General features: G+C 53.6%; 39 protein-coding genes and 1 non-coding gene across 40 annotated transcripts; 18 read left to right on the top strand and 22 right to left on the bottom strand.

The window, feature by feature from the left end:
• Positions 1-113: 113 nt before the first annotated feature.
• J4E92_008022 lies at positions 114-185 on the top strand. The gene has a single exon. It is a non-coding gene; the product is annotated as a tRNA-Ala (tRNA).
• A 1,379-nt stretch (positions 186-1,564) lies between these two features.
• J4E92_008021 (uncharacterized protein) lies at positions 1,565-2,029 on the top strand (the record flags this gene model as incomplete). Its single annotated transcript, XM_051499379.1, has 2 exons — positions 1,565-1,573; positions 1,637-2,029. 2 exons carry the CDS (start codon positions 1,565-1,567, stop codon positions 2,027-2,029), a joined length of 402 nt encoding a protein of 133 aa, XP_051350628.1.
• A 2,136-nt stretch (positions 2,030-4,165) lies between these two features.
• Positions 4,166-4,738, top strand: J4E92_008020 (uncharacterized protein; the record flags this gene model as incomplete). The annotated part of the gene is made up of 2 exons (XM_051499378.1): positions 4,166-4,173; positions 4,240-4,738. 2 exons carry the CDS (start codon positions 4,166-4,168, stop codon positions 4,736-4,738), a joined length of 507 nt encoding a protein of 168 aa, XP_051350627.1.
• A 2,609-nt stretch (positions 4,739-7,347) lies between these two features.
• On the top strand, positions 7,348-9,432 carry J4E92_008019 (uncharacterized protein; the record flags this gene model as incomplete). Its single annotated transcript, XM_051499377.1, has 5 exons — positions 7,348-7,492; positions 7,561-8,198; positions 8,253-8,358; positions 8,413-8,974; positions 9,420-9,432. The coding sequence occupies 5 exons, from the start codon at positions 7,348-7,350 to the stop codon at positions 9,430-9,432; spliced, it is 1,464 nt and encodes a 487-aa protein (XP_051350626.1).
• A 372-nt stretch (positions 9,433-9,804) lies between these two features.
• Positions 9,805-10,668, bottom strand: J4E92_008018 (uncharacterized protein; the record flags this gene model as incomplete). The annotated part of the gene is made up of 1 exon (XM_051499376.1): positions 9,805-10,668. One exon carries the CDS (start codon positions 10,666-10,668, stop codon positions 9,805-9,807), a length of 864 nt encoding a protein of 287 aa, XP_051350625.1.
• A 1,197-nt stretch (positions 10,669-11,865) lies between these two features.
• Positions 11,866-15,722, top strand: J4E92_008017 (uncharacterized protein; the record flags this gene model as incomplete). Its single annotated transcript, XM_051499375.1, has 2 exons — positions 11,866-11,871; positions 12,168-15,722. The coding sequence occupies 2 exons, from the start codon at positions 11,866-11,868 to the stop codon at positions 15,720-15,722; spliced, it is 3,561 nt and encodes a 1,186-aa protein (XP_051350624.1).
• Positions 15,723-15,809: 87 nt separating this feature from the next.
• Positions 15,810-16,885, top strand: J4E92_008016 (uncharacterized protein; the record flags this gene model as incomplete). The annotated part of the gene is given in 2 exon segments (XM_051499374.1): positions 15,810-15,817; positions 15,832-16,885. The coding sequence occupies 2 exon segments, from the start codon at positions 15,810-15,812 to the stop codon at positions 16,883-16,885; spliced, it is 1,062 nt and encodes a 353-aa protein (XP_051350623.1).
• A 3,699-nt stretch (positions 16,886-20,584) lies between these two features.
• J4E92_008015 (uncharacterized protein) lies at positions 20,585-21,473 on the bottom strand (the record flags this gene model as incomplete). Its single annotated transcript, XM_051499373.1, has 2 exons — positions 20,585-21,385; positions 21,468-21,473. The coding sequence occupies 2 exons, from the start codon at positions 21,471-21,473 to the stop codon at positions 20,585-20,587; spliced, it is 807 nt and encodes a 268-aa protein (XP_051350622.1).
• A 1,748-nt stretch (positions 21,474-23,221) lies between these two features.
• On the bottom strand, positions 23,222-24,696 carry J4E92_008014 (uncharacterized protein; the record flags this gene model as incomplete). Its single annotated transcript, XM_051499372.1, has 2 exons — positions 23,222-24,407; positions 24,590-24,696. 2 exons carry the CDS (start codon positions 24,694-24,696, stop codon positions 23,222-23,224), a joined length of 1,293 nt encoding a protein of 430 aa, XP_051350621.1.
• Positions 24,697-26,354: 1,658 nt separating this feature from the next.
• Positions 26,355-28,481, bottom strand: GRS1 (Glycine--tRNA ligase 1, mitochondrial; the record flags this gene model as incomplete). The annotated part of the gene is made up of 4 exons (XM_051499371.1): positions 26,355-26,570; positions 26,622-26,840; positions 26,890-28,359; positions 28,413-28,481. The coding sequence occupies 4 exons, from the start codon at positions 28,479-28,481 to the stop codon at positions 26,355-26,357; spliced, it is 1,974 nt and encodes a 657-aa protein (XP_051350620.1).
• Positions 28,482-28,938: 457 nt separating this feature from the next.
• On the top strand, positions 28,939-30,328 carry J4E92_008012 (uncharacterized protein; the record flags this gene model as incomplete). The annotated part of the gene is made up of 2 exons (XM_051499370.1): positions 28,939-30,152; positions 30,214-30,328. 2 exons carry the CDS (start codon positions 28,939-28,941, stop codon positions 30,326-30,328), a joined length of 1,329 nt encoding a protein of 442 aa, XP_051350619.1.
• Positions 30,329-31,035: 707 nt separating this feature from the next.
• Positions 31,036-32,710, bottom strand: J4E92_008011 (uncharacterized protein; the record flags this gene model as incomplete). Its single annotated transcript, XM_051499369.1, has 2 exons — positions 31,036-32,073; positions 32,243-32,710. The coding sequence occupies 2 exons, from the start codon at positions 32,708-32,710 to the stop codon at positions 31,036-31,038; spliced, it is 1,506 nt and encodes a 501-aa protein (XP_051350618.1).
• A 9,158-nt stretch (positions 32,711-41,868) lies between these two features.
• On the top strand, positions 41,869-43,527 carry J4E92_008010 (uncharacterized protein; the record flags this gene model as incomplete). The annotated part of the gene is made up of 1 exon (XM_051499368.1): positions 41,869-43,527. A coding segment is annotated over one exon (1,659 nt), but the record flags the coding sequence as incomplete, so codon positions are not given.
• Positions 43,528-46,896: 3,369 nt separating this feature from the next.
• On the top strand, positions 46,897-48,435 carry J4E92_008009 (uncharacterized protein; the record flags this gene model as incomplete). The annotated part of the gene is made up of 1 exon (XM_051499367.1): positions 46,897-48,435. One exon carries the CDS (start codon positions 46,897-46,899, stop codon positions 48,433-48,435), a length of 1,539 nt encoding a protein of 512 aa, XP_051350616.1.
• Positions 48,436-49,219: 784 nt separating this feature from the next.
• J4E92_008008 (uncharacterized protein) lies at positions 49,220-50,574 on the bottom strand (the record flags this gene model as incomplete). The annotated part of the gene is made up of 2 exons (XM_051499366.1): positions 49,220-49,818; positions 49,875-50,574. The coding sequence occupies 2 exons, from the start codon at positions 50,572-50,574 to the stop codon at positions 49,220-49,222; spliced, it is 1,299 nt and encodes a 432-aa protein (XP_051350615.1).
• A 4,751-nt stretch (positions 50,575-55,325) lies between these two features.
• J4E92_008007 (uncharacterized protein) lies at positions 55,326-56,114 on the top strand (the record flags this gene model as incomplete). The annotated part of the gene is made up of 2 exons (XM_051499365.1): positions 55,326-55,330; positions 55,523-56,114. 2 exons carry the CDS (start codon positions 55,326-55,328, stop codon positions 56,112-56,114), a joined length of 597 nt encoding a protein of 198 aa, XP_051350614.1.
• An 850-nt stretch (positions 56,115-56,964) lies between these two features.
• Positions 56,965-57,650, bottom strand: J4E92_008006 (uncharacterized protein; the record flags this gene model as incomplete). The annotated part of the gene is made up of 3 exons (XM_051499364.1): positions 56,965-57,359; positions 57,415-57,575; positions 57,631-57,650. 3 exons carry the CDS (start codon positions 57,648-57,650, stop codon positions 56,965-56,967), a joined length of 576 nt encoding a protein of 191 aa, XP_051350613.1.
• Positions 57,651-58,227: 577 nt separating this feature from the next.
• J4E92_008005 (uncharacterized protein) lies at positions 58,228-60,958 on the bottom strand (the record flags this gene model as incomplete). Its single annotated transcript, XM_051499363.1, has 3 exons — positions 58,228-60,054; positions 60,105-60,473; positions 60,521-60,958. 3 exons carry the CDS (start codon positions 60,956-60,958, stop codon positions 58,228-58,230), a joined length of 2,634 nt encoding a protein of 877 aa, XP_051350612.1.
• A 495-nt stretch (positions 60,959-61,453) lies between these two features.
• Positions 61,454-62,606, top strand: J4E92_008004 (uncharacterized protein; the record flags this gene model as incomplete). Its single annotated transcript, XM_051499362.1, has 3 exons — positions 61,454-61,692; positions 61,744-62,433; positions 62,483-62,606. 3 exons carry the CDS (start codon positions 61,454-61,456, stop codon positions 62,604-62,606), a joined length of 1,053 nt encoding a protein of 350 aa, XP_051350611.1.
• A 620-nt stretch (positions 62,607-63,226) lies between these two features.
• On the top strand, positions 63,227-64,527 carry TCA8 (Succinate--CoA ligase [ADP-forming] subunit alpha, mitochondrial; the record flags this gene model as incomplete). The annotated part of the gene is made up of 7 exons (XM_051499361.1): positions 63,227-63,384; positions 63,438-63,466; positions 63,526-63,652; positions 63,706-63,768; positions 63,817-63,842; positions 63,892-63,974; positions 64,027-64,527. The coding sequence occupies 7 exons, from the start codon at positions 63,227-63,229 to the stop codon at positions 64,525-64,527; spliced, it is 987 nt and encodes a 328-aa protein (XP_051350610.1).
• A 334-nt stretch (positions 64,528-64,861) lies between these two features.
• Positions 64,862-65,935, top strand: J4E92_008002 (uncharacterized protein; the record flags this gene model as incomplete). Its single annotated transcript, XM_051499360.1, has 1 exon — positions 64,862-65,935. One exon carries the CDS (start codon positions 64,862-64,864, stop codon positions 65,933-65,935), a length of 1,074 nt encoding a protein of 357 aa, XP_051350609.1.
• A 252-nt stretch (positions 65,936-66,187) lies between these two features.
• Positions 66,188-67,591, bottom strand: FYV10 (GID complex subunit containing RING finger motif; the record flags this gene model as incomplete). Its single annotated transcript, XM_051499359.1, has 3 exons — positions 66,188-66,625; positions 66,676-67,485; positions 67,541-67,591. The coding sequence occupies 3 exons, from the start codon at positions 67,589-67,591 to the stop codon at positions 66,188-66,190; spliced, it is 1,299 nt and encodes a 432-aa protein (XP_051350608.1).
• Positions 67,592-68,268: 677 nt separating this feature from the next.
• On the bottom strand, positions 68,269-70,231 carry ARB1 (ABC transporter ATP-binding protein arb1; the record flags this gene model as incomplete). The annotated part of the gene is made up of 3 exons (XM_051499358.1): positions 68,269-68,395; positions 68,447-69,588; positions 69,638-70,231. 3 exons carry the CDS (start codon positions 70,229-70,231, stop codon positions 68,269-68,271), a joined length of 1,863 nt encoding a protein of 620 aa, XP_051350607.1.
• A 727-nt stretch (positions 70,232-70,958) lies between these two features.
• Positions 70,959-71,399, bottom strand: J4E92_007999 (uncharacterized protein; the record flags this gene model as incomplete). Its single annotated transcript, XM_051499357.1, has 1 exon — positions 70,959-71,399. One exon carries the CDS (start codon positions 71,397-71,399, stop codon positions 70,959-70,961), a length of 441 nt encoding a protein of 146 aa, XP_051350606.1.
• Positions 71,400-73,016: 1,617 nt separating this feature from the next.
• Positions 73,017-76,259, bottom strand: J4E92_007998 (uncharacterized protein; the record flags this gene model as incomplete). Its single annotated transcript, XM_051499356.1, has 3 exons — positions 73,017-73,245; positions 73,297-76,096; positions 76,178-76,259. The coding sequence occupies 3 exons, from the start codon at positions 76,257-76,259 to the stop codon at positions 73,017-73,019; spliced, it is 3,111 nt and encodes a 1,036-aa protein (XP_051350605.1).
• A 4,123-nt stretch (positions 76,260-80,382) lies between these two features.
• ELP3 (Elongator subunit) lies at positions 80,383-82,168 on the bottom strand (the record flags this gene model as incomplete). The annotated part of the gene is made up of 2 exons (XM_051499355.1): positions 80,383-81,713; positions 81,865-82,168. The coding sequence occupies 2 exons, from the start codon at positions 82,166-82,168 to the stop codon at positions 80,383-80,385; spliced, it is 1,635 nt and encodes a 544-aa protein (XP_051350604.1).
• A 1,832-nt stretch (positions 82,169-84,000) lies between these two features.
• J4E92_007996 (uncharacterized protein) lies at positions 84,001-85,185 on the bottom strand (the record flags this gene model as incomplete). The annotated part of the gene is made up of 1 exon (XM_051499354.1): positions 84,001-85,185. The coding sequence occupies one exon, from the start codon at positions 85,183-85,185 to the stop codon at positions 84,001-84,003; it is 1,185 nt and encodes a 394-aa protein (XP_051350603.1).
• Positions 85,186-85,583: 398 nt separating this feature from the next.
• On the bottom strand, positions 85,584-86,523 carry J4E92_007995 (uncharacterized protein; the record flags this gene model as incomplete). Its single annotated transcript, XM_051499353.1, has 2 exons — positions 85,584-86,338; positions 86,388-86,523. The coding sequence occupies 2 exons, from the start codon at positions 86,521-86,523 to the stop codon at positions 85,584-85,586; spliced, it is 891 nt and encodes a 296-aa protein (XP_051350602.1).
• Positions 86,524-88,146: 1,623 nt separating this feature from the next.
• On the bottom strand, positions 88,147-90,403 carry J4E92_007994 (uncharacterized protein; the record flags this gene model as incomplete). Its single annotated transcript, XM_051499352.1, has 2 exons — positions 88,147-90,012; positions 90,062-90,403. The coding sequence occupies 2 exons, from the start codon at positions 90,401-90,403 to the stop codon at positions 88,147-88,149; spliced, it is 2,208 nt and encodes a 735-aa protein (XP_051350601.1).
• Positions 90,404-90,792: 389 nt separating this feature from the next.
• J4E92_007993 (uncharacterized protein) lies at positions 90,793-93,113 on the top strand (the record flags this gene model as incomplete). The annotated part of the gene is made up of 2 exons (XM_051499351.1): positions 90,793-90,904; positions 90,952-93,113. The coding sequence occupies 2 exons, from the start codon at positions 90,793-90,795 to the stop codon at positions 93,111-93,113; spliced, it is 2,274 nt and encodes a 757-aa protein (XP_051350600.1).
• Positions 93,114-96,148: 3,035 nt separating this feature from the next.
• Positions 96,149-97,278, bottom strand: J4E92_007992 (uncharacterized protein; the record flags this gene model as incomplete). Its single annotated transcript, XM_051499350.1, has 2 exons — positions 96,149-97,227; positions 97,272-97,278. The coding sequence occupies 2 exons, from the start codon at positions 97,276-97,278 to the stop codon at positions 96,149-96,151; spliced, it is 1,086 nt and encodes a 361-aa protein (XP_051350599.1).
• A 1,951-nt stretch (positions 97,279-99,229) lies between these two features.
• On the bottom strand, positions 99,230-100,197 carry J4E92_007991 (uncharacterized protein; the record flags this gene model as incomplete). Its single annotated transcript, XM_051499349.1, is given in 2 exon segments — positions 99,230-100,173; positions 100,191-100,197. 2 exon segments carry the CDS (start codon positions 100,195-100,197, stop codon positions 99,230-99,232), a joined length of 951 nt encoding a protein of 316 aa, XP_051350598.1.
• A 1,249-nt stretch (positions 100,198-101,446) lies between these two features.
• Positions 101,447-105,885, bottom strand: J4E92_007990 (uncharacterized protein; the record flags this gene model as incomplete). The annotated part of the gene is given in 2 exon segments (XM_051499348.1): positions 101,447-105,867; positions 105,882-105,885. The coding sequence occupies 2 exon segments, from the start codon at positions 105,883-105,885 to the stop codon at positions 101,447-101,449; spliced, it is 4,425 nt and encodes a 1,474-aa protein (XP_051350597.1).
• Positions 105,886-106,861: 976 nt separating this feature from the next.
• Positions 106,862-108,801, bottom strand: ALV1 (5-aminolevulinate synthase, mitochondrial; the record flags this gene model as incomplete). The annotated part of the gene is made up of 2 exons (XM_051499347.1): positions 106,862-108,387; positions 108,462-108,801. 2 exons carry the CDS (start codon positions 108,799-108,801, stop codon positions 106,862-106,864), a joined length of 1,866 nt encoding a protein of 621 aa, XP_051350596.1.
• Positions 108,802-109,675: 874 nt separating this feature from the next.
• On the bottom strand, positions 109,676-110,663 carry J4E92_007988 (uncharacterized protein; the record flags this gene model as incomplete). The annotated part of the gene is made up of 2 exons (XM_051499346.1): positions 109,676-110,576; positions 110,659-110,663. 2 exons carry the CDS (start codon positions 110,661-110,663, stop codon positions 109,676-109,678), a joined length of 906 nt encoding a protein of 301 aa, XP_051350595.1.
• Positions 110,664-111,503: 840 nt separating this feature from the next.
• On the top strand, positions 111,504-113,042 carry J4E92_007987 (uncharacterized protein; the record flags this gene model as incomplete). Its single annotated transcript, XM_051499345.1, has 1 exon — positions 111,504-113,042. The coding sequence occupies one exon, from the start codon at positions 111,504-111,506 to the stop codon at positions 113,040-113,042; it is 1,539 nt and encodes a 512-aa protein (XP_051350594.1).
• A 2,381-nt stretch (positions 113,043-115,423) lies between these two features.
• J4E92_007986 (uncharacterized protein) lies at positions 115,424-118,200 on the top strand (the record flags this gene model as incomplete). Its single annotated transcript, XM_051499344.1, has 2 exons — positions 115,424-115,429; positions 115,537-118,200. 2 exons carry the CDS (start codon positions 115,424-115,426, stop codon positions 118,198-118,200), a joined length of 2,670 nt encoding a protein of 889 aa, XP_051350593.1.
• Positions 118,201-119,584: 1,384 nt separating this feature from the next.
• J4E92_007985 (uncharacterized protein) lies at positions 119,585-121,371 on the top strand (the record flags this gene model as incomplete). Its single annotated transcript, XM_051499343.1, has 3 exons — positions 119,585-119,704; positions 120,155-121,135; positions 121,189-121,371. The coding sequence occupies 3 exons, from the start codon at positions 119,585-119,587 to the stop codon at positions 121,369-121,371; spliced, it is 1,284 nt and encodes a 427-aa protein (XP_051350592.1).
• Positions 121,372-123,755: 2,384 nt separating this feature from the next.
• On the bottom strand, positions 123,756-125,027 carry J4E92_007984 (uncharacterized protein; the record flags this gene model as incomplete). Its single annotated transcript, XM_051499342.1, has 1 exon — positions 123,756-125,027. One exon carries the CDS (start codon positions 125,025-125,027, stop codon positions 123,756-123,758), a length of 1,272 nt encoding a protein of 423 aa, XP_051350591.1.
• A 2,773-nt stretch (positions 125,028-127,800) lies between these two features.
• On the top strand, positions 127,801-128,906 carry ERG3 (c-5 sterol desaturase; the record flags this gene model as incomplete). The annotated part of the gene is made up of 2 exons (XM_051499341.1): positions 127,801-128,069; positions 128,120-128,906. 2 exons carry the CDS (start codon positions 127,801-127,803, stop codon positions 128,904-128,906), a joined length of 1,056 nt encoding a protein of 351 aa, XP_051350590.1.
• Between the last annotated feature and the right edge of the window lie 6,539 nt (positions 128,907-135,445).

Genomic DNA, 135,445 nt, shown 5'->3' with positions numbered 1-135,445 from the left:
CGCCGTTACATGTCACCTCTCACATTGCGCAATATAAACACATCTGTCTGGCAAACCTCCATCAACCAGCGAATCAACAATTCGCTTCAAATTTGAGCAAGATCTCAACAACCGGGCTTGTGGTTTAGTGGTATAATACTCCCTTAGCATGGGAGTGGTCCAGGGTTCGATTCCCTGCAAGTCCATCTTTTTGCGCTCGCCGCCGTCGCGGACTGTCCGTACGATGTTGCCACCACTGAATTCTTGAGGATGAATTTTTCATTTTTGACAATGTAAGTGGATTACGAAACCATAGGTTTGAGGAGCAAGTAGGCAAAGTACTACTCACAGTCTTACGACCCACGCTATACTTCGCTCCAATTCTGGATCTGGGATACAACTTCCGGCACCAATCGATTACACCCACCGCTGTATATAAATCCGTACTACGTTAGATCGATTTCTCGTCCCACTAGCTATTCGACGCAATATACGCCCAAGGAAATGACATACCCATCGGTGTTTGGACAAAATCGCGCGACTGAAAGCCAGCCATCAGTCGTGCAGGTGCTTGAAAGTGCTTGTTGAAGAGAGCAAGGGGCCTCAACATGCTCAGTGCACCATGGCTTTCTTCCCAAGCGTTGCATACGGCTCAACGTTGGAACATTCGCGTGTTCGTGATGGTATTGCTGCTGTGCAAAGCACTCACAGCGGGTTCTGGCAGCGCCATTGTTGCGCAGCTTCTCGAGCGGACCTCGGAGTGAATTGCGAGACCATGAACGTTCGATCGGAGCAACTGTGCTGCAACCCCGAGTCCAAGGGAGGCATTCCACTCTCCAGTTGCGGGAGTTTGCTAGGATACGGAGGACGTTGATCAACATCGGACAAGAAAACGTAGCGACTATCACCCGTTGGGAGTATATTGATTACTGACGAGTAGCATACACTCGCTAGTTTGTCTTGCAATCATTACACCGAGTTTTCGGGGGACCAACTACGCACCAGCGAGACACTACACCATTCGGCCGAAAACTCGGCCTTCCCTCTCGTATAAGAGAAACAACATGCGCGGTAGATGTATCATCACAAGCACTTAGCAACACGAATCATTCCAATCAAATTAACACCAATCCCTTGTCTCTATCCACTTCACTGAACACAACCCCATTGCCCAACATGGTCAAAATCGCAATTGCAGGCGGTGCTGGAAGTAGGTTTCCCGCGGATCATACTGACTGGATGAACTAACATCTTTCCAGACGTAGGGCAAGAGTGCATCGATGCTCTCCTCGCCACGAAGAAGCACGAGATTGTGATTTTCACACGCAAGGTCATTATCACGTGTCGCTCACCTTACTTGATACTGACATATCTTCTAGGACGTCCCCACCGAGTCTACCGACTCGCCCGTCAAACTAGTGAAAGCCAACTACGAAGACGTGGCTCAACTGACTAGTCATCTACAAGGCGTAGACGTAGTACTATCTTTCATCGCGCCACTGGATCTGCAACAAGGGGTCACCTTCCAGAAGAATCTCATCGATGCCTCAATCAAGGCTGGGGTAAAGCGTTTCGTACCCAGCGAATGGGTCTCGTAAGTCATTGCAATCGCCCACTCTTCTGCGCTTGCTAACCATGATCCAGATCTATCTTAGAGCACACGCCGTGGTATTCGTTCAAGGACACGATACGCGAATACCTAGCCGAGATCAACAAAGACAGAAAAGTCATCGAGTACACTCTTTTCCAGCCTGGTCTCTTTTCCAACTACTTAACCGTTCCATACAAGTCAGCCAAACATCTCACGCCGCTCCGGATGATTTACGATTTCGAGAATCGTAGGGCCATCATGCGAGAAGGCGGGGATGACGATACCATCGTCTTGACTACGGTACAAGATCTCGCCGGCGTTGTCGCGCGAGCAATCGATTACGAGGGCGAATGGCCGGTCGTGGGCGGCATTCGAGGCTCGCGCATCTCCATCAAGGAGCTCGTTGCTCTTGGCGAAGAAATAAGAGGTCAGTCCTTCGCCTTCTTCCAGCTCAGATGAGCCGTGCCGCTGTCTGCTTGTTTACTAATAAGATATCACAGGTGGACCCTTTGCCATCGAAAGACTCTCCAACGAGGACTTGAAAAACGGGAACTGGACTGCCTCCTGGTTACCGGAATTTGAACATAATGCCGTCCCACCGGCGATGGCTGGGGAGATGGCAAAAATGGTACTGATTGGCTTCACTAAGGCTTTTGGGGCAGGTGCCTTCGATGTGGGAGATGAATGGAACCGATTGTTGCCCGATTATGAGTTCACGGATGTGAGGACGTTTTTGCGCAAGGCATGGGAGGGGAAGCCGTGATAAGACAGTCGAATGAACCATGTTGCGCAGCCGGTCTTCGGGGTAATGCGATGGCGTAGACTAACTGCAGCAGTAGTAAGTTTCTAATAGCGAAAAATGTACTGTCTCTACTGTGTAACCCGTCCGGAGCTTTCGTCCGAGATTTCGGCCGAATACCACTGCCCTACTGCACCAGCCACTCTTGTCACTTCCCTCCCCAACCTCCATCAACACACAATCGAATATGCACCCGTCCCCCTCCCGGTCACCTCAGACCAACCCTTATGAAGACGAAAGAGCGGCAAAGCGGCGTAAAGTACGCAAAGGTACTCAAAGTTGCTGGGAGTGTAAGAAACGGAAAGTCCGATGCATCTGGGCATCACCTACCAAGTCCAAATGTAGTAACTGCGTGCGACGCAAAACAGACTGTGTTAGTCAGGAGTTTGCGGATGAACCGAATGAGAACAAGAGAGGAGATGCTGGATTAGAGACGCGTTTGGGTCGGGTGGAGACGTTGCTTGAGCGACTTATTGGATCGTCGACAGACAGGCGCCACGACATTGCTGACGAGTATCCGGGAGATGCAGTCCTGGAGAGACCGAGGAGCACAATAGTATGTGTAGCGTGCTGGGGTCTATCCTACATTCATCTCTGACACTCACAAGGATCACACAAGAAACATCAACATCACATCATCCACCTCCACAGAAACCACATCAACACTCACAGATCTCTCGCAACAACCAGAACCAGCACTTAGCGATATATACACTGATATATCCCGAGACCTCGTCGCAGCATGGCCTACAACCCAAGATCTCGACTACATCTGCAAGCTACCTGTCAGCATCTCCACGCACATGCACATGAAACTAACGACATCCTCTGCCAACCTGATGAACCAGGTTCCAGATAGCCCACGAAAGATATTGCAGCTACCACCACCAGGATCGCATCCAGTACTAATAGCGCGGAAACTCCTTTTACTCAGCAATATAGTGCAGGGCGCACTATCCGATGACTGTATACCCAGAAGCCAGCGAGAGCATCTCAGTAAAGTCATGGCTCATGCCATGGATACAGCAACGCGACTGGTAACCTCCAGTGACGAGCTAACCGCCTCTGTTGAGGGCGTCGAGTGCATCATGATCGAAGCCATTACCCAGAACTACGCTGGGAACCTACACCGCGCGTGGCTGAATGTGCGCCGCGCCGTTGCCGTAGCGCAGATGTTGGGTCTGCATCGTGGTAATGCTAAACGAGCTTCTGTCAAAGTGGTGGATCCCAAGACGCGCGAGGGCCTCGATCCAGACCAGCTGTGCTGTCGTATTGTGGAGATGGATCGCTACCTCTCGTTGACACTGGGGCTGCCGCAGTCTTCGCTGCAGACAGTCGGGCTGAGCGCTGAAGTTATAGCAAAGTGCCATCCGCTGGACCGCATCGCGAGGCTGCAATGCGTCATTGGAGATCGTATCTTGGCGCGTAGAGTAGGAGAGCCGCGCGATGTTACGGAGAAAAGGGTCCGGGAAATTGACGACTTGTTCAAGGAGGTGACGGAGCTGATGCCGTCGGACTGGTGGCTTATTCGAGACTTTGACAACAAGGACGGGGGCGACTCGGATCCGATGCATGAGGTTGTAAGGAATATGTATCAGCTGTCGCACTTCTACCTCGTTATACGCCTGCATCTACCGTATGTTCTTCGCTCGTCGGGCGACGATAGGTGCGAAGAAAGTAAAGCGACAGCTGTGCATGCCGCCCGCGAAATCATGAGTCGATATATCGCGTTTCGCAACTGGAAACGCGGTCCGTATTATTGCAGAGGAGTCGATTGTTTGGCTTTCGTCGCCCTCATGGTGCTGTGTTTGACCCATATCGATTCGCAGAACCAATCGATGATTCGGCACAAAGCACTTTTCGATCATAGCCGTCCGAGCGATCGCGCTTTGATGGAGCTAACGGTCAAGGTATTGGGAGAGAGGAGCGACGATGCTCTCGCCACGAAGCTATCGAGTATCATACAGTATCTTCTCGACGCCGAAGCGGCATCGGCAAATGGGACTGGCTACAATACTTCGGCTAGTGAGACAGATGATGGGCTGGCGACGGAATTTGATGGCCAGTTCATGGACGCTGAGAAGGCGGTCTTGCAGCTTCACTTGCCGTATTTTGGCACCATCAGCCTACAGCGCAGGCTAGCCTCCGATATCCCGTTGGCTGAGGAGACGCTGTCTACTCAGGTAGCTGACCAGACACAGTCATCACTCACGGAGTGGGACAATCGGTGGTCGTTCCTTGATTCGTCGAACGATGCGGGGGCGCTTGATGACTGGACACTGCAAAGCATTAACGGAGGTCTTTTCGGGGGACTGCTTGGCGGGCTAGGAGACGTGGATTTCGACCCTGGTCTGTCTGTAGATATATAGAGGCAAGGAAAATCCAGACGTGCTATGTTGCAAAGCACGGTAGGGATGTTGCAAACCACATTTGTACCCTTCTCTCCTGCTATCCCGCTCATTGGAAATGCATAGCGCCGCTTTCTGTGCCTCAAGAGTGTAGCCAGGGTATCCTTTTCGGGTTTGTCACTATATCGCTCACAGTACCTAGGTCGAGGTCGCCCATTCGCCCTCCTCCCAATCTCTAGCCCATTCTTCCAGCGTTCCAGGCTCAACGAACTTGATAAAGTTCAAGTGGGGGTCATTGCCGCATAAGCGAATCAGTTCCGTAAAGTCGTCCCTCATATTGTACTCGTCTTGCTGCATATCCTGCTTCAGAGGATAGTATGTCCAAGTAGGCGGTGGAAACCCGAACATTGGACACCGCGCAGGGTTGACAAAGTCGTTGCTCACTTGCAATCTCTCGCCATAGAAGCCTTTGTGTCGTACAGCTATAACGCTGGAGCGAGGCAAACGCTTCAAACGAAGTTTCGTTATCAAACTTAGGAATTCGATGAGGCGCGCATATTCTCGGCAATTGAAGTTGAAGTTGAACATGACACCCGATAGTTGAGCCTTGCCCTCATCCCAGCACTGTGAGTGGCTCTGTCCAGTCTTGAATCTCATGAAGTCCTGGAGACACCAAAGAAGGCTGTTCTTGTGTCTCGTCAGGGTCAACAGACTCTGCTTGTCGACGATGAGACGTAGTGGCTCAACTTGGAGAGCATTGAGCTTGCGGTCGAGAATTGGCTTGCACTCGTCGTGGATCGAAGAAGAAACGAGAAGTATCCCGGTTGATATCGATTTGACCACTAGTGTAATGGTATTTCCAGACAGGAACTCGCCCCGAGAAGTATGTCTTGCCGCGTCTTCCCAAACGTGATGGCGTGTTGTAATGGGGATGTATTCGTAGATGATAAGGCGCAACTCTTTCGGAAGATCGAGGAAGCGGAAAGTGGAATTGGCCATGCTGGAGGGGAGGGTGGAAGTGGGGTGGGGTCAACTGCAGCGACAGAAGAACAAAGAGGCAGGCGCGACAGATGAGATGTTTCCCTGCCCAGGTGAGCAGGTACACTATATCAGACCTAGCGCATCACGTAAGGAAGGTGCAAAGTACAGATACGTTCAGCACGGCAAGCACAATTAAGGAAGAATATTAACAGCTGAATTACTGCAGTTGAAATTGGACTGACTGCAATCTCAGTCAACAGATTGCTGCATGTACAAACGTACATTCTCGAAACTGTTCGAGCAAGTCCTCATGGACATGGTATCCTCCAAAACCGTAGCTCTGTGCTGTAGAGCAATATTTTAAACGCCGGAAAATGCAATGAACAACGCCAGTATACGTGGATGGAAATCATGCTCGTCGTTTGCCGATACGGCCGGGGCCGCTGGGACGTCCACCATTGGGCTTCAGTGCGCCCTTGCCTCGTGAAGTAGGGAAGGAGACCTTGTTCTGGGGCTTGCGTCGCAGTTGTTTCCGGGTCTGGCTCTTGTCCTTGGTCTTGCGCGAGCTCGAGCTCTTCGCAGAGGTGGCGGTGCCGTCGACGTCCATATCTAGCAAGTCAAAGTTAGCCCTTGATTCTCACTCTACCAGTGCGGAGGAAGCGGGTCAAAGGCGAATTTGAGATGGCCGTCATCGGTGAAGCCCAGGATGTCTGAACACAGGCCTAGGTGGAAACACAGGTTTCCGAGCTCGCAGTCCTCTTCTGCGGGGTCGAGTGGACTTGCAGAGGGATCGGATAGGGAGCGTGGTATGGGGACAGTAAGCAGAGACGAACCTTTGGGCAAGTCCTCCTTGGCGGCATCGTCGGTGGTGTTGGCTGGGACATGATTAGAAGGTGCATATGGCGGGGGACGGTTGGGCGACTCACTTTCTTCGGTTTCCATCTCAGTCCTCTCGGGCTTGGGCTGGGCAATCGTCTCGAGAAGTTTGGCGTGCAGGCGCTCGGCGCGTGCCTGCTCGACGGGGCCGAAAACTCGGGCGCGCAGCTTGGTGCGGTTCGCCTTTTTGCTGCTTGCGCGTGCGCCTTTGGCCATTGTGTAGAGAGAGTGCCGGGGAATGTGTGGGTGAATGGGTGTTTGGGCGTATGTCTTGGTCAAGTCGGCGGCGGCTGGTGGGGAAAAGTTCGAGGGAATTTTGGTGGCAAGGCGTTTGGCGTATCGAGCCAGGCCGGCCCGTGCCCTAGTCGCGTTCTTCGCCTAGTTGCAGGTGACGCTGACTTCGGTATATCCCAGCTGGAGATGCGCTCGCCGCGAGAGCCGCCGCCTACCTCGACGGCCGAATACTAGAAAAGTCGCATTGCGGCCTCTGCTCGCCTGTTTGCTGCTCCGCGACTGTCCCGCCCGCCTGTCCTGCTCGCTCTGCATTGCCGCCGGGGGCTTTGGGAAGTTGCGACCAACGCCCGTCCGACTCGACTGCACCTCAGATAGCCGGATATCGCCCTTCGCTGCCTTCACCTCGCCCTACGTCACCCGCCCGAGAGAGAGTGCCTGAGATAGCCCGCCCCAGATGCCTTCGCGAGCAAAACTGAATCGGTAGCCCTTGACCTCCCTCTCCAACACCGCCAGCCTCTCCACCGCGACGGCACAAAACCATGGCGACGAGCATGCAGCAGATGGCTGCCACCATCACCGAGCGCTCCAAGACACTCATCAACAACGACCTCAAAAAGATTCTCAAAGAGGAGGGCACCTCGCAGACGGGCAACAAGGCCGCACTGCAAGCGCGCGTCATTGGCCGTAGGTATCTCCGCTCCCAGCAACACGGCTTGCTGTCGCCGCTCACCTGCTAACTTCACCCTCCCCAGTCATCGCCAATGCCGTTGCTAGGAGCGACACCGACCTGCTGCGGCGACTGCAATACCGCGTGCAACACCACGGCGAAGCGCCTCCACCAGCCACGAGCAGTCCCGTCGCCTCCTCGTACTCGCAGCCCCCTCCGCCCATCGCGAACGGGTACAGCATGGCCAACGGCTTCCAAAGCAACGGCGCATACCAGCCATACCAACAGCCCCAGCAGCCACCCATGCCGCCACGCCCGACCTATTTCTTCAAGGAGAGCCCTTTCTTCGAGATTCGCGAGCTGATACTGAGTAATATGTCTCTGGACGCTTCGCCGACCCACCGTGCCACCATATCGCGTAACCTCACCCTCAACGAAAGCCAGTCCGGACGCCTAAAGACAGACCCGTCTTTGCGCCTGCTGCTCTTCTCCGCGCTCGAACAGCCATTGGCGCCCTTCTCGCGTCTCGATATCGCATTCCCATCTCAAATTGAGGTCAAGGTCAACGACGACGAGGTAAAGGCCAACTACAAGGGTTTGAAAAACAAGCCAGGCTCTACGCGCCCCGCCGACATTACCGACTTCGTCCGCACCAAGGTCGCCAACCAGCGCAACAGCATCCTCATCACCTACGCCCTGACTCAGAAGGCAAGTCGGTCGGAGGTTTCTTATCCCATCAGCTTCCCAAACCTGACTCTGAGCTAACTCTCAATGCAGAAGTACAACCTCTTCGTCTACTTGGTCAGGAAGTTCTCGGTCGACGAGCTCACACAGCGCATCAAGCAGCGCCACGTCATCACGAGGCAGTCTGTGCTCAATGAGAGTATGTAGTGGCCCTTGGCAGCTAACATCTCTCACATGACTAATGTTGTAACAGTGATGAAGAAGGCCAATGACCCCGATATCGAAGTTGGCTCCAGCGTCATGTCGCTCAAGGACCCAATCTCTACCCTGCGCATTGTCACCCCATGCAGGTCGACTGTGTGCACACACAATCAATGCTTTGACGCCGACTCATTTCTGCAGCTCCAGGAGCAAGCTCCCACATGGACATGCCCAATATGCAGCAAGACCATATCATACGAAGGCTTGGCCGTCGACCAGTATGTTGAGGAAATCCTCAACAAGGCCCAGAACACGGACCAGGTCACCATCCAGCCAAGCGGACAATGGTCGACCGAAAAGGATGAGAAGCCCAAACAAAACGGGCACAATGGGCATCATGACGATAGTGATGATGACCTCATCGAGATACCAGATTACCGTATACAGGCCATCAAGACCGAAGCTGCGCCGACACCCACTTCGCTCAGCACCCCTCCACTGCCTTCTCGCGAGACATCCACAGCCCCCCGGTCTGGCCAGAAGAGAAAATCCGAAGTAGTGGATCTGACCTTGAGCGATGATGATGAGCCAGTAAGACCAACGAAAAAGGTAGCGTACACTACCCCCAATAGCCTTCCTGATCCGCCCCGTCGGTATCATTTACCTCCCCTCGGCAGTCACTCTGCCCATAGTCGTCCACTGCCACCAACCTACCATAGTGGGTCTGCCAGCATGCGTTCTGATTACTCCCGGCCTCCATCTACACCTCCACCACGCCATGGGTATCAATCCTATCGACCAGCACAGCCTGCTTCGCGGCCTAGCTATCCTGGACAGGGTACTTCCTCCTACCCTACCTACCTGGGCTCTTCTTCCCCTTAATTACATGTTGCGCGTTCTTGTTGTATCTTCCACTCATGTATGAGTATTGTTCATCCGCTAATACCACCTCGGGATCGCAGGGCAGAATAACGGGGACCAGACGAGGTAGCACATCATCCACTTAGGCCGTTTACAATATTGCGGACCGTTGCGCCTCGTGGCGGGCATCCTGCGTAGGCTGATGAAGTGAAGCTCTCTACATCATACACTCATCTCTTTCCTAATTTGTCAAGGAAACTTAGCGCGAGGCGTTTGGGGGAGGCTGCATTTCATGACCATCTATCTACGGCGTAAAATACTGGTTGGAGGCATTGAGGATACCACCGCTTGGGAGACTTGCATGCATTTCGGGAGCTTATACCAGCGACCTTCTGCAATGACGAAAGGAGCAGAAGTCGCGTGCGGAAGGACGGAGAAAGGAGGTGGCGGTTCATGTACGATCGTGTAGCAGTGACGCCTTTTGGCTTCGGCCATACTAGACAGTTACCAGTATTACCGTGGGTGCTGTCAGCAGTTTCCACTTTCCTCTATTTGCGCTTACATATCATACACGCCGACGTACTCAGTCCAGCGGTTCCGGCAAAACACAAACAACATCCTCCTCTTCCCCGTCATCCCCAACCCTCTGCCTCACCTCCCTACTCTCCAACTCCACATCATCCACATCCGGCTCCTCCCCCAAGCCATCCACCACCACCTCACCCTTGTCCTCAACCTTCCTCCTAACCTGCGTATCAAACAACGCACCCTTGTCAAACAGCCTATCCGACTTGACCCCTCCCTTCCTCTTCACTTTAACCTCCCTTATCCTATACGCAAAAACAAAGTCCTCCGCCCTCGTACTCTGCTCGCTTGTCCCGCTCTTCCTCTTCCAATTCCCCTCCGGTCCCACCGAAATCGGTACGCCAGACCACGCCGTCGCATCCACACCCGCATGCACATAGACGCCTTTTTCCTGGAGCCGTTCCCTGGAAAGCGTAGTTGACGACGCTATCATAACACCCGTTATGATGTAGATTTTCTCTCTGAATCGGTGCTGCGTGATGTAATCCCTAACATCTTCATGCCTCACCACGTCTTCCAGAAACGCGCGGCTGGGTTGGAAAGTCTGCGTTGTCATTTTATCGACTTGCCAGGTTTGTTGCGTGGACTTGTCGTGGCTGATGCTTAGGTCTAGGCTCGCGCCCAGCACGACTTCGAGGAAGGAGGTCCAGATACCGAAGGTGGATGAAGAGGATTTGCTGTATGTGCCGCTCCAGTTGTGTTCGGTGAAGGTGCTTGTGTCGGTTTGTGGTGGGAGGGAGGGCAGGTGCAGGGGCTCGTCGGGTTGGGAGGGGGAGGGGATGATGGCGCCGAGGCGGATGGGACCGTCGGGGGGACTTGGGCGTGGTGGGGTGAGGAAGTATGTGGGTTTGGGGGTAGCCATGTTTTTTTTTTGCGGTGGTGAGGGAGAGGGAGTACTGTTGTGATGCAGTGGCGCTTAGAAGATGTAGTGATGACTCCAAGACGTCGTGAAGCTCTGGGGATGTGGTGACGCTGTGGTAGTCTGAGTGTGCGATGGTAATCCGGCGCCATATATATAGTGAGGCGCTAGTTGCAGAGGTACTAGACATGAGTCGAAGCATGCATGGTAATGCAGGGTTGCGTGTGGATGCATGACGAGCGGGGCTGAGTAATGCAGCCCACAGTCCAATCCTGATGGGCTCACTGCATCGAGCAGTGTCTACCCGGTAAACTCATGTTGGGCACCAAGGTATTGAGACTGATACCTCGCTGATCATATCTTCATGAACAGAATCTTCGGCATACCTTGCGTGCGCGGCGGGGCAGGCTGTATTGGCTTAGCATTTGCATTCAAAATTTGAGAGGGGGACACATACTCTTTCTGGATGATCATCGAGGGAACTCGGTAGGGACTCAAGCTCTACTCGATCGTGTCTCGGAGGTCGTGGTATCCCGCCAGTTCTCGGCACTACCAAGGCATGGTTCCCACCATGCGTTGTGTTGAAAGCTGCTGCTGGTCTACGCGTCTGTCTTGTGGCTCGGGATGGTTCATAAAGAGTATGATGAGGCTGCTGATCAGCTGGGTGATGTGTCGGAGCAGCTTGGTGAGTTGTTGGAGGGATCGTTGGAGGTGCCACTGGCTGATGGTAATGAAGAGGGACCCGAGGATGGTTTGGATGATGTGCTGAGCTAGGTGGTAGGCCGGGTGCTGGACGGACCGGTAACGTTGCCGCTGGACCTAGACCACGGGTACTGAATGGTGGTCTAGTTTGAGCAGCAGGTGGTGGAACTGGTAGCGGGGCTCTTGGGGATGACGGTGGGCTTGTTGTAGAAGAGCTTTTATCACTACCTGTATTACTACCCTTACCACCACGACCACGGCCGCAGCAACAGCACCATGTCAGGAATATTAGAATCAGTAGACCAAGAAAAGCTCCCACAAAAGCTCCTCCAATAACTTCGCTAGATGGTCGCGCAAGAGTAGGGCTTACGGGACCAGTCTCTTCGACGGTCGCTGCAGTGGGGGTCCAGCGGCGAGCAGCGGCTGGGAACGCTTCAGGTATACGAACGACGTGCGACGGTGATTGATCTGAGCAATCCGGTGGCGGTGCTGTCAACCATGACTGTATTCGAGGCGCAAGCTTCAGGACAGGCATGTGGGAAGTCTAGTTCGCATCGTGACAAAGGTCGAAACTACACAGCCTGCTCAAGGTGCAAAGATGCGCCGAAATGAGAAGGCTGGCTGCTATCGAAACACGGCTGCGCCGAAAATGGAGGCGGGGGGTTGTTCGAAACGGTCAGTACACCCGGCGTTACGCTGAACTTCTGCATATCCGCTTGGCCTAGGTTGGGTATGCAGGCGAGCTATCTTTCAGCCCCCACTGCGCCGCAGCCCGGATGACATCGGGAGGCGGCCCGCAGAACTTCGAGATCGATTACACATCGACGACGCGGAACGACCGAAGGAGGGATCCGACCTCTTCTCTATTTTTTGTATGCCAGATTGCCAACACTTTACCGGTACGGCGCGAGGACGGATTTGAGGAGTGGCGAAGGTCCTCCCCTCCTGAGATGACGCTCGATGCCCGAATCAACGAACTCCGTTCTGAAGCTGAAAGCCTTGAGGCTATAGCCAAAAATATAGGTAAGGCTTCTCTCCCAGGTGTCGTCATAGCGTGGGAGAGAGCGACCGATTTGGCCGAACAACACTACGGGAATCTTGATCAAAAGACTTTGGAGATACGTGAACGCCTAGCCGCAAGCCTTATGAAGGCTGGAGACTTCCAGAAGGCGATTGTGTGTGGACTGGAGAACGAGCAACGTACGCTCGAGCGCTACAGACGGGACCGGGGTTCTTCTCGCGAAATTAGCGCCCCGGCACGGGCGTCCAAGGAAAACCACCTGGAGGCTCAAAGACAATTAGCGCGGGCGTACTTAGAGAGCAAAGACTACAAGAATGCGATCAAAAAGTTCCGGGCAGTTGTCGAAGATAACATCATATCGAAGTCGGCGGAACAAAGATGTATGGACCGGGTGGATCTTGCAGCGGCCATGTACGAACTTGGTACAGACCGCGACATTATGGAAGCAATAAATCTGAACATGACGACCTTGCAAAGAGCGGAGGCGAGTCTGGGAAAAGACCACATTGAATCCGTACATGTAAGATACAACCTAGGCAGAGAGTTGAGCGCTCTGAAGAAGTACGGCGACGCCCTGGAGAAATTCAGCGAGGTGATGGAGATCCTCCATTTGAAAAACTGCCAAGCCAGATCATCGCCCGAATACCAACAGTATCTAGAAGACACAGAGGACGCGGTTCGGACCTGTAAAATCAATATCGACCGACAAAACTTGAAAGCAAGTCGGCGGGCTGACGCGGCAGTGGAAGAGAAAAGACGGAGAGAGGAGGTGCTCAAGGCGCAAGTGGCTGAGCAGAAGCGTCTGCATGAGGTTGCTGCGGCAGCAGAGAAAGAGAGAAAGCGAAGAGAAGAACTCCTAAAGTCACAGATAGCTGAGCAAGAACGTTTACAAGAAGCTGCAGACCGAGAAGAACGGGCCAAGGTAAGACAGCAAGCTGCCGCGGCAGCGGAAGAGAGAAGACGGAGAGAAGTGCTCAAGACACAAATAGATGAGCAGAAACGTTTGAAAGAGTCTGCAGACCAGAAAGAGCAGGCTGACTTGATACGAGCGCGCGAGGAAGAAGAGGCGAGAAGGAAGCAGAAGGAAAAGGACAGACGAGCGCGCAGAGCGAAAGAAGAAGAGAAGAAACAAATAGCTGAACAGAAGCGTCTTAGAGAGGTTGCGGACCAAAAAGAGCAGGCTGACTTGGTACGAGCGCGCGAGGAAGAGGAGACGAAACGAAAGCAAGACGAGAAAGACATACGAGCGCGCAAAGCAAAGGAAGAAGACAAGAAACAGAAAGAGCCAGGTAGGCAAGCAGCGCGAGATGGAGAAACGGTGGCCAAAAGAAAAGCCAAAGACATACATCAAGCCGAGCAAACCCCAATGCAAGAAGCAAGAGAGAAGAGATGGAAAGGGAAGGAGACAGCGAAGCAACCAGCAGCGGAAAGCTCAAGGACAAGAGAAGAAAAAACCTTGGAGAAGCCGGAGGCATCGAAAGCGGAGAAGAAAGATCGCCGTAATGAGGATCAGAAGAAGAATGCAGACCGGAAAAAGATTGGGGAGGAACCGATGAAGCGTCCGGAAGGAGAAAACACAAGACCGAAAAGTCGTGGGCAAGATACGAATAAGCAGCAAGACAAGAAGACTCCAGACAAGAAAGAAACCCGGGAGCCTTCGGGTACAGACAGAGCAGCGAGACGGGAGTCCGAAAAGAATTCTGGGCCCAAGGCGCAAGCCAAACCACTGGAGAAGCAGCCTCCAGAACCGAAAAAGGAGCGTAAAGAAAAAGATGAGCACCAGAAGACGGGAAGGAGGAGCCCCAGAATAGACCCAGTCGATACACCAGTGGCACACACCCAGGACCTTTTGAGTGCAGACAGAGCAGCGAGACGAGACACCGAAAGGCTTTCAGCTTCCAAAGCGCAAGCCAAATCACTGGAGAAGCAGCCTCAAGAACCACAAAAGGAGCGTAAAGAGAAAGATGACCATGAGAACGCGGGAAGGAGAAGCCCCAGAAAAGATCCAGCCGATATACCAGTGGCGCAAACCCAGGACCCTTTGGGTGCAGACAGAGAAACGAGACAGGAGACTGTAAAAGGTTCAGCCAAACAACAGGAGAAGCAGCCTCCAGAGTCACAGAAAGATCGTCAAAAGAAAGACGAGCACCGGAAGGTCGAAAAGAAGAGCCCCAAGACGGATCCAGCCGAGATACCGGTGGCGCAACATCCACCTCTACCAACACACAAAGCCCAGAGTGAGGTATTGCCGAACGCGATATCCCGCAAAAGCGAAAGTTCGACTCTTCCCAAGTCTACCACTGCTCTGCCAGCGAAGATTGAGGCGGTCTCAACGCCGGTGAGCGGCGCAAAAGCGAGTCCGACACATCAGGTGAAGTTTTCCCCTGCGATAGAGATCATTGTACACAACCAGAGTTCCTCGAGGGAAGACTCTTCACGTTCGAGTGTGAACCCCAGAAAAAGAGAGACTACAGAAGAGCCATCGTCTAAGCAAACACCACCCGAGATTCACCGTGTGTCCAGGAAAAGTATCCCCCCGGCAAACCCAGCGGGTGAGGAGAACATATTGCAACAGTTGGATGCGCTTGCAAAGGCTCTGAAGGGGCTTGAGGCACATAATGAAGAGCTGGGCAACGCTAGTTCTGCTGTTGAGTGGCAAAGTACAACACTTGGAAAGGAAAGGTCCCTTCGAGCAGTGTCACCAGCAGAAGATGCACACCCACAATCGAGCGCGCAGCGCGAGAATTCGGCTAAGGAGCAGCTGCCGGAATGCAGTAATCGATCTCCAGCACCGGGAGTGCACTCTGAGCAAACCACAGGTCAATCTAGCAGGATAAACAACGAACCTGCGACAGATCAAATAGTTCGCACCTCAATGTCGTGGCTAGGGAAGCAGACCAAACAGATGGTAGACCTGCTGGTTCCAACAGCTTCGCCGCGTGTTCCAATCACGCCCAGAACGATCTCTGAGTCCTTCGTGTCGAGAAAAGAGCCAGAGCAAGGAAGCAGTACTCGTGACGCTGAGATATGGTTCGACACACAATCTCAGCCTCATGTACGATCTGAATCTGTTCCAATCATCCACCAAGAGACGTCCAAGGCCGATGCAAGGGACAGCTTCGTGCCCGGTGGGTGGCATCAAGACTTTGATGATCCAGGCCCTCTCCATGGATTGAGAAAGATCCGTTCCAACGACCAACCAGGCCAAAATGGCTTGCGGGTAGTGCAGACAGAAGACGTAAGACACAGGCGCGCCTCATCCGTAAACACATTGAGGAGAAGTATTTCCGAAATGAGTAGTGCGCCAATCCAGAACTGGAGCGCCCAAGAGTGAGTCCCCAGGTACCCTAAACATCAAACGTCTCGTTAACGATGCATAGTGAAGTCATAGCCGATGGTTGGTTCGAAGACCTACGTGACCATGCCCATGTACTGCCGGACAGGTATAAGGGCGACTCTTATAAGGCGAAGAAGACAGAACGACGCGTAAAGATCGCTGTACTCGACAGTGGCGTGGCTAAGAGCGCCACCCAGGGCCGAGTTCCGCATCTGATGAAGAGTCCACGAGTGAAATTAGGAAAGCAGCTAGATCCGTCTCTGCCCTGGAACTGTGACAGCAAAGGCCATGGTACCCATGCTGTCGGTGTGATCCTCACTGTCTGCCCGTACGCAGACGTGTATGTATACAGGGTCTGCGAAGGTACCGAAGCAATCGACAGGAAGTACGTAGCGGAGGCCATCAATGACGCTGTCGAGAAGAAGAAGGTCGACATCATTAGTATGAGTCTAGGCTGGAACGAGGACAGTGATTACGAACTTCGAGCGGCGATTAGACGTGCTAGAGCTAGCAATGTTCTACTCTTCGCGGCGAGCTCGAACGAAGGCATCCGAACGAAAGCCGGCATGTCGTATCCAGCTCGAGCTTTGGAAGTTATCGCCGTCGATGCAGCAGATGTTCATGGTAACCCGTCCAAGTTCAATCCTCCACAAGTCAGCCACAAAGCCAGATTTACTGCCTTGGGCGAAGCAGTAAGGTCTGCGTACCCTACACACCTTCCTTCTGAGGATCCACATGAGGGGTGGAAGAGAATGGTAGGAACATCCTGTGCCACTCCTATCGCCGCCGGCATTGCGGGACTAGTACTAGAATTTGCCCGTCAACGACCGCTTTGCTTCGAGCCTGCCATCGAAACCTACCTAAAGTCCGTAGAGGGTATGAGACTGATCTTGACGAAATGCCTATCGCTCAAGTATGCAGACGCTTCACCTTTCAACCATCTCGATCCGACGATATTATTCCATTGTACCGAAAGATACGATGACGGTGGTAGCTTTTCCGAATCTATGTGTCCGCGACACAACGCAGCATACAACATCGTGTCGAGGCTTCGCGAAGAGTTCTCGCAGGATATAGGCGACCAGATGCTGACGGCATTGCAGATGGAATTGCAAAAAGAATGGGCTATACGCGTTCAGAGTGGATCAGAAGAGAATTGATGTTCGTGGTTTTGATGATCAGTAGAAAACCTGGGAGGGGTCCTACGCGTTCAGGACGCGCTAGTGCACGTCCTGGTGGCCATGGCATGCGTCATCATGTAGGGAAGGTCCTTGTACTACTACCGCGTCTAATTCATACTCAAACTGAGAGATTTTGTTCAATGCACCACTTCAAAACATCCGCCTCCTACAAATTTATATGTGCGCTGATGGGATATGCAGATAACACCGACGCTGTTGCGACCCAATATCATGATGCATGATGCGGAACTGAGTCAGGCACCCGCCGTCGCAGCTACCTACGTGGCACCTCAGAACTGCTCGAGCCAAGATTCCCACTTACAAATACCACAAGCACCGCTGCGTAGCTGACGTAGAATTAGCTTTCGGAAATGAGATGGAGACCTTTAGACTTACGCCGCCGTGGCTGCGAAGACCTCGGATCGCTTCGCAGCAGTGAAGATACTAACGCTCCCAGCGAACAACAACATGAATACGCCGATCATGATTAGCTTCGTTGTGGGATTGTTGACATAATACAGGACCAGAATCGCGACGAAGAGTAGGACGACTGCGATAATGACGCTGAAGATCGTCACGAACCTTGCTATTCTCTTTTCTGGCACGTATGCCATTCCGTTCTCCCTTCTCTCTGCCTTCGCACTCTACATCAGCACGTTTTTAGGGCAGTAGAAACTGGGTTGTACGCACCAAAAAGAAGACTGGAAGATATTGCTGCACGAATGTAGTGACACGGTCTTCGTGTGCGGGTTGTTTTAGGAGAACCAGATCATTGTTTGTTTCATACAGGGCAGCACTATGGCCCCCGAAAATTGGATCCCGCTGATTTGCAAGCTTATTGAAGCGCGTTGAGGCATGATGAACGGCGTCAAAGGTGCGTATTGGAGGCGGTCCAAGTTGCGCCATTTGACTTTCGGATAACAGTGCCTTTCCTTTGACGTTTTCAGCATGTCATTTGAGAATCTGGGCTGGCATCAGGTAATACTATACTCTTTCATCTTTTTCCGTATTGTTTCCATCAGATCCATTCGATTTCGTTGTTGAATATTAGCAGGGTCATCTGCAGCATTTCTGAACGCCTCCCAGTTCATGGCACATCTTCCGGCGGCGAGATCATTGTTCTCGTAGCTTCGATCCTCGCTATCCAACTGCTCCTGTTGGCATCAATATCAGCGGATCGCCATGAAAAGTTCGAATCGATTTCGTGCGTACTTGCATTGCCTCCAGTTCAACCAGCTCACTTTGCAGGTAAAGCAGATTACGCACAGCGAGCCTGTCGAAACGCCTGAAAACCAAAGACGTTCGATCCGGGTCACTCGAGATATCTTCTGCGAGTGAGGGATATCCATCTAGTGGCCGCGCAACATGATGGCGCGAAGTCCGCATCGTGGTCTTGTCAAGTGTTGCGGCGATGGAAGTTGCGCGGCACAACGACGTCCTGAATCTGCCTTGCTAGTAACGCACACCGGTGAAGAACCCTGCATTGCATACGCCAAGCGACTTATCAGCCTGCCACCACCTTCGCTCACAGACAGCAATCCCCCTCGTCGCATCTCTGTTCTTCACACCTACTGGCATCTGCAGCTTTGGTGCTGGAAATACGGGTGCGGTGCCATTACCATTTAGGTCCACACGAACACACAAGCGCATTCCCGATTTTCAACACTTGACATCATATACTCGCCCACTGATACTGCTGCCTGCTTACGCCAAGTACACAGTCATTGTCTCTACAAACCCCATCAACTTCCGAACCTATGGCTACTGAGCCACATCCCGAGGGACTAGACTGGCTATCGGGCTACTGTATCCCGTCAAAGGAGCTCCCTGACGGCTACAAAGAATCCTCAGACAAGGTGCGGCAGTACGATCCAGAATCCTTACAAGGCAGGTGCTTATGTGTATCTTATGCAGAGTTGGTACTATGAATTCCTCCAGTATCGCGAAACAGTCAAGCCAAATTTCGGCACCAATCAAGCCTCAGTCGACTGGGTTTCTGATACATACACGGCAGAAAGCGGGTCCTCTAGCCAACTAAATGGTATTGCGCCTGGCACTCCAGCAGATGGTACAAAGTGTGGTGGCAGTCCCAAGGAAACGGCGGATGCCTTGATTTGCATGGGTGCTGGGGTCGAACTGCATGATATGCCTTACGATGACTTCTCGAATGACAACGCAGGAGTAGAGCAGGGTTCATTGACCCAAGTGTTGAATGAGATCGATATGATCACAGAGCAAGACAACGTCCGCAAACTTCGGCAGTCAATGGAACCTGCACGAGCACGCATGTATACAATCCCGGCACAGGAAAGAGATAGGGTAGCTACGGAAGGCAATGATGTGAAAGGGCGCCGTCGAGGTCTTCCATTACTTCTCGAAGCCCATGGTAGACAACAGGAGATTATGACCTGCTACGACACCGGAACGCACGATAATCACATGTCTCGTGCCAAGGCAATCGAGTTGGGATATACCATCAAGCCGAGTCCCAGTACAGAAGCAGGCTTCCAGCTCCCGAATGGCAAAATCATCAAGGCCGTGGGCCAGGTTGTTGTAGCGGTCCAGTTCGCTAGACAGATGGGCTCGGAAGCAGCTTCTATGACCTGTCGGTTCAACGTGTTCGAGCGCTTAGCACTACCAGTACTCATTGGCATGACTTTCCTCCAGGCCACTGAGACTATCACCAAATACACATCACGCATGGTGGACCTTCCGACGACGTGGAAGCGCTCTCTACGACTATGTGCAGTAGGAAATGCGACCAATCAAGTTGCATGCACTATTGATGGGCGAAAAGCATTTGCAGCTGCGGACACCGGGTCAGAGATTGCCTTGGTCAGTGGCGAGTATGCTAAGAAACACGGTCTTCTACGCGACTACGGTTGCGAAGAGCTTGAGTTGGCCGACGGATCACTCGAATATACGACCGGTTTCGCAGACGTAACTGTTCGTGTCTCTAAATCTGAGGCCCATCCCCGGAGCCAAAGATCCAGGAAAGTCTGGAAATCTAAGAGGGTCCGCTTTCATGTTTTAAACAACCTTCAATTCGACGTAATCCTGGACGAAGAGACCATCGACAGCCTGAGTATCTTTGAGGATGGAGTTGCGAAAATATTGGCTGCTGCGTCTAGTATCGTACCCAGCCTGTCTCCGATCATCCACCTACGATCCATTGAAGCTTCCCTTATGCAGGCAAGGGATGCATTGGGGGAAAAATCGAAAGCGCTACGTACCTCCCTCAAATCGAGTTTTGGGTTGTTGTTAAACCATTCGCCTACCACGGGTACTCCAGGTAAGATTAAGAGTCACCTTTCTTCTTGCTATCGCCCTTCACTGACACCTTTGGAAGCTACAGTGGGCCCAACGGGCCAGAGTAACGCGGGACCGCAGAATCGGGTGAAAGAGATACCTGCACTGATCAGCCAGTTGGACCAAGCAGAAAACCGCCGGCTTGATCAGAGAGAGCGAAGAGGCGCATCTGGCGCGGATGACGTACAAAAGCAACGGTATGAGCTTGAACGGACTAAGCTTCTGGACGAATTGCGGGGCTTGAACAGCGCACAGGGGCCTTGAACCCCTCGTACTCCTGCGATTTGCGTATGATACGATGTGATATGATATGATAGAGATACCAATCTCAGTCCATGATATAACACCTCCGTATAAACCCATACATCCTCACCGCCGCCCATTCAACATCCTCCCCTCCTCATCCCCCTCCTCCAGATCACTCAGTTCAAACTCCTCCGCATTCCTCAAACTCTCCTCATCCCCCTTAACCTTCCCCCAGCCCTTCTCATCCGCAGGATTAGGAAACGGGTCCGCACACCCCCGATTGCGCAGTGCCGGATAATACCTCCTATACGTATAATGCGCCACAGCCATACCCAACACGGACCCCACACTAACATCATAAACATCGTGTCTATAGTCTTCACAACGAGAAATCGCAATAAGCGCTGCGCCAAGCAGAGGTGCGAGAGCGAGGAGGACGCGGGCGAGGTCGGCGCGCGGGCGGTAGACGTGGCATTGGCCTGCGATGAAGAGGGCGAGGTAGCCGAGGCCGCTGAAGGAGAAACTACTATGTCCGCTTGGGAAACTGCGCCACCCGTCGTGTAAAACGTGATGATTCGTTTCGGTGCAGACGTCAAAGGTGACGAGTTGGTGTGCGGGCGTGCCAGGAGCGGGTTTGCAGCGAGCGATGAGATCGGGGCGGGGACGGCCAACAGCGTTTTTAATCACGTCGGTGATGAACATGGTGAGGATCATGCTGATGAACCAGCCGAAAATTGTAACGTGCGCTTTGTGTGTTCCGGGGCGCAGGACAAGGGCCCAGGCGATGAGGACGCCGAGGGGCACGGCGCCGGCGTAGATGAAGAGCCAGGAGACGGGGACGCGTTCGTGTTCTGCGTGGGGGTAGTTGATGGCGAGGTTGTCGAGGAAGAACATGCGGTGGAAGGGTTCGGCGAGGAATTGTATCTGTGTCTAGTTTGTCAGTCTTGCTTTCTTGTTGGAACCGCGAGGGTTTATTCCGGTGTTGTGATTACGCACCAGTATGTACCCGCATACTAAGATGGCAATGCCAACATAATCCGAGGCATACGAGCGCTGCAGATGTGTGTTAGCTATCTCTATCCATGCGTAAACCACGCCTCGTTGTGAATTCGCTCACCTGCCAGAAGCGCGCGGCCGCGCCGAGGAAACCAGGCGAATTCAACAGCTCATTGGAATTGAGCCTGTGTGTTGGAGCAGGCATGGTCGCGTGGTCAGCACGCGCGCATGGTAGTCGAGGTGTAGCAAGCGTCTTCGGAGGTGTGTCTTCAACTCCGCAAATGCAGGGAGAAACGCGCTAGTGGGGGCGGCTTGCGTCACTCAGGGCACACGCCTAATGTAAACACCATGCACCCTCCCTAGACTATATCCATCTCGAATTCCACAGTGACTACGCAAGACGCAAACGATCCCATCTCAATACCTTCCTGCTAACAACATCAATACGTAGAAGCCAACATACCCAACCTCCCCCCATCAACCACAACCACACTCCCATTCAAATACCCCCCAGCCCTCCCCGCCATCCACAACACCGCGCCCGCAATATCCTCCTCCTTGCCCGTCCTGCCCTCCGGTACAACACTCGTATCCACCTCCCCATTGGGTCCCTTCTCCAACGATCCAATAATGCCCATCGCGAGCTCTGACGGGAAAATGCCCGGCGCAAGTACATTACAACGGATACCGTAAGGCACAAACGCCGTAGCCAGCATCTTCGTCATATGCGTAACAGCCGCTTTACTGCTATTGTAAGCGAACGACGCGCCGGGTAAACGCGAGAAACCGCCGATACTCGATGTCGTTATAATTTGTGAACGGACATTAGCGTGCGCTGTTTTCCTGTTGTTGCCCGCGTCGAGGAGCGTGAGGAAGGACAGCGCTGTATAATATACCGCCGTGTTGTTCACCGCATACGTGTTGGTAAAGTCGGCCATGGGCGTCTCGAGCGCGTGTGCTGCGTACTCTGCGACTGACGGCGCGGCGCATCCTGGTGCTGCTTTGAGCGGCTTAGGGCCCATGATGCCTGCGTTGCAGATGAGGAGGTTGATGTAGCCTGTTTCGGTCTCGACGTGCTTTGCGATTGAGAGAAGAGATTCGCGTGACGTGACGTCGCCGGGTAGCGGGATGACGGTTTCTGGGTTGATGCTTTTGGCGGCCGAGTGGAGGACGTCTGGACGGCGGCCTACGATGTAGATGCGGTGGGCGCCGTTGGCTGCTAGGGCTTTGGCCATCATTAATCCAATGCCTGGCGTTGTTAGAGGAGTGCTGTTGGGTTTGGTATGTGGGTGGGCTACCTGTTCCGCCTCCTGTGATGACGGCTACTATGCCGTTGACGTTGAAGAGCTCGTTGGCTGAGAGGTTTGTAGACATCTTTGGACGTTTGAGGAAAAAAAGCTTTGTAAATGTGGCCTTACGGCTTCGTTGCCTGAATATATGTCATTGCTACGGCTCCACCTTCCGATGGCTTCTGTACGACCAGCGTGCTTGCCGTGCTCGGCTGGAATGATGGGTGGTGACTTCCCTTTCCATCTTCCTTGGCAGATCATCGATGCAAACTCAAAAACTCAAGGACGGGTTCTGTAACGTGAAAGCCCATTGTATCGGTGAGGTACGGGCCAACGCGGTATCAGTCGATGTGCATTATAGCGGAGATGTTTTCTGCAAAGTAGTCGTGCCTCATAATACCGTGATCCAATCAACATCACCACCTTCCTCAAAAATGCCAGTATCAACAAACACATCAGCCGATCACTCCCGAGGTCACTTCTCCGCGTGCCAGCTTTTCCTAGCGGTAACCCACTTGAAGCTTGCACACCACCCCTCCACCTCCCCCCGTTCCGACCGCTCAACATAATCGTAAATCTCTTTTTGCGCAACCAAAATATCAGCTCTCAGCTCCTCCGCTGTCCAAACCCTCGTCTTGCTTCCCCACTGCGTCAAGAGCCTCAAACAAACCGGTTCAAACATCTCCATACCAAGCACAAACATCATCTTGCCAAGCGATCGCTGCGCTTCGTCCTTTGGCCATTGTCCGACTGGCACGTTGACTTGGGTCGTTTGGACGTCTTCGAAGCCTGCTTCTTCGAGATAGGTGTGGTGCATGTAGAAGAGGCCGAGTGGACGGCCAGATTTGAATGATGCTTCCATGAACGCCACGTAGAGTTTCCGTAGGGTAGGCATGGGTATGTTTGCTGCTGTGATCTCCCCTGGGCCCATGGGCACTTGGCCGAGATCCCAATCTGCGAGTTCAATACATCCACCGGGTGAAAGACTCTTGTATATCTCGGCATATACGTCTTCCCAGTGCGTGAAAGAGCCCTTCATGTTTCGTAAATGTATGAGCTCAAAGGAGTCGCTAAAGTGCCAGCCAGGTTCAGGCTGGGGGGTAAGTGTTGAGAGATCAATAGTCAAATGCTCCTCGGGCGTAGGCTCCCTTCCTTGCTGACTGAGATCGACCGTTGACTTGGGCTTCCTCAGCGCGTCGATGGGAGTCCGATTAGCCAACTCATTGGCTAGATCTAGAGTAGCGAGCTGGTTGATCAGCTGATCGACATCCATCTCTTTTCCCCAGACGTCAAGGTCGTCCAGCTCCCATGTCACCCTGGCATCGCCCAACGTGGCTTCGGTGGTGTCTATATCCCATTCCGTCATGTCAATTCCGACAACCTCCGCGTGCGGGTACTGACGCGCCATGGCAACAGCCCAGTGACCTGGTCCAGTGCCCAGGTCGAGTATTCTTCGGGTAGTAGGCAGTAATTTCGCAGTGGTAAGCTTGCCATGAAGTGCTCGGACGAAGATTTCATGCTGTAGAGACAAACGATCCTGCTCTATGAAGTCGTTGTGCTGCTTGTATACGCATGGTAGGTAGTACGTTTCATTACCGTACGTTCGTCCATTTTCATGGAAATATTCTAGATCGTCGGAAGCTAATGTGCGGACAGAGCGACTGTCGAGATAGGCGTCAGCTTTGTACACCGTACGATGGTCGTTGGTGGCTGATCACCCGTAAGGCTACAGCAATCGTTGTTGATCCTTGGAGACTGCCGAGTGGATCTACCCAGGTGCCCCAACGACCACGTCACAACGCAGAGTGGCAAATAACTGCAAGAATAGAAGACAGCAACGTACTTAGACTCGATCGACGAGATACTCTCCGAGTCAGCCCGTCGGCGTTTGAGTGGAGCGCCTGTGAGAGGGGCAACCACGTCGCCGGGTGGTGGCTGTCCCTCGTCCATGGTCTCGGAAAGCCGATGCAAAAGATCTAACGGTTCTCGTTAAATAAATAAGACAAGAATGACAGGTAGACGGAAGAAGTAGAAATCATTCGTCTCTTGGGTATGTGCTGCATCCGTAGTACCCTAGCAAACGGGTGCTAAAAGCTGAGGTTCTGCATGCTAAGCGATGGTCGCTTGATGCTGGGGGCGCGTGGGTACTGCGTATACGGTCTACATGTGCTGGACCGTAAACGGAAACGGGCGACTTACGGCGAGAAGATCGGCAGGCGGTAGAGGAAATCGCGCTATGTGGGTGACTGACGCGATAGTTGATGGTACGCGGGCGACCGACGTAGACGTGTTGCAGCACGTTAGTAAGAGGTGGTCAGGACCGCCAATACCTCTGTTTGCTAAGAATTAGGCCTCGACCGATGCTCATCAGACTCTGAACAGCCACAAAAGCGGTAGCTGACTTCTAATCATGTTGGCTATGACACGGACGAATTACCAACCCAGCTTTAGACAGCAGGCTATCTATGTTCGACCTTCGGGCGGGATGATTGACGAAGGGATGCGCTGATACTGAGTCAACCCGTTGGCGACATGAATGCGTCCATCGCTATGTTACAACGCAATCTCCGGTTCGTGCTACGTGTTCGCAGGTGTTAGCGCGTAGGAACCCAGACCCTGCTGCCGGCTTGCAGCATGTCACAAAAGGTCGTAGCACAAGTCCAGAACCAGACTGCAGCAGCCTCTTGCTGATACTACCGCGGAGAGCAGAGTCCTAGACGTCTCAGCTGGGCTCTAGGCACAGACTTTTGGCGCCGGGCTTTTTGACGGTGCGGCCATGCTACCGGCGCCAGCGGAGCGGATCCAGTAGATCGTCAACCGGACTGCCGGGAGTGAATGCACCATCTTGTAGCTTTTTGCACAATGTGTAGGGCACATTTGCTTCGAGGCCTTTTGCTTTGCTTCATCTCTCACCATCCTCCACGGAGACTTTTCACACCTAGCACGCAGAGGAGTAAGCTCGACGCGGACGAGTCATTGCTGGTCACGTTTGATCCTAGCAGATGCAGCGGGTGCCGCCCGATGTATGTACGAACCAGAGAATCGACGGGTTGGCGACCAGGGATGCCGGGGTATCAGCTGTCGGTGCTGGTAGGAGTAATCTATCTTTTGTCTCCATCAAAAACCATACATAGCAAGTGATAGACAGGAATGACCGACCAGCCTATCGAGGAGCATTCCAGCTCTGAAGTCGGTCGGGCGATCCTGCAGTAAACGGGAAAGGTGCCGGACAACCCGGATCCCGGGAGGTGCAACCAGAGTGAGGCTGATTTGCAGGCCCCCTACTCTTTCTGATGCGCATCCGTGCCGCGTCCATGTGTCCGAGGGGAGTTTTACATAGCGGGTCAGAGTAAGCAGGAGAGTTGTCTGTGGAGAAAAAGGTGAGACTGAAAGGAGGCGCGAAGTGCGGTGTGCTAAAGTATTGAACGCACAGTTGCGGCGCGGGCGAATTACACCTCACGGTGTGATACACGGAAGGAGCGAATGAAAACATTGGCAAGCGGAATACGCTGGGTTTTTCCGATTCAATATCGAAGTGACGTCAATTCTAATACACAGGCTACGTTTCTCATTAGGACGCAGTTCTTCTATAGACATGCTCTATACAATCAGTCGACCTCTTGGCTCTCAAACTTGGGTAACCGTGCGGCAACATCTGACCAGGTCTCTTCACCCCTCACGATGTTCGCAACGGCCTGAGCAATCTCCTCGAGGCTTGCGCGCACTTGGCCAGTAGTGTCTCGGTCTCTGAGTGTGAATGTGTTGTCCTTGATGGACTGGAAATCGACGGTGATGCCGAGAGGTGTACCAAGCTCATCGTTACGCTGGGACGTGTTAGACTCTGATCAAGAATATAGGATAAACGGAGTACTTACGGCATAGCGCTTGCCGATTGAGGCACCGGAAGCGTCGACGCGGTTGGAGACACCAATCTTCCGCAGTTTGTCCTTCAGTTTCCGTACAAACGGATCGAAGTCTGGGTTTGAGCTGAGCGGCACGATGAGCACCTTGGTCGGTGCGACGGCCGGAGGGAAGGACAGGACAGCCTTGGCTTCGTCGTCCTCGCGGGTCCAGTAGACATGTTCACATAGAGCCTGGTTCAGTCAGCAGGGTATACATAGCTCTCAACGCATCGGTACTTACGTAGAATATGCGGCCAATACCAAATGACGGCTCGATGACGTTTGGTGTGTATTCCCGTGTGTGTTCTACTCGGGTCTGCTTCGATATGGTAATGAGCTCCTTTGGTACCTCGACCTTGCCATCACCAACTTCAGGAACGTCAATGACGATCTTGCCCTCCTTCTCTAGGTCTAGAGATAGCTTCTCACGGAGATCTTGCGACAGTGCTTCGATGGCCGCTTCGACAGTCTTACCGTCCTTCTTGAAGGTGGGACCGAACTTCTTCTTGTCGAGTTGGCATTGCCACTCTTCAACCTTCTTCGGCTCCTTTAGTGTTTCACGGACAATAAGAGGTGCACCGGTCTTCTTCATGTGGACTGAGAGATCGTATGCGCTACGGTCAGCACAACCGACACACTCGATCCAGCCGTATGATGTGAGCAGCTCAGCGTCCCAGCAGTCGGCGGCGTAATGGGCCATTTCATTGGCCATGTGCTGTCTAAAGCGAATCTTCTTTGGGTCGACGCCGAGCTTGAGCAGGAACAGCTGGATACGGGCCAAGAAGTAACCAAGTGTCTCGTTGTCGACCAGACCCGTCTCGACGGCCTTGCCAATCTTGGTGGTCTCAACAGTGGTCTTGCCTGAAAGCTGTACGTCCCGGTTGAGCAGCTCAAGCTCAACGTCCTTGACTTCCTCGAAACGTGGGTGTTTCTTGCCGCCCTCTGGGTCGACAAAGTGCTCGATCTCAGCCATTAGGAATTCTCGCACGCGTAGCAGACCCTGTCGCGGGGAAATTTCGTTGCGGAACGACTTGCCGATGGAGGCGGAGGCGAAGGGCATTTGCTGGTTGTTGTGGTCTAGCAACTTCTGGAAGTTGACGAACTGACCCTGTGCGGTCTCGGGACGTAGGTATGCGGGCAGATTGGACGAGGGGCCGATGGAGGTCTGGAACATGAGGTTGAATGCGACGGGTGGTAGGAGTTCGCCATTGGTAGCGGGGTTCTTGATGTCGTACTTCTTCATGAGGAGGCCGAGCTCTTCGCCGTTGTAGTTGTCAATCTTGGCCAGCACCTCCTCGATCTCCTTGACCATGGAGTCCTCCAGCTTGACGGCCGAGATGTTCTTGACCTTCTTCTTTTTCTTCTTGGGGTCCTCCTCCTCGGCCTCGACCTTCTGGCCGCGTGCCTCCTTGTCGCCCTTCAGCCTGGCCTCGAGAACCTCTTCGACCAGGTGATCGGCTCGGAAGATCTCGCCCGTCTTGGGGTCTTTGCACATCCAGTCGGCGAACTTGTCCACGTGCCCGGAGGTCTTGAGGACCTCGTGTGTGGTGAGGATGGTGGGCTCGACCTTGAGCATGTCCTCCTCGAGGACAAAGTGCTCGCGCCATATGTCGACGATGTTGTCGGTGAGGGCAGAGCCGGGCGGGCCGTAGTCGTAGAGGCCGGCGACACCACCGTAGATGTCGAACGAGGGCGCGTAGAAGTATTTGTGCTACAATGGCTGCTGTTAGCACAATTGGACAGTGTTTGGGCCGTCGCACTCACCTTCATAAGCTGCTCGAAGGCAGCGCGCTCGAAGGGCTTGCCCTTGTGGGTCGTGGTATCGCTCGGCATGGCGACGTTCTTCCGCTGGGGCAGGGTGACCTTGTATCGCAAGAGGGGTGGTGTGGACGAGAAGTGCTTGGTGGGATGAGTCGGCGGAGGTGGGGCACGATATTGGACGGGCCTACGTAAAGGCAGACGCGCAGCAAGTTGGGGGACGCGCACTGGAATTAGGCGGCGCATATACTACGGCTCCTCTCTTGCATGCGACAAGAGAACACTAATGAGCGACGCGGTCTAATGTACAAAAGGCCTACAAACTTCGGGCACGAAAACCAAGAAAAACGATGCTTCGAATCTCGACACGCCTGAGGCTCTGCTAATGTGTGGCGCGCCAAGATTACGGAAAAGCACAGGCCGCGGCTCCACCGAAAAGTTGAGCAGCACCGTCTTGCGGACTCCACGGCCAGTGCGACACACACCAGACCACACACTCCAATACGGACCAGTAACGTGACCCCGCTCCAACATGGCCTTCTCCAAGAGCCCCAATGTCGCCTCTGGGATCAAGCCCAAGAACAAGCTGCGCAGACAGGCGGCGCATCTCTCCATCAAGAAGGCGCGCGAATCAGAAAAACGAGACGCAAGACTCCGTCGCAAGCGCGAGGAAGAGAAGAACCCTGCGCTACGAGAGGAGCGCTTAGCACAAAACAAGCCTGCGACCATCGACGGAAAGCGAGTATGGGACGAGCCAGTCGGCGACGAAGAAGATGCGCTGGGTTGGGCCATTGATGTGGAGAGACTGGCAAAGAGGAGAAAGGTGGAGCAAGAGGAAGCGGCACAGAAGGAGGGCGAGGATGGCGAAGACGGTGAAGACGGCGAGGAGGAGGGCATACTAGCGAAACTGAAGAAGCGCGACCAAAAAGCAGGCGGAGACAACTCGGACGACAGCCAGGACGACGAAGCAGACAGCATGCTCGACGACTCCGAATCCGAACCCTCTCTCGACTCCAACGATTCCGACCTAGACTCCGATGCCGCCTCTTTCAAGCCCGGGAAACGCGCCTCCAGTCCCAGCGCCACATCCACAGCAACAAACCTCGAACTCTCGCCCGAGTTCCTCAAGCAAAAGTTCCCCTCGATATTCAACCCGCGCACCGACGATCCCCAGATCCTGATCACAACCAGCATCAACTCGACGCTGCACAAAGAAGCCGAGATCCTCACCTCCCTCTTCCCCAACAGCACCTACATAAGACGGACCCAGCACGTCCACGCGCACAAATACAGCGTCAAGGAAATCGCCGGTTTCGCGAGCGCACGCGGCTACACAGCCCTCGTCATCCTCATGCAAGCCGAGCACGAGAAGAAGCCCGACGGCCTCGACATTGTCACCCTGCCCGACGGACCGCATTTCCACTTCTCCCTCACAAACTGGGTCGAGGGAAAGAAGCTGCCCCGCCACGCAAACGACACAGGACACTACCCCGAGCTCATCCTGAATCAGTTCAAAACTCCCCTCGGTATCCTCACAGCCCACCTCTTCCAGAACATGTTCCCTGCGAAACCAGAGTTGGAAGGGCGCCAGGTCCTCACGCTGCACAATCAGCGCGATTATATCTTTGTGAGGAGACATCGCTATGTGTTCAGGGATAAGCGCGAGACCGAGAAACCTATTGTGGGGTCGGATGGCAAGCCGCTTCCGGGCGTGGAGGATGTTAAAGTGGGTATGCAGGAGATTGGGTAAGTTTTGCTATATCTTTGCATATATCATTAGGAGTAGACTGCTAACGTGAATGAACAGACCGAGAATGACGCTCAAACTCCGCAGGATAGATCGCGGTATCCAATTCAAGAGTGGCCAGGAGTGGCAGTGGAAAGGCCGTATGGAGAAGCAGAGGACGAGGTTCAATATGTAGATGTCCCACACTGGAGAACTCGTCTGCAACAATTTTCTTGCTTTGTTGCAAGCAAATATTATACTCTTTGCACGATTCGTTGTTGATATCTATGCCAGCCCCGTGCTGGGAAGCGAACAGTACACTCAATATATGTCACGCGCTTTTCTGTGCAAGTGGTCGATGAATGCAAGAATAACGTTGACCATACGATCTAGTACGGTCCGCACTTGCTACACACTAACCCGGGTATCGTACAATACTATCCTACGCCACCCCGTCCGAGTCCCTTTTTAAACCACCCCAAGACGAGGATAACTACTCTCAAACATGTGATCCGCCCTCATCGTTCAAGCACTATGTGGCACGCCCATGTTGCCGCCACCCCGATAGCCAGTCCAAGAATGACCTCCGCGACCGCGATGATTAGAGGGACCAGATGAGTGACTGTTGTGCGATCGGCCACGACGATGCCGTCTCAAAACAGGGTTTTCGGCATAGTAATATCCCTCATGCCAATGGCCACTGGGTAAGCGATTGTGTGGCTGACGAACAAGGCTCAGCCTTAGAAAGGCATTTTCGGGATACTATCTTCCTTTGTCAAAATGGCCACCGGCACCATGCGAATTGTTGCCTGGCAGAAACTCGCTGTATGACAAGTCGCCACGGCCCGGGCTCAGAAGGGGAGATTTGGAAGACTCTCCTTCATTCCGCAAATGGCCACTATCCTACTTGTTGCCGTAGCCGCCGTATCCGCCCGGGGTCATCATGCCTGTGGGTCCAGGAGTATTCGACGCCAGACCAGCTGGGTGGTTTGTGGGTGTGCTTGGGCCGTCGACACCGTGCCTTGCGTTTCCGGGATAGAAGGTGTTGTTGACACCTTGCTGGAAGCCTGTTAAGCCTTGCGAAGCCCCCTGTGCGGCAATGACGGCTTGTTGCGCTGTTGCGCTGGCTGGTGGTCCGACACCAGTGAGACCCCACATGTGGCCGCTCATCTCGTCGGGAATGGTTCCGTCGAAGATCTTCTTTTTCATGTCCCAGAAAACGACTCCTGTCAGCCATGCGTCGGATCCTGCTGTGTGTGAGTTGCCCACACGCTGGCAACCGAGCTCATCGGCGAGATCTTGAAGGCCGGACTTTGTGCCTAGATTGTTGAGTATATTGGTTGCAGTAGATCCGATAACACCGCGCCGAACAAGGTTGTTCGCATGTCGCCAAAGGTACTTGACATCGAGTAACTTGGGGAAGAAGACATTGACGAGCTTGCGGTACGTATCCTCATCCTCGGGTAGCGATTGTGAGGTGAGCATCTTGAGCATGTATGCGAAGTCGTAACCACTATGAAACGATATCCAGTTGACATCTTCCGACAGAGTCATGCCCGATGTGGTGAGTAATGAACCGAACTCGACAGGGTCGATGCCTAGCTCCTTGTGCTTTTCGAAATCGGCGCCAGACTTCTTAAGCATCTGTATTGACTCCTCGTTGTACATGTCATCTTCGAGGGAGAACTGGAAGTTGAAGGACCATGTGCATGGGCAGACGACGATGTTGTTTGCATGTCGCTGCAACGATTTTGGCTTGTAGTTCAGGTCTGTAATGTCGAGATGCGATGGCGGGATGTCGCCTTGTACGTTGAAGAGGGTGACGCCGAGTTGGATGATCTTGAGCAAGTCGACGTTGCAGCGCACGGTCTGGTAGTGATATGAGGCTTTCGAGTTGAAGTCTCCGATAGGCCGCGCGACAACACCGGGGAACTCGGTGTCCTATTCAGAGAGTGAGCATGAAGTCCATGAAGGAGAGGGAGAGGTAGAATGGAAACTACCCCATCAAAAGAAGACGTTGCGCCACCGTTGACGGCTGACTTTACACGCATCAGACAAAGCTCCCAAGCAAGAGCTGTCCGACCGGCTGGTAGGAAAATGGCATACTGACCATGCTGATGTAGGGGTACTGGTCGATGAGCGAGCGCAGCATGTCCATCTCCTGGTGCAGATTCGACCGCCAGACCTCCCGTATCCGCTGTCCTGCAATGCCTTTAGCGCCGTCCTGACCACGAGCAGCATTCTCTTGTATTTGCGCGCCGTGGGCAAATCTCATACGCGCTTCATGCCCGTCGAGTCCTGTGCCTCCGCCTGCCCCGCCAATTGCTGCTGCTGCCCCAAGCCCGGCTCCGCCCAGTCCACCACCCAGCGGTGCATTTGATTGGAAGCCGCCCTGGTGTTGGCCGAAGAGATTCAGATTGTGTGCCTGGTTGCCGCCGCCGAAGCCTCCATGTTGCATGTTCTGCTGCTGGTGTTGCTGGTGCAGCGGTTGTTGTTGCTGCTGTGGCATTGGGCCCGAGAGATGCGCGAAGGGATTTGAGAGGTTGTGACCGGGGAAGCGGCCCCCGTGAGGCGGCATTGTGAAGCTGCTGTAGTGGTTGCGACGATTCGCGTGTGCGTGGGTGAGGTGGATCCCGTGAATGTTCGTGCAGGTGACGGAATGATGGATCTTCTTGGATGCCTAGATGAAGCTCGCGAGAGTCGTGGGTATCCTCGGGCTGTACGAACGCGTCTGGGGTGGTGATAGCGATGGGGTGCGGGCGATGTGTGAATGGTGTGGGGAGAGAGCAACCGCAGTTGACGACGTGCGGAGGCCGTGCGTATGATCGCTCGCCGCCAAGACATGTCGAGATGCGACTGACGATGGTCCAGGAACCACCGACGCCAGCTTCCACAACCGCCTTGCCTCACACCAGCTGCTCACGAGGCCCATAGAGTACGTAAAAAAGCCACACGCGCTCAATTGATATGTTCTTCTCTGCGCGCAACAATTGCTGACTATGCCAGTTCCATCACCATGGCACCACGCCCCTCCATCACCGGCTTCGACCCCAAGAAGTTCGCCGCGGCCTCTGCGAACGGTACCAAGGGCGACCCATGGGCACGATAGTACGCTTTATATCACGCCCCATTCCACACATACTTACCTTCCCAGTGAGCAATGGCGATACACCGGACCCTTCACCCGCTTCAACCGCTTCAAGGGCTCCTTCCCCGGCCTCGGCATAGCCACCGTTGCATTCGCTGGATACCTCGTTGCCGAGCAACTGTTCTTCGAGGATAAGGGCCACCACGAGGAGGGACACTAAGAGGTGGTGTTGAAAGGAAGCGCATACAGACAAGGGCGTACCGGTTGCTTCAGGTTTCGTTACTGCGGGATTGTACATATGGAATACCACACAGAACGAGCAAACAAAACTTTCATCATCTCCGGTTACCTTGTTGAGCTGCTGGATCGCTGATGGACGGCGTTAGATGACAGTGAAGTCTGGCTCAACAACGTGTCCAGCTGCCTGGAAATCTTCGCAGGAGATATCACGACAAGGCACGGATAAATATACGAACCAAACTGACCTCTTCAGCTCTTCTATGTTCCGCAGTTGTGGTGAAGCCTACGGAAGCGTACTCCCACTGTGCCAATTCACAGGACCAGGACAACGCGCTAACAATCGCAGGATGGACGCTGAGTTATCAAATGAACATCTTCTCCCAAGGCTATCGATCGCGCGATTCGTAACCGCAAGTACGCGAGAGCTTGCCGAATTCTGGAAACATCGTGGAAGCAAAACGCTGCAGATATCCTGGATGTTACGCGAAGAATCATATACACGGAAACCGCCATATTTTCCAATCTAGTGGTCTCGGTAGTAACCGCGTTATTTTGATGTTACTCCTCAATCGGCGATCGATGTGTACGACTAGTCCTCTCCCCTTTTCTATCGCAGCAGGGGAGTTGTCTTCAAAACGGAGCTCACGACTTACCCTTATCAAAGAATGTGGTATATAGTGCGCATTGATACACTCATGACATATCACCTATAGCCCGAAGTTTCCCCAACGAGCACGTCAGCCTTACTTTCCACCCTGCGCTCACATTCGGTCTTAGTATCCGAAGATCACCACTCTGGGTTCGAATGACCATCAGTGCGAAGAAACCACGGCCTCACTCGCTTGCCCACAGCAAGGCGATCACGAGCGCCAGCAGCAAGCGAGCCATCGTCTCCCCGGCCTGTTCGTCCCAACAAGAAGACGGTCGTCAGCTCGTCCTCCACTTCCCGGCAGCCCCTCAGGTTCCCTGCGTTGGTAAGCCACGACGACATACGAGGTACGCACACCGAAGACGTAAGTATACCCAACTGGAACCTGCCGCATCCCCGCCAGTGTCTCAGACGGCCAGACTCACCACTCGGCGCCTCGTCATACATCTAGAACTTGCATCTCAAAACCATATCGAACTCGTAAGCCCTCAGCGCTCTGATCTCAAACTCACCACACACTCGGGACACGGGAGATATGTTCACGACAGGGGAGGGGTAGGGCAGGTAGGGGGAGGCGAGGGTTCGTGTCAACGTCGAGAAAACGGAGCGAAAGCGATCATCCAGTCGGTGTAATACCACGGCTTCTCTTCGGTGCACGCGGACTCGCGCAACGGCGCGCACGTTTTTGTACATGCGTGCTGTCACTTCTGTCACTTTTTCGGCCTTGGGGAACGGCTTCATCTAGCCGTGTGTTCGATTGGGGTAATGTTTAGGTCGTAGATCTGTTGCTTGATTGGGAGGGTCAGCCCGTTTGCGGAAGTATGGTTGCGACGTGGTGCTTGGGATGTGCCGTGATCGGCGCGGCAGGCATACACGGAGTTGTAACATGGCATGATGGGCTCTCTTCAGAGCGTGTGCGGAGGTTAGGGGTGGTGTGGTCTTCGGCCGAATTGTAGGGTATGGCTGTTCACTTCTTGGCTTGACCACCACTCACGCCGACTCACGGTTTCAGCGCTACAAGCTTACCGCTTGGCCCTGGTTCGTGCAACAAGTTGATGAACAAGCAGACTGCGTTCTCGACGCGAGGTGTACTTCATTGTGTCGTCTAGACTATCTGTCTCAGTAATACAGTTGCGGCAAAACAAAGTCGATTGAAAACCTCTTAGTATGGGCGGAGCGCAAGGTAGAATCGATGTTCTGGAACCGTCTTCTATGATGCTTCTTCTACCATATCCACAGTTCTATCATTCTCTCATGTAAAGATGCATGCGTTGGCATGCAAGTCACCTGATTTCGATATGTAAAGCAAAACCATCCGGGCCATTTTGCTTATTCTTTCCGCCGACACAGACTGGCCTGGACACGGTGTGCCAGCATTTCGATCGTACCTGCAGCTTGAGATTACCATCGTGCATGTTGCGATGCTTGCCTTGTTCGCAAACGAGATTAGGCTCGTATGGTGGCTTGTTGTATATATTTGCTTTTCTTTACTGCATTGACCAACGGCAGTTGTAGGCATTACAACAGCATTAGTAAACTAGTCTCAATCCTTGCGAACTAGAAGGAGCGCTGATCCGTCATAGGATCTGGTCGAAGATGCACACGTTATGGTTTTTGTATTCAATTCTGTTGGACGACGATGTCAAGTGTGATCGGATTTTGACTTCAGCATCCCAATGTATGGCCTATTCGACGGGATGAACTAAATAAGCAAAAGGCGGTCGGCACTTCAGCCCAGTTCGACTACAGTATTGTGTTATTCGGTGTGCGCGACACGCATGGCGTCTATACCCACATGGTTTCCAGGGTTATGAAAGATGACCCTTTTGGCCCCTCCCTCACCTGCCCCTTCGAGGGACCAGCCGAAGAGGAATGTGCATCACGGGACCGCTGTGCGTCTAACGCTTTGACCAGTGATGAAATTTGCAGTTCACGCCACGGGCGGCTCATAGTGGTGTTGGTGGCCCTTCGATCGCCAGCCGAAGGATTCTAATCCATGTTTCACGGCCCGTGAGCCACCAGCGCACGCCTAAGAGATGAGCCTGGCACAGAGAAGATGTCATTGCTCTCTCTGTCAGTACTATGGTGAAGAGCGAGACGGAATAATAGCAATTGGAATATAGCCAATGATGCGCCAATGGTACAGACTCGGTGTTGGCTGGCGCATTCTCTGTCGGTTCTCACCACCACATGACCCATTAGTGCTGCAAAGCACATGTACTATCAAATCCGGCGTATGAACACAAGAGTGTTCGTTTTCAGGGTTCCCCCGCTCTTGTCCAGCTGTTCACGTCCCCAACGGCATACTGTGGCTCTCAGAGACTGTTTGCATCCGAACTTGCTCAAAAGCCCAAAATCTAGGCGTCAATGAGAGGGTAAAAAAGGTTCCTGGTCTCCTGAACCCAGGCTGGAGCTTTGTTGAACAGTGGTGGAGTTCCCGTCCATGCATATTACCCCTCTTTTTTTGCAAGTCGCCCATGGAGAAACAAAATGATGAGCTGCATGAGTACTCGAAATGATCCGCCCATAAGTTGTTGACTTCAGAGTACGTGTATGACGAGACGATATGTAAGACGTGCCGTGACAGCACTCAGAATCCATGTATCAAAGAAAATTTTGATGTTGCGTAAGGTTCAGGACTGCGGGCCGGAACTTAGATAGGCCGTTGGGAGTATTCTTGCATGATGAGCTTGACGCCTCCATTCAAGATTCGAAGCTGACGGTCGTCTGGACCTCAGATTCGTTCCACGCTCACACCATAGAGAGGCTAAAGTGAGGATTATCGATAGACTGCTGTACCTAAACAGTGGTCGCTTACCAGATGTGGGAGTTGCTCTTTAACCGACAACCAGGTACCTAGGTAGTTCTACCTGCAAGGACTTTCTTAGAGTTAAGCGAATATTACGTCCCGACCGGAGCTTGACCGCGTTTTGGAGTACTCGCCGGTTGACCTATCAGGCTGATGGGACAGGTGCTCGTACTTTTGCATCCGCTGCTATCTCCACAAAATGTGAGATAAAGTTCGATAGATCCGCCAGTGTCCCGTTGCATGAAAAGGCGAGAGCGTCTCTTGTTGAGACGGGTACGACTGTGGCTGCGTTTGCCCGCCTCGAACCACCGGGATGGAGGGATAGTATGTCCGCCAGTTGCCAAGGTGGGCAAGCGAGGACGCCACACTCACTCCATTGGTGGGATGGTTCTCAGTTCGGAGTTATCCACTACAGACCACATCAGCAGTTGTAAAGAAAACATTTGTACAGATGGCCTGAAACATTGAACATGAAACAAGAGTTGCTGAATCATCTTTCAAGGTCTTTCAAGAACCGGCTCCAGACGTTACAGGCAAATATGAAACGCGATACCGTCAGGGAAAGCCTAAGGTTCCGGGTCGATCTCCTACAGTTGTTGGAATTTCAGTACAGCGAGACCGTGGCTACCGCTGTCAATAGCCGTTGCATCCCGTACGCCTTAATGGTGAAACCAAAGTATAAAGCCTAGCGAGGGCGGATCCGGAGGGCTTCCGAGTTGCTGTGTGCATCGGCTTTGTTGAACCCGCATTCGGCTTTGTAGCAGATGTTCTTCAGCTTGCAAATTGCCCTAGTTAAAGTTGAATTGGGGAAGACAACTAGGTGGGGCTCAGCTAAAGTCTGCCGGTGGGACGAAAAGGGTTAGACGGCAGGAATTGCGACCTGCAGGTACAGGAAACAAGGTTCTAGCATGGACAGACGTCCGGAAGATGCAAACCTGAACACGTCGCAGAAGAGGTACGAGTTGTACCGTCATTGATCTTTGGCAGTGCCAGCATGTTCCTGGAGAAGCTCGAATTCACTGCCCAATGCCTCGAAACGAATAGAAAGTGGAGCGAAGACGAACACCTATAATTGGACTCGATGAGGTAATTCCTGTGTGCAAACGGTCTCCATGAAAGCGGACTACGGCGCATGGATAGCCACCTGGGCGTGTGGATACACCGGTGAAGATTGTGTCCGGAGGTTCGGGCGCCGAGCCTAGCACATAGGAGCCCGCTAGAGGGGTTCTCGTGAGGAGTAGCGCAGTTGTTATGCAGCCAACGTCATCTACACAACGGGGAGGCGACTGATAGGAGCAGCTCGTTGGAGCGCAGAGGTGTGGTGCGTAAGACGTGGGCCGCCGGTGCGTGGGAGCAGCAGCAAGGTGGAGGTACCGAGCAGTTCTCGCCGATCTGTGGCCAGCCGCCAGCGACCACTGCAGGAACAAGGGGAACCACGCAGCGGCCAGGAACCACTGGGACTATCGAGACTAGAGACGTGTTCAGCTCCGGCGTCGGTGGGAGTTGGCGTGCACAGTCGTGTGCACAGCTGTGGTGATGGTGGAGGATGTTCCCGAGGACCTGCGGGCGTTCTTTCCAGTCCATGGGCCTACTCAGGTAGGCAGCCTTGGCACAACAACACACGTGAGCACGCTTTCACCTCCAGCCTCGGGGAAATCACAGGCCGACGACCGGCTACCCTCATGCATCTGCACAAGAACCTCAACGACGGTAACACCATCATCGGACATTTTGACATCAGTCGGTGTGCTCACATTGCGTCCATGCAGCTGGTGTAGTAGCTGACGGCCCACCACCCCCACACGGCTCACGCCTCAAGTATTGGATCTCATTACAGGCGCATTTCCCAAGAAGAAGAAAGCGTAGAGATAGGCGCTCGTCACACATGTTTGTGGAAATCTTGGATGGAGCCGTGGTACAGCGGCTGATGCGAGGGCCTACAGCCCTTACTGCTGTTGTACGCGACTGCATCACAGCATGATACGAGCAGAAGGACCGTGTTACAACACCGCCGTACCCAGAACCGTCGCAAGCTCAAGGCTATGCTACGCTGGCGGTGCGACTGCGCCAAGGTGGCGCTCTTTGCATGCTGAGTCTCTTGGGGACAGCCAGGAAGGCACATCAGAGGGGTCTCACAACTCACGATAGCCAGCACCCGGCCATCGCTGTCGTGGGGCTCTGAAACATGTTTGGAACTTACCGGGCCCGAGACATCACCACATGGACTTTGACCTCGACGAGGGCTGTTCGCGATTTCAGATCGATCCGCCCACGAGCCCTGTGTAGATTGAGACGTCTGAGTGAGGCGGGGTATCGAGTCCTTGGACACATCGTCGGCCATGGTAGGGGCTCTCTTCGGTTGTTTCAGGTTCCGCCGTCTCACGAGCGAAGATCTGCAGATGGGACGATGCTCTAGCCTCTCGTCTTCTGCTCGGACGCTTATCGCGATCCCTTTCTGACAGTTTGATTGTTCCGCGCCAGTACACGACGACGACATGCGTCAATACTTAGAGTTGCGCTTCTTGTCGACAAGCTTAGCCACAGCTCCAGTCCAAAGTGGCAGACATGTTGATGCTTAGGCCTTATGCATACCCATGTGCCCCCAGCACCAGGCCTAACCCTGCACGCATTTGCGCCGTGCCCGCCTGAAATCGCGAACCGGCATATTCGGCACTAACAGCACAAATGCTGTACGTAGCTGCCAAAATCATACCCTCCCCGACTGAGGATACCCGCTCGTATTGTCAGCACAATTTTACGCGTGCTGTGCTACGAAAGCTTCGTTGTCCGCGAACACAGCAGCGAGAGCTTACCTTCCCAGCCACGACACGTCTTTCGACGCGTTGCCAAATCCTCTCGGATGCACAACAACATACGGCCGACATTCCAAGCAAATTGGACCTCACGGCCTCGTAGCATAGCGGGCCTGGACGTGGTCAGAGCAGATATGCAGCAGATTTAACCGTTTATTTCGCTGCAACGTCCAATCAGCGCCCGCTATATCTGCCCCTGCAACGTTATATTGCGCAGGCCGACCTGTCGGGCCGCGTTCACTTGCGCGCTCATCGTCAGTGGCTCACGAGCCTTGTGAAGTCGGGCATCCCCCGTCTCCTGCACCCCTGTTTCCGTCATCCCCCAGCCACTAACAGATGCTCAGGCGCCGTCGCTCAGCGGCAGATACCCATGTCTTTCTCTCCTGCTGGCGCGCAGCGAGCCCTGTCCTGGCTCGTCCTGGATGTCACTAACCTGGTGGAGCACACTGAGCACCTTCCATCTTCTCCACATACTCTCCGCTGCTCGTCCAAGCCGGCCATGTTCCTACATAGTGAGATCATCCCTACATTTGCTGTTACTTTGCCGGCCACAAAGCTTCTTGTTCCCGTGTCACGGCATGCAATACTGCGGCATATGCCAATGATTGCTCTCCAGCAACTACAATCCTTACTCGAATCTTTGCTCGGCTACCTGGACCGTCCACCACTCCCTCTCATTCGCAACCACCGCTTGTCTCACTTCGGTCTGTGCAGTTCGCCAACCTTTACTCGACCCTAACTCCCTGACCGCATCCTCGTGTTATTCCCACACGGAGGGCAGAACCCCTTCATCAGCCGTTGCCCTGCAGTGGTCCGTGTTCAGGCTCTTACGTTCTCTCCTCCCCTGCAAATAAGTTGTCTACTTGACCAGGTACGCATATATTACTTTGGTTGCTATTGCATCTCAACTATACCTCTACCCTCATTTGGCACGCCTGGATCCTAGCCTTGGCCCAAGTTCAATCATCTCGCCTCGTCCAACCTCGATCCCTCCAACTCAGGTCTTGTGTACCAATGGCAAGTCGTTCGCATACATCACTAACGCCTCCAGCAGGCGTATAACCCGGGCATCTGAACTCACAACATCCGAGCTCGCGTGCGCGCGACAGGTTTCCCCAGATCATCTCATCAACTTCAATGGTTGTTGCCATAACTACATCTGCCGGCCACTTGTGGGGACCTGCACACGCCATACTAGCATTGCTCGGTTCGCGTTGCTTGCGTTAGGCTTTACTTTCCTGGGGTTCGTTCAGGCTCCTAAGCCATGTTTTCGTTCCATAAAACCGATGCCTCCCGGTCTCGACAGTCATCCGTCGACTCTCAGGCCATTGGGCCTACCATTCCTACCGCAAGTTCAGACTTTTGGTCAGAGCAGTACTCCACACATTCAACTCATCCTGGCATGCATTCGCCCGAGCAACACAGAGCCCATCCGGCCAGACGAAGTTCCGTGTTCAATCTACGGTCTAGAAGCAATACTGCGACATCTATGACCCCTTCGCTGTTGTCCCTCAGCCATTCCGAGATGGCTGATCATGAAGCTTCTTGGCATGGCTCACCACCTGGACATCGACACACCAGCAACAAGAGTCATAAAGAGTCTACCGGGTCTAGGAGGTCGTTGTTCCGCGGGAAGAAGGGCAAGAGGCTGAGCGAGACGCCCATGATAAACGTCGATGAGTTCGAAGGGGACGTCAGCGAAAGACGATCATCAATCTTACGGAAGGGCAAAAGAAGCGAGGATGCTAGTAAGTGATTCTCTTCCCTGATCCAAGGCCCTCTGCTTATCGTGACAATAGGTACGAGTCTGATTAGCCGTATCTCGAGCCCATTCGACTTTCAGCACCTTTCTCACACCGACCGACATCAAATAGCTGCTCTCGAACAGCAGTTGCCCGTCACACCATCCGATGACGTCCATTTCAGGAACTTCTCTTCTGAAAACCTGGCAAATGGAGAAGAGAGATCCACGTCTGCTCTAGGCTTCACATATCCCCCTCGCAGCCCAGAACCTCGTCACGATTCCGAAACTGTCCCCCACTTCCCAATATCGCGACGACCCCTTCGCCTAGCCCGATCTATAGAGAGCTTCTCCCAACCTAGCCCTCGGAAACATACGCACACATCGTCGATACAGTCGCCTCATCTTCCCTTGGGACCCGCCTTCGGTACACCTGAGTTCGCGTACGAAGAGCCTGCTTCTGGTCCGCGTAGGTTGTCGCGGTCGAAGCGAGAGTCGGGTATCTGGGACTCATTTGCTCTTTCTGCTGTGTCCACCCCGGACATACTACCTGAGATATCAGAAGATTCGTACTTTGGCCATGCAGTCACGACGCCTGATGATTCAGCCATTCACGCAACCACACCGCCATCCTTTAGTCCTAGTCTCGCAGATGTTGTCGAGGAACCAGAAAGATTCGTCAGCCCAAGACCTGCACCACAGCCCCCAATGAAGTCCCCGACTTCGCCAAGATCGCCTTACTTTGGATCGTTTTCCTTTCAAAATCCGCGATCTCCCGTTACCTCTAGATCACAGGGTAGAGGTCAGTCTCCTGCTTCACCAAGGGCAGAGCCTTCAGCTTCACGACCCTCGTCGCAAATGTCTGACACGCTGGGCTCATTTGGCATGCCGAGGAGGATGTCTATTCGGAAACCTTATCAGCGTCGCCAGTCAAACACATGGCGCGCAATAGAGGAGTCATGGGAGGAAGATGTCGACTATATCTACGACAACGCTCTAGAAGCTGACTGTGACTTCGAATGGGATCGAGTATCTGATGACGGTGTTCGCTGTTGCGACACTCCTTCTGCTGAGCAAGCCAATCGTCGCAACTCCAGAATCACTTCCGCTGATCGAGAGCGGTTCGCCTCTGACAATTTCCGCTCATCTTTGCTGGTTCCCAGCACATCGAGTGTGCCAGAACTGGTTCCGACTTCTGCGATATCCACATCCACCCTCAGCACTGGCCTGCCACCGACACCCTCAGGATTCTTCCATGCCAACCGTTTCAGCGGCGACACTGGCTTCATGCTAAGCCCGTCCCTTCTTGTCCCGCAGGAATACAAGGATACACGAGAAGTCACATATGAGGACTTGCTTGACGAGTACGCCGCGTCCGACCGGCACTTTCCAATGCTCGACGCCGGTCGAAGCACGACGAGCTCGGCGCGTAGCAGTCACGTCCGACTAAGTAGGCGAAGCTCTTATGACAGCAGCCTCATGTCCTCTTCTCAGAGCTGCGGTCTTTGGAGCTCCCCTGTGAGGCGCTCGGCAAGCTCTGCCGGCAGTGTCCCAGAGCTGATTCCGTCCCGTCGTAGCCGCAAGTCGCTTGGCTTCAGTCTTGCAGCTGATCAGTTTTCAGAGCAGATTGCGTTCCTTAACGAAGACAAGGAGGACGATGACATTACGCCACCAGGGCGTACCCTGGAAGGGCGAACATTCTTCGCTTCAGACGACGAAGCGCCTCAAGATGAGGAGCAATCTCGCAGCTCCATTGAGACCGAGCTCAGAGCCTCGCTTGATTTGGCTCGACGTGGCTCACAGCGTGCCAATCACTCTACTGTCGAAGAGGAGCTCAAGTCGTCGCTCGACCTTGCGCGCCAAGGGTCGCAGCGTTCCACCCGTGCACCAGCGCGCCAGCACAAACCCGCCCTGTCTGAAGGTGCCGCCAAGTTCCTTTCCGTCTCTGCTCCGAAGGAGGATCAACCAACCAAGCTACGTAACCGCGCAGCGACCACCGCGCAGTCTCGCGCCCCTATGTTGTCTCTCTTCCCAACACCCCCACGCAACATATAAAATACTTCGCAGATGTCAATCAAGCCACGATCATCAGCGACCTTACCCACGACGCACACAGTAATAACTCCATCCACCCCGCGTCCCTGAATCGAAGCCCAGGAGGCTCATGAAGCATGGCTGGCTATGCTTCATGTCACGCTATCAACGACACACAATTGCATTCGATGTACATATTGACGAGTCATGTTTTCTCCCATCTTACATATCTACTAGGCAGTCCCATCATTGACGGAAGACTAAAAGTCGGAAGGTCTCTTTTTAGTCTCGCGCATTTCGGGTCCCTTTTGCGTCAGCTTTTCACCAGCTCGCTTGCATGCATTTTTCGGCGTACCTTTGTCTCTTTACCTAGACCTATCCTGCCATATCTGCGCACAAATTATCTCCTATGTTACAGAGGAGGAGAAGCTTTCGCGAAGAGCGCGAGAAGTAATTACTAGCTGTTATTGGAATCATTACACTCGACAGTTGTCACAGTCGATCTTGCTCTCCTTTTGAAAGATGCTTGCGAGCGTTCAATACAAATCAATTCAAAATCTCCGTGTTTCTACATTTGTGATCTTCAACGCTTCTGCCTATCGCTCGCCCATACTCAGCTGCGCTGGACCACGTAGGTATATGGTGCGTCACCCTGACATACACAACTCCCTGTGATTTCGTCGCCACCGTTTCGACGATCCACAGATCCGACCCTTACGATCCGCGCCGCAGCTCTCCATCGGATTCGCAGGCCCGCCCTGCATGAGCTTGTCCGCCCGCGCCATTGGCGTAGTACATGCAGGTTGGACGGGAACTCAGGGAAAACCTTGAAAGCAATACCGTCACTTGAGCGCGACGCGACGTCACGTCATCAATATGAACGCGCGCAAGCCTGAATGAGCAACATGAGATTTTCGCATAGCCGCGAGAAGACGTGCAATGTAGTCCGGATAGTTCAACACCTGTTCCCCTGGTAGAGCATGGGTTTGAACTGGTCTAACGTGAACTGCGCAACGGGACCCGTTCTCCAGCCTTTTGTCGCGTGCTTTCCATCTATGCCGTGTTACCCAGAAACTCATTTGGCTACGAAATGGTGCAGATTGACGCAACGCCGCAATTAATGTTGGCGGCTGCAGCGTATAGGCGCATGTGGCGAGACGCAGCGCGTCGTCCTGAAGGGGATGTAAACAAGTGGGTTTCCCGTCTCAATTGGTTACGGGGCCGATGCCTCGAGACGGACTTTTCGCAATGAAGTCGCCCAAAGAGACCGGTGTCGTGGTACCGGTGTCGTGGTACCGAATGACTAACGACAGACACATGCAGTGGAGATTTTTGTGTTGGTATCGGAGGTGACTTAGCTGTTGGTGGGTCACCGGCGTCTAGCCCTCTAAGGACCTTTGACGGTTTTGGAAGCCATCAGATCGATCAGATAGTCAGTCCACCGCGGACACACGACCGTTTAGGAAAGCATTTTAAAAATGGTTACGATGACCGCGGCGTCAAGGGTTTTTACCCTGCACTCTGTTCGCCTATGCACCCGCGTATCGCAGAAACTGGGGAGGCGAGCAGCAAAGCGCACATACTGATCTGACAAATACCATGTCCTTAATGTTGGGGTGGTAATAGTAAGGATACTGAAATAGGAAGCAGTCCGGGAACGATCCACTCTATCCACATGGCAGCTCCACCAAAGCATCCATTTTGAAGGTCAGTACTGACGAACTTCTGCTCACCGGAGCATAGACTCGATCAGGTCCTCTACCTATACTGCCGCTCCATGCGCAACCAACCGCGCCTAATACCAACAGATTGCAAATGCAGGAACCACATCGTCCTCCATCCGAACCCCGGAATGAAATGCGCGCAAGTCCATAGCGATACCGAACCGAAGACGATCGTCCGGGTAAAGGTCTTCAGAGACCCCGGCCACATGCAAGTCAACTACCAGGGCATACACACGGAGCGGGACGTTCGTTATAGGTCCTGCTATGGGCCAAGGCGTAGAGAGTGTGTGGCTCGGGTAATAGAGAGGTCGTTTGGAATTACCCGTGCCGCTGAACGTGCTCGAAGCGAAGTCGGTTGTGCTCTTACATGGGACCTGTGTTTTATGTGCTCCGCAGGCATCAGTAAGCGTGCGCATGCATATGCACGTGTAAGCGACTTCAGGATGACATTGTGACGAATCGAGGGTAAAAGCGCGGTGATCGTCCACAAAGAGACGGAACGACTAGCCTGAATATCGTTCGAGATGTTGTTTCATGTGCGGTGGAACGTTCGTGAGGCTTCCTGAGGCATTCATTCAGCCTATGCGAGGTGTAAGGACTTCGCCGGTTACTCTTTTGATCGACAGCTGCTGCATTCTCAGAGTCCATCTCCAGCAGAGTAAGTACCTTGACTTGCATTGCATCTGATGAGTTGTCTTGACCCAGGGCAACCATGACGATCGCGCCAGTTCCAACAACTTCTGTATGTCTCTCTAACTTCCAGCTGGCCTTAGTGTCGATTTGGATATCGGTCCAGCTTGAAGCAGCTTCTGTGCGATGGTTATACATTAGTTTGTAACGATTAAGCAATGAGTGCTGACTGATTTTACATGGGATGGAAGCTGCTGGAAACCAACAATGAGGATCCAAACATTGAGGCCGCGCAGCTGTGCCGCAGTATGGTGGTGGAGTCGCTGCGATTGATACTCAATGACCTGCCAACACAGCATGTCGCACCGGCCACATCTGTACGCCAACCCTTCATGACAGCCTTCCAGGATTATAACATTGATGGGGACTCCGTTGTAATGTCTGCTCGAATACTAGACCGCATTACGAGCTTGCAGTCGTGCTTTCTTTGCGTTATTCAAGTCAGGCTCGTATCTTCATCCTCGCTAGTAGACCCGTCTCTGCGCAACTCACTCTTATCGAAATTCCTTTCCACCTAATAAGTTAAGGGTTTGACGCAATCCTGGAAGAAATGGACGTGTCGCACTGCAAACCTTACGGAGACATCGGCTCTTGTCATCAACAATCGACCCCACTTTCGACAGATTAGGATCGATAGGTCGTATTCAAAGATAGCGGAACACTTAGTAAGGTAGCCGGCGGGATGTCGTTCAGCTTCTCAAAGACGTGTGTCGTGAGTGTCAGAAAGATCTAAGTGTCAACTAGTTGAGTGCTGCATCTGGGCGGTCTTATCTCCGATGTCGCATACGTCATCAGTGGCCAACACTTTCGCGACGCGACACTCTGCTTTCATACGCCACAATTGCCATGTGGACCGCACCTACTACTTGATATATCTGGAACCCCAAATATCGCTTCTGGTCACAGTTTGCGCCCTTCATTAGACCTTGCACGCCCTCTCAAGTTCCTTGGTAGACTGCAATACAAGCCGCGCATCATGGCCTTCCGGATGGGCCGCTTTGTACCCGGGCCTGCCCGCTTTGTACCCAGGCCTTCACGCCTCACACCGCGGCGTCTTTTGTTCATCACATCTGCGGGCGTACTTTTCTGGTTTTTGTTCTTTAGCTTGACCCCAATCACCTCGCCGCTCCCGCCTTATACCGGACCCCATGAGGTTGGCATACTGGATGTTGAGACAGAGGTCCAAAAGAGAACCATCCATGATGCGATACTGAAGGCGACTGGAGAGAAGGCTTTTCAACTGGACACGTTGGCCATCACCTTATACTACCCATCCTCTCTGCCTCTGGCGCCGCCCAGCCAGCGACCATGGGCACGACCGTGGCTTCCTCAGCCTGTCTCGCTTATTGGCGAAGGCTATGCTCGTCTTGCCGGAGTGTCGAAATTATCTTCGGTCTTCACCTTCGGTCTCTGGCTCCTTGGTTCAAGCACAGTCATTCCAGGTGTCGTTGATGCACCAATCCTTTCCAGTGCTGAGCAAATTTTGGGCGAAGATGGTAGTGGTGCAGGCGAATTTGGAAAGATCATGAGCGCAGCAGAGCAAGAACATAAAGAGTTAAAACGAGGCGACGGTCTTGGAAGTTTGCCCTGCGTTGTCTTTACGCATGGCATGGCAGGAATGAGCCAGAGTTATGCACACTACCTGGGAAGCATTGCAAGCCACGGCTACGTAGTCGCTGCCATCGAACACCGTGACGGTAGCGGACCCGGTACCATCGTCCACCATCCTGATGGTACGGAGCGAAAAGTCTGGCACATGAAGCTCAAGGACCTAGAAGCCGATCCGCCGATGACCGACCTCGACCTCAAGGCCGCACAGCTCAACTTCCGTGAAGCTGAGATCAGCGAAACCATCAAACTCTTTGCGCAACTCAATGCAGGTGACGCACCGGTCGTGAACCTCAAGCCCGATTCACCGCGGAATGCTTTGCCTGGTTTCAAGAACCGCCTCAACCTGTCAGCAGTCACAGTCGGAGGTCACTCATACGGCGCGACGGGGGCTATGCAAGCACTGAAATCTGCTGGCTCAAAGGCAATGCCTATCAATGGTGGTATTGCCTTAGACCCCGGCAAGGGATCTGGACCCCTGAACAAGGACATCGACGTACCGATACTGGTCATGCAGAGCGGAGAATGGACAGAAAAGCAGACGGCTTTCTACGACGAAGGATGGCACTTTGAAGCCGTGAAGAATATCATCGATAACGTTAAGGAGGGGTGGTTCATGACTTTGTTGGGTACCGCTCACCCGTCTTGTACCGATGCGCCTCTTATCGTTCCTTGGATCATGAACATGGTCACCGGTACGACGCTAAGTAGCAAGGTTGCTCTCAAGGAGTACATCGACGCTTCGGTCGCCTTCTTAGAATACCTGCGGACAGGCGAGAAGAAGGGGGTTTTGGAGAGTGGTGTCACGAACGCTGGAGGGCCTTTCACACACGATAAACCACATGGTAAAGTCCAGGGCCCGGACGGCGCTGACTGGGAGGTTCACACCGTTCCAAAGTCGGAGTAGACTGCGCATCTTTTTGTAACACTATAATACTACAGCAAGTAAACGTGCTTTATCCACCTCTTTGTGCGTGACCGAGCCTTAAGCTGATCCACTCTGTCTCAATGGTACCTACACCAACGACCGCCCATTCCCTAAGCTCTCCTTAGCCATTCTGCCACTCAATCATCAATAAAAGCGAAGAAAAAACAAGTCATACCACTGGCAGGCAAAGTGATGCACTGTAGTCCTCGACGCATCCCAACCACGCTTTTCAGCCATCAGGCGCATATTCACCAGCTGCGCCTGTGTGTACAATCGCTTTACCACGGGTGATGCCTCAGCCTCAACAAGGCGACACGTGCGCAAAATACCTTGATCAATCCGAACCCAAATTCCAATCGAATTGCGCGGTGGTGACGAATTATCAGTACTGTGATACTCAACTACGACTTTTGATGAGTTGGTGAGGGAACCAGTAATGGGAAAAAGGCACTCACTGAGGTGCTCATATATCATGAGTCGTATCTCGGTCGGGAGATCAAGTAGCCGGAATGGCTGGACCGTCTCGTTGGTCGAAGTACGAGACCGTGGCTTTTCATGAAAACGATTCATGATCTCGGGATAGAGGCTAGATTTAGTGTTAGGTATTAGAAGGAGGGAGAGTCTGGTATTGAGGTTGAAGTAGTGGTTGACTGAGTGGATAGCAAAGCAGCCCACATGTGTTTTCATTACGGATGTCAAGCGCTAGGGTCATGTGTTCAAAGCGGAGTGGTGTGTTAATATTCATCTCATACATCCATTAGTCTCACTTGCCCCACAGCCCAAAGCCCTTACTGCCGCCTCTTGACCTAGGCTGCTGTTTCTTCTTCTTCTCGGGTTTCTCTAATCTCTTACAGCTCACATCCGCCTTTACCATCATGAAACTCTGATCGAAGACATGTCCATTAGCATTACCGCATCGTTCGAGTGCAGGCGCAAGTGCCAATTCTACTCGCCTGCCCTTTGCGCTGCCATTGACGCCATATCCACCACTGCCGTTCTCGTCATCATCTTCATACACGTCCTCCATTTCACTGTCGTAGAACCCGTAGCCCCAGTATTGATCCTTCTTACCGCCAGTGAATGTAACGAAGCGATAGTCGGCGAGCTGGCGCTTCATCTTCAAATCTAACGCAACAGATGCTGAAATGATGGTACCCAGTTGTTCCTTCCCTGAACGCAAAGACTGTGTGGACCAGGGCCGTAGTTTGCGGCGCATGCGACTGCAGAAACGGGATATTCGTTTTAGGACGGGCGCGGCATCGAAAGTGGGACGCCATTTGCCATCTACCTGAGGGACTAGGAGGTTTACGGTCATGGCTCGCCATTGGTGGTATTCTTCGGCTTGGGCTTCGTTCTTAACAGCTGTACCTTGTTAGCATTGTAATCATTAGAGATTCACCGGGGGCGGGGTAGCGTACCCTTGCGCAATGTGTCGTTAATCTCGCGCAGCTTCCTGTCTCCCAGTTTGCCTGCCCATACATATCCACTGCCCTTCTGCCAGTTGTTGAATATCTTTTGCTGCAGCTTCATCCAAACGTATGCTTGGATGAGGAGCGGCCGTTCCTCTGGGTGCTTCAGATACGTCTGGTAGTTGTCCGTGAGGTTCCCAAACAGTTCCTTCGCTCTAGTGAGATATGGTCGCTTGCTCGTGGCTTTGATGGGTCCGCCGAAATACTCCTCACTCCATACTCGTATCTCATATCGCAACGCGAGTAGCTCTTCAATCAAAGTGTTCTCTTCAGATTTGTACACGATCGAACGTTTTGCAGGCATCCCATGTGGACCCATGCTCCTCCTCTGCAGCTGTTTCCTCAGCGCATCTCGCTCTTTTGTGACTTGGTAGTACCGCTGTATGAGATCATCTTGGCTGTTACCCCTCGACGCGTCTGGTCGCGATGGGCTTTTGGGCGGTACGAGGGGACTGATAGTCGCGCTCAGTCGTTGCGGGCTGCCCAATGCCGATGATTCGTCGGATGATGTCTCGGCCGATGTCGCTGTAACTTTCTCGAATTTGAGCGGTGGTATGTAGGGCGCCTTCCGTCTATGCCTGGGTATCAGGACCTCCTCGTCAGACCATTCGTCTCCGACTTCGGGGAATGGATAGCCTTCTTGCTCCATTACAGGTGATTCAAGGGTCGATGCAGATTGCGGTTCTTCAATAACTTCGGCGGAGGGGCAGGTCAGTTTGAGCGACTTGAGGGTAGAATGGCGGACGTCTATGAATGCGACTCGGTCAGCGCGCTATATCCCAATAGCCCCAAATGCCCACACGCACCAGGAGATAGAGTCGCCATCTCAACAAAGACTGAGCATGTTTGCCCTTCTGGTATGCGCTCAATGTTGATCCCGCGAGCGGTGAAGCCTCTTGGTAGTCTATGCTGCTATGCGTCCGCGCAGTCTCATCTCAGATCAGCTTCGGACAAGCTCGCAGCGGGGCCGGCGATGTTTATGGCCTTGGGAGAGTAGACGGAATAATCTGAACGAGTTGACGGGCACGCCCTCAGCAAGGAAGATGGCATGGCGCAGGCAAGCTTTGCTGCTATCTAGCCCAGCCTCGCCGCGAAAGGCAGCCCTGGCGGTTCAGCATGAACCACTAAGAGCGGGCAGACGACGAAACGAGCTGCAATCACACCAGTGACGTGTGACGAAGTGCATGCAGACGGCGATGGGTCCACGATTGGGTGAAAAAGAGGAGGCTGTCGGCATCTTCGCTTATCTAGCGTGCGCCTGTCACCTGAACCGCGACGGGACGACTTCGGGATCCACCTGAACCATGTTCTTGCCAGCAACAACACGTCTTTTCGTGTTCACGACCGTCTGACACGACATGTTCACGAACTCAATTCTGCTGTCATGGTAACTTGGCAATATACGCAATTTCCGACGCGCCAAAAGCACAGCGCGCAAAGGCCGCTCGGGCGCTCTAGAGGACGATAACAAGCTCCATCCTGGAGTACCAGAATACCTCCGGCCTCCGCATTCTCCACACTGCACATCACCAATCATCTTCGGGTACCTTGCCTAGTACCTTCCCCAGCCCCTTCATTGCAGGAGAGCAGCAGTCACCCCATCCCTTAGCTTCAATGAGGTCCCTGTCTTTGCCCAGCAATTCCCCGGCGGTGGCTCGTCAACCTTGAATGCCGCTGAATTACACCTATCACCCCCAGCTTGTAGGTAGTTCCAATTCGAGCAAAGTGCAAGACATGTATTGAGGTCTAAGACGAAGGCCTTGATCAGTGTCCGCCCGTCGGTGTCAAACCCACAATGCTTGATGAATTCGTATTGTCCTGGATTGCCCTCCGGTGCCCTGGGTGTGAACGATGTACTGTTGCTGGCTGGGCAGTCCGTGGTTACGAGGGAAGGGGGTACACTCGTGGGTTTAGAGGAGGAGAAGCTCGGTGGTCCGGAGGACGTTCGATCACTTGAGCCGCCTGTGCTGGGCAGAAGTATAGCGGTTGGTGCGCTGCTCACACATTAGTATACATTTGCCAATGGTTTCTCTAGGCATGGGGGAACTACCTCTGCACAGAAGATGGTGGCGCATTTTTCCTGTTCCCTTTGACTGCTAGCGAGCCACCTACAGCTCCGCCCACAGACGCAGCGATTACGACAATGCTTACAACGACCAGTATGGACCAGAAGAGCCACGGTTTCAAACTTCCGATCGATTTCGACTGGTTCTCTTTGAGCGTGGGGTTTCCCGTAACGACATGTTGATAAATCCAGGCTTCCTTCCCTTCATCTTCGTGCTCCACGGCGTGCAGACCTGATCCGACCACAGGGAGACCGTCTCCACCACAAGGTTCCGGTAGGTTATCGCACTCGATGTGTCTCGACATGACACTGTGAGTAGTCTGAATGGGCTCAAGATTGTCTGCCTGCTGTTGACCTTGATCTTGATCTTTGAACGAAAATCCCGTAGATGTAAAGAGCTAATTAAATGACCAGCATCTATTGAAGGTGTTCGGATTGCATGGGTTCAGTTGGTAAAAGCATGTCTTATTATATGGTTGCGTAAAAGCGCTGGGTGTGTAACAGATACGATGCCACATAGGGGCGAAAATTCTAATATAATGTGAGAGCAGTTATACGATCACACGACGCAGCTGTCTATTTACATCCAATAATCTTATATAGAAATGGGGCTGGGAAGGGTGAACCTGGGGTATGCCTCCAAGGCTGACTGCAAGTATCGGATGGGGCGGTTTTTCCAAATTTGACCTGGTCCGAGAAGACTGAGACGTTGCTATCCTCACTGTCGGTTTTCGTTCCAAATTACCCTCTCGCTCTTATGGAGCATGTAAATCCAGTCAGGAGGTCCGGAGATGCCTCCATTCCCGTGCAAGTCAGCATCCCGCTGGTTCTCATTGAACTGTGGACGATAAGCGCCTCTGTGCTGCCTGTGATAAGCACATTTTTGTGGATCCCAGTCTCTAATTTTTTCCGTGCACCCAATGCATCTGAGTATATAGAACTGTAGCCGGTAGATCTATGGTAAGTGTCGACGAAGCGGAAGGAGGACGTGAACTAGGAATTAGGAATTCAGAGGTCACAAATCAAGCTTGCGCTTTCGGAATCGCGATGTAACTTGGATAGTGCAGGGCAGTCGAAAAGCACGGCCAGTCACAACAACTGACCGACGCCGTTCTGGTACCTATCAACTGAATGAATCGAATACCGCAAATGATTCCTTCCGGTCAGCGTACTTATTTCTGACCGTCAGATTTTGTAGCTGGAAGCAGTTATCACTGTGACAGGACGTTAGCATGTGATACTATGACGACACAGGGTCCACATCCGAAGCTGGAGACCTCGGAGCACGCTTAGGCCGTCAACGGGAGTGGCATATGAAACTTCCATGCATGTACCGAGGTGTCTGCTGCTGTCAACCTTTGAAAGCATTGGTCGGATAGTTCTCGGAGGAAGATTGTTGATCGTCGCTAAGGCCCAAACGGGTAACGGCGGCCCGTCAGCTAGCGGGGCGAGAATCGCAACGAACACCAAGGCGCGACGGAACCAATTCCTCCCCGGGGGCCGATCCACCCTGTCGAAAACTTCAAGACTCTCATGCAGACTATCGCAAACCGTCCCCGAGCATGGTTGAATCGAAAGTCGGCATATCGTCTAATTCGCCGGGCTCAGCAAGCAAACCCAGCGGAGGACGACATCGCGTCATCTCCTCTTGTTTGACATGTCGGCGCAGGAAAGTCAAATGTGATCACGTTCATCCAGTATGCGGTTCTTGCATGCGAGGAAGTCATGTGTGTACCTGGACAGATCAAATACCGGCATCCACTACTACTGGAAGGATTTCGAAACCCACGGCTGGGGCCACTGGAAAGACCGGGAAAGGCAGTGACGTGCAAGCCCGGTTGGACAGACTCGAATATCTTTTAGAGAAAGCTGTTGCGGGACAGGGGGCGAAATCCACGGCATCCGTACGGTCCAGTGTTGAATTAGACAGGAAAGAAGTGGAGGCGCTGACCCCATCGTCGAATAGCCAGACTTCCCATGGAGGAGGAATCGCTTCTGATGGTGGCGACGGGACCCTCTTGTTGAATGATGGGCAGTCTCAGTTTGTCTCGTCTCTGCATTTTGCATTACTGGCCGATGAGGTGAGTGCCGCTTTTCGACATGACAGAACATATCTCCGAGTTGCACCGAGCGAAAGCTACATTCATTCTTATTGTATTTCTCTGTTTCTAGGAATATTGAACAATACTGATTGAGCTTTAGATACAAGACATCAAGGCCTTGCTTGGTGATAAGACCGACGAAGAGAGGAAGGAAGTGCCGCAAAGCAGTCTGGTTGACCTACTTTCCCTCGGTCGCGCAGGAGCCGGATCAAATCTAGAAAACCTGCTACCGAGCACAAAAGAGCACCGTGACACGCTGCTGGACGTCTATTTCGCAAATGTAGATCCTATGGTGAGAATTACCCATAGGCCAACGGTGATGCGCAAATTTTCCACCTACAACAACGAAGCACATCCCATGGCCTATGCCATCTACTTCTCTGCGATCAACTCTCTGCCTCCAAAGGTAGTCCACAACAAGTTTGGCGAGACAAAGGAATCACTCCTCGATCGATTTCAGCTGGGTGTTGAGATCTCACTGGCTCGGGAAAACTATCTCACAACATCGAATCTGGAGATATTCCAGGGATTTGTATTATGGTTGACCTGTATTACCAGAGAAGAAGATATGGGTAAGTGTGCTAGATGTTTATAGTTCTGCAACGCTCACACATATAGCAGGAAAAGCGTGGGTTCTGATAGGCATTGCATTTCGCATCGCTTTGAATCAAGGCCTGCATCGAGATCCATCGTTATTCCCGACCGGCTCCATGGACGCTCTGACTATTGAGCTACGTCGGCGTATGTGGCATCAACTAGGGCATTTGGAGTTCCGGGCAGCAGAATGCAAAGGGCAGGAACCGAGCATCACCGAAGACTTCTACACGACGCTGTTTCCACGAAACATCAACGATGAGGACCTTGTAGATGGCGCAAGTCCCGGTCCGGCCCCGTATGACGAACCGAAGTTTACTACTATGACGTTCCAACTTGTCCGGTTCAACGGCATGCGAGCTCTACGGCGTATAGTTCAAAGCACTTACCGCCTTGAACGCCGCATGCTAGACTCAGGACTCCATGGAACATCTCGTCCTGATCCAGCACAAGAACTCAGAGATCTTTATGAGCAGATCAAAGTGATGCTCGACGAAGTTCATGAAGAGAATCAGCGAAAATATTTGCATAACCTTAACCCAGAGGTGCCAATGGAGAGGCTGACGCTGGGACTGGCTTCACTGTTGGAGTGGCGTGCCTACTTACTGTTTTGGCTTCGGATGCCGCGTGCTTACCGCGATGTAGTCTTTTCGGACGAGATCCGCCGATCGTACGTTCCAGTCAGGGCCCTAACGAGAAACAACAATGGCTGATAATGCTAGGATCTTCGAGAAGTCAGTAAACTGCGTCGAAACACTAAACGGAGCCGCAGCCGATGTCGATGCTGCTCGCTTCCAATGGCACATTGGTCCGTAACCCCGACAATACCCACCCAGTGAGACACAAGAGCTAACTTTCAAAGGAGGAATCGCGTCTTTCCAAGCCATCATGCATATCCTATCAGAACTCCGCAACCCCCTCTTCAACGCACCTGACCGCCAACGCGCTCTAAGAGCCCTCCAGATGTCTCGTATCCTCCGCGAGAACAACAGCGCCAAAGCATGGCAAGCAGTCAAAAACATGATCGACAAGGCCGTCTCAGAACATAATCTCTCGCCAAGAGGGCCACCGCAGCCATCGACTACCTACGTCAGCCAACCCATCGTGCCTTCCATTCCCATGCCGCTGAACAACAACGCACCCAACAGCAACACGGGCGTATATCCGGCAATGCAAGGCATCCCAAGCTACGCCTACCAAAACCCGTCTGCAGCTTACAACCAACAAAACATGCCAGGACCATCTCAACCAGAACCCATGCAGACTCAACCCGACTTGCTGCAGTCTATGCAGTCTATGCAAGACAATGCGCCTTGCTGGGATGACATCAATCTCAACAACATCAACAACATCGTAGGCGACGTACAAGCTAGCACGGATGTAATCCCCGACTTTGATTTCGTAAGTGACCTTGACATGCTTAGGTAGACGGGGTCATTTGGCTAACAAAACCAGGGTTTCTGGGGCGACCCTTTTAACTACGAAAATGAACCTGCAGCCATGCCGTTGCAAGATGGCTACTTCCCTCAGTGGAGCGGGGGAATATGAAAGCAACGCACCAAGTCGCACGAATAACTTCATTCACAACTCCAACCCAAAGGACCGGTACCGTAGCGCGGTCATTACGTCCACGAGGGGCTCTTACCTAGGTGAGAGCGGACGACGAACATTCACTTATCATGTTCGCCAACCACTCTACTCTCAATAATATCTGCCACCGACGCATCATATGGTTCTCTAAACTCCCATGGACGATGCCGTTGTTCGCAAGCAAACCGGTGACCCTTATGGCGCTGTCTCGGTTTTCGACGCGAGTCGGACATGGGCTAAGGAGGCCTAATCCACCACTCTTGCTGTTCATGTGTTGTGTTTAGTATGGCGTTTGCTGGAAGTCCGCCCTGGACGATGGCTAGAACGGACGGATATGTGCGTGTTAGCATAGAGCTCAAGGCTTATTGAGGTCAGGCGTTTCATAGATCAAACATAGAGGAGCGGGTCTTTGTGATAAGGTTAGCTGTAGGAGTCGGACATTAAGAAAGGATCCAAATACATGGACACGTAAAGACAGGTCGCATGCAGTGTGTTTGTACAAGCCGTGGAATTAAGTTGGCGAATGGCAAAAGCATCAGACGTCCATGTTATACAATTAGCAAGCGCATAGTCGCTCAACCAAGTTCGTACGTAAAGTGCGAGCGAACCGAACAAGCTCTATCGAGAAAGACAGCTCCCATGCACACCACATGCATGGCAACTCCGTAGAAACGGCACACCAGCCCATCTACTCGTCCTTGACACCGCCACGGCCCGCACGCTCAGCAGCCTCAATGCTCTTCTTATCCGTCTTGATCTCGCCGCCGCTCATGGCGCCCATCATACCACCAGCCGCCTTCCACGGCCTAGCGAGGTCGCCGGTTGCCGGCTGGCCGAAGAGATGGACCTTGACGAGGTTGCCTTCGAACGCGCCCTTGAGGGGGATGATGGACTGGATGAGGAGCGGGTTGGTGTACTTGAAGTAAAGGTGCATGACGCCCATCATGCCGACACCCATTAGCTGGGCCTTGAAGAGCTCGCGCAGCTTCTGCAGGTCGTAGGCTTTGACGGTGGTAGCGACGAATTTCGGTTCTTCGCCTGAGCCCATCGGGGCCGGCTCGACGTATTTGACGACGGTCATGTCTGTGCTATTTGTTAGCCGCTGTGTCGGTCTACCCTGGGCTTTCTTTCCACGCACCATTCTTCTTGTTGATCTGCGCCTGCACGTAGAGGTAGATACCCGCGATGATCAGGTTGGAGACGATGTAGAGCGCGCGCACGCCGTTGAGGACAGTCGGGTCGTCGAAAGGTATCTTCTTGGAGATTTGCATAAATCCCAGGATGATGACCAGGTTGGAACTGCAGTCGAGTTAGCAAACTGTCTTCAACACTGGGCGCAGTGGATCCAGCGTACATTTGCGGGCTGATGGCCATGGTGACGTTGGAAGCGGATTGTTCGGGTGAAGAATTGAAGGTCGCTTTCGCGATCGTTTGACAAGAAGCTGGGGGTAGAGATGTGGTTGCGCGGAACGTGGGTGAGAGGGTAAAGACAAGCGGGCGACTTTTGTGGTGGGCGAGGGTCATGATTAGCGCGACCCAAGAGGCCAGGTTGTTGCCCGCCGCTGGCTAGCCCCAACAGGCATTCACCCTTCTAGTCTTATCTAATGCCTTCTCTAGACACATAGGGCGAGAACGACACAGAAGTCTTGGTGCGCGTCACGAGTATAGAAGGTGCACAGGTCTATGATGGAAGATTGAGAAGGCCATTCGCGCCTTCTGATCGTTCTGATGCAGGGTATCTCATCTATAGTCCCCAACATGCATATGCCATAACAAATCCAATATCAAGCCATACTCTGTATGTTCCAATGACGCCGCGCTAATGATTCAAAACTCCCTCGCCGGCTTCGTAGACACCCAATCGCGAAACGGTGTCGCGGCGATATGCTATGCAAACAACCAACGAACAAACAGAGAGGAATTTCTCCCACATACACAAATCCTGCCTTCCTCACATCACCAGACATTCGCGATCCGGCCTGTTCTTGTCCTTATTCTTCCCTTTGTCTAGGACTGTACCAGGCTCCCTACTCTTGCTCCTCCGTCTGTCTTTCTTCTCCTTCTTGCTCTTGCTGCCCGATAGACCTGCTTCTTTCTTCTCTTTGGCTGGAGAGTGGCCCTGTTGATCGTTCTCTACGCTCTTCACTTTTTCAATCACAATGTGAGGTTCGTCGCTGGGAGCTGCTTCAGTCGTAACCAGCTTGTCCTTGCTACCGCGTCCCGTTAGCCTCGATAACGTAAGAGACAAACGAGTCTCGCCGCTTGGACTACCTGGTCGACTTCTGTTGTTCCCAGACAACCATATTCGAGAGCCGCGCCGGGATACGGACAAGAAGCTGCTTTTCTGATCATCTGGTGTTTGCGGTTCAGTTCGGCCACGTAGACTGCCTTCGCCATCCTCGATCGCGGTGCTGCTGCGCCGATTGCTGGACATGCTGGTTCGACTAGCTGGCTCGTCTGTAGAATTGGATTCAGTATGCGGATCTTTGGTGTTGAAGTTGTCGTTCTCTACACCGGCCTCGGCATCCGCGGCTGTTGTAGAGGGCAGGGAAGCCAGCGTTTCTCGTGAAGGGTCGACGGACGGAACTCCTGATTGCGCTTCTGCATATGTGGGCGGATCTCCCCGGGAAGCGAGCTCTTCATCAATCGGCTGCACTTGGTAAAAGAGCAGATACGGTGACTCTTCTCGCAAGGCTGTCTTAATGTCAACTTCAGTCACCCGTTGCGGCGAGAGATCGTCAAAGCGTAACCACTTTTCCAGCTCTTCCTCCGAATCTGATTGCGCGGTGCCAGGTCGTTCGCGAGCGTTGGCACGGACAAGCGCAATATAGTGGCCAGAGTCGACTGATACGCCCCGATGACAGACGACAGACTGGAGGACAAGTTTGAAATTGCCAAACAGCGGACCTTCTTCTTTCATCCGATCATCAGATATGAAGTGAGGTAAACCGATATCGAGCGGAATGTCGATATATGTATTCAGACGCTTTGGAGCGCCGTGCGGCGTCATCGTATATCTCTTCAGGCATATGCCGAGAACCGGACGCTTCACCGAGAAATGCGCAGCGACTTGAGCATCGGTCTTTGGTACGTTGTCGGTATACCAGGGGATGAGACTGAAGAACTGCCAGGCCGGCATGAGAATCTCCTTCTTAAGTAGAGAAGCTGATCGTGGTCGGCCGCTAGAGCTGTTGTCCAGCATGTCTTCGACATGCTTCTTCTCATCAAACTTGCTCGTTTCCTGTGACTGACGTGTATATCGCTGGCTGAAGATACTATCAGCGCGACGGCGGCCTTGCAGATTTGGTCGCGTTGGAGTTAGTGGTGTGCTTGGCTCGTAAGTCATAGGCGTAGAGACGAGAGGGGTCATCGAGCCCTCCATCTCCATCGTCTCTATATGTATTGTCTCATTCTTCTCAGGATCCTTGTCTACGAATTCTTCGTCTTTGGACTTGATGGATGCTATCGTATTTTGCCGTTGCAGGTATCGCTTGACCTCGATTCTGTTGTTGAAATAGGTTTCCAAACAGTCTTCCAATGTGACAATGTGATCGCCCTCTTGTTCTGGAATGGCGACTTCCAGCAGCCGTTCGTTGACGAACTTGTGGTCATCTTCCTTGTCTTCGCGTCCGGTGTGGTAGATGTCCATCTTGAGGGTGAGTAGCGGCAGCTCGAGCGCACCAGTGATGAAAGTGAAAGCTTCCGAAGCGTCTTGTTGACGGACCTGTGCAGCATCTTCCCATCCGCACTTGGCAAGCGAATCCTGGAGATGCTTTGTCTACGATGTGCGTTAGCCACGAAGGAGTTGGATGACGAGGTAGGTCGTACCAAATCGACCTTTATGAGCTGACCACTCCTCAAGAGATTGACCCATAAGCGCAAGACAGCCGCCAATTTCTTCCTTGGCTCATCCTCAAAGTTGTCGTACAACATGGCCTCAAAGCTGTCGAGACGCGCGAACATGGCAAACAGCAGTGCGTCCAGATAGCACGTCACCATGTTCCGGTTTATGGCGCCCAGCATGGTCACGTCAGGACTGAAGTCCTTCAGCTCGCCTTCGAGCGATTCGTTGGCGAGCACTAGAAGATCGTAGGCTTTGTCGATGTCGTTGGGATGCCAGGCGAGGGCATGTTCGGCCTGTTCCTCTCCCATGCTGGTTATGCCGGCGCCTTGTAGGCGTGAAAGGAGCATCTTGACCTGCAGCCGGTTAGCCAGGTTGCATGCAGCCTTGTTCCCTCGCGTACCTTCTTCTCGGACTCATTGTTCGCTGGCGGTCTGGGACCTTCGCTCGTGAATATTCTGTAGAGGTCGGGCGAAGCATTGGTGGATTTGGACTGTAGAGACACATAGTCAGAAGAATGCGATGTGGAAGGTGGATCGGCGTTGGGTGTAAGAGAAGAAGCACGGCATGGTAGCTTCTGGTGTAGAAATAGAAGACTATCCTCTACCGATGTTCGCAGTACAAATGGGAGCTTGTGGTACAGCGTCTCGATGCCGGCAGACAAGCGCCGCTGGCAGCTGGGCGAGTCTTCCGGCAGCGCGACGGCGGCCGAGCATAGCAAAGGACTGAGAGAGTTGACAGAAGCGAAGGAGCTCAGGCGTACTTTGGTATGGGCGTGCTTGGACGCGCGCTTCTCATGATGCTTGTCGCGCCGGCTGAGAAAGCGTGACATGCCGTTCATGGTGGTGGACGGTGAAGGCGAGACCCATTCAGTGAAGGGAACGCGGCGGTGGGTAGCGGGGCAGGCAGCGAGCTTGGGTTCGGTGGTGGAGGAAGGTGCAGACGAGCCCTGAGCCCGGTGGTCGGTGGGGAAGCGAGCGGGTGTTTGGGGGCTGGCTGGCGGCCGCTGGGAGTTTGTCGATGAAAGCGCAATGGTGACGCGCGGTCAAAGGAGCGGCCAACAGACAGTGACCTCAACGCAAGACACAAAAAGAAAGACACGAGCACAGCATGTCCCCGATGCCGATCAGCCGCATTGTCGCGAGCTGACGTCCGACCTGGAGCAGTGGCAGGTGCGGACGAGTGGGGTAGCCCTATTGGCTAGCTGCGGACCCCAGAACCGCCCATCCCTGCCGCCCTCGCGTCTCGCGTATAGCGTATTCCGAGGAAAAGTCCGTTGGAGACGCTGTCGCATGCTGTGAGGCCCGTACCCACGACGACGCCGCACCACACACCCATGGCACTGCGCGAGCTGCCATTCCGCACGGCCACGGCCTTCTGCAACAGCACCAGACCCGCCATCCGCGCGGCTGTCCCCCTGTGCCGCCGCAATGCCTCGTCCGAAGCAGTCCGAGAAATTGAAGACGCCTCATCATTCGAGGTCCCGCCGCCATCGCAGGAACTGGCAAAGAACTACGACCCCGTAGCGCGGAGTCGGCTGCGGAGGAGAGGAAACAAGCAGCTGCCGCCAAGCAGGTACGGCCGCTGAAGCATGCACCAGCAGACACACAGGCTCATACATACCAGATACCAGTACCGATCCCCCAAATACTACCGCGGCCCTCTGCACCCCCACCAGCCACCTCCCGAGTCGGATCCCTCTTCGCGACTCTTCCAGCCTGGACCCTTCAGCCTGTCCCGTCTCGAGCAAACCTACCAGAGCAAGATCGCGTCCGATCTCCTCACCCTCACATATCAGCACTACCCTCCCGGTTACCGCGCTCCCAAGACGGAGCAAAGACTACGAGAATGGACTGGCGACTCCCCGTACTTCAAGAACCGCCCCCTCAGGCCTCCACGAGGTAAGGGTGAGGTGCTCCGGCTGCTTCAAGAGCCCCGCACTTTCCGCAACATACCCAAGATCACAGGCGTCACAGTTCACTCCATGGTGCCAGAAGCGCAAGAGAACAGCGGGAATCTGCACGTCGCAGGTATGATCCTGCAGGCCATCAGCAATGTACGAGCCGTGTCGCACAAGGCGAGACACAATGTCGTTGGGTGGGGCTTGCGTGCGGGCAGATATGTCTCGGTGACGGCCAAGATGGAGCGGGAAGATGCGGAGCACTTTCTGACAAAACTCATCGATGTGGTGTTGCCAAGGATCAAGGAGTGGAAAGGCGTACCAGGTTCGTCTGGGGACGGACACGGTAACATGAGCTTTGGTCTCACCCCAGACCAACTTGCCCTCTTCCCGGAAATTGAGGTCAACTATGATGCGTGAGTCGGCTGTCCTCTATTAATCTGCGCTCCGACTGACACAGTTCAGATACCCACCCAAGATGATTCCCGGTTGCCACATCACCATCCAAACCGATGCCACCAACAACAAGGACGCACGTCTACTCCTCCAATCCATTGGAATCCCATTCTACGGCAAGCTCAACGACTAACTGTAGATCTCCGACTATTGTGTATAAACTGTGTAGAACATGTAAGAATTATATACGTCTTACGATACATTGCATCTATCGCATGTATCCATCCCGCATTTTGATTCTGTCGAGTCGGAGAAAGACCCTGGTAAACCGCGCAACGAAAAATGAGAACAAGATGGACAGTTGTAGATTGAGCAAGATGAAGCACAAAATAGGACTCTGTCTAACCATCATGTATGCCCGCCGCGAATGTCTTACTATTGCGAAACATGCACTGCAACATGGTTGAATGTTGAGGACCGCGGCTTGAAAACATACATCGCGAGCAACACCATGTTCAGAAGCACAGTATTGGGATACGCAGACCAAGCAGAATCACCGTATATGTAAATACTCGGCCTCTTCATCTCGACATGAGACTGCAACCTATCGGGATGTGCCCTCGATAGACGAGTTATTTTCGTGAAGTTGTCGGGCGCGGACGGACCCTGGCACGAGATTTTAGGTTGGCCAAGCTCACCCGAAGAACTCCCGCCATGTCGCAGCTTCGCTCAGACCGCTAACCACCACTAAACCGACCCGCGATACCCTCCAAAAACCCCAGAGTTGCTTCCGTGACCACCATACCCGTCACGATGCAGGCAATCCGGCAACCCATGCGCTCTGCGCTCTCAAAGGCCGCTACCAGGCAGTATGCGACCGCTTCCTCGCAGTACGCCGAGACGATTAAGAACCTTCGCATCAACGGCGACACCAAGGTCCTGTTCCAGGGCTTCACGGGAAAGCAGGGAACGTGAGTGCGACTGCAAGAGCGCGTGGTTGGAAGAGGGGCTAATGCAGGACCAGCTTCCACGCACAACAAGCCATTGAATACGGTATGCGCAACGGACCCGCTGACAGAATCCTGTGAGGGGGAGGACTGACAGGGCGACAGGCACAAAGGTTGTTGGAGGCACAAACCCCAAGAAGGCGGGCACCGAGCACCTTGGACTGCCCGTCTTCAAGAACGTAGCAGAGGCCATGAAGGAGACTCAGGCTTCCGCTACTGCCATCTTCGTTCCGTACGCCATACCCCACAGCCGCATACAGACCATGCGATCTAACAGCCCTGTAGCCCGCCAGTCGCTGCTGCCAGTATCGAGGAGGCTATCAACGCAGAGGTTCCCCTGATTGTGACGTAGGTATACATATCAAACTTGGATACTTGGAAACTTACAACCGACAGTATTACTGAGGGTATCCCGCAACACGGTATGAAATACAGACATGGTCAATGAGGCACAGATACTGATTGATGCAGACATGGTCCGCATCACAGACATGCTCAAGACACAGAACAAGTCTCGCATGGTCGGCCCCAACTGCCCCGGTATCATCGCTCCCGTACGTTCTTTGCCTACCTCTTCCAATCTGGGTGTGATGTTGACTTGAAAAGGGTCAATGCAAGATTGGTATCATGCCAGGCTTCATCCACAAGCGCGGCCGCGTCGGTATTGTTTCTCGTTCCGGAACCCTCACATACGAAGCCGTCAACCAGACCACCCAAGCCGGCCTTGGCCAGTCACTCGTTGTCGGTATCGGCGGTGACCCCTTCTCCGGAACCAACTTCATCGACTGCCTGAATGTCTTCCTGAAGGACGAGGAGACTGACGGTATCATCATGATTGGTGAGATTGGTGGTTCCGCCGAGGAGGATGCCGCAGACTTCTTGAAGGAGTACAACACTGCCAACAAGCCCGTTGTCAGCTTCATCGCTGGTATCTCTGCACCGCCAGGCAGGAGAATGGGTCACGCTGGTGCCATTGTTAGTGGTGGAAAGGGTGATGCCAACTCCAAGATCACCGCGCTTGAGGCCGCTGGTGTCACTGTTGAGCGCTCCCCCGCCAAGCTAGGATCAACTCTCTACGACCAGTTCGTCAAGCGCGACTTGATATAAGCAGTCATAACGATGTTTCATTGAACTGCTTGAACGTGCCGGCTTGCATATTGCGGCTGCTGCATTAGGTCCATTGTACATTTTAGTCATAAGAGCAATCCATCGTGTGTGCATCTTCAGACCATATCCTCTCTAATCATGGTTTGGCTTGCTATAAAGGTTCTACTGAGTAATGTGCAGATATCGTGCTGACGTGCATGCAGCCCTCTTTTCACATGCAGATCCTGAACCCTGCTTGGGCGTGACCCAAACTAATCATTTTCGTCCAGTTCCCCGCAAACCTCCGAGCCGCATCCAATTGACTGCACTCTGCAATCGCAAACACAGCAACAGCATGTCGAAAACAAAGACCAAGCGCGCCCGTCGCGAGCTCAAGCGCGAAGGTGAGAAGAAGATCTTCGCGTTCCACAAGAAGAACGCGAAAGCAGCGGCCGACTCCAAACCCACGGCAAAAACTCCAGCGAACAAGAAGCAGAAGATGAGCGCACCAAATGCAGCAGCAGCATCCACACCTGCAACGACGCCCGCCCACGCGCAACCCCCAAAGAAGAAGCACAAAATTCCCTTCGGCGAGTACGACCACATACTCCTCGTCGGCGAAGGCGAATTCAGCTTCACGCGCTCCCTCGCCATAGAACACGGCTGCGCAAACGTAACGGCAACGAGCTACGACGACGAAGAAGACGTCCACAGCAAATACCCTTCCTTTAGAGAAATCCAAACCGAACTCTCCTCCCTCACACCGCCCGTCCCCCTCCACCACGACATCGACGCAACAAAACTATCCAGCTACAAACACCTACGGTGTAACCGCGACGACGACGATGACAACGACGAAGAAGGCTGGGACACAATCGCCTTCATGTTCCCACACACAGGCGGTCTATCCACCGACGTAAACCGACAGGTCCGCGCCAACCAAGCCCTCTTGGTATCCTTCTTCAAATCCTGCCTCGACACCTCGAATCCCAAACGGCGGCTACAAATCCTGCGGAACCAGGATGATAACAAGAAAGGCAGCCCGCCCCAGCAACCCATCCGCCCTTTTCTCCGCATGGGCGGCCGGATTATCGTCACGCTGTTCGAAGGCGAACCGTACACGCTGTGGAATATCAGGGATCTGGCGCGCCATGCGGGGTTGAAGGTGGTGGAGAGCTGGCAGTTTGATTGGAACCAGTATCCGGGGTATCATCATGTGAGGACGCTGGGGGCAATGGAGACGGGGTGGAAGGGCGAGGATAGGGCGGCGCGCATGTTTGTGTTTGAGAAGATCCCGCTCGTGGCGGATAGCGATGAGGAGAAGGAGATGGCGAGGCAGGCCAAGGTGGGCAGGGGTGGGCGACTGCCAAGTCAGAAAGAGGCGATGAAGAGGGCGTTGGACGAAGATGAGGAGGAAGATGACGAGTGAGCTGGAGATGGCGGAGACGCGCACGGTTGAGCAATACCTCCGATACGGAGCAAGCGCATGCTTGCGGGCGAAGCGTAAAGTGGTCATTGAGCTTAGGAACAATACCCAAGGCCATGAGGTCCTTCCTATCTACACATGAAAGAACCAGGTACGCCGACCCATACCGCGCCGAGCAGATTCCCATACCAAAACGCCACGCTATACCGGACTATCATACAAATGCCGCTAGAAGAAAGAAAGAGAGACAAAACATCACATAACATAAACCTTCCGGACCTCGCTCTCAGGCCACTGCTTGCCGCTCAGTCCTTCCGCCGGATCCCTCACGAACCCCTCTTCCGTGCCAACCTTCTCGTTGAAGACGCGCAGTCTCTCGGAGCCGTAAATGCGCTGGTTGGGCAGTACTACGGGACTGTCTTCAACGATACTCTTGGTGTGTAGGGCGTAGGGAACGTTGCGCGCCAGCTCGTTGAGCTCGGTACTACAGATTGGGCATACGGTTGTGGTAGAGGAAGCGGCGTTTGTGGAGGAGGGTGTGTAGGCGGAATGACAGGCGGGTGTCTTGAGCGCGGAGAGACCGGCGCTCAAGGCGACGTGGAGGAGCGGCCGCGGGGGCAGGGCGTAGAGGGTGTGATGAGTCGCGACGAAGCAATCGGCTAGATGCGACCACCGTGATGCCGAGTAGAAAGACTAGAAGGAATATTAGAGATAGGAACCACCAGCAGTCTGGGGAAACTCACAGCATAAGGTTCCACCTCATCCCACGGCCTATACGCCAACATGCCCGCTGCCCTCCTCATCAATTCGAAATCCCCACTCGTACTCAAATACTTCTTAGCATGCGCCCTCGCCTCCATCAACTTGGTTTCTCCACCTCCGCCCCCTATGCTGACTCCATGCATACCATCATCTTGTGTCTCCAACCCATCCATACCGCTCAACCCGGCCTCGTGTCCCTGTCTCACCAACTCAATATACTGCTGCAGCCTGAGCTCGAATTCGAGCAGGCTACCCCCCTTCTTGAGTTCTTTGCCATGTTCCTTGCACCACTCAAGCGCCAGCGTTGTACTCATGCCTTCCCGTAAACTCGTCTCAATCTTGTGACACGCAACGAATGCATCCACATCCACGAGCTCGGTGATTCCTTTGCTCTTCGCCAGACACGCTGCGCTCTCTGCATACCCCTCTCTTAGCAGGTAATCCACGAGTAACCGGCTTAACCGCGTGCGAGACCATTCGTCGTATTTGACGTCGACGAGGCTTTGCATTTCGTACAGGTCTTGCATGTGTTGTAGGCGCGCTTTTGTGGAGCGGTGGATGCGCGCTTCTTCTTCGTGGAGGGTTTCTAGTTTGCGCTTGAGGTTGTGCATCTTGCTTATCATGGTATCGATAGAGTCGAGTGTGGCTTCTGGGGAGGCGTTCTTGGAGGCGGCTTTGGTGGCGGCGGTTAGAGAGGTGGTGAGTGCGCTGGACGAGTGTTCGATGACGCGCTGGGCGTTTTTGAAGTTGCGCCGCGAGAGCTCGTAGGGCATACGCAGGAGTGGTTGGTCCTGCGATCGTGTTAGTAGGTAATACGGTATGTCTGGGTAGCTGGGAACGTTTTACGAGGAGGAGATGCGACTCCGCATTGAGCTTTGTACTTGTGAGCTCCGCCATGGCGGGCAGAGAGCGAGTGGAAGGAAGGAAAAGCTTCGTGCAAGAGTCGCTGTGTTCTGGGTTGTCGCGGTTTCAGATAGATACAGCGGGAGCGAAGGTCTCGAAGAGTAATGGTATGAGAGTGGAAAGATGGGAGGCTTGGTGTAGATGCTTAAGCTCCACTATCGCGGTGGAAGCTTGCGGGGGTGCTCGCTCGTCACAGCTCATAGCTCACCAATAGGCACGTGCCGAACATGTACCTACCGATAGCCACATATCCGTTCTACGTAGCCTCAAAACAGCTGTCTGCACATCCTTCTTCTCGATTACACGCATGTCAAACGTCCTCTGTCCACCGGAAGTATCATGTACATACACGCACAAATGCATCATCACAACTATGCGCACGACCTTAGCATCGCAAGCAGCACCCAGAATATGGAAACAACAATACATGCTTCTATGTGATATCATTCTGATCGTAAGGCAACTCTAAAACTCCTCTAAGACCCAATGCATCATAACGCATAATCCAGATGCCTCTACCCATGCAGAACGACACTGACGCAGGAAGCGATGAGCTGCCGGCCTACTGCAGAGGTATCCTGAAACCTGCTCTAAGGCCATTACTTTTGTTGTACCTGCGTTCCACAGCTCGAAGGACGCATGCAACTTGCGAAACTATCCCCAAAATCCGCTTAGAGAGCACCAGTCGACGCCATCTTCTTGCGGAGATGGTCCTTGTACTCGCCAATGGTTCCGTCCCACCTGCGGACGGTCTTGTGCTCGCACACCATAATGTCCTTCGCGATCTTGTCAAGCAATCTATCCATTGTTAGCAGGCTGATCAAAGTAGGAGAGTAAGATTGAACATACCGGAAGTCGTGGGAAACAACAACGACACCACCGCTGAAGGCGTTGATGGCATCCGCCAAACTGTCAATAGTAGGGATATCCAGACCGTTGGTAGGCTCGTCAAGCAACAACATGTTGGGTCCCTCAATAGCGAGCAGGGCGAAGACGATACGGGACTTCTGACCATCGGAAAGAGTGGCCATCTTCGATGTCTGTGCCTCACCAGTCATACCGTAGCGACCGAGCTGTTGGCGCCAGTATTGGAGGTCTTGGCTGATGTGGTGGAACTTATCACGGACGAAGTCAAGGGCAGACTTGGTGAGATCAAGCTGTTCAGCAGAGTGCTGGCTGTATACACCGAGCTTCAAGTGAGTGTGGCGCGACACAACACCGGATGTGGGGCTGAGCTTTCCGGTGAAGATGTTGAGAAGGGTGGACTTTCCAACACCGTTGGGTCCAACAAGAGCTGTTCGAGAGTCCATGTCGACACCAAAGTCCAGGTTCTCGTACAGGTTGTCTTTTGCATCTCCAGAGTAAGAGAAGGTAACGTCGTCAAGCGACAGCACAGGTGGGGGCAGCTTCTCGACGTCGGCGAAACGGAAAGTGAAGACACGGTCAACGGCAACGGGCTCGATCAGACCATCGGCCTCCATCTTGTCCAGAATCTTCTGGCGAGACTTGGCTTGCCTGACCAAGTTGGCGTAAGTACCAGCGGAAGCAATGAACTTCTTGATGTGCTTGATCTCGTCTTGCTGCTTCTCGTAGGCCTTGGTCTGGTTGACCTCCTGCTCGGTACGTGTCTTGTGGTATGTGTCGTAGTTACCTCCGTAGTAGAGGAGCTTCTTCTGACGCATGTCGATCATGTTTGTGCAGACACCGTTCAAGAAGTCCATGGAGTGGGACACGAGAACCAGGGTGCGCTCCCACTTCTTCATGTACTCCTCGAGCCACACACAGGCCTCCAAGTCCAAATGGGCAGTGGGGTCGTCGAGCAGCAGCAGGGCGGGCTTGACGAACAGCGCCTTGGCGAGCGCAACACGCATACGCCATCCACCGGACATGTCCTTTGTCTTCTTGTTGATGGTAACCTTGTTGAAACCGAGACCGGTAAGAATGAGGGATGCGCGGGTATGGAAGGTGGACGGGTCCATGTCTTCTTGACGCTGGTATAGTGTTAGTGGCGTGCCGCACTTTGATGTGGCGTGTACATACCTCGTAGATGTCGTCAAGGAGGGGGCTCTCGGGGCCGTCCTTCTCAAGGATGTCCTCAGCCAGCTTCTCGAGACGGGCCAGCTCGTTCTCAGCCTCGCGCACAACCCACTCCAGGGCACCCAGCTCAGTCTTGGGGGCACCCATGTTCAGCAGGTAGATGTCGATGTGCTCTGGGAAGGGGAACTCGCGCTTGTCGATGGCCTTGAGCAGGGTCGTCTTTCCGCAACCGTTCTCACCCAACAGACCGTATCGGCGGCCGTAGTTGATCTCGAGGGTGGAGTCGTTGAAGAGGACCTTTCCGTGGAACACGAGCGATGCAGAGATGATCTTGACATCGCGCGACTGCTCGAGCGAGGCGAGCACACCGGTGGTGACGCGGTCGGACAGACCGTGCTTGTCCTCCTGCATGGTCAGCTTCTTGACCTCCTCGTTCAGCTCGAGGTCCTCGGCCTCGTCGCCGTTCTCAGAGTTGGCCTTGGAGGCATTCTTGGAGTTGGCCTTGGAAGACAGCTTGGAGGTGGCCGTCTTCTTGGGCTTCGCATCGCCGTCGGCGGCGCGCTTCGCCTGGCGGGCAGCTTTTGAGGCGGAGACCATGGTGTCTTAGTGGTTTATGGGTGAAGACTCTGGGGTGGTGGAGGGAGGAGGAAATTTCGTAGGGTTGGGATCAACGTCAATCTGTGCCCCGCTAAGTCTCTTATCGATAGGTGTCGATACCCAAAGGTTTCAGTTTCGCGTCCTGTTCAAAGCGCGACACTCGAATGTGAAAACGAGTGGAGTGATGAAGCGCTGGAAGTGATGTAGAAAAAGAGGATTTGAGAGTAAGAAACGGCCAGGCCTGGTCAAACAATGCGACCCTGTGAATCAATTTTCTTACTTGTGGCGAAGGCTGCGCACGGCCAATGAGCGCTCCCCCACCATCATCATAGGGCAAGTAAGGCGCTCAACGCTCGAGGCTGACACCGCTACATGCATCTTTCGTTAAGATAGTAAGTCACCAGACAGGTAGCTAGGTCCAGATCCGGGCGAAGCAAGAAGTGTCTTCGTATGTATTCTGTACGAATATGTTTTCTATGTCTCCAGAAGTCCCGCCATGTGCCCCTCAACGGAAAAGTACGCCATGCGCATCGTTCTATATATATTTAGGTATGCGATGAACATGTGCTGCTCAGATCCCATTTTCGTTCAAAGTTACGAAACGATGAAGAGCATCGTTAGTATTAGGCATCACCTGTGTGGTTGTTGAGCATTGTGGATACCCCACGAGAGAGCGATGATCGTCATAGTTCTTATCTTCACCAACCTCAACAGCGATAAGCGCCGTCTATATACCGTGACTGCTCCCGCTATTGCTCGGCACCATAGTGAACTCAGCACTGCTCCTTTCGCTATCCGCTTCTTCCTTTTCTGAATCTACAGACTTTGTCTCCTTGTCGACCCTCTCTCGTAATTTTCCTCGTAACTTTTCCAGTACTCTCGTCTCTTCCGCATTCAAGTTCAAATCGTCTGGCAACGTGATCCTGGCGCCATTGATCTCAATCCTGTGCCTCTCGCAGTCATAGTGTTGCTCATCTGCACTCTTCTTTCGTTCTAAACCGCCCGTCGCATCTGGCACGACCTCTTCATCTCCAATCTTCACTTTCTGCAGATCCAAAGGGGTCCACCAGTATATTGGGAACTGCCTCTGGATGTTGTTGATGACCAGCCCAACTGCAATCATAAGAGTAGTGCCCCACAGAACGAGGCCGACGAAGTACCAGCCCATGGCTGTGATGACAGGGTCTGTTGCTGCAAGCACCGCGGATGCGCCGCCCGGTGGATGCACAGTATTGGTTAAGAGCATAACGGCAGACGCGCAACCGCATGCTATAGCGCCTGCGATCCATCGTATCGTATCGTATTCCGAGTGATATTGGAACAACTTCGATATGCCGACGCCGATGAGTGCAGAGATTCCATGGCCGAGGAGGGCATTGCGCGGTTGACCGAGTGGCGAGCGTATAGAGTTGTACTCAAGAATCGCAGAGGCACCCTGTATCACCAGTCAGCACAACGGACCACGGTCGCACCAGCCACAAGTAACATACGAATGAAGCGATCAACGCTGGCGGCTGATGCCATTGTATGCTGTCCGTATTATTGAAGACTGCCGCTACGACCGCCAGACCGCAGAACGCGCCCAACAACGACCAGAACGCTCCAAGTATGTTCCCAACATCTTGACGCGTCTCTCTTCTATACCCAAGGAACCTCGATACCGGCGTCGGAAGCTTGTGCAGCGGTGAAGGAGGAATGATGCGATTGAGGTAGCGATCGATATCAAGGTCCCATTCCCTGGCTGCAGAGAACACACTCATACTGACCAATGTGAACACAAAACAAACAAAACCTTCCCATGCGAATGGATAAGTAAAACAGAAAGCAGATCAACAGCTCAAAGAGATTAAAGTTCAATGGCCCCGGGAGCGGACCGTCAAAAGCACGAACTTGCAACCAAAGTCGCTCATCGCGCAATTTATTCCCGGATCCAGCTGTCAAACAACGGTACTTTGTCCGCTCCTGCACCATTCGAATGCGCAAATATGCCTATTTACTCTGACGTTGACCTTGCACATGCGCGACGATCTGAGGTAAAGGTCCACGCGCAGCAAGTTGGGCTTTACGTAAAATTACGTACCACAAATACCGCTGCAACATGGCTTTGTGAACATCTCCTCGGTTCCGCGGATGCGATTCTGTGTATTGGAAATAGGGTACTGAAATGATTTTGGGTGAAGGAAGTTTATTGTAGGTAGCTAAATGGTCGCAGGAGCGATGGGATGACACTTAGTAAACCTTACCCGCAGCCTTCTACCCAAATTTGACAATAACAGGTAAAGGGTTGCAATATTTTGCACACCTGCCATATCCATCGAGCTGCGCAAGCTATTGCGGTGTATGAGATTGTACTCCTTACCGTACCTGCAAGCCCCCGTGGCAGTTGGACGAGCTGTGGCATCCCTGCCATTACTACGCTAGACGGCAGCCTACATGGATCTCACCTGAGTATATGGACAGCACACACGACTAGGAGAAGGCGGTAAATCAGAAGCTCTGAAATGCACATGTAGTAAAATGCATTCACTAGACAGCGTACTATACTGTGATGTAAACGGGTATAACTCTACTTGAAAAGGTATCGAAAGGTACCGAGGCGCTATGCATCGTTCCGATCGTTGAACTGCGCTCCATGTCTGTAACGCCTGTAGTAAAACAAAAAAAGTGTCTACCGTAGATCGATCGATCCCATGCGTCGCTGACCGACAAACGCCTCATGGATAATGCGACAACCCGAAACCCCTGTCATCTATACTCCTGTGAAGACGTGAAACTGCTTCTGCGACTAGGTACCACGGAAAAGGAACTGCAAATCCTCAGGGCTGAGGCGGTCCATGGCGACCTTGTCGTTGTTCACGGTACCAGCAATCATAGCGGCCTTCTTTTCTTGCAACGCGACCATACGCGACTCTACACTGTCCTCGATACAGAGGCGAGTGATCACACAAGGACGACGTTGACCGATACGATGGCATCGGTCGGCAGACTGCCACTCAGCTGCTGGGTTCCACCAACTGCGTTTCATTAGCGTTCCGTGGAAAGATATGGCGGAGACTAATACTTACGGGTCAACGATGAATACCCTGGATGCTTCAGTAAGGTTGAGAGCGACGCCACCAGCCTTGAGGGAGACGAGGAAGACCTCGACATCCGGGTTGGTCATGAAGTGATCGATGCTCTTCTGGCGCTGTGCAGGAGTCATGCTGCCATCTAACATGACAGTGTTGAAACCGGCACGACGCAGACGCCACTCGATGAGCTGCAACATCGACGTGAACTGACTGAAGACGATGGACTTGAGTGTCTGCTTCTTGCTCCGAAGCTTGTAGAGGTCGTATACCAACATCTCAATTTTGGTGGAAGAAGTCCAGTTCTCCATCTTAATGCGGTTGATGATCGACGTCTTCTTGACAGAGTCCTCGTCTTGCTCAAGCTCTGGCTGTTCAAAGTCGATAGACAGGGCGATGTGGCAGCGAGGGCAATCTGCGTCCGTGCCAGAGGCTTCGCAGGTCTCCATGAAGTCCTTGATGCAAGCGCGACAGAACTCGTGACGGCAGTGAGAACGTACTGCGTCCTCGGCGGGCTCATCGCAGATATTGCACACGTAGACATTGCCAGCACCTTCCGCCGCGTTCTTCTTTAGCAAAAGATCGGGATGGTTGGCGACCTGTCGCATTTGCATGATAAGACCGAAGATGTTGGCGTAGTTGTTGAGCATGACACCCTGCGCAACGTAAGTATCGAATTTGCGGGCGGAGTTCGACATGATCGAGGTTGAGAAGTCGCGCTCCACCTCACTGAAGAACTCTTGGTGGATGATGATGTCCTTCATCGGCAACTCCATGGAGTTGGTATGATCGCGCTTCATACGTCGTAACATGATGCGAGCAGTGATCAAGTGAAGCTTTGTCAAGGCCTCCTCGCGGAGCTTATGGTCATCGCCAGTGATTGGGTTGAGCAGCTCCTGGTTGAACACTGAGATGTGCTCAGAAGCACCGTGGTTGCAGGCAACACACATGTGGTCATCGTCGGTGGCCCAATGCAGCTTCTCGCACTTGCATGAACGGCAGAAGTAGTCCGCAAATGGACGAACTTCCAGGAAGCGAAGAAGTGAGAAGAACTCTCCGATGCGATTCTGGACTGGCGTGCCAGACAAGCACCACTTGTAGTCACCAGTCAGCGCAAAGCAAGCCTTAGCTACACCGGTGTTGCGAGACTTGATACTATGCGCTTCGTCCAGGATAAGGCGGTGATAGTGGATGGCGTGGAGTGGTGATGCCTCCTTGACGATATCCTCACCGCGGGACCATCCTTTGGTTTCCTTGCGATGCAGCGATTCCAGAGAGTTGTACGAAACCATGATTACGTCGTAGGACTTGAGCTCCTTGATCGACATCTTCTTGCACTTGGCGTTCGTGCCGTGGTATACCAGAACCTTGAGCTTGTTGTTTGTGTACTCGCGGATCTCGTTGGACCATTGCATCAGAGCAACTGGCGGGACACATACGAGCGTCGGCTGCTTTGCAGGGTAATCGGACATGATCAGAGAGACGGCCTGGATAGTCTTGCCCATACCCATCTCATCTCCGAGCAGCCCACCCTTGTAGTGAGTTTTCTCCTGCCGAATCATCCAGCTAAGACCCTCAAGTTGAAATGGCTTCAATCGTCGGGTAATAGACTCTGGTTGCTCTGCCTGCTGAACCTCCAGAACGGGGATGTCCTCCAGAGTCTTCCACATAGTCTTCAGCTTTGGATGCTGTTGCTCGGCTCGTTCACGGTTCATGGCCCGCTTCCGCTCCCACTTGTCCGCGATGTGCGCATACCTCGCCCGACGATCAGTCGCTTCGTCTTTGTCGCCGCGGGTGAGCTTCTTCTTCCGGCCTCCAGATGCTTTCGGTTGGCGCGCCGCAGCAATCTTCTTCAGACGGTCACTTGTCGTCATCAAAGGCTCTTCATCGCTGTCGCTAGCCATTGGTGTCTCGACATCGTTAAGCAAAGACTCGGCGTCATCCACATCATCAGGACGAAACTCGCCGCCGTCAGACTCCTCGTCATCGAGAAAGTCCTCTTCCTTGAACGTTGCCTTCTTCGCACTAGAGCGTGCAGGACGACCACGCTTTGCTGAAGACTGAGCCTTGGCCTTGCCTTTGCCCTTGCCTTTGTAAGATGGTGCTGACGACAGAACAGCTGTCATTGAATCTGCGTCGTCATCGCTGAAGACCTCCTCGACCTTGGCTTTGCCCTTGCCCTTGCCCATGTATGAGGGCGCCTTCTTGCGACGCGAAGGCGCGATGGGCTCATCCTCGGATAGCATGTCCTCATCGTCCTCGTCCTTGATCTTCTGGCGCTTGCTGTGTGGCGCATCCTCATCGTCCTCCAACTGCATTTGTGCAGCGATCTCAGCGTCCATGTCGAGCGTCCAGTTTTCGGAGTCAGATTCGGAGTCTGACACGGCGGTGCGAGATCGTTTGGATGAGGTGCTCTGCGAAGGCGTCGTAGCGTTGTTCAGCCGACTACGGGCGGGCTTCTTGCCACGACTGACTGACGCAGCTGGCGTAGTCGAGATGCTGGTTCCTTGTGTTTCGTAGTCTGAGTTCTCCAGGGAGGGTGAGGCGGTCGAACTCTCTTGTCCTGCTTGTTGCGCGTTGAGCCCTGCTAGCCGTCCGCGAGTGGCGGGCGCCTTCTTGGACTTCATGGCGGGGACTCTAACTTCTTTCAACACGCGGCGGGCGCTGGCGGATGATTGAGGCACCTCGGGCTCGATGGTTTCGCTCTCGTGATCGGAAGAGTCGGGGATGAAAGATCGAGAGGTACGAGGGCGCGTCTGTTTGTTGCGACTATCAGCCAGGGAAGAGTCTACCAGGGCTGTAATCGCATTAGCGCAAGAATGATGCACAGCATTCACTTGTTAAGACAAAGTGAAGGCCAAAGTCAGCCTGTACATACCAGTTGTCGGCGCTGGGGAAGGTGCGGTGGCGACGTCATTCGCGACACCAGTCGACTTGCGGGTTGATCGCCGGGGCGCCATTATGATGAATTGGTGAAAGGAAAAGCAAGTGAAAATGCGACAGAGATCGAGGAACGCGCAGCGAACACTGATGAACGGATTGAATGAGCGACTGTAACTTCGACGGAGGGGTGAGATGACAAGAAGCACTAATTGTAGAAGGGTAGATACCCCTGGCCCTTTTGCGCCGATAGCCCGTCGCGCGTTCACGCCTCAGGTGGCAAATTCAGGGACAAGGTCGCAGAAAAGCAAGGATTGCAGGGCTTCGTAGAAAAAAAGTGCGCAAACGGCGTTTGCTGTACAACGCTGTCTCGGAAATGTACGACAATCACTGCAAGCTTGTCATGCAGGTGCGATGTGGGTGGGGAAGACGCGTCGCGTGCTGGAGACGGTAGCACGTGATCGATTTCAGGCTGCCATCTCATCCGTTTACAGACTAGCGCTGAATGTCCCGCTGCAAGTCCGAAGACGCGTAAAGCAAGAAGATCCGCTATACTTTCAATAGAGGCATTCGACTAATCAACAACGCCATGTTCACTTCAGAAGATCTCTCCACGCATGCCCGGATCGCGCGCGAGCCGTCTGGTGTCGCTAAAGAACATGACCCCGATGCTATACCTCTCGCAACGTTCGTTCGCTTCATGGATCTTCCCAAAGACATCCGATTCCTGGTCTATGAACACCTACTCAATCGGCGCATCAAGCCTTTATCTTTCCCGGAAATGGGGGTTGCCTATGAGGTGGTCACAATAGATCCGGCAGTCGCCCAAGCGTCACGCCAGCTCAGGGACGAAGCACGAGTGGCGACGCGCCAACAGCGTCTTGGTGGACCGCTTGTAATCTACGTTATCAAATCATTCAACCATGTGGGAGATATTTCTCGCACACTATCCATGGCTTACGACTCTGATCAACAACATATATTACAAGAGCGCATTAATGCAGCTGCATTCGAGCACGCAGATGTGTCCGACTCGGTTTTAAAAAGCCCCATCAGATTGCTCCATCAATTCTTTTTCTACTCTCGTACAAGAAGATATATCTTCGGTCGTGAGCGGAAACGGGGGATGTTACTCACTCGGAGTTACTTCGAATTCGCTGTGAGGAAGCTACGGCACAATGCTCACGTAGAATACCGGTTCTTGATAGGGGCAAACAACCTTGCACTTATGAGTTCTGGTAGCGATCGAGCAGAGCCCATGAACAAGGCTGTATCCAGGCAAGGAAACACACGATGCAATTTTGTCCTAGTCCCCGACAGTCACGCTACGCAAGATTCTCTTTCACAAATAGAGCTGTCTCCGGCTGGCGATTGTGTGCCCACGGAACTGGCCACACCTAAAGAACTCGCCTACATGCGGACCATGATATCCCAACTCGGAAGAGCCCGACCAACACAATCAGGGCTGCGATAATGATTCAAGGAAGATACCTGACTTCCCAGTTACAGGCTCAATGGACCGGATCCCAGATCCGTCTTGCGAATTGGCATGTGGCAACAGAGCAGGATCTGGACGCACAGCGGAAACTTGATAAGGTTGCTCGGATCTGATCACTAGGATGGCAAGTAAATTGGGCGGTGAAGAATAGGAGCCGCTCTCATGACTGCACGCAGAGACCGTTTGCAGTAATTATGAGATATTCAGATAGTGGAAACGGAGAAGAGTTGTTCATAGGTCCAGCGTTGGATGTGACCAGTATCAAAAGGTTGGTTAACAGTACAAATCCACAACTCAGCATTCTATGCGATCGCTACAAAGGCATTCAAAGTACCCAGGTTCCACGGTTTTCAGACTGGAGACCTAGCGCGTGCGAATGCATCTATACCTCCTCTTACTCAGACTTGCACCAAGTCATAAAGCCAAGGTCCAGCCGTGGTCAAAACGGGACAAGATAACCCATATCATCACGAAGACTATGTCCAAAGCTCTCAGTAGTAGTTGTGGTAGGTGTGGCAGTCGTGGTTGTCGTGGTTGTCGTGGTAGTCATCGTAGTTGTAGAAACGACCGGTTCGCCAAACGTCGAGTTCCTGCTCTGTCATGGCCTCCGATTGCAGCTTAATGTTCTTCGCATCAATAGCACTCTCTCCATACATTATCCCTATCTCAGCCCGTGACGGAATAGCATCGGGTGGCGGTGTAGCCGTAAAGATCACAGTCACCTCAAATGAACGAACGTCTTCCGGGTGAGTATTGGCTCTTCCCGTGAGTAAGTAGCGCAAATCCCTGTCGCCTTTTACTTTCCCGTTTGGGAACAGAACTCTTAACTGAAAGTGTGTCTCTTTGCGCATTCTTAGCACACAGAGACGATAGACTTTCTGGAGCGTTGTATCGTCGAATTCAGTAAGTGGGGACGTCTTACTTTCGCAACGCGTTTGATCGATACTCTGAACACGCATCCTCAGTTGACGGGTCGGTATCATCTGCGTAAACTTGGAGAGTTCGACAGGCATGCCGGCGTCGCCATGGTTCTCTTTGGACAGCGTATCCAAGTGATGACCCGAGGTGAGAGCTTCTAGAAAGCGCAGTGCAAACGTGCCATGTCCCTCCACGGCGACAAGCGTGATAGGTTGCCCCGGGAAGCCGTTGCCGAAGTAGGCTCTGATCTCGTCGCACAGAAGGCGGTTGACTAATAATAGTGCTGTGGAAGGCCTCAATTTGGTATACCAGAGGCAACGGTGGTCTCCAAAAATCGATACCAAGTGACTCTCGGGCTGCAAGTAATCGTATACTAATAACCGGATGTCTTTGGGAAGATCGAGGAAGCGGAAGGCATCAACGATACTGTCCATCTTGGGCTCTGAGGACAATAGATGAGGAGCTTAGGTATGCCGGCGTGGATGGGGTCCAAGAGCTGATGGGAGTCGTTCAATGTGGTGAAGCCAGGTTTCTAGTCCATTGCCGTCTTCCGTTATCGCGATGATGGTACAATAAGTTATGTTGTTCAGCCTAGTGAGACATGATTTCTGTATTCAGCTTCGAAGGTAGCGCGAATTGTGATGGCGAGCCGTTCTATGAGGGTTTTGCGGCGTCGATGGGGAATGGAATGAATGTCGATGTTCAGGAAGTTCCCGGTTCACCTGCATCAGATGCGACGCACGGACCCACGCGCATCGGCAGGCGTCGCAAGACATGACGATTCCAGGCTCAGGCACCTCATCCAGCGCCGCACCATCGACGTCGACCACCTCCCAACCCCATCTCCTCCTACGACATCCTCTACATCACCGGTACAGGTAGCGAACCACCTGGCGATACCACGATCGAAGCGCCGCCACCGCCGCCGATAAGCTACCCGCCGCCGCGCGATACCGAAGCTCCAAGTCGCCCATCATGGTGAAGCCCGTTGTTTCCGCGATGAATGCATGGACGTGGTATGCGCGAAAACTCCCGGCGAAGAAGGAACAGCAAGGAAGCTAACAGAGTGCTAGCATCGTCGTGTCGCTCTTTGCCATCGTCATTCTCTCCACGATCGGAGCTCTGTTCAAAGTACGTCTGCCTCGTGCCCATGGTCCCGACAAGGACGGACACCTTCGAATTCACTATCGCGACTGGTTATGAGAACTGTAAAGCGGCACTGATGCTAACACGCAACTCGCAGGGACACAGCGGCACCGTAATGGGAGGACACGAAGACCCCGAGGATGGTGGCGCAGTTGCCGGCGCGGTATTCGGCGCCGTCTTCATATACATTGTACGTTGAAATGGGGGAGAGAACATCGCAGTTTACTAACGTCTTTCCAGGGCTTCTTTGTCTTCTGTGGCCTGCAGGCCTTCCTCCACATGCGCGAAAGCCGTCGCGGCGCGATAAGCCTGTCATAATCCTGAACAGAATGCGAAACACGACCGAGGGGTAAGATAAGACGCGGTATCATCTAAAGAATCTTTGAATGCGACGATGAAGCATTAGGACAGGCACGCGTCATTGCACCTGTGGGGGGGAGGCAAGGGGGCACTTGTACATTGTAATATGAGACACGGCGTTCAGCGGGCACAGGCAGGTTCATACATTTCCGTAGCAAGACATTGGATTAGCGTAATATATGCTATCTGTACATGTGCATGAGCCCTGCATATCTGTCAATTGAAGCATCAGGTCCGATCCATGCACGAACGCCAACAAGCGCCAGCCACGACGTTCCCATCTACCAGTCCCTCTCCCACAGCGGCTCGAGCGTCTTGCTCATGTACGGGCCGTCAAGCCAGTAACCCAGTTTGCCGTAGTAACTCCGCACACCAACACCAGAGATGACACTGATCTTACTACTTCCGTGCTCTTCCCTGGCTATCCGCTCTGCCTCCTCCATCAAAAGCGTACCATAACCTTGATGCTGAAACCTCTTCGGGTCTCTTGCATGTATAGGGACAGCAGACCCGTAGACATGCAGTTCGCGTACCAGCGAAGAGGGCTGGCCAGTCAACTCTGGCCGGAAAGTGTGTTCTTTCGAACATTGTCGTAGACGAAGCAGGGCGATCAAGATGTCCTGTTTTGGGTCTTCGTACGCAAGGAATGTTTCCCAGCCGCCGTTAGCCGTATAGTCCCGACGTACCAACTCGACCTGATCGGGTCGGATCTTGTGCTTCACTTCGTTGATACCGACCTCACGTGTTCGCACATCGCGACACGAGGTACCGAAGTCCTTCATCCTTGCCAGCGCCAACTCTCGCAAGTTACCATTCTCAACACCAGATGTGACAAGCGGCATGGGGATATCGCGCTGCACACGGTAGATACGCGTCCATGGCGGTACCAGGGCCAGAATACGGGCAACGATATCGATGAGAGCGTTTGGTGTGTAGTTCTTGTATCTTCCTGTCCGCCAGAGTTCGTATAGTCCTGTGCCGCGGATGACGAGTGTAGGATAGATCTTGAGTCCATCGGTGCGGAAGTCTGGGTTCGAGAAGTACTCTACGAACTGATCGAGATCGCGCTCCATACCAACGTTAGGCAGGTCAGGCATCATGTGCGAAACCACCTTGAATCCGGCGTCCTTGGAAAGACAGAAGGTTTTCGCTACGGCGGCGACAGTGTGGCCTCGGTTCGTGTCGCGCGCTACATCTTCGTAAAGGGACTGTACACCGATTTCGAGACGCGTGCATCCGTAGCGTAACATGGAGGAAAGATGTTGATCCAAACAGTAATCTGGTCGTGTTTCGATGGTGATACCAACGCACTTTATGTTACTCATCTCACCGGCGGCAACAGCCTCGTCAACGTCTTTGGTTTGATATCCCGAAAGCGCGTTGTGTAGTTGTGAGATGAACTCGTCCCGATATGACTCTGGTAGTGACATGAATGTGCCACCCATGATGATGTACTCGACTTTGTCGACACTGTGACCGAGAGACCTGATCTGGTCGACTCGTCCACGAGCCTGCTCGTAAGGATCATAGCGCGCTCGGATAGCGCGCATAGATGTTGGCTCGTAACCTGTGTAGGACTGTGTTGAGTACTCAAAGTCGGAGTCTGGACCTCCTGGACAGTATACACAGATATTACCAGTGTAGGCAATGTGTGGGCACCGGTGAGGTTTGCACATGACCGCCACTACCGCAATACCAGATGATGTACCTATAAAGCACATCAGTCTCACAATACTTATGCAACATCGTTGAGGGAAACGTACGGATCGGCTTGGCGATGAGCTTCGGGAGGATATATTTCTTGTAGTGCTCAGGCACAGCCGCGATAATCGCCGTGAGCGGAGGCTGGCTCTTAAGGTAGTGCTTCTTCGCGATCTGACCTCGTAGCGAGTTCAGGTTCAGATCCTTCTTAGGTCTAGAACCGTCGGCCTGGGATTCATAGTCCTGAATGAGCGCTGAGGCGATGTCTGCGCACGCACGCATGTAACGTTCATTCTCGGGTGGCAATTTGACATTCTTTGGTAGCCTCCTCTTATGCTGCGTCTCTGTCACCGTCATAGTCGCCATGGTGGGCAGATTTTATTGTTTGGTGTTTGCGGTTTACAGATGGCGAATCTTGAGGACTCAGACTCTGGATGTGGAAGTCACGGGTGGGGGTGGGATTTATTCGGAGCTAGGTCGCTCTTGTACTAGTGTGATCGCTACAGCTTGCCAGACTTCAGCATCGCTCTGGAGGTCACTCTCCCACGAACTCACTCATCTGCTCCATCGATGCGCGCCCCGAGCCTCGATCTGGTCTCATTAACGTGTCTTCAAATTCTGGCATTCGTACTCATGGAGCACGAATGGATTTGCTAGACTCGTGATTCATGATGGACTTACCATTACGTTTACTTTCATTCGTTCACACGAGGCGTCCAGCCATGAGCTCTATTCACTGGGCACGACCGACTCTCATTCTAAATTACTGTCGCGGAGATACTAATTAAAACATGTAAAACTAGACAGAATCCGGCGCGATTGACAGAGACAAGAACAGACGAAGAGAAAACAGCTATACAAGAGGTGACCCAGAAGAAAGCTACTCACACACTCGAACTCCTATTACGACTTCGACTATCTTCACGTACGACCCGGATAATTCCAATCACTGTGCAAACTCCCCGAATACACACACTCAGAGATGTATATACTGAGACTGACCAGACTAGCCTATTCCTCCCATCTTGATAGTTACGTGCGAAAGTAGTGACCCGATATGTTCGACGCTATAAGACTCTAAGAATGGTACACAGTCAGCAGCCGTAGCATTTGCATTAAAAAGCTTTACCAGAAATCGGTAAACTAGAAATGTCGCCCTTACGCCCTTTGCAAACCATGGTACGACAGTACTAGCTTACGACTCATCACAAAGCACCTTAGGTATGAGACCAAAACACACCAGACTCGCCTTTTCCCAAAGTAAGCTTTCTTTCCTCTAGATTATCTTTTCTACTCTCACAACAACAGAAAGTCGCTTTCAATCCCCCAACTCTCGTCCATCCTCACAACCCACAAATGGGAAAGCGCAAACCACATCCCTCGGGCCGTCCACCAAAGAAACCCGCACCCACCGAAGAAGACGAAGAGAAGGGAACAATATTCTTCTACATGCCAAACGAAAAGCCCTACGGCATATTCTGCCAATGGCACCCCAGCCCCTTCAGCATCCCCATCGCATCACTCCAATGGCTCGTCGACCTTGCACCACCACCACCACTACCCCCTTCTACCACATCCACCACAACCACCTCAGCATTCTCAATCCTATCGGCTCACGCCTCTACCTCCCCCGGCAGCCCAACCCCATTCCTATCCTTCACCTGCGCCGAACAATCCTACATGTACTGCAAGTCCCTTTTCTTCTCCGACTTCCCCACCTGCGCCTTGATCTTGTCTACACCAGACCCAAAGACGCAGAAAAAACACGGTCAGCGCATCACCAATTTCTCGTTCACCGCCTGGACCGTAGTGAAAAGTCGGGTTGCGCGGGTGGGGAATTGGTATAAATTCACGGGGCCCGGTAACGGGAATAGACATATGAGGAGTGTTTTGCTGGGGACAGGAGAAAGGGAGTTGGCGGAGGCGGGACGCAGGGATAGAGTGTGGGGAATAGGGTATAGGGCGTTTGAGGCGGAGGGGTATAGGGAGTGGTGGGGGGAGAATCTTTTGGGGAAGTGTTTGGAGGATGTTAGGGGGAGGATTGGGGAGATGGATAGGAGGGTTTATGAGGAAGGGGAGGTAGTGGATTGGAATTGGGATGGTGAGTTGGATGGCGATGTGGATGGCGAAAAAGGGAGAGAAGTCGAAGGAGAAGACGTGGACACCACCAATACTGTCATCCAAGAAGTAGAACAAACCTAAAGTTCCTCCACCCCACCACCCCTCCCCCTCCCCTCCTTCTCCAAATCCTCAACGAGCAGCTTCGCTACAATCCCATGTCCCGCCGGCCTCAAATGAAAAACCCTCTTATAGCTATCCGGCAACAACCAATGAATCCCATCACCCAGTCCCCCTTCAACCTCCACCTCCTTCCCCTTATCCACAAACCCCTTCTTAGGATCAACCTCCCACCCCGGATGTTCCTCCACCGTCCTACCAACATCCCTCGCAATCCCCGCTTCAAAAGACCCCTTCGGTACATCACCGCCCGTCCTATTCTGCAGCGCCGTTCTATTCTCGCCCGTATCAACGGTGTTCCATTCGTAGAAGACGAGGCCGGCGCGGTTAGGAGATGGTTCTAGGACACGGGGTTCGCAGTAGCGACCCCGTGCCTTTGTCACCTCCGTGTCGTAATCTATGAAACGGACATTTGGACCGGAGTCCCCAACGGCTTTGAATAAGATGGTGTTGACGGCGCGGACCATGTCGTTTAGCTCCTGGCGTAGGGCGCGCGTGAGGTATTGTTTTGTCCACTCGACGTCTTTCCAGACGGCCCAGGTGACGTTGTCGCACGTGGGGTCTGAGGCGCCGAAGAAGGTTGCGTAGCCTGTGTAGTATATCACACCATGCTGTTGGTTCATCTTTGGTTTTGCGGCGTCGAGGAGGAGGGTGACGTTGTGGTAGAGTTCTGTTTCATTCGCTATCCGAGCTCGTGCTTCTGTGATGGCTGTCTGGCAAGCATCTTCACCTGACAAATAGAACTGGTAGATGCAGTTACTCAGTATGGGTGTTAGGCCGATGTCGTTGCCGCCGGCGGAGATGGTGAGGAGGTCGAGATTATTTTGTAAGGCTGGGATCTGGGTTTCCAAGATTTCAGTGCTTGTAGAGCCGGAGCAGGCGAGGAACTGGTGGGTGCGGTTTGGATTGGGCCCGAGGAGTGTGGTTTGTAGGATGTTGGGGTAGGAGGAGGTGTATCGGGAGCATGACCAGTCGAGACGCGTGCCGGATCCTAGGCCCGCGGCGTAGGAGTCGCCGATCGAGGCGAAGCGTTGGATCCATGAAAATCTATTGGTAGGCTCGAGAAGAGGGGACTGTGGTGCATTCTTGGAGGGACTAGAGAAGGTAGTGGCTCTGAGCCAGTTGATGAGGGTTGGAAGTAACATGGTGCCAGCACTGAGAATGTGTAGTGGCTTCAAGTAAGTATGAAAGTCCCTCCAAGGTCATCATCAACCAGCAAGTTGTGCTCCTGTGAAACAGCAAACATGTCAAGATAACTTTCTTATCATCGTTGCCTTGCCGCGCCGTTGGGCACTGTAGTCACGCGCCGTAAGCCGAGCTCCTCATGCGCGAATCGAGAGCCCACGAGGTCTTGGTTGGACAACGAGTGGCTGGAATAGAAGTCTGTCTGAACACCATCAACTTCGTAAATTTATCAACTTTGGGATACAAGGCTTGACGCATCCGCTACCACGGCAAGAGGTGAGACATACATGCCACAAAAGTTTGAGGTAGCACCCGTACCCGTCCGCTACCTCTTGCGACCCGCTCACCAGACAACTCATCACGAGTTGAAAATCCTCGAATACAACTTCTCATGTCTCCCAACCCAAAGATCCATAACCGGCACACTCTGCCCCGCATCCTCCACCGCCCTATCCCACCCTTCGTCCACCAGTCCCCTAATCCTATCCTGCAACTCGGCGCTCGCAAGAACCGCCTGCGCCTGATACGGTCCCATAACGCTCGCTCTTACCGCTGCACTAACCACAGTGCGCGCATGTGAGAAGAGGAACAAGTACGCAGCCTGTTGCAGCGGAACAGCCAGGATACTCGTGACGAGACCCCACAGCGGCGCGAGATGCACGTTGATATGCTCTGAAGTGCGCAGTGCAGCGGAGAAGGTCGTGAGCGCTTTAATCGCAGCTTCACTGCCCATTCCCCCGTTCCCAGCATACTCCAACGCCGTCACTTTAGGCACGTTATACTGCGCCCTAAAACTGCGATCCCAAACCGCCAGCAACGCGCGACCCTGTGCTATGCTCGCCCGTCGCGCAACGGTACACGGCGTACTCGCGTCGAAGTCATTGTCCAGTGTCTCGATGGCTTGCGGCGTGCGGTACCCGGCTAGCACGTAGGGCAGCGATGTGCTTGCGAGTGTTGAGAGCGATAAGCGGAGGAAGGTGTGGAACGCGGGTAACTGTGATGCCGACGGCGGCGAGGGCCTGTGGTGCGCGAGATAGGATTCTAGACCAGAGCTAAAGGCGAAGGAACCTAGGGGGAGCGCGGAGTCGGCGAGGAGGAGGAGCGCGTGGAGGGCTGGGGGTTGTTAGGTTGGGAGATCGGGGTGGGTGTAGCGATAACGGACCTGCGTCATTTGCGGGGGATGAAGGTGTCGCTGCGACAGTATTCGGGTTCAATCGGGCTTTTGCATCGTGTAGCCGTCTTTCGAGATCGGCTATCTCGTCTTGGACGGCTTGTTGCTCCGACGGTGGTTGTGTCATCGTGTGCGTGGGAACGATGATGCGGCTAGAGTAGGGTACAACATGCGCCTCGGCGACTATGCCCAAGATGGACGGGGTATCCATTTGGGCGCATGCAGCTTTACACATGCATCGACCTAGTCTGAAGATGGTAATGCATGATAACGTTGTTCCATTTCGTCTCGTCTCATCAATATATGTAGTCATGAGCCTCGTAGTCATTCATCCGTAACCAAAACTCCAGAACCAGCCCATCGTCCGAAGGCATCCAAGCCGCAACAGGGTATACAGATGACAATTGCGCCCGACAAGAAAACCGATGCTGTACACGCTAAACAAGAATGGCTGTGAGCCCGTGTCTACGCGTCCTCTTCCTTTGCGTCCTTCTTGGGGATATCGGCGAACATGAGCGTGCCGCTGCCCTTGTTCGACTCGAAGTTCTTCGCGCTTGTCTTCTTAAACAGCGTCTGCGGCTTCGACCTAGATGTGCGTTAGTCTACAACTTATCGCTGGTATATAGTTGGATAGCGACTTACTTCTTCATGGCGTGCTTGGTCTTGAAAGCCTGCAACTTCTGTGTCGCGGGGCTCATGATGTCGTCAGACGGCGAGACAAACTTTTGCTCTCTGAGTATCGTTAGTGATGCGCGGTGGGATATGAACATGTATGAACTCACTGTCCGTTGTCTAGACGCGACTGCAGAACTTGACGGTGGTAGTCGAGGCTCTTGGAGTCCTTCTTCTCGGCGTCCTTCTCTGGAGAAGACATGGGCTTGACTTGCGCGTTGGTGTCGCGGGGGCTGAGGACGTTGGTGGCCATTGCGGTAGGGTAGTTGCGGTTGATGTAAAGGCGGAAGACTTGATCAAAAGTTCTCAGATGTGGATGTTTTCAAGGTCGTGTAGCAAGTTGCAGATGTTGTAGTTTGTGCTGAAGAGGTGCTGTCTGAAAGGATCTTGTTGCGGATTGCGGTCGTGGTTATAGTAGTCTTGTTCAAGGGTGTTTATGGTGGCCTGTCGCGTGGGGCAACGGCGAGGAACGTCATACCCTGCGACCCTCAGCCTTACATCCCTACGTTCACGGGCCCACCCACTTAAACATCCCGGATCCGGCTTTCAGTTTGAAATGACAGCTCTCATCTGGTTGGCTGGCAGTCAACGCCTCCACTAGTGCACCAGCCAGACGTACTGGCCCATCTTCATGTGTGAGTCAAAGGCTATAAAATCACACCATATAACACAGATTGGACATGGTATCTTTGTTTGCATTCTTTCTCTGGGCCATCCCAGGCCTGAGCTCCGCAGAGCCAACGGAATTTATCTAAACCCATCCGCGGAAACATTGCCGACCGAGAGACGAACTCCGTGCATCTAGTAAAACATGCTAACACATGTCGTCTGAACATGCATCGCAACTATCATCGTACATTGTCTCGCGCTCTTGCGCTGCCGAACTCCAACGCCATGAATTTGGCAGAAAGCCACCCGCAAAACACCAACGTCCCAGGCACTGCTTCGTGCATGGCCTCAAAATTCGCCTTCAACGCTATTGTAAACTTGTAAGAAAGGGTACTGAAGGAAATGCAGCTGGTGATGTACATGTGGCAAAATGCAGGGAATAAGAAAAGGGTATCCGGTTTGCAAGCTCTCACAAATGGACGCGCATGGTATCGTTGCTGCCAAAGGCCTTGCCGCAATTCGGGCACTTCCTCGCGCGGTTGGTGAGTCGATCTTGCACGCACTGGTCGCAGAACATGTGCCCACAAGTCTTGATGACCGTGTTTTTGAGCTTGCTCTTGCAGATCTGACACTGAATCAACAGCTCCATCGTCGACACTTCAGAGCTCTGGTTGGCCGTGCTCTTCTTCTTGTAGATTTGCACTTGCTTCTCCAGACCAGTCACTTGTGCAGCAAGCTTGTCTCGCTCGGTTTCCGATTCGCGTTGAGCGTGCTTTGCCGCGAGACATGTCGCGTCCTTGGCCTCGACGACCTTCTTGAGCTCCGCTATCTGGCTGACATGACCCTCGGAAGTGATGGCATTCTCGCTGACCTTTTGTTGCAGCTGGCGGTGCTGGGTAGAAAGATCGTCCATTTGCGATCGCATTTCCGCACATTGCTTCTCCAGCTTGTCGACCAGTGACCGGCTCAAGGAATCCGCCTCTTTCAGTTGTGCCACTACTTCCGTGGCTTTGGTAGCCTGGGCACGGAGGATGCGGATTTGTTGTTCGAGTTCTCCTTTGGTCTTCATGGCTGCGAAGAACTTTTGATCCGCTTTGGCCTTGTCCGCATGTGCCTTGGCAATGTTCTCTTCCCACGCAGCAATCTCGGTAATCTTCTTGCTCGCGATCGCCTGCGCCTTTTTCCATGCGGACTCCATGGACGGGAGTTCGTTGCCCAGAATCTTGCATTGGCTCTCAAGTTTGGAGATTTTGCTGCGCAGCTGCTCCGGTGTCAAGTCGTCTGAGCCAGACATTACTTGGTCTCCTGAACTCTGCTGCTCCGCAATCTGGAGTCGCAGTCGCTCGCATTCCGATTCGAGTGCAGCAATGCGGCTGTCGCATGCGCTCGCAAGCTGTTTCGCCTGCTCGATAGAATCCTTGGAATCCTTGTGGCTGGCCTCCAAGAGGTTATTCTTGGTGGCTAGTTCGTCACGGGCGTTTCGAATGCGAGCACAGTTCGCTTCCGCTTGCGAAACGTGGCTTGCACTGTCTGCCAAGCTAGCGCGGACCTCATCGTCCACCTTGATCCTGTAGGCTGTTCGCTCTGCTTGGAACTTTTGCGCTTCTTCCCGCAAGGAAATGTTGGTGGCTTCGAGATTGTTGATTCGCTTGATCACGTCTTCATGCTGGTTCTTGATAGCTTTGAAGAGATCGGTCTTTGCATAATCATCATCCGACAGCCCGGTAAGCTTGACCTTCAATGCTGAGACTTCCTCTGTGAGCTTCTTGTTTTCCTGCTCGATCTGCTCAAGCTGCTCTTTCCTCTTGGCTGCCTCGGCTATGGCCTGGTTTTTTGCAGTTTCCAACTCTTCACTGATCGGTCCGGGTGAGGTGCCATTGACGGCTTCTGTTCCGTTGCTGGTAGATGGAGCCTCCTCCTTCGCAGGCGCGCTTGTGCCGTGCGCCTGCTGCTCGAGTTTCTGAACTTGGGCGCTCTTCAAGCGATCGAGCTTCTTCTCAGCGACCAGGTAGCGATGAGTAGCCGTATCCAACCGGTCAGATAGTTGTTCTTTCTCGGTAGTGACGCGTTGCAATCGCACAACGTGATCTTTCTCCGTGATCAAGAGTTCTGACAGCTTCTGTTGGAGTTTCGCAACCTCGGGACTGCTTGCAGGATATCTCGCAAAGAGGTCGGAAAGGGATGCAAGGATCTTCTCTTTGCGGTCCGAGAGGTGTTTCTTGAACGTCTGGGTGTCCTCGCACAGAAGCGCAGCAGGTACCGACTGCGAGGCATCGGAGTCGCCTGATGATGCAGGTAGTTTCTCGGCGCCCAGGAGTTTGATTTCATCGATAAGCTAAGCAGCAATTAGCATCACCTCAATCAACTTCCAGGGGTATACTGACCTGATCAAACCAAGCGTCGATTGTGCGGAGGTGGTCGTCGTGGTACTTGGAGCGGCCCTCCAGCTCGTTCAGTTGTGACTCGACGGTAGCCTTCTCGCGCTTGAACTCGCGCATCTGGCGCAGAATGGCATCTTTCTGGAACGACTGTAGATTCGAGTGGTCAGCGGGGGTGTGCGCCGTGGGCGTGGGAGGAGGGCGGGAGGTGATCGGGGGGCGAACCTCGATGTCATCTTTCCACGGCAAGTCAGCGTCTGGGTGGGAGCGAGCACCGTTGACGGTCACGGCTTGCCTCTTAGCGGGAGGAGCAGCGTCGTCGGCAATGGGCCGTTTTCGGTCCTCCATCTTGACGGCGTCAAGCGATGGGGGTGCGACGGTCCTGGCTTCGAGCCTCATCGAGGAGACGCCGGCTTCGAGATAGGGCAGCGAAGACGCGCGCGCTCTCAGGTCATTAAAGGGAGATGAAGGAGCGGATGGCAGGCACGCAGGAGACGGGCGGGCGAGAGGCAGCGGCAGGCGGGCGGGTGTGTCGTGTGAGGCCGGTGGGTGAGGAGGTCGAGCGAAGAGAGTTCGTTAGCAGCCCAGGTGGACTGCCAAGAGCTAGTGTCGCGCTAGGGCGTGGTCTGTGTCTGTCGACGCGACCCTCTGCGTGCTGCACATTCCCCACCACTGCCCGCCAATGTGAGAAAGAGCGCGAGCAGCCAGAGCCTGGCGTGAACGAGTGCTGCATAGACATGGCTGCCGACGACGCTCCCAATCAGCCGCCTGCTGCCGGTAGCGACAAAGCGCCTGCGCCTGCGCCTGCGCCTAAACCTGCGGCGGCGACCTTTAGTTCTTTTATTAATAGTGAGTCGTCCCATGCAACCGCGCCGACTCTGCTAAGCCATGGCCAGAGAATACAACGGGCAAAAAGTTCGCACCCAAAGCCGCACGACGACGACCTGCCGCTGCTGCTGCACCCACTCCTACACCTTCTGCGCCTGCCGAATCGCAAACTTCGCAGGCCGAACCAGAGCCCTCGAATGCGCCGGCGACTGAGCCTCCGACTACCGCCGAGCTACCTACACCAGCCGCGACCCAAGAACCTGCCACAGCGACTACCCCCCACGCTGTCCCCCGTACAGCCGAGTCTACCACAGCGTCTCAGCAACCGACCCCGAACCCTACCCAGCCACTGCCTACTCCAGAACCTACCAATACAGACACCCAGACACAAGCCGAGAAAGAGCCCCATGCCGCTCCACAGTCTTCCACAGACCGGGGTCTCACTACCCAATACTTGGAAGATGCGGGCGAGGGCGGCAGGTCACCCAAGCGGCGTCGTATAGAACCACCCGTACAATTAGGCACCCCAGCGAGTCAAGATGTCGCTGCAAGTGGAGGAGATATTGCAGGTCCGTCAGAGTCGGTACAACAAGAGAATGGAGTAGCTGCACAACCACAGCCAGTGGTCGAAGCTACGGCCGCTGTCGATGCGCCAGTACCAGCGAACAACGCCGGCGAACAGACTGCCGACCCGAATGTCTCCACCCCTACTGCAGATGCCCAGGCCCTTCCACAACCGCGAAAGAGAAGGAAGCTTCCATGGGCAGCGGTGAACCACCCTCCAGAGGGCGAAGAAGAGGCTGCGGCTGCGGCGCCGACTCGAAAGCCTCGCCAGCCACGCAAGAAGAAGGCCGCTGCAGCAGATCCAGATGCAGAACACGTTGAACAAGAAGGGGAAGACGAAGAAGAGGCTCAGCCCACCCGGAAACGAGCTGCCGCCAAGCCCCGCGCAAGAAAGAAGGCCACCGAACCCGCTACACAAGATGGCGAGGAAGCTCCAGCGCCAGCGAAGAAACCCAGGAAGCCAAGAAAGACCAAGGGGGCTCTGAGCAGCGAGGTCGTCGAAGGCCCAGAAAATGAAGTCGGCCGCATAGCAGATGAGATTGTAGCAGCAGCCGTGCGTCGCAAGCCCAAAGCAAAGAGGAGGAGAAGGGTCACTCCAGAGGGCGAAGAAGGCGAAGAGGTCGATGGAGTTGAAGGCGAAGAAGGCGCAGTCAGGGAGAAGAAACGGAAGGGGAGACCGCCACGAGAGCCCACACCATCCGATGCCGAAGACCAGACGATCGACCCCAATGAAACCTATATGGATACTCTAGCAGCCCGGGATCTTCGCGTTGGAAAGCTGTCTTCACGGGAAAAGCAAATGCGTACCATCGATTGGGATGCCGTTAAGCAACGTCGAAGAGAAGAAGACAACAAGAACATCCCTTCGAAAGCAGATCAAGAAAAACAGGACAGACTTTTGGCAGAAGCAGGAGCAGAGCTGGCGGCTTCACAGGTTGAACCGGGACCCAGGTTTCGTGTGAACGCAGCAGGCGAGATGGAAATGGATCCCACCACTGTATTTATCGATCGAGAGGGCGACGCAGACCGTCTCATTAGCGACATGACCGTCGTTGAAGACCAAGACATCACCGCACGCCTCACAACCCGCAGCTTCATGAAGAACAACAAGCGCTTCCCCAACGAGTTCCTCCTGCCCGGCCAAGGACGACGTTGGACCACGGACCTCACGAACCTGTTCTACGAGGGCCTCAGGTCCTTCGGCACCGATTTCCAAATGATATCCCAAATGTTCCCCGGCTTCACCCGCCGCTCCATCAAAACCAAATTCACTCGCGAAGAACGCGACAACCCCGACGACATCCGCGCCGCTCTCCAAGGCCGCTGCGAGATCAACGGCGATGGCTGGAATACGTTCCTACAGAAATCGGAAAAGACCGAGGCCTCTTTCGCCGACACGGACAGGATCAAGCGCGAAATGGCGGCAGAGGAAGCAGAGTATGCGGAGAAGATTGCCAAGGCAAAAGCGGAAGCACAGGAGAGGAAACGCCAGAGAGAACTTGCGGGTGTTGATCAGGATGGGAATCCGATTGGTGATGGGTCGAATAAGGAGAATGGGAAGGGCAAGAAGAAGAGGGGGAAGAATAAGCAGGTTGCTTTTCAGGAGGAGCAGGGCGTGGAGATTGTGGGCGAGATTGGGGATGATGATACTTGGGGGCAGGAGTAGTGGGCGATGTGTGATACGGTCGTGGCAATGATTGATGGATATGATACCCTTTAGATTCTACGGCCTCTGAGAGCAGAGAAATAGAACAATTGATGCATGATGATGCATGTCGTCAAGTAGGAGTGAAAGCGTCTCGTGGAGTGATGACAGCTTTGTCTGTGGGTTTTACGAATTATCCGTCAAGCGCCTATTACCGTGTAAACTACTGCGTTACCACTACCGCGTTGTGGACTCTGCTTCGACATCGACTCCAGTCTCTCATCAAGAACACCAAGAATTCGTCCAGCGCTGCTGAAATTATATTATCGGTGATGTGTTCTTGCTGTCCTGTTGTAGTCTTAGTGATGCTGCATGTGATTTTTGAAGGGTGCGACAGGAATGCCCTCCTTCGTTTCCAGAATACTGACATAAAGCTTTTAAGGTCAAATGCGCGCTTTCCTACGATGTGCATGAGGCTGACTGTTGCTGCGCATGACGTTCGTGGCTGCCTGGTCATGTTTACACAGCCCCCTCGGTTCCTTCCTCACTCAACACTTGTTGTTGTCCTCTTTTCTTCCTCCATCTCACTGTCGGCAACTTTGCAGTCATCATCTTTGCGCCTGCCAAATCATACTGTCTGGCATCAACATACGCCATGCTGTGCCACTTCTGTCAAAACCTCGTTTTTGTACCCGTCAAGGAAGTCAGTGTGCAAGATGCCGATTGGTTAACAGACCAAAGCTTCGTCTACAATCCGGACACATGGCTTGTAAGCGTACATCAGTCTTCGAGGACAGCGTTAGAACTCTCAGCCGGCCGAGGATGTCGAGTGTGCGCCATGTTCTGGTTTCAACTATTCTACGACGCCGAGGCTGCTCATGTGCGTCACGATAACGACCTTGACGTTGCACCTATCCTACTCTCTATGGAGCAGCTTTCGTGGGGCGAGGATCCCGAAATGCCATTGCCTTTCTGGTCAGACATGAAGCTGCGCTGTGGAGAACGCTTGGCTTCACTCATGATACACAAGCCTGTCTCTGGTATAACATATGGACATGTGTGATGAGTCTAGCTAACATGGGGTGCAGATGACGTAAGCACTATGCTCGATCTCTCCTGCGTTCTCTCTTCACGCCCCGAAGAGCAATATACTACCATCGGTTCAGCAATCGACAACCACACCGGATCTGACCACAACATGGATTTGATAAAGACATGGATCAAACACTGTCAAAAGGAACATCAACACTGCAACACGAAAGATTCGTCGCAAACGCTACCATCACTACCCACCCGGGTGATCGAAATCGAAACTGATGGTCAAGCTCGTATCACAGAAACCAAGGGAATGAGAGCAGAATACCTAACTTTGAGTTACTGCTGGGGCCAGGGAAAGAGAATGCTGTCCACCCTAGGCACTGGTTCATATGAACAGTTCAGACAAATGTTGCCACTCGATGATACAATGCCCAAAACGTTTAGAGACGCTTTGCAGGTTACCAAGGCTCTTGGATACCGTTACTTATGGATAGATGCTCTGTGCATCGTACAGGATGATCTTGAAGATGTGGGGAAGCAAATGGCTAAGATGGGGGTCATATACCGACAGTCGACATTGACAATATTCGCAGCGAATGGTCCAGACACAGATTCAGGTCTTTTCTCTAAACGCGACGCCCGGGGCAGCAAATCCTGTAACGTTCGTATTACTCTAAAACAGAACAGCAACTTGATGCAAAAATGCATATCGATCCAGGTTTTTGGCCTAAATCGTGGCAGCGCTCTGCAAACAAGAGGATGGGTTCTTCAAGAGGAGGTGTTGTCGGGACGCTTACTGACTTTTGATACTAACGTAGTCAAATGGTCTTGCGTAACGACGTTCGCGCGCGAAAGCGTTCCGTGTATGTCAACGTTTGGTGATCAGGAAGAAGCCGTTAGAAACATGCGTTATCAAACCAACAACGCGATGCGGCTGATAGTAAGACGCCCAGACATCTTCAACAAGCTCCCGACTTCATTGTACGAAAACAGACGAAATAATCACTTCGATGTATGGAACGATATGGTTGCCCACTACACTCGGAGGGCTTTAAGTGTTGACTCCGATAAGCTGCTTGCAGTCGCAGGCTTGGCAAGTCTTATGGGAACACATTATCATCTCACCTATGTCACGGGGTTGTGGAAAGAAGATTTGCAAGTTGGGTTATGCTGGTGGGTTACTTCGCGGAATGACACGTTTCGCAGGGATGGATCAAGGTCAATTACCGAAGACTTCCCTGATTACCTTGCGCCGACTTGGTCCTGGGCCTCTGCACACGGTATGTGTGTTGAGTTCCTCAGGCCTCGCTTAGAGCGTCTTCCAGAAGAAGGACTACAGGTCGTCGATGTGGAAGTCTCGCATCTACCAGGGGCTCTCGCAACCTTCGGCTACATCAAATTCGCTAAACTGTCTGTATGTACCAAAATGCGGCGGATATTGCTGGCACCGTGTGAAGAAAAATCGAAGCTAGATGCCCGCCCTATGCTTCACGAAATTCATGCGTTCGACACACCGACGGGGTCCTACTTCGCAAGTGTCTCGGTCGATTCGGTGAAAGTCTATGAGGATATCTTGAAACGATATCCTGGTGACCGACTGCTCACAAAGATTGAGTCAGCTCCGAAAGGTCCTGCTAGTGAAACTGTTCGCACTCATCAACTCTCGCCCGATGGATATGAAGCTTGGTGCGTGCCCTGTCTTGTGCAGAAAGACAATAAGGGAAACCGCGAGATGATAATTCTCGTTTTGACTCCGCTCAACGCTGTTGCACGGGAGTATCGGAGGATTGGCACGATGTGGATCTCGACCGAAGCTTGCAACAGGTTCATGGCAGGCGAGGATTTGCATGAAGACCGTGAAATAATCCACATCCTCTGATCACGACAGACATATAAGACAATCATCGACACCGCTACTTTCATGTCAGATGCACAGTTCACACTCGGCACGAAAACTATTATCGGTGAAAGCTGGAAAGTCGTTCTATTTAATCGACTCGTACACAGCACCGATACTCCTACTCAGCCCACCCCGTCCTCGCCTTAATAGCATCCGCCGCCTTCTCCGCAATAGCATAAACCGTCGTACAAAGATGCGTCGCCGGCAAATACGGAGCAATACTCGCATCAACCACACTCAGCTTCCCAACGCCATAAACCTTCAGATCCGTACCCACGACACCACCAAGCTCTTCTGGAAGCATTGACGCCGTACCCGCCATATGAACGAACGTCGGATCCATCGTACTGCGCAGATACCTTTCGATCCCAGCATCGCTCGTAACATTGGCTCCAGGCGAGAGTTCAACTGCGCCGAGACCAGCGAAAGAGGAGAGAGTGTTGAAGCGGCGCGAGAAGCGCACCATTTGCACGGCGAATTTGATGTCCAGGGGGTTGGAGAAGGTGCGCCAGTCTACTAGTGGGCCTGAAGAAGGGTTGGCTGGATCGATGTTTACGGTGCCCCGACTCAAGGGGCGCATTATCGCAGCGTTTCCTATAGGCCCTTCTGCAAAGGTGAATTCGAAGGCTGCAGCGTCATCGCGTGCGATATATTCGGCGGTGATGTTGTGTATGGCTTTGGCACCCGCCATCAGCGTTTCATCGTATTGAACCGGGAGGTAGGGAGTTGGATCTTGAGCCGCGACAGCATCGACAAGGGCTTGCCAACCTTCTGGATCGACAGTCTTGAGGGGTAGGAAAGCAGCTTGGTTGCCCCGAGATGTCGTGAGAGGACCTTCGCGTGACTGGGTATACTCTTTCTCAGCTTCGGCGTAGAAGGTCTGGTTCGTTGCTAGGGCTCCAGCGGTGGGGAAGTATGGATTGGTCGTCCAGTTCCAGACACTGCCTCCAAAGGGATGGTCTTGGAAATTTGCACCTACACCAGGCAGATGCTTCTTGACTGCGATGCCAGCCCCCTCAAGGACACTCTTCGGACCGACCCCACTGCGCTGCAGCAGCCACGGAGTCCAAATCGCACCCGCAGCAACGATGACCTCCTTCCTCGCCCTCACAACATTCTTCTCAGTACCGCCCACCTTCACCATACTCACGCCCTCAGCCTCCAACTTACCACCCTCCTTAATCAAGATCTCAGTCGCTTGATATCCCGTCAAAAGATGATAATTCTCTCTCTTCGCATACGGTTCATAATGCGCCGTCCTTGCATAACTCCTCGTCCTCAACATCGGATCCAACGCACTCGGCGCCATAATAGACCCAATCGCATCTCCCGCCGCCGCTTCCTTCGGCTTCTCCACACCAATTTCCCTCCACGCATCCCACAGACGGTTTTGACCGGGAAACTGGTATGGCGGGAACGAAACTTGTATCTCACCGTGTCCGCCATACGCCGCATCAACGTCCCACGTGTAATTGTACTTCTCCGCTACCTCTTCACTCGGTGGCGTGAAGGTCACAGATTTCTTGAACTACGGAAGCAGGTCTTTGAAACCCCAGCCTTTGTTTCCGAGGGCTTCCCATGCATCATAGTCAGCGGCGCTGCCGCGGTCAAAGAACATGCCGTTTACGGCACTGCTGCCGCCGACTATAGCGGCTGCGAGCGGGCTCGTGGTGTCATTGTTGAGGCCGGCGTTGGGACGGGCGTGAAGTTGAAGTAGCGTTCGGGGGTTGGGGCGAAACTTAGGGTGTTGGCTGGGACGAGGATGCTGGGGTCGTTGACGAGGGCGCCGTATTCGATTACGAGGACGGTGTCTGTGTGGAATGTCAGAATGGAAGAGTGTGGGGTCGAAATGGGGGGTTGCGACTTACGCTTTCCGTTCTCTGTTAGTCTGTTTGCGACTGTGAGGCCGGATGTGCCACCTCCTACGATGATGTAGTCGTATGTTTGATTCAGCGGTGTGGTGAGGTGTATAGCAGAGACTCCTGCTGCCGCGAAAGTGCTAATGAGCACTTGAATGAATGAAGACACCATCTTGGCTACGATTTGATCTTGACCAATTCACCTCTTTTTCTCAGGCGAGGTCGTTTATGTACCCATCCAGACCTACATACCGACCCCGTTCCACAGCGCACACCAATCCATTTCAGCAAACCCATCTGCATCATGCACATCCAAATTATCCATACAAGCTCTAACCCCATTCCACCTCAGAAAGCAGAAGTCAGATAAACTTACAAGGCCTCAAAAGCCCCTCTAATGCATACCACACGGCCTATACCCACCGAACGCCGCTTCATCGCACCACCCCTACCTGACCCTATCTGACCTTACATAACTACTCATCCCTCACCTTCCACATCGGATCTACATCCGATCCTCCAGAACGATGAGCCGCCATCGCCCCACACCCGCAAGCGGACGGCAGAATTACCGCCCGTTCCAGAGCCGCGGAGTCTCCACAGTACATACATGCAAGAGCAGGGGGACTGAGGTAATTTACATTGAGGCGCGGAGGCGGGTAAATCAGTAAACGAGCCTCGCTTGTATGTATGTGAGATGGCGGATCTGTAGTCCGCGGAGGAAGGAACGTGTCGATAGAAGATGTCGATGGGTGTTTTGCTTGTCACGGATATCGGACCTGTGAAAGAGAATGTTCAAAATGTCTTCCACGTCCATTGACTAGCAGCGATCACTCAACATCTATACTCATATCCGCAAATCCTCGCTCTCTACCTCCTCTCCCCTTCTTTAGCATGATGATGTTACAAACAACGAAAAGTCGAAAGCTACCAGAAACAATGATAGCCAAAATACCATTCCAGCTACCAAGAAAACAAAACTCCCAAATGATGCAAATCTTCCGCTCATCCGTTTTTTCTGTAATGCGCTCGAGAACCAAGAAAGGTTTGCTTTCGTCCTCGGGGTATCGTAAAATGCCTTAAAGTACGCTCTGTATGGGCGGGGCGGGCAATATAACAAACAAGCAAAAAACGCCGCGCAATGCACAATTTCTCCCTCTTTGGTCCCAGATATCGAAGAATTACAATGAAATGAAAAAGAAGAAGAAAAGTGTGAAGTTGAGTTGTGTTCTTGAAAGATGTTGATGTTGATGAAGTTGTGTTGTTGGTTTCAAATGTCGTGTCCCCTTCCTCATCCACGCCAAACTCGTAAGTGCTGATGCTGAAATAGCAGGGCGCGTCTAACGTCTCCTCTTGGTATCTCCATGGGCTTGATCCTGGGGGTCGCGACCCCTCTTGCGTGCTTCATCCCCTTGGCTGCTTCCTCCGCCGCCACCACGGCTCCTCCGATCCGAGCGTCCTTCCTCCCTGGCTCCTGAAGAGCGTCCGTCGTCACGGGAGCCACGCTCGCGTCTGCTGCTTTCGCGAGGCTCGCGTCCTGATCTCGGTTCGCCGTCTCGTTCGCCGCGTTCGCGACGGCTGCTTTCTCGGTTGCTGCCGTGCTTCTCGCGGCCGCGGTCGGAGCCACGTTCGCCCTCTGCGCGTTCAGAAGGGGCAGTGCGGCTGCTTCGCTCTTCGGGATGGCGGCCTGATCGATCGGGTGAGCGCTCGCGGCCTGATCGGTGTCGATGACTGCGAGATTCTGAACGGCCTTCTTCTTGTGGAGCGCCCTCCATCCTGCTCGGTACATCCTCGTTTCGACTGCTCCTCGGGTGCTGGTTGGGCGTTGAATCAAGCGAGGGCGGTGGCATTGGGCTCGTCATGTCTGATCCGTCCATTGGGCCGTTGGCGCGAGTAGCACCGCGACCACGCACCGGAGGGTTGGAATGAGTTCCATTGCGTTCGCTTGATCGATCGGCAGGTGCGTTTCCAGTCAGTACGTTGTTGATGGCACGTAGTGGGTTGCCGGCATTCCTAGGTCCTCCAGGACCTGTGGGAGGTCGCGGGCCGACTGGTGATGATGGGATAGGACCTTGAGGAGCGCGACCTCCGTTACGCGGTCCGCTTGGAGCATTCGGCATGTTGGTCTGGAGTGGTGGCCCGCTTGGTGCTCTGCCCTCGATGTGTGCCAGCCTACTAGGATGGATGCCTGCTGGTAGTGATGCTGCGGGGCCGGTGGGTGCACTCGGTGTTGAAGGCTGCGAAGTTCGATCGCTGCGTGGGCCAGATGGCGGCGGCGCCGGCTCTGCAGGCTGGTTTAACCTGCCATAGTTGGGGTCTTGTGCCCGTGGTCCAGGTGTAGGCTGGAACATCTCCCGCGAAGCCCGGGATGTTGCAACGGCTTCGTTACGACCACCACGCGGACCGGTTGGAGCACTGGCTCCTGGATCCTCACGGTGGTTTCGCCCACTAGAGGTTGGCATCTGAGGACGCTCATCCCGAGGATCCCGTGGCGCATCATTCCGTCCATGATATCCAGGAGGCGGGCGCTCTTCGAGTCGACGGTCATCACCACGTCTATCATCGCTATGACGAGGCGAGTTCAAACGAACATCTCGCTCGCTACGGTTGTCGCGATCAGACCTCGGTGGTCCATGTCTGCCATGTTCTGCTTGATTGATCAAGGCAGCACGCGCTGGATTGACTGTAGGTTCTTCTTTGGCTGCGACTGGCACCGGTGGGAGTCGCGAAGATCTATCGTTCTGTTCCGCAGCATACGGGGCGTTGACCGGGGGACCATCTCGGCGGTATTCGTTGGCCAATGATGAAGTAGACGGCATACGGCGAGGCTCCGTTGCTGCAGGTGCAGGATAGCCTCGGGGATCAGAACGCTCACGTGAATCCCGCGCATCGTAAGGGTCTCTTGGATCCCATGTGGGCGGTCGTACCGCAGGCGCTCGCCCATCTCGCGGAGGTGCTCGCATAGCCCGGTCATCGTAATCGTAATCGCGTTCTCTGCCAGACCATTCGCGATGCTCGGCCGCTGGGGGCATCCTCTCGGGTGTTCTGCCACCAGGTAGCGGTCGCCCACCGCGCCGACCTGGCGACGCTTCACGTTGACGTGCAGCATCCGCCGTACGATCTAGTCGGCCATATTCGGCTGGGGGACCCCGACTGTCATATCGACCATGCGCGGCCTCTGGCGTACGGTCGACCATGGGGCGTTCCGATGGTCGTGTCCTCGGTTGCGAGTCTGGTCGTGTTGGCAGTGCGTGCGTTCTACCGACTGGGGTGTTGTGACCAGGCGTGTTTCTATTATCTGGTCGCAGCGGAACAGACGATGGATGCATCGGAGGGCCCTTGATTGGAGGCCTGCCAGAACCTGTCTCCGGTTGTGATGGCGTGGAAGGCCTACTGTCGGAGGCTTTTGGCGTTGGCCTGAATGGTTCTCTGTCTCTCGAAGGCGCAGGTGTTGTGCTATCATGCTTCGACCTGTCGTTTGATTCGCGTAGTGGGGTACCGTTTCTGGAAGACGTCGATCAGTTTCACCGTTGGTCATGTGGGCGCAATTTGTAAACTTACGTTTCGGGCTTTGGCTTAAAGGCAGGCGCAGATGCGTCGAGCTTCGTGTCCTGTGGCTGTGGAGTCTTGCCCTTCTCCGCAGTCGACTTTTCACTTCCGTTTGTCGGAAGTCCAGGGGGCGCCGGTACCTGAGGCGTATTAGTTCGCTGTCGTGGACGTGTCGATGGAGATGAACTCACGTTGCGGAAGACATGGTCCTCCTGCCAGAGCTTCTCTCCTTTGAGGATGGGACCAAGAACAGATTCCAAAGCTCTCTTGAGATCCTGCCTCTCCTCTGCCTCCTTCAGGTGAGCAACCGTCTCCTTCAGCTCAGTGCCCAGGCTCTTGACTCTGGGGAAATTGGTACCCAGCGCGTGAAGGACGTTGATGGCGTTACGCATCTGCATATAGTCCCCACTCTCCAGACATGTCTTGAGCGCAGCCGCGAGAGCCTTATGCCACTTAAACAAGACCATGCAAAACTGATCGTACGTGAAGAAGCTTGTCGGGTTTCGTTCTCCGTCGTAGCCCCTGCCGAAGCCAGGAAGGTTCTTCTCTGAACCTTGGGCGCGCTTGACAAAAGCATCGTCTTTGTTTTCCTGCCAAATCTGCAATTCACGCAGGATGCCACCGAGGAAACGGCCGAAAGATGAGGACTCTGCTTCGGTGTACATGCTGATGATGGACGTAAGTCTGTTGGCGTTGAAGAGCATATCCAGTAATCTGCTCATGCGGAATCCCGGCACGCCTGAGCTGTGCATGAAAATGAGCATGGAGAACGCATACTGTGCGTCTTCTTGAGATATGCGACTGCGAGGAATGAAGCAATCCTGGAGTAGAGCGTTGTGCAGGAGGTCGCACTGCGGACCCATCATTGGGATGCCCTCGAACCATCGGCGCAACTCAACGCGGAGACTATCCTGCGTCGCAGCGTGGTTCTTAGTGACAGTTTGCTGCTCTTCCTTGAGCCTGGCAATGTTCTCCTTGATACCCTTCGTTGCTTCGGAATCAGCTTTGGGTACATTGGGTCGGTAGCCGCGGCGCTCGGGAACAGGGGCGGGCAGCTGTCGCTCCAAATTCTCGATCGACTCCTTGTACAGCTGCTTGATACTCTCGGCATCAGCGACAACGTCTGGCAGAGACAACTGCCAGAAGGTGACGTAATAGGACAGGCAAGGATAGTCGCCGAAGGCGTCGGGTAGCTGTTGTTTGAGCTGGCTCGCAAGACCTTCAATCTCTGCGTTTGGTACATCGGCCAAAGATAGCTTATCCGATGTAGCACCAGTAGACTCTGCAGGCGCGGCGGAGTCTTTCATTTCCACGTCTTCGGTTGCTTTCGATGCCTCTTGCTCTCCGTTAACGGCTGGCGCTTCATCCACACCACTCATGGCGATATCGCCATTCGTCTGCGCATCGGGAACTAACTTCGAGCGTTGCTCAACCCGGAAGGCATTGGCCTTGGCTGCTATGCTCGTACGAGCAATGGTAAAAGCGACATCTGGCGCGATGTGGTAGTCCGCTATCATCTCTACCAGAGAAGGGAAGACAGCGTCAAAGTCGTCCACAGGGAGATATGTTCGGAGGAGCTCCATATACTGGAGCATGTCGGAGCGCAACTTGTCGACGGTGAAAAGGACAGGCTTGTCGGGTACATCGAGCTGGTCGTTGCGGTGAATGTACGCCTCTACGTGCTGCGCAAGCGCGATGAGAATTTGTGGTCCCAGACCCGTCTCTTTTAGACACCTGACCAGACGCCTTGCTGAAGGAGCAGCCTGGGTACGGTTGTCGGCTAGGCGATACTGCAAGGTGAAAGTGCGGAGCGCAGGGCCTGCACAAAGCGCAAGAGCCATCGACTCCGAGACGGATCCGCTAAGGCTGATGCCACCCATGGACTTGACCATCTGCTCAAGAACGTCCAACATATACAGCTCGCCTTGGGCGTTCAGAAGTTGGTGCGTCGTGAGCTGCAGAATTGGAACAGGATCCATCAAGTTGTATCTTGCGTAAGCTTTGCCGACAAATGTAGCAATATTCTTCAGCCACGGCGCAGAAAGCATACCATCTTCTTGATTTGACTCTTTGTCAGGGCTCAGAAGGTATGTAACCAGCGTCCAGGTCAGGACGTCGTATCCAAGTAAGGTAAGATACCTGCTGCACTCTACCAAAGCAGTGATCATGTTGGGGTAGTTGACCAACTGCTTGACTGTGGTCCTGAAGACGATTCCGGGGCTGGCATACGAGATCTTGGCAATCTTACGACCGTACTCTTTCGTGTTGGTGGCGGAAACGCGACTCAGGGTCTTCCTGGTTTCGACTTCGACTTGCTTGAAAGCTGTCTTGATCACCGGCTTGAGCATTCCGTTGAACCACTGCTGATAGATGGTATACCGAGTAGCTGTGTCGAAATGTCTGAACAAATCCCAAGCCTCATTGATGACTCCAGGATTCCTGCCGGTGAAGGTGATTGCGGGTGCAATGAAGGTTGCTGAAAAGTCGACCCAGCGTTTACGATTCGCTTCAGAGGGGTTGTCCGCTAGGTTCTTTTTTCCGATACGTATGATCTTGGTCAGGAGAACACTGTCCTTGCCGCACTCTGGTCCCACCAAACCTAATAGGCTGGTGCAGAGCTTGATCACATCGTCCACCTCTTGGCATACGGGGACGCTGTCGACCCAGTCTTCCCAATAGAACTTGTAATCAATTCCCCCATCTTGATCCTTCTTGTCAGGCTTGGCCCATCGTAGAGTTCGTCGAGGAACGTAATCGCTTGGCCTCATAATACCCCGGTTGCCAGCACCCTTGGTAGCGATGACGGTTTCTTCGGCTACAGCTGGCCTTGATTCTTCGTAAACCTTGCTCAGAGAGTGGTGCGCCAGACGGAAGATAAGGTCCAGCAGCTCGGGGTAGACGTCGAGCATCCAAGGATGCCGTCCCAGGATGAACAGAGCTTCCGGTAGTGCGCCGATGCACAGTAAACTCTTCAAGAGGGTGAACTTTTGGTCCTTGGGCTCGGGTAGGGCCTTCTTCTTATCAGTGGGCTCGTCAGACTTGGCAGGCGTGGTTCGTGCAGTATCCGACTTGGACCTGCTCTCAGCATCTCTAAGACGCGAAACAGCTGGCGGGCCGGGGGTCTCGTCGGGCAGTGCGCCGGCCATTGTCAGCGCATTGGCGACTGCACCTCGTTCACTGTCTTCCTTCTCTTTCTTGGCCTTGAGTAGCTTGTCTTTGTGTGCAGCCATGTCTTCCTCTAGAGGATACAGATGTGGGTAGAGATCCAGCATGGAAATGAAGCCAATCTTGATCAGAAGCGCAATCAGATACATGAGGTTCTCGGGGAGTTCGTCGGAGGCATCGCGGACATCGGATGCGTAGAACTGAAGCTTGAAGCCAAGCAGTTGAGCGGCGATGCTGTTTCCTGAGGGAGGGAGTGTCTTGGTCTGCTCCATCCACTCGTCGGCCCATTTCCGAGCTGCCTGCTGATTCGACAGCGTCGCGCCCTCTGCGGGTAATGTCTGGTCCGGCTGCCGGTTGTTCGCAGTGATACGACGGCTTCCAAGCTCAAAGTATGCCTGGATGCCTGCCCTGTCACCCAACTCGCCAACACGCTGCCAGAACTTGCGATCGCGCGACTCTCGTAGCCGTGATTGTTCATCCTTCTCTTCATCGGTGTAGTACCACTGTTTCGCATCGGGTCGTGCCCATTGAGGAAGTGTGGGTACTTCGGCCTCGTCCCAGGTAATGTTGTCGAAACCACGTAGCTCGGGCCACCATGCGCTCGTTCGCAACAACTTGACGAAGAACCTGCCGTGCTTGACAAGAAGGTTTGCAAACACATCCAGTGTCACGTCGAGGACTCTTCCAATGTCTAGATCGAATGCGCCGATGAAGGCATTCACCCGTTGCCAGGTCTCGGCGACGACTTCTTGTGTAGGCGGTTCGTTGTTCACGGTGGTGAAGTACTCGGTCATGAGCTTGGAGTAGCCCTCGGTCTCTTCGCGGAGGAGGTTGTAGTTGGACTGTCGGTACAGGGCGTGGGTTGCTTTGCGAACGGCCATCTTGGAGAAGCTATCGCGGACGAGGCCTAGGGACTTTAAGAGGTCGTTCTCCAGCTCGGCTCGCATGCGCGCGGGCTCGATGTCGGTTGCGACAAGCATTTGCCGTACGAGCGCGTGTTTGCTGTCATCCTGCGTGAGCGTGCTGAGCGTGCTCAGCGTGTCGAGAAACGTCGAGACTGGGTCGAGCTGGTCGTCAGCCGGGGCGGATGTGATGTCGCGTACTATGGATCCCAGTTCACCAGCGTCTAGCAGCTGGCCCGTAGACGCCTCGATGATCTCAGTGAATATGACCGCAAGGGTGAGTCTGTCGCCTGCACCCTGGGCAGCCACAGCAGCCGTCACCACAGCGTCGCGTGCCTGGCCATTCCAGTGAGCGACGTGGTCTGGTGTCAGGAACTCATTGCTGTTTGGCACCTCGCGCGGTGTAGAAGGCGTCGAGGGCTGTGACGGAGTCGGCGCCGGCGCAGGAGTGGATGGTGCGGCCTGGGGTTGCCGACTCAATGGGAATGTGTTTGCGGGTGGAGACATGGCAGTCGGCGACGGGTGTGAGACATTTGGACTTTGCGGAACACTCGAGTTGCCGCCGCGTCCATTGTTCCTGCTCTGACGCCTGCCACCACCGCCGCCGCCGCGCGGGCTGTTGGCTTGCTGCTGCTGGCCGTGCGAGAGTCCGAGGTTTTGGGGGCGATGCGGCGACGGTCGTCCGCTGCGGTCGTCGTCCTGGGAGTAAGTGCGGTCGCCCCGCTTGCGCTTGGGTGGAGGAGGCATGATGGCACCCTCTTACGATCGAGAGACCGGCGCGAAAAGAGAGTCGATGCAATGTGTGGAGAGCATGCGGCGCTGGCTCGCGAATGGGCCGGGGTGTCGGTGATGGTTAGGCGCGCGCCGCAGTCGACAATTAGTGTGAGGACTGGATGAGGCGGCAGGTTGATGGAGAGTTGGCAGCGCCAAATCGGGGAGTCGCGTTGGGGCGGGCGCGGGTTGATGATGGAGCGTGTCTCGATTTCGTGAGGCTCAAACCCTGGGAGCTCCGACTAGCGCAATGGCTGACGTGAACCCAAGGCTGCAACCGTGCATTCCCCATCCGTCCTCCACCAGACAATAGCAAGACACGTTTTCACTCTCACTTCAGACTACAATGGCAAGAATTGGTTGTACAATCTCGTTAATCAGTCAATGATATCTGACTTATTAATCATAATCACAATAGAAATATACGAGACTCAAGCATCACGGCAACATGCATTATGACGATGTACTTGGGCAGACGAATGATGAATAGATTTCGCTGCGCTGTTAACGCGTCGTCCAACTACATAGGTCTCAAATAACAAAACGAGCGACCAGACCTTCCCAGCAATTGCTTGATCCAGATGCCTAAGCCGCAGCAGCTACAGCCTGGGCCGTAGCCTTGCGCTCATTCTCAAGCACAGCCTCGAGAATTCCAGTCGCACCCTGGCCAGACTTCATCTCGTTGATAACGTCAGTTAGACCGAGCTGCTCGTCCGTCCAGAGAGGAGCGACCTCCTCCTTGCCAGCCTCACCGACACCGATGAAACCGCCCTCGGCAGCCCATTCACTTGTGCGCTTGATGCCCAGCTGGTTCCAGACAGCGTCGACGGCCTCGACTAGGTGGTCGCGGTACTCACGGATATGACCTGGGGTAGGCGTAATGCGCAGGCGCTCTTGGCCGACAGGAACGGTAGGGTAGTTGATGGCCTGGACGTAGATGCCCCAGTCTTCCATAAGCATGTCGGACGCCTTCCTGGCTACCTCGGCGTTTCCAACGAGGACCGGAATGATGTGGCTAGGGTTCGGGATAACGGGGATGTTCTTTTCGTTCAATGCATCCTTAACTGCACGAGTGTGCAGCTGTTGCAGGCGTCGGTCGCCCTGGTAGTTGGCCTGGTATTCGATGGCGGTCTTGGCACCTGCCATGGTCGCGGGCGGGAGCGAAGTAGTGAAGATGAAGCCAGGAGCGAGCGAGCGGATGGTGTCGACGAGTTTGGTAGAGCCAGCAATGTAGCCGCCAACGCAGCCGTATGCTTTTCCGAGAGTGCCAGTGATGATGTCTACGCGGTCCTGAACGGTACCTTGGGGTCTGCCTGCCTTGTGGGCTTCGAAGTCGAGATGCTCAGCAACACCGGCGCCGTGTGGTCCGTACATGCCGACGGCATGGACTTCGTCCAAAAAGGTGATGGCTCCGTACTTTTCAGCAAGATCACAGATTCCTTCAATAGGACCAATCGAGCCGCACATGCTGTACACACTCTCAAATGCGATAATCTTGGGGTATTCGGAAGGAATTGATTGCAGCTTCGCCTCAAGATCTGCGAGATCGTTGTGCTTGAAGACCATCTTCTTCGCGCCCGAATGGCGGATGCCTTGGATCATAGATGCGTGGTTCAAGCTGTCCGAGAGAATGACGCAATTTGGCAGCTTGCTTCCGAGAGTCGCAAGCGTCGCATCGTTGGCTACATAGCAGGATGAAAAGACAAGCGCAGCCTCCTTGGAGTGAAGCTTCGCGACTGTGTCTTCCAATGCTACAGCGTGCTGGTTGTGTCCGGAGATGTTCCTGGTACCTCCGGCGCCGGCTCCGTAGTTGTCCAGGGTCTCGTGCATCGACTTGAGGACGTGCGGGTTGCGGCCCATGCCGAGGTAGTCGTTGGAGCACCAAACCGTCACCTTGTCCTCAGGCGACTCCTTGTGGGCGCGCGGGAACTCCTTGGCCAGGCGGTTGATGTTGTTGAAGTAGCGGTACGACTTGTCCTTGTGCTTCTTGTCCAGCTCATTGTGGTAGAAGCCTTCGTAGTCGAACGTAGCGGCTTGCGGGGCGGATGCGGATGCGACATTCGAGGGCTTAGTGTTCGCAGGCTTCAGGGCTGCGTGCGGGAATGGTGGTCCTGGGCGATGTTAGCCTGCGACATTTTCTGCTACCTCCAAGACGCGGTCTCTCGGCTTCGTTGGAATTTCGTACCCTGCTTGCCCCTCAGGCTCTCAAGATCCACAGCCTGGGCTTCCTTGGACGCCGTCGTGTGTAGCCTGGCGCGGTTCACGCGGGTGTGGTAAGCACGCACACCGCCGAAAGCGCCGGCAAGAGCGTTGTTGCCATTGCGGGAGCTCTGGACGGCAAGCGCCTTGCCCATGATGGGGCAGCGACGAGCGATGACCTGGAGGTTGGACATGCTTCCAGCGCCGGGGGCAACCTCCTGGCGGGCCGCCGCCGTGGTCGTGGTAGAGAGGGAGCGGAGCGTGGCGGGTGACGTCTTGTGTAAGAACGGGCACATGGACTTCGACTGGCGCAAAAGAGCCTCCATGTTGGTCAAATGCGCGGCGTGTATGGGTTTTGGGTGTGTTGTAGATGTGCGGGCAGATTGGGTGTAAGGCGAGGTGAGGAAGAGTGCGAGAGAGAAAGGTGGTTGGAAAATGTGTCAAAGATGCGACTACATGAATTACATGCGGTAATAGCGCGGAATCTAACATGCCGGGCGTCGGCATCAAATGCACTCGTCATGATTGGCCCACCTATATTAGCTTGCAGTGCTGCCGACGCCATCTTCATCAGCGGTACGGTACTCCGGAGAGTAATTGCTCGGATAGTTCCATAGTTCGCACTGCGCCTGCGAAGGGTCCTGGGTCTGGCTCACACTGTAACTCGACAGCACCCGCAATGCCGCCTGTCAGCCCCTCCATGATACCTCTAATACGATTCCACGCTTTGCATCAATTGCCACCTTCATTCAATTCATAGCGAAAACTTGGCCATGTTTCAACTCAATCGTACAACACTTGAACTGCAACTACTCAGGTGTAGTCTGTGATCTTAGCGTACCCCGCCTTTTGCCCGGCGACCTGGCCTCTACCCTCTAACTCGGAGCCGCCACCGTCCCATTTCGTGAGGTTGATCTCTACGATTCCAAGAGGATCTGCAATCCATAGGCCTGGATAGCACATCTCTCCAAAACTTTCGTCTGCATACCTCGGCCTGCACTCAGTCATGGTCGTGCTTAGCGTACAGTGCGGAACTGGAAAGTCTTGCCGAAATACGCCGCACGTGGTTCGATAATCCCACTCTTCGGCATCTCTGTTTGAGCAAACATTTCATAAGCAGCCTGTCAGACCTGAGGCCTAGACCTTCCTGCAGAACGGCCCTTTCTGGAGGACAGGTACTTGAAAAAAGATGCCGCTGGTTCAGTCATCGTCGGAAATCTCGATGATCTCGGCCTGAGATGGCTGGTCAGGATGCTGCAGAGCCTTTTCGCTGAACGTCGTCCCCATAATCGTATACACATAGTCGTAAAACGTGTTTGTCTCGGCGGCCCCGCTATCCATAGATCTTCTCAGCTCTTCAAGATCTTTCTTGGATGCATCGGGTCCTTGGAAGTAGTTGCTACAGAACCACCAAGACAAGAACAGCTTCGTGAACGCGAGAATCTTTGGCATGTCTCGAGGTAGGACGCCCTGCAGCTTCGTTTCTCTTCTGCACAACATACCGATGCATGCTCTGATCTCTTTGATCAGATTGGTCTTTCCGACGAGGCGAATTCGATTCCGAATAACTTCGCGATCATTGAACTTCATTTCGTGGATGACTTTTGAGACTACGCGCTTGCGGTCAAGATGCTCGACCAAGTCTTCCCATTTCCAGCGGCGAACTGTGGCGATCGAAGCGTTCTCAGGCTCATCTCCATGGTTGATAGGCGTACGGGTAGACAAGCCGTCTGGCTCAAGAAGCCCTGGGTGCGCATACATGATTGGCTCTACGCTGTCGGCGATGACTGAGTCTTGTGTTGATGAATGTGTCAGGTCTTCGAGCGGATCAGCTTCAGCACCGATATTGATTCTTGATGGCAATGCATTTCCATCTTCGATGTCTGACGAATCTGGGGGTGAACCCAAATCGATGATTTCATTTGATGCATCTGCTTGGAGAGCTGATGTGGTTCGTGGTAGATTCGAATGGTCGCGCGTAACAGCGATGTCGTGATCGTCGAGTACCTGCTCTTCATCACTGTCGTCAACAGGTTCCAGCTTGTAGATGTCGCGTAACCAGGCTGCGAATTCCATGGAGTCGACCGTGACCTCAAGGTTGCTGCATTGTCGCCGTACTTGCTCCTGCAGTATGTCACCGTTAGTGAAGACGTCTTATCTACCGTCAGGGTGTTGTTGCTTACCGCATTGCTTCCTGGGAATTTGACGATCTGGTCGCACAATCCATCCAGTCTTGACTTATAATAGAGATGCTCTGTCTCGTACTTTTTCGCCAGGGCTTCTCGCTCCCCTTTAGCCTCCGCTTCAGTCCACATAGCGACTGGGTCGTAGTCCACCTCCTCGCCGCGAGCAACACCCTTGTTCGGCTTCCAGGCATCTGTGAAGGACTTGATTCGCTCGTTGATGATGTCGACAATCTTGTCCTGACTCAACTTGGTCCGCTTGCTCGGTTCTTCAACTGCATCCTCATCCTCGTTGTCGACTGATCGAGAATCCTCTTCAGCAGCATCCCCTAGCCCGGAATTATCATCCTCTTGTAGGTCGTCCTCGTCAGGCAAGTCTATGATCTGGTCACCTCCTGCCACGTTCTGCCATCTGAGTAGGTGAGCATAGTCGTCCATGTTTGATAGCGCTGGATGTGAGAGCCCGGTGGCTGCCGTGTTTGATGTTTGGCGATGGCGAGAGATGCGAGATGTTTGCTACAGCAGTCGCGGATTGGGCGCCGCGTAGAAGGTGGGGCACCCGTCTAGGCAAGTGCGCGCGGTCACTTGATCACGCGACGAGGGGCAAGCATCACCAAGGTCATCACATTTCACGGTGAAGATAGTTGGCAATGATTGCTGTCACGTCGAAAAGCCGCCAAATATGTGCTTTGAAATGCGCGACCAGGGTCCTTCGGTGCGCCTCGGGCTTCGGCGGGGCAGGATGAGGCAATCGCTCTAGCGCCGACAGCATTTGTAAGTCTCTCTCTTACCTGAGCGATCTACTCTTCTAACGACACCGAAACAACTTAGCCACCATAGATTCAATGTCGCTCACCGAATACCCACCAGAGCTGTCTCAACAGGAGGAGCAGTACCTGCTATCCAATCTCAAGGACTGGTCGATTGCTCATGGCTTAGCGGTTCGCCCGGCTCCGTCATTCGTCCAGCCATCACAGGATCCATCTGGTGTACTCGCAAGCACAGCACCAGTCACTTTATTCCCAAGCTTGTTTCCACGGTCCTGCTTCGAGGAGGGCCTCTCCATACAACAGGCTTACAATGAGTTGTACTCGGCCATTGCCAGGGACGAGACGTGGTTGAAGAGCATTGTGGAGGAGCTTGTCCATGTTGACGACTTTGTTGCAAAATTATGGCAGACCCATCTAGAGGTTAAGAAAGAAGGCTACGTGCAGGACCTTTCGTTGGGGCTCTTCCGCTCAGACTACATGGTACATCAAGACCCTTCACAGTCAAATCCAAAGTCCGGTTTGAAACAGGTCGAATTCAATACCATTGCTTCGTCTTTTGGCGGACTATCGGCTCAAGTGTCTGCGTTGCACAAGTACCTACTCACAATCGACGCTTACCCAGATTCAACATCATCTATTATCAAGCAAGAGGCTTTGCGACAGAGCCAGTCAGCTTCTTCCTTGGCAAAGGGCCTCGCTACAGCACACAAGGCCTACGGGACTTCGCGCACCAAGCGTCCCCTGTGTGTGCTGTTCGTGGTACAGGACCCAGAGAGAAATGTGTTTGATCAGAGACATCTTGAATACGCCCTGCTTGAAGAAAATGGAGTGCGCTCCTTCCGACTACCTTTCGGAGAGACACTGTCTCACACTCAGCTCGACACAGACCGTACACTGGTCTACACACCACCAAACTCTCCCTCGACGTCGTACGAGGTGACGACAATTTACTTCCGAGCGGGGTACTCACCAGATGATTACTCAAAGGACGAAGACTGGAACGCCCGCACTCATCTCGAGAAGAGCCGTGCTATCAAGTGCCCAAGCGTCTTGACCCAGCTTGCGGGATGCAAGAAGGTTCAACAAGTGCTTGCTACACCGCATTCGCCGCACCTCAAGCGCTTCCTACCCGACGAAAAGGTCGCCGCGCGCGTACTGGAGACCTTTGCGCCAATCTACCCGCTCGACAACAGCGAGGCTGGCGAGGAAGCGAAGAAGCTTGCGACGAACGCCTCTTCGGCCACAAAGTATGTGCTGAAACCTCAGCGAGAAGGAGGAGGAAACAACATTTACCGGAAAGCCATCCCACCATTTCTGCAGAAGCTGCCCGAGACTCATTGGCCGGCGTACATCCTAATGGAGATGATCGAGCCACCTCCACTGACGAACGCCATCCTGCGAAACGGTGAGCTGCAGAGGGGTGGCGTGATTTGCGAGCTTGGAGTGTACGGCGTGTGTCTCTGGAGAGACGCGAATGGAGACGGAAACAAGGGCGAGATCCTCGAGAACTGGGAGGCTGGATATCTACTCCGCACCAAAGGTGACCAGAGCGAAGAGGGTGGTGTGGCCGCAGGATTCGGAGCAGTTGACAGCTGTTGTCTGGTGGACGGATGAACACACCGTTGAGCACGTACTGTATGCGCAGCTCGCTACAGCTGGCAAGTTGGTAGGAGCCTTCGGTTAAAACGGTATTCTGAAGCCGTTTGCATCTTCGATCGATCTGAACCAGGATTCACGATGTGATGCGATGTGTTGTACACTGATAGCGTCGACTTCTACCGCGCATCCAGCATCGATACGTTCCCACTACCCCCAATCTGCATGCTACCGTGTCCATCACTCCTTTCTTGTCAAAACCTAGTTGTGCGTATTGGAAGATGGACATCGAAGCTGGATCTTGTAACTCGCGGAGGTGCCTGCGTCAACCTGGAAGCTTTTTGCATGTATTGCCAATCTTACGGGACCCACTATAGTTTTGGAACCACGTGCAGACCTCCAGGCTACCATGCCAAAACTCCGAGTAGGATCTGTGCAACGACCTATGTGAAACAGATGACGATGCGATGCCTCGACAATGAGGCGCGAGCAGATAAACGTCAAATCTGCGACTTTGAAGAATTGCAGCTGTGAGAACTGTCTGAGGGTGTCGTGAAACTAGTGACAGGAGGTAAGCCGATAGCTCGAATCGCTAGTGCTAACGTCAGGAAGCACGGAAGTGATTCCCACGCGAAGGTTCGCTCAGAACTGGATCGTCGGCAACGCGCACGGCTGCTTGCAGATCTGATGAGCATCGGTTACAGGAGATGCCGTGCCATTCACATCATCACTCCCTTTCGGGCAACGCGATGATGAACTTTTTGCTTCGATCCAGACTACATATCCCTCCGCCTCGGGGAGCTGAAGAAAAATGAAAGATCTTACAGATAACGATAGTTGGAGGCTTGAACCTTGCGGGCGGACTACGGGCTGAGGCTCAGTGGGCTGCACGTTGTTATGTGAGGAGCGCCCTTGCGGAGGGTCTTTATGCACGCTGCGGCAGCTTATGCATGGGCACGTAGCGAGACCCCTGCCTAGAGTTTGCAGCCCTACCTGCGAATGGCTGCACCTCAGCTCACGACGCGTTCTCCTTCATCAACATCTCACTGGATGACAGCCGCCATGTGCCTGCTTGGCGAACGTAATCACCAACTCATCTCGCATATGTGCGTGCAGCTCGCTGGGAACCCGCAGCGCGCGCCTCCATGGCATTATCGACGGACGGCACTCGGCAGCCTCAAACGCCTCATCGCATGTCTGGTACGGCTGTCTGGCACCGGGTAACGTCCGAACTCCGCTCTCAAGTGTCAATACTAGATGAGGAATATAGGCTACTGAACTATACTTGTTTTGCCCTAAAGCACCTGGAGGCGTTGCTCGCGAAAACGTTAGAATGGCTGGTGGCTGCCATTGCAATCTTAATTTCAACCCGTGGACCTTTCCAAGGACCACACCACACCCGTTGCAGTATGGGTTATCCCTAAAGGAGCCGCCGTTTCTGACGCCGCCGAGCTCGATGGGCTCCTGGGCTCTGCTTTTTTCCTTCATTGCAGGAACAGGGCCGTGCTCGCTAAGCCTCTCGCTTTTTGCAACCTGCGGGAGGAGGCGTCGATCTCCTGTCTAGGCTATGCTGGCGCTCACCCATGTGGCTTCTCTCGTCTGATATATGCCCAGGTGCGCCTCCACCTTCCGTTTACCTGCTTTCTGCATCTCGTCTGCACCACTTGCATATCCTGCATTCGCGTATTGGCCGTTTGTGCCTACCACACTCCTTCTTCATTCGCTCTTTTTACTACTAGTAATCCCATCTCGCTCCTTGAAACAGTCTTTACCACGTCGATTTTTGCTCTTTCGACATCTTTGCTCGTGCGTCATTGTTGCAGACACCACCTCGCTGCATATCAGGAGTCGCGCTTTCCTCTTCGAGTATCCTCGGAGGACCGTTCAGACGCGAGTTCCAATCCTAATCGTAATTTCTCCATGGCATTTGGCTCTTTGTAGACACGTCTACACCGCATAATCGCCATGCGCTTTTCTGGTCACTACTTGGTTCTCTGTCTTGCGCTTGTTCTATGCCTACAGTTTGCGATTGCAGCTCCTCATGCTGCTGTCCGTAGACAGGATGACACTCCTTCCGCGGAGTCGACGCGTGAGGCTCAGGACAGTGCGTCTCGACAGCCTTCTGCCACACCCACCCCATCGGGAATAATCTCTTCGAGCATTGAGTCTGAACGTCCTTCATCGACTGAAGCTTCCTCGGTCAAGCCATCAGAGACACCGGCACCGAGCTCTATCAATGATGTCCCTACTACGACTCCATCTGATGATGCTACTCCAGCAGAGTCTTCTGGTAAGTTATGTGGTGAGAAGTATTATGAGATGGCTAATAATGTAATGTAGAGAGTGCCTCCGCGGACCCAAAAAACCCACTGCCCATTCACCCCAAGCTGACCCCCGCTATGGGCGTCACTGGAGTGCTATTGCTACTCAGTGGATTAGGATATGCCATCATTGGTATCAAGAACAAGTGGTATGTACATCGACATTTATCTACCAACCTATACTGACAAAGAGAAGGGTATACGTGTTCGGGTCTGCTGCTTACCTGACCGCTCTCGCCGTCACTGTCTTGATAGTATATTTGATGAACCCTCCTGTCTCGGATGCCATCCAGGGAGCCTTCTTCGTGGCGGCCTTCTTCACTGGAGTGATTTTCGGTGTCCTGTCCTTGGTCTTCGCAGACATCGCCGAAGGTTTTGGCTGCCTACTTGGTGGCTTCTGCCTAAGCATGTGGTTCCTCAGCGTCAAGGACGGTGGCCTGATCACTTCAGGAACTGGTCGTGCCATCTTTATTGGTTGCATGTCAGCTGGAGGCTACTCGCTTGCTTTCAGTCACTACACACGCAACTACGGTCTCATCGCCTCAATCGCCTTCTCCGGAGCCACCGCTGCCATTCTTGGTATTGACTGCCTGGCTGGTTCCGGCTGGAAGGAGTTCTGGCTTTACCTCTGGAGTAAGTTGACGCGCAGTATTCGCAAAGTATTGCTAACCCCCGCAGACCTCAACGATGACATCTTCCCTCTTAACACCAATACCTACCCTGTTACCAAGAACATCAAAGCCGAGCTGGCTGGTGTTGTCATTATCACAGTAGTCAGTATCGTCTCCCAGCTGCGCGTTTGGAAGTTAGTCAAAGAGCACCGCGCAAAGACTGCCGCTCAACAACTCGAGAGACAGGCGGATCAAGACCGTGAAGAGGAGGAGCAAGGTCGCAAGGTCGAGGAGATCTTCCAGAAAGAACGTGCTCAATGGGAAGCTGCATACGGCAACGGACAGAATGTGCCCGAGGACAGTGTCCGATCTTCCACTTCAGATCCCAAAGACCTTACTCATGTCCATGAGAAGGAGGTCTCTCCCAACGACAGCGCGGTAACAGTCAACATGTCAACTGGAATGATGCGATCTGCCAGCCGCACCGCCAAGCCCGACGCCACCGTCACTGTCGCTGTTCTGGATGACGATGCTATCCAACAAATCGAACCCGAGGCCCATACTGCTGAAAACGAAAAAGCTCTTCCAGAGGCTCCTAAGGATGACTCGAGGCCTACTCTAGTCAAAAGCAACAGCCTACGCCCCACAGCCCCGCCGCCACCTCCAGCCGTCGTCCCACTTCCGTTCAAAGTCCCTACCGAAGATGAGGCGCACACTGACGACGACAATACCTCCGTCTCTGCTGTTCCTGAGACTGATCACGATGCCGAGGTGCCCAGGCGCCTGTCGAAGCGCGTTTCTGATGTCTCCGCAATGAGGCAACGTATCTCGAGGGACATGGTAGCATCGCAAGAAGCTTTGAACGGAATGCGAGGTGACGAAGACGACCGCGCTTCGTCTGTTGCCGCCACACTTGACGACGACCTCGATGTGCTGTCGGTCCGTAACCTGTCCCCAGTCGAATCACCGATCGGAACCGAGCACGACAACCCATTTGAAAAGCCTGGACTCAAGAGACAGGATTCCGACACTGTGCCTAACCGGAAGAGCGTAGTGAACACCGCTGACGTAGTACAATCTCTCACGACTAGTACCGACCCAAAGACAGCAGACTCGCCCAAGGAACAGACATTCAAGCACAGGGCCGATACAGTCATGTCCAGCTCCAAGGCGAGCAGCGAGAAATACTCCAAGTCTACCAAGTCTGATGAAATCTCTCAAGGCTCACAGATGGAGCAAGGCGGATCACAGGTTGGCAGTCTGACTGAGAACGTGATGCCGGAGAAGCTTTCGAAGATCGCCCTGTCCTACCGCACGAACGAATGGGCGAAGCATCTCGAGGCCGCTGAGAAACCAGACTACGAAGACATGTTCCTGCCATCATCACCCGGTATCATGCTCGCCGACGGATCAGAAGAGAAACCCACGCCAGTCAGTGACGAGCTCCTCTACGAGAGCAAGCGCGAATCGAGAAGGATGTCAACTGGCAGCCGAACGCAAAGGAACAGCACTCAAGGACTCCGACGCAACACCTCGACCTTCTCTCAGGAATCACTCGTCAACCAGCGATCCCTAACCCACTCCCCTTCCATCGCCTCTCCCCAGGTCCTCTCCCGCTCCAACTCCGCCATCAGACTCGACACCCTCTCCCCCCTCCCCAGCAACACCCTCCTCAGCAAGCGCGAAAGCCTGATCAAAAACCGCGCCTCAGCTCTAACCCTCACCCCCCAAATGTCGTCACCCAACCTCTCCCAACGCGGCAACGACGACGAAGACATGACGCTATCCCAACGCCGCCAACTCCTCCAAGCCCAACAACTCTCCCCCTCCCTCTCGCACCAACCCTCGCTCCGCTCCCCGGGCCGCACACCCCCTTCTTCCTCGCAAAAATGGCAAAACAAGACCTGGGCCACCAAAGGCGCGCCCGCCGGCTTCGACAGCCACCAACCCAAGCGCTCCTCGAGCGCGCAGTCCGAGCAGAAGCGCGAACAACTCTACGCTGGGTGGCGCGACACCATGCGCGATATTGCGCCGCCGCAGCAGACGGCTGCGAACGTCGTGGAACAGCAGCGCGCGGCGCTGTTGATGGAGCGCCGGCAGATGGAGATGGAGAGGCAGCAGCGCGAGGTCATGCAGCAGCAGCGGGCGAGTCAGATGGATAGTATGATGCGGAGTGGACAGATGATGGATGCGCACCGTGAGGCGATGAGGAAGATGCAGGCGAATGCCAACCGACACACTTAGCTGTGGGATATACCTTTCCTTGGTTACTTGAGTTTCGAGATGACGTTACGAGCCGGCGGGCCCGTACAAAAGAATCTTTTTCTCTTTCTATGTTAGTAGGTAGTTATGTAGTTGTTGTACACGAGAGCCTTTTGAGCTCTGCGAGCGGGTTTGGGAAGGTTCGGTTCGGTCAGGTTCAGGTCACGATAAGCGTTGGATACGGACTGGCATATCGACGAGCAACGCGAAGGATATACCATTACATGAGGGCGGGACTTTGTGTGCTTTTATTTACATATATACGATCCTGCGGTATACAACAATCTTGCAGCTATTAGCAATACGAGAGCATATGAACCGGCATAGCGACTCTATTTGTGAGATGTGAAATGAGCAGTGAGTGTGCTTTATAGATCGGCAATAATAGGATGTGCAGTTATTATTGCAAGAGTGTTATACCTAGGATATGAGAGGTGTAGTCGCCGTCTACACTCCATACACTAGCGACGATCCTGGATAACGGGGAAAAGTGAGGCTGGACACAAGATTAACTACCACGACACTACGCCGCAAGCCACAACCCACCGCACTCACTGCGTGGACCACCTCTCTTTCTCCCCACCCGGCAAAGCTGCAAACAGCCAGCCTCGTACCGCATCGCCACCAGCACAGACATGCCGGCTGACATCATATACAGACTAGTCATCGGAAGTAAACGCCAGAAAAGGGGTCAAGTCGAACACACGGACTTGACGCTGTTCAGATGAGAGCAAGTGCGCGGAATCCCGACGACGCGGTTCTGGGTAAAGAGCTGACAGGGCTTGCCGGGGATGTGGCTGATGTGTGGGTAATTGGTGGAAGGGAGTTGCTACTCATGGGTGTGGGCGTGTGAGATGGATGGTTGGTTAGCATTGAGAGGGTTGACGGGGGTGTGAGGGTGATGGAGATGGGGATGAGCGTGGAGTCATGCAATTGATGCAATTGTCAGCAATGGAGGCAAAGACGATGTCGATGACGATGGCGATTGAGCGGGTTAGTCGAGGAACAGAGTGTGTTAGGAGGATCGTGTGGACATTGATTTGTGTTGTGAAACAGGGCTGGGCGGGTGTACTCGAGGCGTGCGCCAACGTCATGGTCTGGTCAGGGTCAGGGTCATGTGAGCGACAGCGGAGGCGGACGGCGGATGTCAACGGTGACGGCAGGCGTGGGTGTGCCCGCCAACGTATTACCGTATGAGAGGGAATGCATGTCGAGTATGCCTAAGATTGACATCAGTCGGATGGATTGTTAGGGATTGTTAGGATTGTCCGGGCTAATGCAGGCACAGTGCCTGGGATAGGTGAGGGATGGGTGAAGGGGCAGGGGTCAGCGTGATGCGGCAGGCAGTCATCAGCCTGCACAAGCCATGGCAGGCAGGCGCTTTTTCATGAGCCTGGGCTGGGAGGTGCCCAAGTTGCGCCGGACGAGGCGGACGTGTCGTGTCGTGTACAAGAAGAAGGAAGCACCCTCGCTCTTTCCTTTCGTGGTGACGCCTCTCCTGCTGCTGCATGCGACAAAGTTAATTCCATGGCCCGTTTCTGTCTCTGCTATTGCCAAACCCGCCGTGTGAGACGTTGACACCAACACTGCGACACTGACCACGGCGACCACGACACGACGACGTCCTGCCATAACAGTGCAGCGCACTCATCCACCACACCTGATTCCCCGCTGTCTGCTCCTTCTTCCTTAACAGTACGGCACCCACGGCAAACTTCGCCTTGTCGGCAGGCAATGCTGCAGTGAGCATGGACCACTTGCCCTTGGGACCCCTAAGGAATTCACCACCACCCAGCACCGCCCGTTCACCACCGGCACGACGACGACTCCACGCCCGCCCTCCGCTGCTTACCCGCCGCCTGCTGCGTCGCCAGTGCCTGCCCGCTGGTCGCTGACCAACCGCATCTTCAACCTCAACCTGCGCGCGCTGTACCAGGGCCCGCCGCGCCAGCCCGCCTCGCGTCTCTGGAACCCCGTCAACTCGTCGCCGCGCACCCTCCAGATCCAGAACCCGCCGCCTGCGCCTGCGCCCCAGGCCCTGCCCCCGCGCCGCGACGACCACTACCCCAATCTGCCCATCGAGCGCGACTTTGAGACGCAAGCCAGGGAGGACGGCCGTGACGAGTACCCGCTGCTCTCGCTTCCCGAGCGCCGCCTCAGTCGCCAGAGCCCTGCGCCGAGCTCCCTCGCCGTCCAACGTTCCACGGGCGAGGACAGCATCAGCGGTCGCACCAGCATCGCCCTTCCGCGTGATCGCAGGAGCCAGCCGCCCACCCAGCCGCCCACGCCAGGCCTCGTCATGGCCTCTGCCGCCAACCCCAGGGACAGTGTCTCGCCCGCGCCCCATGCCGACAAAGATATCGAAGCCGGCCGCAACCACCAGCCCGCCGGCCTGTCGCGCGTCTCTCTGCCCGGCTCCGGACGCACCTCGCTGCACTCAAGACGATCAGGGTCTGCTGCTGACGACGACGCCGACGCCGTGTCCGAGTTCCCCTGGGGCCCTTCGCATCCCTGCTTTCCCCATCCCAACCCGCATGTGCCACTCGACTCCGAGCTGTACAACACGACGCGCATTATCCGCATAAAGCGCGACTGGATGATGAAGGGCGACCTGGCCCCGACCTTTGCCAATCTTTACCCCGAGATCCTGGACCCCCTCGTCACCGAAGACGACTTCCGGATACTCATCAAGAAGATTAATGATACCCTCGTCGACGCCTTTGACCCATTCACCTTCCGCGCCTGCCTCGACACCGTCCTCGGCATCGCGACCTTCTGGCTCTGGGAAGACGCGGGCTTCACCGGCGTAAAAAAGCAACTCGCCGACCTCGAGCGCTGGATCGAAGATTGGAACCGCGACATCGGGTCCAAAGAAGCAGTCCGCATAATCCCACTACGGCGGACTGGATACCTGACAGTGCGTATACCAAAACACAATGAGTAAAACCACGTTTAACTAACCTTACACAGCTCGACGTCCAAATACCAGATCCCCATCTCGGCCCCGACACAGGCACACGGCCGCACACGCAAGAAGATAATCACCCCACCGAAGCTTCACACCAGCAGCAGCACGAGCAATACCTACCATACCCCATTACACCCACTCTGCAGGTTAATTCGCAACCCACCATCATCGAAGCGCAGTCATAATACCATACTACCATACGTACAACACAACACAAAGACATACGAGGAGAGACACAGTTCAAAAGCCAAAAAGGAACGATTCACGCGGTTTAGCGGCATATCGACATTCATTGCATTGGTCGTTTGAGGAGTTTGATGGTGTCAGTCAGTCTTGATTCTTGGGTCTGCTTGATTGGGTGGGCTGGGCATTCCGGTTGCCCTTTCTTTTTTTTCTACTTTTCTTGTTGTAAGAGCTGTTACGACCTACTACACAATATCTGCGGCGACGCACAACCCACACATACAAAGTCATAATGTTTCTTTTTTCTTATCTCCTCATTGCATCGCATCGCGTCTCGGGTCTTTTTGTCCATGGTCGTTGAGATCGTGGTTTGTTTGTTTTTTGCGCGATCGTTTTCTTCCGAGTTTCTTTCCGATACCCTGCTGCGAGATGGCTGTTGGAGCGCGTTGAAGTGCGTGCGTGCTTTGTTTGTTTGGTCGTGCGTATGGCTAGACAGACCGGGCTGGGCGATGTGCTATAGAGTGTGGCGCATGTATGTACTATATTTATTATTACCATCATTCCTACTACTGCTGCAATCTATTCACGTCTCACTATCCTTCTGTTGAGATGTACTCGGCGGTATTACAAATGTCTAAGCCTAGACAGTTTTTCCGTCTTGGTGTTGGTGGTGTTGCAAGCCAGCCCCAACTGACTCGACGCTTCGCTTCAGCCTTGCAACCGACATAGTCCTGCATGAAAACCCTTCATCTCGGTAATGCCGTCATGGTCTCAATATGGACATGTGGAAAGTTTGTGAGAGTCGTGACAAACCCAAAGTTCGGGAGAGAAACGCGTCATACTATTTGAAACGCATAGACTGCCAGGATGCTGTCATGCAAAGCAGGGCAGGGTTGAGTGGGAGGGTAATCCGAAGTTCTGCCTTGGACGAAGGACAGAGCTGTTTTTTCTGTGCTGTATCAAAAATGGGTTATGGAATTAGAGACGGATGGGAGGAACTGGGAGGATGAGCAGAGAAATTGGTGGCGGGAAGGGACTGTTGGTTTACATTCTTACCACGGGCTTGTTGTTGTTGGGTCACATGAGAAAGGGCGAAGTCGAGCGGACTGAATGCTTAAGAAGGTTGGCTTCGTTATTACTGCCCTGGTATCCTCCCGTCAACTTCCACCAACCCATCCGTTCTCTTCACATCCCCCTTACAGCTTACTTCCTAATCATTCCCGGTCTAACATGTAAACTCGTACTCTTTCTGATTCTCTCACTCACACTCTCGCTCGCCGCCTCCACACTACCCTCCTCACTCTTACTCTCCTCACGAACGGAACTCATTCGACGCGTTGTGTCGGCGCTTGATCGCCGGGTGTGGTTGCTGTGTGGATTGGCGACGGGGTTAGAGAGGATGTTGGAAACGTGGTGGTCCGGGTTCGTAGATAAGTAGGAGGAAGAGGAGATTGAGCGGCGGCGGGGTTGAGGTAATGTGTCGGTGTTGGAGGTGGTAGGATAAGGGAGGGAGGAAAGTGAGGTGAGGACGTTACGTGTGACGACACGCCTATTCAATGTCAGTTGTCAGTTCCCAATTGACCAGTCAAACAAACACCACACCCAACCCACTCAATCCCCATCACACCACCTAAACCACCCCATCGCCCTATCCAAAAAAAGCCCCCCGCACTCACCGATTCGCAGGCAACCTAAAACACGGATGCCAGCCTACCCTCTCCCTTCCTCCATCCTCCCCATCCCCCGGCCCAACAACCCAATACCAAACCGCCCACTGCCCCTCCTCCCTCATCTCCCCCACTGTCTTCCTCACCCCATCATACACGTCTGGACAAAACGACCGTGGGATAGAGCCGTTGGCGTCAAGAGCGCCGGCGGGCAACATGGCGGGGACGGCGGCGTGCGAGAGGTAGCGCCATGTTAGGTTGAATATGAGATCTGTGGGTGAGGGGGCGGGATCCATTAGCTAGATATTGCTCGAATTGGAAAGTGGAGAACGACGATAGGTTCGGGGGTTTTTCTTTTGTGGAAGACCTGCGGAGATTTGCGTAGTGAGGATTTTGATAGTAGAGGAGATGTGGAAGCGTTGGCGTATGCGCGACTGGTAAGAGGTACGTGTACTGACAGGTGGGAGTGAGCTGTGAAATAGAGAAAAAGGGTGTTGGTTGGACACGTAACGTAAGGCAAGGCAAGGCAACCGGGTTTTTGCAGTGACTGGGGAAGTGAAAACGGAGAAACCTTCTCTTTGATGAAAGACAGGACCTACAGGTCTGAACGTTGTGGACTATTCCTTCCAAGTCTATCGTTCGATCGACAGTGCTGTACGTAGGGAATCTACCAGGCGCTATGCGACAATTGACTTACACGTAGGAGACGGTAGAAGCTTCTAAAACGCAATACCAGTCGTCCACCACGTATCGCCACGATGCCAGCGTACGAGCTGTCCGCCCCAGCACCACCACCCATCTCTCGCATCAGGTCCGAATCCCAGTCCGCGGAACAGAGAGATAGGAATAGGTTCGAAGAGCCAAACGCCCGCTTGAGCAAAGTCGTCGCAAAGAAGATGAGCCGTATAATAAAACCAGACATGAACGTACAGAAACGTCCACCCTCGCTTCAACCAACTAGGCAGATCCCTCCCCAGCCCAGCCCCCTTCGCAGCCTGCGTCAAACACGCTTCAACAAAGATCCCCACAGCCTGCAGCAAGAAAAACGCCATGGGCCCCCTCACCGGCCTCGTCTCCCCAGTCGCAGTAAAACTCCCACTCCCATGCACAACGCCACTCAGAAAAAACGCTACAAAAAGCTGCAACGCCTTCGCGCCCACCCCCCTCTTATCCCACCCCAACCCCTCAATAACCTTGCGACTAGGTTCCTGGAACGCAAACCGGAAAGTCTGATGCCACCAGCTGCCCCACCATCCCGCGAGCCCTTTATCCAAGACCACGCTGTACGGCGCCCACGTCTCAGGATACATCCAGGGTTCAGCGCGGGCGCCGAGGAGAGAGGGGGAGAGGAGGCCGCTGAAGAAGAGGGGGCCGAGGGCGAAGATGGTTTGGAGGGCGTATTTTACGGCGAGCATGCTGAGGAGGAGGTGGTATGTGTGTGTTAGTACGGGGTTGTTTGTGAGCCACGAGGGGAGGTGCGGTGGTGGTGCTGCTCTGTTTGTCAAGCCCCAGAAATAGGGATCCCACATCATTGTTGTTTTTAGCAAGTCGAGTACTAGGTAGCCTTTGAGTAGGCGCCAGGTGTTTTGCCGGAGGAGGGTGCGCCGGTTTGTGAATTGTGCTACTTGGCCCGCGTGGGTTTTGTAGGTGTGTTTTGGAACGGTGGATTTGGAGTTGCTGTCGAGTTGGATCTGGATGGGTTTGGGGGGTGGAGGGAGGGCGGTTGTGCGCCAGTTCCAGCCCATGCCCCGGAAGTTGCAGAATATGTCCAGTACCCAGTCTAGGCGCTCGATGAAGGGGCGGAGGGGATAGGGTTGCCATGCGTATTGGCCGTGGCGGTCTCGTGGCCCGGAGGTGCTGTTGACGAGGTCGTCTTCGATGGTCTGGTTCTTGATGTCTCCTTTGGCCTCTACGCCTCTATCGTGTTGTGTCTTCTCTTTCCGCTGGTCTGGATCCGAACCGAAAACGCCTCCGGTCCTTTCAATCCTCATAAAGTCTGTCTGTGCATCGTTGCACACTATGATCGCACCAACCCATGCTATACTCCATGCGTTGACCAGACCGATACCCAAAGCTGGTGCCACCGCTCTAGCCTTTGTGTACAAGTTGCTGTAAGTTGCAAATCCGGCAATCCATGCAAATGCCAAGTATCGTCCTTTCTCGAGCCACGGGCGGTTCTGATGCGGGATGAGAAGATATATGATAACAAAAAGGGCGCCAAGGGTTCCCCATGGATACAAGAATGGTTGGTATTCCCCAGATGCGATAGCTTTATCGTATTGAGCGTGATAATGATCTAATAAGTCGTGGTGCGAGCGCGGCCAAGGATCCTCGGATTTAAACAACATGCTTCCAAGACGGAACGAGAAATGATACAGAAGTAAGAAACTCACAACATAGGAAAGAAAGCACCAAGACTAAGCACTGGAAACCACAAAACAAACCAGCGTGGCGCGAAAGCTCATGGCCTTTCAGATGACGCACTGCATCTTGCGTTCGCTAGCCCACGCGCTAGGCCCGAAGAGCAATGGCACTGGGCCGCGGGCGCCTGCAACACCAAACCTTTACCATCGTGATATTGCCGGACTGCAGCCCGCCACAAAGTGCGATTACCGTTCATCCTCACCCCAGTCCCTCTCTATCCGAGTTCCGAAGAGTGCGAAGTAAACCGTCAAGATGGTGAATATTACGGAGAAGATCAAAGAGTGGGATAGCGCCGAAGTTTTGATGTGGCCTTGCGCTAACGCCCCGCCAGGATTGAGGATGAGATGAGGAGGACGCAGAGTGAGTGGGACAGTGCTTTTTGATGGTGTTTGCGCTAACGAGATGCAGAGAATAAGGCTACGGGTATATACATGCGGATTTGATTGCATCGATACTGGATGCACTGTGTATCACGTGCTGACATTCAAGTACAGAATATCATCTTGGTCTACTGAAAGGGTACACTATCTATGCTCCTCTATATAGTCTCTATATGCTAATACCGCTACAGAAAACTTGCCCGTCTTCGCGCACAACTCCTCGAACCCGCTGCAGGTGCAGGTTCCGGTGGAGGACAAGGATTCGATGTATCGAAATCCGGAGATGCGCGTATTGCACTCGTTGGCTTCCCCTCGGTAGGAAAGTCGACCTTCCTCTCCAGAGTCACAAAGACAAAATCAGAAGCCGCATCCTACGCCTTCACCACGCTTACGGCGATTCCTGGTGTGCTTGAGTATGGTGGTGCTGAGATTCAGGTCTTGGATTTACCGGGTATCATTGAGGGCGCTGCGGAGGGCAAGGGACGAGGAAGACAGGTCATTAGTGCTGCGAAGACGAGTGATCTTGTCTGCATGATTCTTGATGCTACGAAGAAGGCGGAACAGAGGCGATTGTTGGAGGCTGAATTGGAAGCCGTGGGCATTAGATTGAACCGCGAGCCACCGTAAGTTCACCTCAATACTTCCCCGTACTTCAGAATCTCATCGACAACAGGAACATCTATCTCAAGCCCAAGAAGGCTGGCGGCATGAAGATCAACTTTCAGGTCCCGCCCAAGCATCTCGACGAGAAGATGGTCTACAACATTCTCAAAGACTACAAGATGCTCAACTGCGAAGTCCTCGTCCGAGACGAGAACGCAACAGTCGACGACTTCATCGACGTCATCATGAAGGACCACAGGAAATACATCAAGTGTCTCTACGTGTACAACAAGATCGATAGCATCGGTCTCCCGCACTTGGACGAATTAGCACGCGAGCCACACACCGTCGTCATGAGCTGTGAGCTCGATCTCGGTATTCAAGACGTCGTAGACAGGTGTTGGGAAGAGTTGAGATTGATCAGGGTGTACACCAAGAGGAAGGGCAACGACCCAGATTTCTCAGAGGCGCTCATTGTACGGCACGGAAGCACGATCGAAGACGTCTGCGACCAAGTTCATCGGACACTGAAGGAGACGTTCAAGCATGCGCTGGTTTGGGGCGCGAGTGCTAGGCACGTGCCGCAGAAGGTGGGCTTAGGGCATGTAGTGGCCGATGAGGATGTTGTCAGCATTGTGGCAAAGTAATTGTGTTGTCGAGGCCTGGTATAACATAGAGACGAATGAGCATCAGCTGTATACGACTCACAAGAGGGTCTGCCGAGACCGCCTAGACTCAAATCTTCCATGCCACCAATAAATGATTCTCACTACCAGTCAAGACAACGCACGCCACAAAACGCGCAATCACGGTTTGTAAGCGCAAGAGTGGCGTGTCAACCGTGCTGTCACCGTCCGAGCATGTTCCGAGGATCGGATGAGAAGATCTGATAAGGGGCAGCGTTTGTAGGGCTGTCAGTCCACTTCCGGAACCAGCGGATGCGTCGATTCCGGCGCGCGAGATTGTGATGCGTAGTCACGTGAGCGTCTCTAGTCGGCCGTCTTGACGCTTGATTGGCACAACGTCGACGGTTGAGGAACCAAAACAGTTAACATGGACCCTGGCGACATTTTCCTCAGGGACGCTTGTACTCGGGGCGCCGAAAACTTATCGCCGATAAATGGAAGCGTTGCCGTTATGACTACCTACTTGAACGAGAGCATTCGCCTCCCTACATTCGTTTATACTCTATCCTAGATACTCTGCTCTCTTTGCATTGCTATTATTGCCTGTCTCCTTTTGTGACGTGTACCTGCATTGTGTGCGCCCGTTGGTCCTCAAACATCACGAATCGCAGGCCTTCCGTACCTGAATCCGCCGATCGCCGAGGCGTCTCCTCGCCCCAGCCAGAACAGCCATGGACGTCGTCCTCGAACTAGCAGACACCTTTCTCTTCGATCCTCTCTACGCAACCCTCCTTCCCGCTTCCACACCCTCTTTCGTCGGCAATGCAACGGTTTCAAGCATTAGAGAGGAGCCCACGGGCTTTGCTCTTCCGCACGCGACCTGGCAGTACGAGCCCTCGACGCAATTCTTCTCTGTCGAGCCCTCCAAGTATGCCTACATGAGCCAATGGACACGCGACGACTGGCGGCGACAGGCCGTGTCCTTGTACCTCATCACATGGTATGCGCTGCCCCAGCCTTCTGCGCAATACTCCTCTAACAACTCTCCAGGCTCTTTGGTGTCCTAGTATACTACGTCTTCGCCGGCGCCTCGTACTTCCTCGTCTTCGACAAGTCGACCTTCAACCACCCGCGCTACCTCAAGAACCAGATCAAGCAGGAGATGAAGCAGGCCAACATCGCCTTCCCCATCATGGCCATCTTCACCGTGCCCTGGTTCCTGCTCGAAGTGCGCGGCTACTCCAAGCTATACGACACGGTAGACCAAGGCCCAGGTCTCTGGTACAACTACCTACAGTTCCCGCTCTTCTTCCTCTTCACCGACTCGGCCATCTACTGGATCCACCGCGGTCTGCACCACCCCCGCGTTTACAAGCACGTCCACAAGCCGCACCACAAGTGGATCATGCCCACGCCCTTCGCCTCGCACGCGTTCCACCCCGCCGACGGCTACGCCCAGGGCCTTCCCTACCACATCTTCCCCTTCCTGTTCCCACTTTCGAAATTCGCATACGTCTTCCTCTTCGTCTTCGTCAACATCTGGACCGTCCTGATCCACGACGGCGAATACGCGCACAACTCGCCCATCATCAACGGTGCTGCTTGCCATACCATGCACCACCTATACTTCAACTACAACTATGGTCAATACACGACGCTGTGGGACCGTCTTGGTGGAAGCTACAGAAAGCCCAACGACGAGCTCTTCCAGAAGGAACTCAAGATGTGCCAAAGCGAGTGGAAGAAGCAAGCCGAGGCTGTTGATAAGATGGTCGAGGAAGTCGAGGGTGACGAGAACGATCGTACATATGCTTCTGAGACGAAGAAGCTGCGCTAGACGTTCTTCCTGACTGCATGATACTGCAGGTCAGGAAGATTGAGATGCCGTTACGATATGGGTGGGGTTAAGGTGTATACATGCTTGTGCGATTGCAGGCCGATCGTCATCAGTTACCTCTTTCTGCGTGTACATACCATTCTTTGCGTTCGCTGCATCAAAAGTTTGAGTATAGCAGTCTCGCTTTGCAGAGCAAAGTCCTTATTTGTAATATCGTAGAACTTAGGGAGAAAGAGTCGCCTCTTGGAAGATTAATAGTAATATCGTCGACATGCAGCTTTCAGGCCCGCTGATCTGAGTTACTCGTAGTAGTGTGCTTATAAACACAGTTCGTCTTTGACATGTTGGTAAGCTTGACCCCTCGTTGTAGGAAGCGGGGTATGCATCTTAGCACTTGGCTGTGCTCAGCACGCCCTACGAGTACATGTTTGTGGGTTGTGTACACGATCTGATAGCACGCTGACTCTGTTTATCTCTGGAGTGATAAATATATAGTTTCTCCAAATATTAAATTGTTAAAGGACATCTTCCAGGCGCCGATTGTGTGGAATTTGGATACAAAGCCTTATCAACTTATCGAATCCAAGAAAGAGATACAAGAAACGATATCATATCACTAAACTGTCAGTACAAATACATATCATCCCTATCCAACATGTCTACACATACTAACACCCCCTCCAGCCCCAGCATTCCCACTCCACACCCTCACCCTCCACCATCACCACCACCAAAATGTCCACCCCTCCACCCAACCCCCCCTCCCCCATGATCCACATAACAACCGTCCACGCCGAAGGCGAAATCGGCGACGTAATAACCTCCGGCATCCCGGACCCCACGCACCTCCCTTCCATGTACGCCAAACTCCAATACTTCCTCCACAACGCAGACCACTACCGGCAACGCCTCATGCAAGAGCCACTCGGCCGCGTCTCGCAATGCATGAACCTGCTGCTCGCCCCCTGCGACCCCTCCGCTGACGCCGGTTTCCTCATTCTGGAGAGCGACGAGTATGCGCCTATGAGCGGGAGTAATACCATTTGCGTTACCACTGTGTTGTTGGAGAGCGGGATGCTGGAGATGAAAGAGCCGGTTAGTAGGGTGGTGTTGGATACGGCGGCGGGGGTTGTGAGGGTCAAGGCGGAGTGTGAAGGGGGGAAGGTGAAGAGTGTGGAGTTTGATAATGTGCCTGCTTTTGTGCAGGAGCTTGGGTTGAAAATCGATGTCGAGGGCTTGGGCGTTGTAGAGGTGGATGTTGCGTGGGGTGGCATGTATTTCGTGCTTGTGGATGTAGGGAAATTGGGGTTGGGGCTGAGCGTGGAGAATAGGCATGGGAGGAAACTGGTGGAACTGGGTCAGAGGATTTTCAAGAGGGTGAAGCAGGTTTATGTGCCTGTTCATCCGGCGAATGGGCAGATTAGGGGGGTTAGTGCGATTGAGTTTACGGGGCCGGTGGTGGAGGAGCAAGATGGGGGTTTGGCAAGTGTTAATACGGTGGTGGTGAGCCCGGGCAGGTTCGATAGGAGTCCGTGTGGGACGGGGACTTCGGCGAGGATGGCGGTGTTGCATGCGAAGGGGTTGTTGGGGGTTGGGCAGAGGTTTACCCACAAGAGTATTGTTGGAACGCAGTTTCAGTGTAGTATTTTGGGTACGACAAAAGTTGGGGATCACGAGGCGATTCTACCGAGGGTTAAAGGAAGGGCGTGGATTACAGGGTACAGGCAGGTTTTGGTGGATATTGGGGATCCTTTTCCAGTGGGGTTTAGGGTTGGGGACGTTTGGGGGATGGAGGAGTGAGATGTGGATGGGGAGATGGAGTGTGAGGAGATGATGAGTGCCACTGATTAGAGGATTAGAAGACAGTTATTAAGAAATAGATGATGATGGTATGAGCATTTAAGAGTCCTGGATATATGGCATTAGATAGGGGTGCTATGTTCCAGCACCTGATCATAACAAGAACGCGAATGAATGAGTGCACTCTTGGGTTCTCTTGTTATGGAGTGGCGACAGAGCAGGAAAGTAAGACAAAGTCAACCAGATCACAACCTACTATTCGCAGAAGGAGGAGAGACATGACTAGAGTCTTCACGGCCTAGATTTTAACAAAATGTATACAGTGACTCTCGCACTATGTGGCGTTGCAGAGTCGCATATAGCGATGAACCTTTGTTACGAACAGACTGCATCCAAGCATATGCGCCTCAGTAAAAGGAAAACCTCTTCCGCCTACATCTCAAGAAACTGAATGTGCTCTTCGCCCAATTCTGTCATGATTATGCGCCCGGGGAAGCCGACCCCCAGCCCCGTTCCGTAACAGGCACATTTGTCAAGCGCTAGCATATCTAGGTACACTTCGGATCTTCGGGCCATCTTGAAGCCCTCCGCGGATTCTGAAGATACGAGAAGCAGCAACAGTCGCCCATCTCTCGAAAAATCGCGGGGCATCCTCTTCTCTCCCACAACCACCCACCCCCTCAACGAAAGCTGCATCGGCGTCACAAGCCTCGCGCACGCAAAACCAGCGGTGAGAAAGGACCAACACTTCGCCATGTGCCTCGCAATTCCGTTGCCCAGTCTTTTCCCAGGATGCCCTCGCTAACATGTACCAACGTTGAGAAACGGGACCGAGGCGAGAGGATGCGAAAAAGCAATTCTCACCCACACCTCCACACACCAACTTCCTGATTCGGACTGGGAACATCCCCGCCACACCACAATCTTACCTTTCTCACCGCTGTGTGGATCGATGTACTGCGAGGCTAGAATTTAGGTTACCGGATGTGCCGTTCCATGGGTGGTCATCGAGCTGAGCCAAGGGCTGGTTTGGTAGGTTGGGGGGTTTGATTGGGATATACGTTTTGCGGGGTGAATTGCTGTGGCGAAGTGTACCTAGATAGCTGAGAGCGCCCCCCGGTTTCTCGCTAGCAGTCACGGGTACCATGGGAATGCGCGTCTTATGACAGCTACCAATGCCGTGGGACTGTCATTGAGAGGGGAAGATTAAAGGTATTAGCGTTGGCAAGTCTTCTCGTCGAATGATCACATAGTACGTGTTCTGCCAGTTTATTGGAGCGCGTAGATATACCCCGGTACCATGGCGGTACATGGCGAGATCATCATGAAGTCCTTCGTTGTGCATCGGTGTCACCGATGAGATACGTGTCTCTTGTTGGTTTACTCTGCTTCACGTATCTTGGTTCAGGGTTGAAGTTTACTCGCATTAGTTAAACCTTAACGATATGCTCGAGGGGAGTGGGTGGCGCACGGTCTCGCCTTGGACGTACATGATGGTAAACGGTGCACCCGCTGTAGCTTGTCGGATTGGGCTTAGCATACGGTATGGAGCGGCTGATGCATCGCATACCTTGATACATGTACATTGTAAGGTATCCTCGCAAGAGAATACTCGCCCTGTTGCATGCATGTACAGATACATGCGCGGTGTCATCACCATCATGTACACTACGGCTGGTATGGCATTAAATGGATCTGCTGGCTTCTTGCCCCAACAGTCGTGTTATCTTGATTGACGGAAAGCTAGGAGATATCCCGGTTACGGGTCGGCCTATGCTGAGCCCGGGCTGCAGTGAGTCTTCCTATGCTTAGCCTTACGCTATGCTGCTTTGCGACGACCGTATTGCTGTGAAACTACTGTTTCTCGTGACGGATGTTCATGTCGTGCTGTATGTGATGCAGTGCCATTTCTACCACCGCCATCAGAGCATTGTTGCAGTGCTAACAATGCTGCTGTACTTTTCGTATACTGAAATACGAATGGTAGTGCAGACATGCCACTAATGTGAGCCGTAATGATTGGCACATTGGTAAGATTTGGGGGCGTAGTGCTATAGAGTAGCTCTCTAAGGTTGGCAACTAGCCACATACTCGATGTTTACTATTCGACCCAAGCACTGCAATACGACTAAGAATACGTGCAACCATATCCTTCCAACGTTAAAGACGTTATGTAGAGTGCTTCTAAAGCCTGTTGTGGAAGTGTGGCAGAAGCATTGATCGACGGAAGTTGGTCACCCGCTCTGAAACCAGGAAATGAAGCTGCACAAACGATATCAGCCACCGAGGAGACGAATATTGATTTCTACCAAATTCACCTCAATCATCTTCCAGCCATGTTCCTTGATGTTGGTGGTATTGTCTGAGCACAGTCGTGAACAATATGGCGAGGGATGAGCCCCGTAGAGCAGATCGTTCGCTTGGAACTGCGGTAATCTTACTGCACACACGATATGTTGTGAACAGACGGTATAATTCGGAAGAATTTTCCGCAAACTCGCTATGACAGTAGATGTAGTCAATGATTTGACAGTTCTGAAGGTTGACACTTAGGCGTGGTGGGTGCTCACTGACAGGTTTGACGGCTACGCCTTGGGCGACTGACATCTCCTGTTCTGCAAGTTCCTCTCAACCTGGTACGAGACGTCGAACATCATATTGTCACGCGCGCTGGACTGATCAGCTGATCTTCGTCCTCCATATTGGTCTTACAGCCACTCAAACCCCACGCTTATGATACCTTCGTTCTCGCCAAGTCCGACGTCGCCTCTCACTGTTCCTCGGCTGGAGTAATACAACTCTGCATCCAGCCCGTCCAAGGCCCGTTCCGACCGGCCTCCTGCATCGAATGCAGGTCTACCTACAAGGAACACGACACCCTGGCTCCATTATTCCCAGAAGCTCGTTGTCTGCATGCGCATGCTCTTTCGGAAAGCTGCTGCGAGCATATGCACACGTTTTCATATGCAGACAGGGCGCCCTGGCTCCCGAGATTCTCATCTTTTACTTGCACCCGAACGGTCCATTAGAGCACAATAGCAAGCGCTGTACGACTGCGCTTGATTTTGCTACATGGAGTCGGAATTGCAGGGAGGCTGAACCGGGTTTGCGGGAGGCGTTCCCTATATGGCAGTATTGAAGACAAATCGGCTCGGGAGTGGCAACAGCCATAGACGAAAAAATAAGACGTACGAGAACAGCATCGGCATGCCGAACAGTCGGGATAGTCCACCGAACATGAGATGGACAAATGGCCATCTACAATGCAGGGGAAGATGCATACAGACGGACATGTCCGAGACCACGCTTTCTCTGTGAAAGTATGGAGAGCCGAGGGCCGGGGGTGAAGCGCCCATGACACTGTGTAACCTAGAAGAATGGATGTGGTTGCAGGATGCATTGGAACCCATGGTCGAGCTATCCTCGTATTGTGACTGAGATGCCGCAGGTTTGTGAGCTAGGTACAAGAACCCGACCAATAGTAGAGCAGGTGTTCGTATGTATGGCGGTCTCGAAGAGGACGTGTTCCACTCTATCCGCCTGTCAAGTCTTCATTTCGCCTAAGCACCAGCAATCTGACAGGATACAGGTGGAGGTTACTTACCTGTCAAAGTGAGACATGCATCAAGACAATACGAGCAGTTACGTACCAACAGAGATGAAGGCGTAGTATCTGAGGTTGATGCGCCATGGGGCGTGTGTCGCGTACTCACGGCGAGTACCACATCCGCCGCCCGGCTTTCCCATTTTCTTCGATGGCTCCGCGTTTAAGGTTCAAGTGCTGTGACGAGTATGCAGACGAAGTCTTCCGCCACCATACAAGCCCTGCATCTGCTCTGAGAATTCTCCGAAGAGCACCGCAGAACGATATTGCAGGCGGCACTTGCGATTCGATGCAGGATGAAAGGCTGCCCAATTTAGCGAGCTGGTTTATGCCGTGTAACTTTGCGTATGTTTCAGACCACACGTTCGCAGCGCGTGAGTGGGGATACACAGTCATGTGTCTGGGGACGGGTACACACATTGCATATGCAATGTCCCAAGAAAGATCTCAGGGTAGAACGTGTGGATGAGATCTTGCAGTGCTAGGATCGGGATGTATGATGATGAAAGTGGTCGGCTCCGCGGATGCCGTCATGATGGAGCGGACCTGTAGTGGTATTTTCCTCTCTTCCAGACATTTCGTGTGCTTGCTGCGAGGGCATGCATCTGTGGCCTCTCATTAGCCATTCGTCTCGCAGTGGCGACCAATGTGCAGCGCTCTGGCCGAGAATGCGACGTATGTTTGAGTTTCCGTCAGGCCCACCGACGAGTTTTGCAAAGCCGCGTCAATTTTGGAAGCTGCCTGACCCGCTTGAATTCGCGTTCGTGTTCTCAAGACCTCTCTTTCGCATAGATTTAACCGTAGTACGCACGACTCAGATGCCTGGCCACTGAGACAGGCGAGACAGGCCAGCTCATCAACAAGACATAGAGTTTGCCAAAGTCGGCGAGAGCTACATCGACTGACTCGAATTACCATGTTCAGGTACTCCATGGGTAACAAAAGAGGGTCCCGGTGAGACGGTAAGCTGCTTCCGGAAGATTTCAACCGAGCGAGGCAGGGGGTGCGAGCTGAGGACCGGCATCTTGACGAGAGCAGCGGGAGTGCCCCTCGGCCCTCGCAGGGGCTTCCGCGGTCCTGGTCCAGACAGCAATGCGCGTTGGAAGCGGCCTTTGCGGTCATCTGCGAACGCGGG

Source organism: Alternaria infectoria, assembly GCF_024043175.1.
Source record: "Alternaria infectoria strain BMP 0036 chromosome Unknown scaffold_14, whole genome shotgun sequence".
NCBI lineage: Eukaryota > Fungi > Ascomycota > Dothideomycetes > Pleosporales > Pleosporaceae > Alternaria > Alternaria infectoria.
The sequence above is the reverse complement of the archived record's forward strand: the minus strand, read 5'-3'. Positions and strand labels throughout refer to the sequence as shown.